Source organism: Apteryx mantelli, chromosome 7 (genome assembly GCF_036417845.1).
Source record: "Apteryx mantelli isolate bAptMan1 chromosome 7, bAptMan1.hap1, whole genome shotgun sequence".
In the NCBI taxonomy this organism is placed as follows: Eukaryota; Metazoa; Chordata; class Aves; order Apterygiformes; family Apterygidae; genus Apteryx; species Apteryx mantelli.
The window spans coordinates 33,989,005-34,133,183 of NC_089984.1; positions in this window are offsets into that span (position 1 = coordinate 33,989,005).

Genomic DNA, 144,179 nt, shown 5'->3' on the forward strand with positions numbered 1-144,179 from the left:
GAGGCAGGCTTCCCTGCAAACCAACACCCAGATTTTGCAGTCATAGCCTCCAGTAGGTTTGAAAGTGTGAATACGGTGGGACTGCAGCTGCCCACACTTAGATTAGCTTAAAGCAATCACAAAACTGCAGCCCGAGGAGCCTAGTGATGAGTGAGACTCAAGTGCTGTGGTAAGTATTCTGTCCCGTTGATTGCTTTTTTTCAGGCCTGTCTTTCTTCCTGCCCTTTCTACTTCTTTCCCAGTCAACCCAAAGCAGAATGTGAAAACAAACAGTACTCTTGTGGGAGAAAAAACATTTGATTCTGTGATGTTCAAGTGAGTTTCAGACTAACCAAAACTAACCCTCAATGCCCCAGAATATATCCCAATTAATCTAGGGAAAAATCTTACATCAACATGAAATAACAAATTAAATCTACAGAGAGCTGCTAAATCACTTCCAAATTGCAGCTGATATTACTGCCTTTGCAAAAGCCCCACAAAGGCCTCCAGACAAGGATGAGGAAAGTAAGATGAGGCAGAAACATTAGGTTATACATGCAGAAGGCCAAGGTCATGCTGAAGTGTTTTCCTGTTTTTCTAAGTTCTGTGAAAATCAGTATGCCTCTCGGTCATGTTATATTGTACATTGAGCTGCATAGCAGTAGCTTTGTACTGTATTTCCCTGATGCTCTTTGAAGCAGCCAGAGACCTGGATAGAATTCAAAACGACAGATTCCACTAGAAAGGACTGAACTAGAAACTGCAAAGCAGATCTACTTTCTTCAGTTGAAAGTGGTGGACTTATTCCCTTATTTTTTTATCATCTAGGGTCAGCCCTTTAGAAGGACAACAAATTGGACTAGTTGAGGCATCTTGTTTGGACAAAGTACCAGGGAGTGAGCAGTTAGCTCCAGTGGAACTGAAGAGCATTTGAAATATCAGACAGGCTTTGTGAAGACTGGGTGACTCACGTTCTTGGAAAAGAGAATGGTTCTTTCTTCTGTCTTGATGTATGGAGGAGGCCAAACCAATAAGACAGAAAAGAAAATAATTGTAGAAAAGAAAATAACAGTTTGCATATACAAATTCCAGCAGTCTATACTGCCCTTAAAACACAGAATTCATTGACCAAGATGACATTTCTGTTGTGGGTTTAACAGTAACAATATAATAACCAAGTTCTACTGGAACCAAGAGACGAGGGCATAGTTTTCATATTACATGTCAAAGCAATCTGGAAAACACCACCTTTCCTTCCTAATCATTTTATCCTGCCTCCTCATTCGCCATGAAATACACTAAAACAAGGGCTTGGAGGGAAAGTATTTTCTCACCCATAGAAAACTTACAAGATCTTGAAACTTCTCCTTTTTCCAGATAAGGACAGAAGAGAAAAGACATGACAACTTTTAGAAACTGAAAATCCAAGAAAAGCTTAGATCAGATTTTGACTAATTTCATACTCTGTTTTCCCTTTCAATACAAAAAAAGCTATTTTTTTTTATGCAAAGAAGTTCTAAAACAAAAATCAAAGCAAAAAAAGCTCTTCTGAGGTGAAAGAAAATCTTTGTTTAGTGTGTCAAAATCAGGCTTTGGATAATTTCCATACCAGTTTATTGAAAGAACTGGCACATGAAATTGAAGGCAAGGTGCCTCAAGATCACTTGTAAGTTTGTTACAAAATGGGATTTTTCAGCTGAAAGTGACAGAGGAGTGGAGACATCTTCACAGACAGATCAATCTGAGAATGCCTCTGTGATGCTACTATGAGAAAAGTTGATGCAAACCTACAAGACTCTTCTGTGGCCCAAAGTGTATGATGGTGTGCACAGTTGTTCTGTAGACCCTTGTAAACTAGACATCTATCAAGTGGTCGACTGTGATTGCTGGAAATGCACTCAGTGGCTTAAGGAGATCCGATTCCACACTTATGTACCAAAGTTTATCAGTGTTTCAAATGGAGAATATGTTAACCTCAGCTCTTTTCTGGAGCAGATTAAACTTCAGTAAAGCAGTATTTTCTGATATACAAATATCCTCAAATCTTTGCTTAGCTCTTATATAAGCCTCTCTAGATATAGTCCTTTGAAACTATATTTGTTTGCTCTAGTAACAGTTTCAGATCAATTCAGTTTTAGTTGACTCATCTTTGTTATTACATAGGAAAGTGAGCCTGAAGAACAACAGAGACCTCTAGAAGATGATAATACCTTATTAATTAAACAGGGATATCAACAGACTGGAAGGCAAAAGATAATTTCATTGAAATCCTTGCAGCAATGAAATACAAATGGCTAAAGCATGTGTTACCATAAAATTCTAGCTCTGATTTTCTGTTCTAGCAACCATCCTATGGTTTTAGTCTTATAGCTGGAATTTTTGGCAAAGACCTGGGGAAGCCAGGGAATATGCTGTCTAGGGAAGAGCAATAAATGACTGTGGAAATGAGGGACAATAACAAGCCCTGCATAATATGCACAACTCAAACATAACTTAGGTAGCCACAAGAACTTTTACGGCATCACACATTCACAAGCACTTCTGATAGGAGAGAAATGGTGAAGAGGCCACACATATACAGGTGAGATCACCCTGTTGGACCTAGCATTTTCTTCTCATCCTGAGTGTTCTTAATCTCTTCTCCTTTCCCAACCTGTGTTTCTTGTGTCAATCCTACTACCAAATCCTGTGTGTCCCAGGACTGTGCAATACCCTGACTGAGGATGTAGCAGATAAATGCCCTTTAATGGCTTGCTAGACAGGCAAACCTACTGTAAGCACAGCCGACAGCACTGAGACTGAATTTGCTTTGGAAACTCCATTCCCTAGTGTCAGTTCTTCAGAAGTTTGACAACCATTTGGAAATGAAGTTTTACCTGTTGGGTCTGTCTGCCTGACCATCCAAGACTGACAGACTGTGGTAAATTCCAGCCAAAATGTTTCTTTTGTCATTTCTGAAATCAAGGTGAAGGCAAAACACATTAGACTCATTCTATTATAAATGATCCTAGTCTTCATTTCTCTGAACAGTGCCCTTTTTCCTATGCTCTGGAGAGCCATTTACATTAGGGAACAGAATGTCCTCTTGTCAAGTAAATAATTTTTTTGCCATTCCTTTGAAAAACTGTCCAAATTTGGTCAAGTTATAAGGCTGAAAAAGTACGCAATTTACATATGTTCTCCAGAAACTCCAATTTTAGCCACTCTAATCTCCAAAGGTTTTACCCTTCTTAAGCACTGGTCTAAAGCTCTGCTTACCACCTCGGGGCCTGATGAAATCTAACATACCAACAATTCTTTGTAGTTTGCTTTTAAAAACAAGTTATGAAAGAGAGTGCATATTTTTTTTAATAATGCAGGTTGTGTTACAAATTGGCAGGAATTAATTTGCTAAAGGAAGTTGTTTACAAAATGTAAGCATTCCTGCCGATGCTGTGGTTTTGTAAAACTTTGGGAAATTACCAAAAAAAAAAACCTGTCAAGAGAAACAGATAAGCGTAGACTGAAACAATCCATTGCAATAACAAACAGAACTGGAAATTTAATACATAAGCGGTTCATGAGGAATGATAACAGGTCCCATATCATATAGTCATTGGACCACCACCTTTATGTACTCGTATTAAGATACTTTACTGGAAAATGTTAAGAAGGAGACTAAAAATTAGGCGAGCCAAAAGAAGGTAGCAGTCCTGAACTGAGACTTTAAAGATTCCACCTCTCCTTAGGGACTGACAAAATGACATAATTGCAATTTCTGCATACATCACTTTGCTTGACTTATTTGATAAGTGTGCTCAAGCTAGGCTGTGGAACTTGTAGACATAATACTTGTACAGTGTCTTTTGCTTTAGAAACAGAAGCTTAAATAAATCAATCTGATCTATTTGAATTCAAGTGAATTCCTGCCACAGCTATGAGTGCTAACCAGATACGCTCATGCATTGCTTTAGGAAAACAGCAAGGACACAGGCTGGGGAAAAAGATCAGTGGGCCAGAAGGGGCCAATTGGAAGGGAACAAAATGAAGAGCTTATAATCACTGGAGAAGTTGTCTCCCCAAAGCCTAAGAAACATCCAAGCTTTCCACATCTCTTGATTCTCTGACAGAAACTACCTGTGAAACACACTGGCCTAAGGCGGTTTCATAAAAGCACTGCTTTGGCAGAGATGAAAAGAAGTCCAAAGCCCAGCTAGAGCTAAAACTGGCTAAGGACACCCAGAACAATAAGAAGGGATTCAACAAGTATGATAATTTCAAAGGAAGTTCTAGGAAAATGTGGGTCTGTTGCTGAATGGGGAGACAACACAGTGACAGATGACATAGGAAAGGCTGAAGTGCTCCCTGCCTTTTTTGCCTCAGTATCCACAAGCAAAGCCTGACCCCATACTTGTGCATACTAGCATGGACTAGAAAGAAGGGAGACGGCCACCAGTGGGTGAGGAACAGGTTATAGATGCTGTCAAGCTGAACTGCACTGACTAATCACAGTACGGATGTTTGGACCTAGTTACCCCAAATTAGTGACAATTTTTGTCTGTAGTATCTTTAGTCATTGCTTCTGGTGGCTATTTTATCTGCAACAGGAAAAGTGGAAAGAGAAAACGATAAAGTGACCCCCACGCATCAGGTACACTGAGCTGTTAAATCATATTGCTGTATGTGGCATTCTCACTGGGGATAGTGCATTTGTATGCCTGTGGTAACTGAGGGGCTGGGATAGCATAACTGCAGCACTATTTGCATGAAGAAATACTTGCCTCTTCCTTTCTATCTCTCTCTCTCCTGCCCTCCACTCCCCCCTTTCCAAAATTAACATCGGAATTGAAAGTTCAAAAGATGTCTGGGCTAACAGAGGTTACTCATGCAAATCAAAGGCCAAAGAAACACCTAGCAATCTGCCCAGAGTCATAATGTCTGCATTAATGAAAAAAAGGTCAAAAACCAATGATTAAGTCATTAGTTATGAAAGCTCTTCATGTTTCATCGATTTCTTTCTTGTGCTTGGAGAGCAATGTGCTACTTTGAATCATAATGATGTAAAAACTCACCATTCTGAAACCCACAATTTCATTTTAATTTGGCATCTGCAATGAGTAAGCTAGCAGCATGTAAAGATACAACACAGCAGTTCTGATCTTTTGTCTTAAAAATCCCACCACTGAAACATGCTGCATACTGGTTCAAACTCCAAAAGCTGATGGACTGAAGAACTATTTTGGCAGGAAGCTGATAGGGAAAGTCCATAAGAGATTCTTTCTCTAGAGGAAAGAGGGAGGGAAGCTTCTTTCCTGAGGAGGGAAAGCTCTGTGTGAGGAGATGGGAGCAGTGACTTGCTTTTTGACAGCTGATTACATGAAAAGTTTTAGATAGAAACAATAAGCTTTTCTGAGTTGCAATTTTCTCCTTTCACATGAACATTCTTCCACTACCAGAGGAGACACAATGACTCCAGCTTCATTTTTAAATCCCATCCTCTCTTATTGTAAGCTTAAGTATAAAGACAACTATTTTATCAGAGGACCCTCCCTGACCCACAGATGTATCTGATTTGCCGGTGCTGTCAGATCTGTGTCCTTCCTGCTATTTCGTTCAATAATCCTCACCTTTACATAGCCAGTTTTACCACAGCCTTAAGCGTGGGCCAGATGTTCAGCTGGTGTAAGTCTGTATAGCTCCAGTGCTGTCAACACAAGTAAACTGACCTAAAGTCTGACCTAAAATGTCTAGCTTTGGACAACTCCATTCCTTATAATCCAAAATTACACTCTTTCTGTGCTCATTATTTCAGGAGAGCAAATTTTGTCCCAGAGAGTTCCCTTGAAGAAACTGCTAGGTATATACTGATGTTTACTCTCTGCATTGTGGATCCTTAAAAGTGTAGGGGTAGAAACTCTCATAAAAGGAAGAGATGCTCAGTCTTAAGACATCATTTAAAAGACACTTAAGAAAACCAGCCATATGTCAAGTAATCCCAAAGAAAGCTTACACCAGGCAGAGGGATCAGGGATGGAGACACTTGTTAACAGAGCTTTATTCCCACCATTCATACCAGCTGGGACAGAGCTGGGCACCATCCAGCACTGAAACTTATGCACTTCACTACAGACCTCACTAAAAGGCAGACATACCCAAGCAGTAATCGTACCCCAAAATTCTTGGGTACCAGAAGCAGTCTAGCTACAGTTGCAGAGACCTCACTGAGCTTCTCAGTGGAGTGAATAATACTGTGTTCCTAACTGAACTTATTGCTTGCCCTTAGTAATACAGCTAAAACCGCAGGAAGTGGGAGCATGCCCCATTTGATAAGTGAAACTTAAATATTCCGTAATCAAGATAAGAAAACAGAGAACCCAAGGAGGTTTTAGCAGGAGAATTTCCAGCTCCAAGTGACCAAAAAGCACATGTGAACTTCTTGCTTAATTTCTCTCTTTCACTCACTCATCAAGGGGCAAATGCATTTTCTTCAGTCTCAGGTATTTTACAATTGACGTATTTGCAGCTGTTCTTCAGTCACTGTCATTTATACCAGATGACTACTTCATTAAAAGATCCCATTTTCAAACCAAACTCATCCATTTCAAATGAACAATGAGACAAACAATAAAGAAAATATTCTGAAAGAGAACTGTTTTCAAGAAGAGCAATTCAGTGTCTGCCATGAAGACTTCAGATGATCTTTAAATAATGAACCAATAAAAATACAAATTGAGATTCATGTTTTCCCCAAGGATACAGAAATGACATTAGTGCTGAGAATGCTTTATTGTTGTATTTTGTTTATAAACTAGAAGGTGTCTGCGTAACTATAAGCATATACTGTAAGCAAAGATGAACGTATAAACCGTCAGCTCCCAGGAGAGCCTCAGGAGCACTTCTGGCTGACAAGTTGTATTTACAATAACAGAAGATACTTCCATTGAATCCTTTTCCCTGATAACCAGCTTCCCACTTTCTAACCTACAGTTATGAACAGAATTATGAAAAAGAATTACATACTAATTATCATGGCCAGATCTGTTCACGTACTCAAGTGAAATTCTCATGTGAATTTATTCTTTGCAACAAAGGAAAACTCACTGAAATGGATTTCGGGCAGTTCCTAAGTAAGGCTCGTTATTTCCTTTCTTCAGCAGTAACCTCATATTGTTGGAGGGTAGCAAAAGCAACAAATTTTAAAATGATTCTGAAAGGTGTGTAGTTGTGGCTGTGGTGAAGAAAGATGCCCCTAATTTTGTCTGGGCACACAATCATAATTCCCTCCATACTGTATTCAGAGAGAGTTCAGACTGTCTGAATTTGGCAAATCTCTGGCCCTAAGACTCAAGATGACTTAAAACTCCTGTCATAAAGGGCACCAAAAGCTGAGCCTAGAGGCTTATAGCATGGGTCATTTAGAGGGGACAGGAAACCAGTGCATAGGCAGAGCATCACAGAGGGACTGGAAACATTTATGTGGAAGAGACATGCCAAGAGTGCCGCAAAACTTTTGTATAGCTACCACCTTCCCTTAGGTTCAGCTGCACTCAACTTGTATCAAGTGAGTTGGAGAACAGTCAAAATTCTTTGCAAGGACGAGCAAAAATTCCCAAATCTGGGTTTAGTTTAGAAAGAATCTATGCTAAGTTATGCTTTTTTGACAGAGTGGAGCTACCCTAAACCCTAAACAGAAACTATCTCAAATTTTAGAGGTATTCATTGTCCAGTACTAGACTAGGAACTAACTTTTCAAAAAAGAAAAAAAATATTGCTGTTATATGGCCAAACAGTTGTAAATATCCCTGAAATAAAATCTTGAACATATATCTTCTGAGACCATCTGCAGAGTCCAGTGATAATTGTTATGGAATTTTTATTTGAAGTAGGTTGGGATATTTATTTATTTTTTCTTAAAGCTGCAGTGCTTGGAATCATCTAATTATGAAATAATTTCATCCTCTGTTGAAAAATAAATTCCACTTCTCAGGTTTATAAAGGAAGAATATTTTTAAAATTCAAACAGATGAAAGAAATAAACTAAAAAGTAAATACAAAATAATACTAAAAAAAAAAATCATGGTTTTTAAGTTAAGGTCATGATGATTGAATACTTGTGAATCAGTCATCCTTTTAGGGCCCTATTTTGAGTCTGGATTTTTTGAATGTGGAAAACAAAATGAAAATCTGGGATTCAAAGAGAGAAAATATTTGCATGTACTTAAGTGTTGTGTCCTAGTTAAATCCAATAAAAAAAGAAACAGTCTGCTTTCCCTTTGCAGCAGCTGAAACATATTGAATTAAATTTGAAATAGTTTGCTCAAAGAAGCACACGCACAATTTTCTTAAATTACTGTTGTTGATAGCTTGATCTATGAATTTAATATTGAACATATTTCAACTTCTCCATCTTAGGTCAAATAGCCAGCTATTTGCATTTAAATAGATTACCAGCAAATATTTCTTGTTAGTCTAAGTACTTTTCATGTAGTTGTTTGATGTGAGCTTCTTCTAATCCATACAGGATTTTAGTAATCAGGGCAGGAGACAGGTTAATCTACTAAAAATTAGACTTAACGCCATTCCCATATATATTATCACAATAATATCGAACTGATACATGGAGTATCTTTTCTCAGCTCATTCTTCTTTTATTACACAGAAAGAGCTTTGAAGGATAGCCTGACGTAGCGGCTTGAAATAATAGAGACCAAGACTGGAATATCTTGCTCCCTTGAAGTCAGCTTTAACCTGGCAAAGGTCCTGGCATTGAAATTGGGCAAATCATCCTCTTGTGCCTCAGTGCAGCCAGCGCGGTCAAAGCAACATAAAACTGGTTTAAAGAAAGCAGCAGATTCTCAGTTGAATTTTATGTCTTAATTGGGTTGTTACAGGAGCTGAATGGCAAGGTTGAAATAGGCCTTGATTCTGAACCGCCCAATTTTTATTGAGCACACTGGCAGCATCATACACTGTCTTTGTCAATCAAATTATTTTAATTCAATTGCAGAAAGGAGATTTATGGTAGACATTAAAATAGCGGGGGAAAAAACCCTACCTCCTTACCCTCTACTAACAGGTAAGTACTGGAATAAATCACCCAGAAAGGCTGGGGATTCTCTGTACTTAGTAGTTCATAGGAGCAGGGTAGACAAACATCTGTCTGAAATGGTGGTGGTGGAAGTTCACAGGGAACTTGTGCTGAACAGAATGAACTTAGCCCACTGGACTTCTCAAGGGTCTGTCCAGCCTTATTTTTTAGGATTTTATGAAATTTGTTAGAAAGGTAGTTACATATGGGCAACTTTGATAGTTGTTTGTGGCAGACATGCAGAGGCCATTCATACGTCTCTTTAAGTATGAATGTGCTCCCCTGGAGGGGACTTCATCTGGAGGAGCTGAGTTAGGCTACAGCCATTTCTTCTGCCTAACCTGCAGCCACCACCTTCGCTCCTGAAGCGAAAAGGACTCACTCTTCTCTGACTATCACCTGCTCTTGCTGGGCATCATGACAGCAAACAAACAGCCACCAACCCATCTGGCACGCTCCTTCTCAAGGTCTGATTCTACTTCACCCACTGGTACAACTGAAGTGGGGCAGAGGAAGGATAGATACACAAACACACAAAAAATCAGAGCACAGGGTATTTCAGAGACATATTCACTTCTCCAGCTGAGTGAAGCTCACCGGGAAATCTTTTTGCCAGCACTTTGATATCTGAAAGTTTACTTTGAAAAAACTAAGTTGTCCAAGGCTTTGTTAACCACATTTCAAAAATCACCACCTAAAGATTTATGGCAGGGTGCATGGGCAATTACATTGCTCTATTTGTTACTGTGGAAACATATTTTGTGAGTGGCGAAAGCTATGAGAAAGATATTGAATGAACTTCTCAGAAACGATATTTTAAAATTAAAGCTGAACACTGGTTTTAGCCACATCAGAGAGTTTTAGCCTCAAGGCAGTCATGAAACACCAGGGAGTCAGAAAGAAAGTTCCACTGAGCCTTTCTGGGATTGATTTTGTAGGACCAGCTCTGTGTCACAGTCAAGGAAAAAAAAAGTGGACTCAATGAATCAAACTAGCATTCTTGTGACTGGAGAGGTCTGCCCAGGAATAGGTGCAATAAGGAGTAACAGCACAATGGTAATAATTCCCTATTCTGGCTAAGAATATTTTCCAAGCAATCCAGCCCTATCACATCAAGCCATCAAGACTTTGGTCCTTTAAGCATCTTCTTAAAATCTTAAGCTTGCAGCTAGCCCCTTACTCATGGAAAAGCATTGAACTTTCCACAAGTTTACTAGAAGATATAAGGACAGGTCTGTACATGGAGATGGGTAGATAACAGCAGCTTTAGTTATTACATTAGAATGTGTGTGTGCACACAACATGAATGCTACTGTTTCTAGCAGTGAACATGTTTGATTAGATGAATATTGACAGAAGCAGACGATAGTCTGAATTATGGATGCTCTAAGTGACCTATACTAGGATTTCTTTTTAACTGCTGGGCAAAACAGTGCTTGTTCAAAAAGTCTATCCAACTTGTGTTAACCCAATCATATATAGTGATTAAAAATTGAGTGGGCTGGACCTGTTTGGCCCACTAACCCCTAATCATCTCTTCCAGAGATTAGACTTGAAAGTGTGTCAGACTCAGAGAGATAATGACTTCTCTTTTTTAATTTTTCAAATAAAGTTATTATCTATCCCTCAGCTTCACTGAATTACCGTAAGTGGATCTGGTAAAAACAGAGCTAAGCAAAAAACAAGTTTTCCAAGCTGACTATTGCTGAAATTTTGAGAAGTGGAGATATTTCCAAAGGAATATTTTAAGTGTATTTGTGGCAGTTCAGTTTTAGCTTTCCATCATTTTTGCTATAGTTTGATTAAACTTGCAAATTGGGGGGAAAAAAAACCAAAAAGCTTTAGGTCACTCTAGGCAACATTTTTTCTTTTTGGAGAATTTTAAACTCTGAAGATGCTTAATACTTCTCTACTCCTTCTTCTTTACATTCAACCCAGTAGTAAATTCCTATTGACAGTTTCTCTTACCTAGTTCTTTTTTTGCACTAAGCTCCCATTTCATTCCTGTTGCTGTCCCCCAAATCGTTCCTTCTGCAAACATTCTCCACATATATCTTAACTGCCTGAGGTACAGAATAGCACTGTGCTTCAGGTCTTCACACTCTAACACATCTATTTCTTCCTCAGAAAGTGTTCACAGTATCTTTCCTAGATTGAAGAATACAGAGTGTGCAGACAACATGAAATCTCTAACATAGCTACATTGCTCAGATGATATATAGAGGAAATTTGAAAGAGCGCATTTCCTTGTGTGCGTGTGAACATGGGTGTATATATATGTATACACACATATATACAAAACCTGAAAATAGCTAGAATACTGAATCAAAACTGTCCCAAATGTTCAGATTTCATGAATAAACTAAATCAAGATCTGATCTGATTTTATCTCTCTAGTCATTAGGAGGGGAAAAAAGAGGAAAGAAAGCCTTGGCATGAAATGGAAAGAGCAGGTTTTCCATATAGAAAGTTCCTTCTGGATTTTGTGTCAGGCTTTTGCAAGCAAATAGCCCCCTTGCTCAAGTTAGCCTGGCCCTATGCAGATCTACTGTAAATCAGTGCCTGTGACACGAGCCTTTTACAGAACCACACTTGCCCTCTGATCAGTTCCACCTCTGTGAAGTCTAGTTCTTCTGAGTCAGGTCTGGATGAGTGCTCTTCACATACCTAGAACCAAGAAAAAATGCAGACATTGTCAAAACCAAACCAAACAAAAAGCTTTTCCTGCTAGTGCCACTACTAGCATCTGAGATCTGCGACTCTTGGGCACTGTTGTCCTGGAAGTCCCATTTCCATATCACCCTTGGTTCCTCCTCCCCCCAAATCCTGCTGGAACTGCTATCCCAGGGAGCAGTCTGAGAAAATCAGGGTGGTGACACCTCAGCACAGGCTAACAGAGGACAGCTTCCAACAGAGAGTCTATACCTTCCACGGACAATACTGAATGGCTGGGGGAAATCTGGCTAATGCGTCCCCCAAATGCTGTTTTTTTCTATTTTATACTGAAGGTGGTTTGGAAATGGAAATTCCACTAATTAGTCAAGGAATCCAAATGCATTAAAATTATGGGGGGTGGAGAGATAGACAGGGAAACCAAAAGCCTTTATTTTTCAGGAAAACTCATTCATCGCTTCTAGAATGACTTCACAGCCCCCCCCAAAAAAAAGAAAGAAAGAAAAAAAGAAAAAAGAAAAAAAGAAAAAAAGAAAAAAGAAAAAAGAAAAAAAGAAAAAAAGAAAAAAAAAGAAAGAATTCTTCTGGACTCCGGGGGAACACTGATTTCTTTCTCACTGACCAAGCACAGAGCTTTACAGGATTAAGACCATGCAAATGAAAATATTATATATTTGGGGAAAATTATCCAGTCCTTTGAACCAATTTATATCAGTGTATTATTAGTCTCAGTACGGTTACTCTTGATTTACCCTGGTGTCTTTCAGAGGAGGATTAGGGCTTGCAGAAAGCCAAGATACTAGGTTCCAAATGTGATCTATGCAAAGGCAGCAATAACAAAAGCAGATATGTGTGCATAAAAGTGCCAGGTACTGTGAGTTTATTGCTTGCCAAATCGGATATTCACTGTCAAAAGTTCAAAAATTGAGAATAAACTTAACTGTTGCATCTTTAAACTTATTTATAACTTATAGAGGGAGCCCATACTGTCTCGGTTTTGTCTCTTCGTAACGTTTACAGCCAGCAAGAGATAATAAAATCTAGACTGAGCTTATACTGCCAAGAGAAAAATCAGGACCTGTACGTGTTGGTGGCTGTCAGGTGAAATATTTTATACCTCGTTAGTGTCAGAGCAGTTATTGCTTTTTCTTCCTTCATGAATAGATCATGTGATAGCATGCCTTTTTTTTACAATCCTAAGCAATTCACTAGAGCAAACCTGGTAGTAACAGAAATAAGATATTGCCTTCCACAACCCTTTTTCTTTCTATGCTGCTAATGACACATTTTACTCAAACAAGTCTATATGTCTATCAACCTGTTTCTCATACAGCTTTCTTCCCAGCATCCGGGTGTGAGAAACCGCTCTGGTATTCAGCTCCCCTCGAACCACCAGAATTACCCTCCAAGGGTCAAATTCACAGTGGTGCTAGCTGCAAGCTGCTGCAGTGCCATTTCACCCACAACTGCCTGTGCAGCTCTGGCAAATGCCCTGCCACGGCAGGACGGCTTGGGAGGGGTCCCGCTGCCCTTCCCAGGCCGCATCCCGAAGCTCGGGCGAGGCGCCTGCACTCTGCACATGGTCCCTGGGGAGAGCTCAGGGCCTCGGACCTAGCAATGTGCTGCTAAGCAATATTTGCACTTACAGATACTGAGGATGATTCAGGATAGCAGGTCAATGTCTCCATGGCCCAGAACACTCTCCTGATGGGAGGTGGCTGCATCTTTTCTTCCCTAAGATCTAAGCAGGAACTCTTCCTTAAATTTTGGCCAGAGGAAGGTTGCATTCATCTTTTTCTTTGTTCTGCGATGGTTCACACCTTCATCTCCAATCTGCCAGGAGGATGCCCTAGTTTTCTCATATAGTCTAGAAGGGAGATGCAAGGAAAAATCGATTAATTTGTAGATTGCAAATGTAGATTAACTAATGAAGATTAATCTGGCCAAAAGACAAAGTAAAATGGAGCATGAAACTACAGCCTAGTATTTAGAAATCAAGGCACATAGTTACGTTTAGTCTCCATTCCCAGAACTGTTGATGTTTTACAATAAATACTCATTATTTTAAATCCATACCGAACTTTCCTGAGGCAAACAGAGACTATGGTTATTTTTTGGAAATCGACTATTCTTTGCATTCTTTGTTACTATTTGTAGGAAAATGTAATCAGTTAAAGAACTATGGGTAATACTGTTTTTTTTTTTTAAAAAAAGCACACAGTTATTATTACACTTCGTTTTGAGTGGAGGGCATGAAGTTTTGTAAGCTTTAATTATCCACTGAACTATGAGCTCGTTCTCCACTGCAAACACTGCCATCTGCTACCAGTCCATGCATTGGTAATTCATGTCTGCTACAAGTTTGCTTCCCTGATATTATCTGATTAGGTAATTGGTCTATGGAACAATACGTGACACAATGCGTTATTGTTCTAGTAAGTGTGATATGCTTGAAAGCCCTAAAGAATGCACTAATACTGTTTTATGTCTATGACTCATACCTCAATCAATACACACCAAGAGAACGACAAAACACTTCGTGAAGGAATGGGGAAACAACAGAAAAGCACATTAAAATCATGGCAGTTAGCTTAGGCGCAAGTACTGTTACTTTGGAATAGCTTACAAACACATATAAATAAGAGCAGGAAAATCCAAAAGCAGTGCTCTCAAGAGGAGGCATGGTTTCACATGAATAATGATCTACATATGATAAATGCCCCTTCAGAGAAGCATAATGAAAAATAGCTTATCATCAAAACTCAGGGGCTTAAACAAATCTATGGAAGGCAGAATCGGGAAAGAGGGAGAACAACGAAGTGCATCTTCTTTATTCACTAGTGTAAAGTGTGGCTTTTTTCCAAGATTACATCTGAATTAAGCTGGGGAAGCAAGTGACTGAAGGAAGATGCAGCAGAGGGGAACAAAAGTGAAACCAAAATTTCAGCACTGTGGTTATAGTGCAAAGTCTCTCAATATTTTGCTGGAGCCAAGCGGGTTTTACTTTCTCCAGTTCCTGGCCTCAGGTGATTACAAAGGACACTAATTTTGTTTCACAAGAGATTTCCAGCCCAGCCTGGGGTGGAGAAAAAGTTGGCAATGTGAGCACTAAGGGCATGGAAACCACAACAAGCAAATAAAAAGTCCAAGCTCAGGAGCCTGGAGACCTCACGCATCATCGTTGCTATTTCAAAACACAGAGGACAGGATTCATTTGACCAAATTTACATGCCAACACAGTAAGCATCTACATTTGAGCCAGTTCTCTCCACTCCTTTTATAGTCAAGAGAATCCTGTCCCTCATGTTGGCAACACCGATGTCTTCCACGACATTTATCTAGAAACATTTGCAAAGTCGCCGACAATTCAATTGCACAGACTGGAGACTGTGTATCTGTAAGTTACGTCTCAGTTCTGGGTCGGGCTTTCTTAATTTCAGCGTTCTTCACTTTCAATCTGTTTCACAGTTGCAGCTAATGACAGTTTTAAACCAGAAACCCTAATGTCGGCAGGGTCCTCAGTTCATAGCGACCTTCAGGAGGAGGAGCTGAGTGCTTTTAGGGACTCCTTTCAGTAGCCCGGAGAATTGCTCTGACCCTGTGCCGCAGCAGTGCAGCGGCTTGTACTACCCAATCCTCCCTTTGACTATAGCAAGCAATGCTCTCAGCATTCACTGCACAGTGCAAAGGCTTTTTCTGACTCTTACCACTGCTACATTTTGCTGCCTTGTTTACAAAGGGACCCTCCCCTGGGAACGCTGCAGAGGGATCGTCCACTAGACCTTTACGGATGAAGCTGCTGAAGTGGAGGAAGGTGAGTGGCCTTACCCAGGGTCGTTCAGCAAGCCAGTGGCAGAGGCAGGGGTGGGCCTCAGGAAAGCATCAAAGCAGGGATGCTCTCCTTCCTAATAAGGAGCGCTTTACACAGCTTCATGCCTGCTAGACCATGCAAAAAAAATGACTCTTTCTGCATTTCCTTTCTTTGGTAATTGAAGAAAGGAAGCAGGGGAGTTCAGCTTAAATATCCTTCTCATGTCGCCAGTTAAATATTTGCTCAGCAGTTCTCAGTCCTCTGTATATCTTCCTAAGTGATGCAGCATTTGGTATTCAACAGCTTTCCCTTCTATCCTTCTTCAAACAAATTCCCCTTAGGCATCACTTTTCCTTTTATTTGTTCCACCGCAAATAACAGATGAGCTATTCAACATTTGTCAGGCTTGTTTATTTCTTTAACCACAGAGACATGTGGCATTTACCAGTGTCCAGAAGACATCTCTGGGAGCTGAGCAGTGGCTAAAAACACTGATGTTGTCTGAAATAATTGCATCTTCAGTTCTTTTCAATGACTGTGACCTAATCATGGGGCAACCCATGAAATCAATGCTAGTGCTCTCATGCTGTCCTCTCTAATTCTGCTTTCATTCCTTCTCTGTCATTTAACTCTGTTCTCTTCCTCTCCTTTTTCTTACTCCTACAGCAAATCTTGAGTTCATCTATGCTTCTTGCTCTTCTCTCTCCTGCTGATTGCTGACAATGCATCTCCTGCATATTCATATGCTCTGACCTCTCCAAATAGGCATTTTCAGTATCTATGTCTAATTGCAACACTCTCCGAACTCTTTCATTGATTAACTTTCTCTAAAATAAAGAAATCATGACATGCAAACAGTGAAGCACCAAGTTCATTAAAGCAAACTGCAACCCTTGACCTATTTTGCTGAATTTCTGCCTCCCTCCTTATTAAGAATGCAGGAACAGCCATATAGGATCAGACCGAAGGCCCAGTGTCCTGTCTCCAGAAGTGGGCAACAACAGATGCCTATGGAAGAATATATAAATGGGGCAAGCATGGAGCTATACTTCCACTGAAAACCCTCCCAGCAGTTTGGCTCAAGGCTTTCCTTTACCAGAGAAATTTCCCGTTATTTATGCCATGTCCTGTAAAAATAAGAACCATCAGGAGTACATGTATTTTTCCTGGAAGTCTCAGCCCCCTGATGCTTTGCATTACTCCCAATCAGGATGAAAAGGTGTTCACCTTTAGGATTTCTCCAGGAAAAAGAATTCCAGGGTTGAAGGGAAATACAACTTCAAAAACCAACTATGGGCTTTCAAAATTCCGCTTCAGAATTTCAGGTTTTCATTCCAAATTGTGTTTTACTGTGTGGCCTTTTTATTCTTCTTTTGCTCCTATTTGTACATTAACAACTATGTTAACACAAACATTCTTCCTGATATCACATGGCATGACAAAATACATGCTGAAACAATCTACCTTATTTTTACAAGCATTAATGATAGCTGCTGTTTAGTACTGTCTGCAACATCTTGTTTCCTCCAACAAATCAAAACATCTCCTGCTGCTGTGATGAAATTGCTTGACACTTGGAGCAAAATATCTCCTTTTCCGTTGTACTCTGGGGAGTACTCACACTGTCTAACTTCACCAATCTAATTTAAGTCCTAAGTAAGGATTGAGGCTGACACTCTCCAGGTAATCCATGAAGAGTTACAGAGACCTCATTCAGATGCTTGAATGACCTCTGTTGGCTCTTTCAACCAATGAGTGAGATTTCACACTTAACTTGGACATCCAAGACAGAGGCCACAGAGAGGAAATGTGAGTATGCTCCAAGCGTCAAAATTTTACATTATAAGATGTTTGATGCAGGAAGGCAGTTTTCAATTATCAGCAACTGTCCTTTGTAATTTGAAAAAGAAAATATTTCAGCTGTTGTGTGCACTTGTATTATGCTGTCAGTAGTAGAACATGGCCTTTTAACAGCCTCTAATTTTTTTTTGAAATTCCAAAACAGAATTTTTCCAAAGTAAAAAGTTCATCATAAATTACCTTTGTACGAACATTTCTACTAATAAAATCAAAACAGTTCTATGAAAAACCTGTTTTTTTGAAACAGTGGAAAAGTTTTTTGATACAAGTTTTGTAACCAGCTTTACTAAAATTAGAGCTCTTAGGAGTAGGTTCTGCTCTTTCCTTTCCTTTCTCTCTCTCTCTTTTATTTTTATATTTGAGGCAGTGCAGAAATGCAGTGATTTTTAAACAGAAATAACATTAGCTTGGCTGACCCTTTGTGGGACTTGTGATTACTCACTAAATTTGAGATCTGTACAAGCATCAGAAATTCTCTAGATTTTGGGGAAAAAATATCTAACTTTTGCCCCACGGTTTTAGTTTATGCCCATATTTATTTAAACTTTAAACATTCCTTAGTTGTCTTGCAACAGTAATGACTATATTTGATAACTACAATCAAGGTCTCATTTTACTTGGATCAACATGCTAATCATGGGCACAAGTTCTGGTTTAAGTAAAGGAAACAAAAAATCACTTCTGAAAGAAAGCACTGAAAATGAAAAAATGATTTGACAAAAAATGTCAAAATCTCAAAGCTCTTCCATCTCACAGGGTCTGAGGTAGAAACTGTTTTGTCTTTTGACACTGACATAAATAAGATCTTTACTTTATTTCCTGTTAAAAAATTATCACCAAATTGGCATTATCTCATTAGAAAAATAACATTTTTAGGAAATCAGATCTTTATTATAAAATGCTTACCATTCCCTTATATACCTATAGCTTGCACATAGGTATCTGAGGAGAGCTGTAACACAATTTAGATATGTCAAGATATGAAAAAGTGCCATTAAGGAGTTTTCAAAGGCACTTTGACACCTGACTGCCACTGGACACCCACATATTTGCTGTCAGGCTCTAGATAGGTGGTAGAGAACTTGGTGGAAACAATTCTGCCTTAGAAACACGGAGTTATACTGAACTGGCCTAAATTCCATCTCTATTCCTAGGTCTAGTGTTTCCCTCTGATCATCTCACTTAGACCCTCCAAATCACATTTAGAGGTGACTGACTCTCCCCTTTGACTAGGAACTTAGCACAGGAACTTAGCTAATATTTAGTTTGCCTGAATATAGCCCATATGGAGTTAGGAGGAATATTATTACTATTATCTGTATTACAATTGCGCCTAAGGCTCCACCTGGGACGAAGGTCCTATTTATTCTAGGCATCGTATAAAGAGCACAAGGTAATCCCCCAAAGTTTGCAAGTTAAATAGGAACAGAGTTCCTATGTATATGGGGCTTGGGATCAATCTGGTGATATTGCTACTGGCATTTTATTCTGAGACTTTCGGTGAGAAAGGTCGCACAGAAAGGCAAGATGACTCCACAAACAGAACAGCTCTCTCTGTACCTACTCCCTTGTAATTAAGATGTTGAGTTGGGGGGAGGGAAAAACATAATGCTTGGGAGTATTTTATTAATTATTTTTCAGCTTGAGTACACAAGGTTAAATGCAGCTGCAGGCAGCTTTCACTGATGTGACTCACATCTCCACAATGTCAGAGTTCTTAGTGACACTAACGGCCTCATATTTTCCAAAGAACAAACCATCCTCTTGTGTATTAATTAAGCCCAAGCACATCTTGCAGAGAAGCAATGCAAAACCATAAGAAGTTTTGCACGGCAAGTTTAATCCCTATAAAACATGTGGCTTGACAACTGCTGAGCATGAAATCTCTCATTAATCCACAGAATGTGGATAGCATGGATAAGAGAGCTGCGTGTTTCCCCACCGTGACCATATCTTTAGTCAGCACAAGTGCTGGTCTTGATAGTAAGTCTACACTGACCTCCCACATCAAGGAAACCGACAGATGGCCTGCTTATTTCCAGTCATGAGAGTGTTTTCTATTAATTTTCATACGAATCCAAATAAGTGTTGTGAATAGGGGCTTTTGAAAACATTCCACTGAAGCTGTTTACAGAAATATGGAATTATAGCTACATATTTTTTGAATTATTACTATTATTTTGATCATGTTTGCTACCCACATAAAGAAATGGTATTTTCTTTGCACGAAAAGCTGAAAGTCAAAACAATCCAAATACTTTCATGTGAAAACGCTGCTGAGATACCTTATGAGAGCTGTAGTTCAGTTACTGTCTATTCTCATTTTTCTCTTCAGGTCAGTCTATACCCAGAGTTACCCCAATTCTTGCATGAACTCAGTCCATATTCATGAGCTCACATGAGTTCTGTCCTGTGCCCTCCAGGAGGGTAGAACGTAGTGAGTGTGTCGAAGAGGGTTCAGTTCATCCAGAGAAACCGTTTAAAGGAAAACAAACTTCTCCAGTTGTGAAAAACAGCTCAGCAACAAAAAATCTTTTTTTCTGTCAGCTTTCTCATTTGCAGTCTCACAAGCTGGTCATTCTAAAAATCAAGGCACCATGGTACATAGACAACTTTAGAAATGGTGTTAAACAAAACAGAAAAAATGACTTAACAACATGACAAAATTTCATTTGATCAAAATTAAATTCCTTGAAGGAGAAATGTCATTTTGACAATTTCTGAAGAGAATCTCAGAAAGAACATATAACAACAGTTTTGTTCCCTCTTTAACCTTCCTTTCTGTTAGAGTTCTGAAGAGCACACCATTTTTAATATTTTAGAAGTTTGAATTTAAACTTTTTCCATTTTCCATATTTTTGGCACTCAGTTATAATGTTTCCCTCCCCAGACAAAATTTGACACTGTTGGGGAAACTTGGAAATTAGACTGTTGGTTACAGGGTTCCATTTTGCATTTTTGTCAGCTTATCTTTACAAAGCTGAAGAAAGCCTGAAAAGTTGCAGAGAGGAAAAAAATAAAAGCAAGTTAGGAAAGCTAAAGCCAAATCTAAACTTGTATGGCTTGTATGAATATTTTATAAACAACATTTGCCCTGACAGCTTGAAATCCTTTAAAAAACGATGCTGTGAAGAAGAGAACAATGTAGTCTGATCCTTCAGAAGACCTTCTCCTGATATCTCAGGTGGTTAGTTTCTGCATTGGGTTGGTCGGTAGCATAAAGAGTTCAATTCACTCTTGCAAAAACACACAAAATCATGTGATCAGCAGCACAGATCACATGGAATGGCTGGTAAAAGAGTTTTCACCAAGGTTCTGCAAGCACCTTCAGTGTTCATCCAAAGTGCCCCAAGCTGATGTGCATTCATCATCAGCCAGCTACTGAAACTGAACAAGTTGAGTAGAACACTTTTCCATCTAATTTCCCAAACATGAAGAACCTAAAATACCAAGAACTTGTGCTTCACTTAATTCTCTGATGACTTGAGTGCTTGGCTCAAACTCACATGAGAAGGGCATAATATGATCTCCAGCCCATCATTTTGTTCAGACTTCTAAGTTAGCTGCACTTTTGGTCTGACCCAACATAGCCACTCTCATGTTCTTATATCCATGGGTCCAGCACCTAATAGTGCAAACAGGTTTGCCTCAGGACTGGAGCTCTAGACACTATCCTATAACCATTTTCAACGTTTCACAATTCAGATAATCTACAGTATTTACTGTTACATCTACCACTACTACTAGAATATGCAATCATCATCCTGATTTGCAAACAGATCACACTGAACTAGCTTTAGGTTATGCTGAATGGTTTCATGTTTAAATTATATGGTGAGATTACTTTTTGCAAGTGGGAGAGCATAGTTAGAAAGTCAATAACTTCTCTTCCCATATACTATTATAAATCTTTCATTTTATGGCTAGTAACATGGGTCAGCCCTTTGATCTGTTTTGCTCAGCTATTTGAAACAGACACTTGTTTCACTTCAGATAAAAAACAAACCAGATATCAGTAAGAAGCATGTAGGTTTTGTAGAATATATGTACAGGCAGGGATGTAATTCAGAGCCGCATAGAGGTAAAAACATAACTTTAGACAAACCTGTAACCTTTGGACAAAACCTATGCATGTATAGCATAGAATAGATGCTATAAAGATCTGTAAAAACTCAGAGGCCAGGATCCTACGAGGAATTTCTCTTTCTCACGCCTTCGCAGGGAAAGTCAAATTCATTCCAGCTCTTTCACATATTTCATAGCAGCTCCCTCAAGTGGTCACAGATCAGAGCGTATCATTGTAAACCATAGGAAAGCCACCTACAGGAACCATGCTGGTCTCATTACCTTTAAAGAGATCTTAGTCCCATCATCTCTAGGTGATTAGAAACACTGCACACACATTTTGAGATGTTTTGGATACAAAGTCAGGTTGGGGTGGGCCACGGCAATAGACAGAACAAGAAAGAATAGGAGGAACAGACAGAAGTTTATATATCAGAAAAAGATTGGATTAATTTTTACTGTTCATTTAAAATATTTGTTAAAGGCTACAGATTGAGTGTTTTGGGTTTTTTTTTTTTTTTCCCTAAAGTGCAGGCTTTTTAGAGTGAATTAGTTTGGGATATTTTCTGACCTCTAATGTAAAGCTCTTTTTCCTATAAACATTTTTAAAGAAGTTTCCTTTACAAACACTGGGCTAAATTCAGGCCAGGTTCCAAATAAATAAGTGCACAAGAAGGTGTTGTGTCTCCAAGGCATGCATGGAGACACAGTTCAGAAGGGTTCTTAGGGTAAAATTTCTAATGTCCCCCCCTATGAGGTACAGTAGAGCTACAGTACTTCAAAGCCCTACTGAGGTGCAAGGAAAGCCTACCTTTTCTGTTCCCTTGAATGTCCTGTTAGAATTAAATACAATTTAATGTCATTGCAGTGATACTTGGCCTTTGCAAGGCCTTGTAGGATATTTTTGAAATTGTTGAGTATCCTTCAATTTCTGCAAGTGCTGCTCCTTAGGTTCTGACTCATCTGAAGCACAAGGATTTGCTTCTAACCTTTTGCATAGACCTTTTTTGGAGATTTTGGGGAAAATCACTTCACCCTTCCATAAACTTCTATCTTGTCTATCCTGTGTTCAGATATGCTGTGTACTTGCTCTGCCAACCTTGGTTCCTGAAAGGAGAGGAGATAACCAATAACTAATCTGTGCTTCAGACAAAAGAATTTTACAGATTGATTCATGAAGGGAAAAGACTGAAAATTCAGAGCCCTGGGTAATGTGAGCATTGTTCTGAAAATAAGAGAAGGAACATGCTCCACACACAGTAATTATCATTGCTTTGTTAAAGTCAAAGGAACTATGACAATTTTACGTCCTGAAGATGTGATTTGTCTGCCACTTGGAAACACAAATTTCTCTTCAGTTTTGCCTCGAGTTTTTTAGTGTTTCAAATAGAACTGTCTTATTCTGGGTGGTTTTCAACTAATCAAGCTGTCTCAATGTTTTCTTGTTTTGTTTTTTGCTTGTTTTGGTTTTTGTTTGTTTTGTTTTGTTTTTCCTGCCAAGAAACATGGTAAAGCAAAGCTCTGTATAGTCACAGGTAAATTGCCTCTGGTACCCAAATTAACATTGGTTAACTCTGATCAGTGATTTTCAGTCTTTCTTGATTTGTGAAATCCTAAAATTTTCCAACAGAGATGCAAGTCTCCCCCTCTCCCAAAAGCAAATTTAGTCTACTAACAATAGACTTTTCCTTGTTAAGTTTCAGAGTCCTTTGTCGACATGTTGAAAACCACTGCTTTGCACTATCTGGCAGTCTTCACTATAAGCTAATTTAGCTAAATAATAGCTAATCTAGACAACCGAAATATGACAATTATTTGATGAAATGAGAATATCTTTTATCTGATTATCCTATAGAAATCCAGAGGCTAATGGGCTCGGGGACTCTGTTCATAATGGAGAAATAACACGGGCAACAGGATAGTCTCAAATCAAAGCACATGACGTGATAACAGAAAATTGCTTCACATATGCCACGGCTTATGTTCCCTGATTATCACATTTTAGAAATTGGAGCATTTGATGAAAACCACTGGACTATAAATTGGTGCCTTCAACATCCAACATTTTACATTCACAGTATGACCTGCTCATTATACCCCGTTAAAAGGGTAAACATGACAAGATAATGGATTCATTTTGGTAGTGGCTATACACTTTGATTTTTTATTATTTCTACTTTGCCAACAAAGTATAGTCAGAGTGAAAAATCCAAGAGCTCTCTCCCTTCGCTAATCTATGAATGGCTAGACCCTCAGGTTCTGGGATTAGCATTAACGAATAGCAGAGAAATTCCTTACGAGACAAATAGGCATTGCTCACAAAGGTACTTTTTTGCAAAGTTTAACTTTATGCTTTAAATATATTTTTATACTTTGTTTTTCAGATTATCTCAAAATGAAACTTTAGATTTGAACATTCCTGAAGTTGGTGGTCTGAATTTGCATCAAAATCTAGACCTAATCTTTGTCACTGGCCCAGATCCATTTTTTAAGGTGTACTAAAAGCACTGCTCTTCTGTCTTGGTGATTTAAATACATCACTGATATATTTAAATAAATCACCTTCAATCCACATGTACAAATTTGTATGCACTGCATTGGGATTTATTAACAGATGCTTCATGTTCATTTGCCTAATGCACAAAATATAGAACCAACAAAATGCAAAGGATCTACTTGTTAGTTTTCTAGCCCCTGAAATTAAAGACTTTTTCTGGTATTGCCTTTTATCAGCATTCTGTCAAAGGAAACAAAAGAAAGAAGCAGGGAGGGAGAAAGCACCTTTTAAGGCTCCTAAAGCTTTTAATTCAATCAATGATTCAGGAAATCTCATTCTCTCTTCTGCTTGCTCTAAAGTGAAGGAGAGATGATGAGCAGATTTCCCCCAGTTAAACAGATGCTCTGTGCATACAGACTTGTGTTCAATGATAGCTTCAACGTTACAATTACCTTTGTGTTATCTGCCATTAAGAGTATCAGTAAAGGTTTCATTAGATGCCTTTCCTTTAAAAAATTAAAGACATTCTTATATGCAAAAAAGGCCCCCATAAAATTAGGCTTATAATGATAGTTAAACTATCACAGAATTTCACTGACAGTAATATCCTGATTGCTCAAGTAACAGTAACTCCAAGTTGTCAAATTATTTGCATTAATGGCCAGTGCAGACAGAGTGATAAAGCTCCATACTAGCACATTGTGTACCCAGTTGTGATTAATGGTATCGTTAAACTTTGTATGTCTTCCTGTAATATGATTAAGAGGAATAGGTTATTAGATAAAGTTTAGAATAAAGATAAATGCATCTTTACAGTGAAACTTCAAGTCTCAGCATGATTATTTATTTAAAACATAGGAAATAATGAAACCTCTTTGGACCAGCTCTTCATTTGATGCATATTGGTCTAACTCCATATTCAAGGTGATTTACATGATATCAGAATATGGTGTCATTTTTCATACTCACAGTAGAAGCCAGCACTAACTCTCCTTTCCATTATATCTATATAAATAAAGTGAAGTTCCACCAATGCAAAGAGATTAACGCTTCTGTGCTTCACAGTACACAACTTCTACATCTTTCCATAGCTATGCTGAACAATAAATTCTTCTAAACATATCTTGCCTGTAGTTTTCTCTCCATCCAGTCTTCATGTAGCGCTAATAAGATCATCGCTGAGCTTACGTAGCATAGGCTAAGTAGGTAGAGGAGGTTTTACACGTACAAATGGCAAACTGGAAGTATCTTAGCAGAAGATAGTGGGACTCTTCTGGCACTATGACCTTTTGATCTGTGACATGCTGATACTAAAATAGCAAGGACAGCATGAGTGTGAAGGCACTACCCCTACGTTTTAAACATGTGCTTATAATGCATTACAGTAGGGCTACTACTCATCTGGACATTTTCAGAAATACCCAGACACATTCTTTATTTCTGCCTAGAAATTATATGCATTTATATTTTAAAAAATTGCCTAAGTGGTTATGTTAGTGAAAATATCTAGTTTCTCTCTCAAAATCCCAGCTCCCCTTTGCCCATTCTTTGTCCTCCTTTACCTTATGATTTTAAGGAAATAGATTGTTACTTGCTATGAGCATGTTCAGTGTCCCGTATCCAGTGGGAAATTTGTCCCTATCAGTTGGAAACAGCTTGAACAATTACAATTAAAATAATGAAAATACCCCACATAACACTACTTGTTATTATTGGGGAGGCATGAGGGCATGTTTTTCTCATGCATTTAACATGCCATGGGATAGTGAAATTAGTGAATCCAATGTCACAATGTTCAGGTTGTTTTTCTCTGCTGTTTTTGAGAAAAGATTTTTCTTAATGTAGCCACAGATTAAATTTTCAAAACTGTAGGATGGTACTAATAACAATAACATTGTCTTTAAGCAGTTTTTTCAAATTGTTACTTTGCAGTACATATCATGTGGCTTGACCTTAAAAAGTGGATTCTTTATGTTGCTTTTTGATAACTACAAAATGCAGTTTTCATTTGAGAGTTAATGGAGAAGTATCTTCTGCTCTTTTGGTAATGGATGCAAAGTAGTTGGGAAAGTTTCAGCGTTTTCACTTCCTGTGCTTATTTGTTTCACTTTAAAATTTAAATGCACATATCTGAAAACACCTGTGCCATGTATACAGTATCTTTAAATGGTTTAAATAGGAAAAAAAAACCCACAAAACACACAAGGAAAGAGCCCAAATGAAGATTGACAGAATGAACAGAGAATTTTTCATTGGCCTGTAGGAATCAGCAGAGTAATGGGTGCTTCTGAAGAAGCTGCAAGAACCTCATTGATATCAAGTGACCTCTCCATCATGTCAGAGGAATGAGTTGTAGTAGTTAAGAGATTAGCTCAAGTCCTGGAATACAAGATTTAATATTCTCTGCCAAAGCTGTTATCATTGTTCTAGTAACTCCAGATATATTTGTTATCCTTATTGCAAATTCTAGTGAATTCCACTGTCTGGAAACACAATAATTTTATTAAATACTTCATTAGGTAGTTATGAGACAAGTAGAGAAACCCAGAGTTTTACAGCCTTTCTACACACTATATATACATAACTGTGAAGGAAAGAGTTCATTTGTGTCCTGCATCTTTCTTGTTCCCCTTCTCTAATCTTCTTCATCCGGTGTTTTGGGGATGGAGTAGTGGGTTCTCTATACAACACAATACAATGCGGAAGCCACACCATGATTTTAGGAAAGCCAGCATGATATTTTCTACATTTTCTCCAGATCTCCACTCTATGATAGTGGATCTGTGGCATTCCTCGCCAAAGGATTCTATGGGTGCTGAAATTTTGTATGAGCCTAAGGGGATATTGGATTAACTAATGGAAGAGAAATCCATTGAGGATTACTATGTACGTACAGAGAAACCATATCCTGCTCTGGAAGCTCCTGATCTAAAAATAAATAGCTGCTGAGTAGACTATTATGGGGAGACTCTTATATGCTTATATATTATTATATGCTTATACGCATATGCAATTATTATTATATGCTTATATATCTTATATGCTTATATGCATATCTTATATGCTTGCCCTGTTTTTACCCCTCCCCAGACACCCGCTTACAGCCTGTGTAAGAGATGGTATGAACTAAATGGCCCATTGATTTCCCCCAGCACAGCCATTCTTATGTTCTAAAGTCTTTTCTGCAAACTTAAACACCATATATACAATTACTTAGAATAATATTCAGAAATGAGTCTGATAGTCTCCGATGTTCAGATCTTTTGCTGGTATAAATTAGCACAGCTTCAATTTCTGGACTGGATCCTGGTCCATTCCATGAGGTGAAGATATGAATTGGAGAGAATGGAGAGCAATAAAATTAGTAGCTTTGAGTCTGAGATCTCTGATCCACAATTGTTAAATTGAAGTTGTAATGCAAAAATTATGAGCATTTTGCCAGTCTGTTTTGGAAGTGTTTTTTTGCTTTTAACATTGCTTACCATTGTCTGCTGAGGTACATTTACAAAAAGTCATTTTGCCAAAAGTCAAGAATTTCAATACTAAACACACAGTAAATTATTCCAGGCTGGAACCAAAGTAATATAGAGAAGAATCTGGCCCACAGCTGGAGAAAAGGGGGTTTTCTTGTCATGAAAATGTGCTACCTAGCACTTGAAAGCTTTCTTATTTACAATACAAAGTTCTAGTAGAACAAAGAGCTATTAAATTTCTGGAAACCTCAAAACTGGGATACAGTCCGTGATCCAAAGCAAAGCTTGGTCATGTTCAATAATGTTAATGTGACGATAATGATCAGAAGTTGATCTACTACACATGTCTCTTTAACACTTTCAACATTTTAATCCACGTATTTCTGTTACGGGACTAAATGTTAATATAGAACTCCACAAAGTACATTATAATAATACAAATATAATATATAAATATAAATATAGATATAAATTATAAATAAATATAATACAAAATACCAATTAGTAACTCAATATGTCTAAGTAGCCAGAATTGACCCTAAATAAATATAAAAAATGGAGAATAAGATATGTTTAGACTAGTGCATTTTACAAGAACAAAAAAAGGAAATTCAAGCTGATACTAGCTTTTGCCCATAGGAGAGTGACAGCTATTGCAACAGGCAAGTAGGATAATAATGGAGAAATATTTAAAGAGCCTCATGGACATGAAAAGCTTTTAATTACTGCTCATATTGACCCATTTTGCGACATAGGCCTGGACCCTACAAAGAACACCACAAGGACAGAATCACCTTGTGTGACACTTGCTGATTTCAGTGGTGCCATGCACAACTCACAGTGTGAGAAGCTCAGCTGCTGGTGAGAGCAGAAGAGCGTATGGGGATTGACAGAGGGAGCAAACTCAGAAGCAATAAGCCGCCACCATAAGATTCCTGAGTTTGCAAAATCTGTTACATCCTGTAATGAATTTTGTTATGCTTGTCACTGGAAGCACCATAGCTTTTAAAGCTAAATGGACCTGCTGACAAAACCACCACTGATCAGGAAAATCTGTTCTCTGACATATGTCTGTTTACCTAGACAAGTTACCTATGCTGCATGATCTCAATCTGACCAGCTTTATAGAACAAGTCATAAAATTCATTCAGTTGTACCAAGAACTTGATTTTAGACAGGCACATCTTCTGGAGAGGTGTCTAGACTTGACATGAAGGTGTTAAAAGACTGAAAATCTGCTACCTCCCTATAATATTTCAGTGGTTGGTCTCTTATTGTTACAAATGTGGACTTTATTTCTAATTTGCATTTATCTTCTACTTTATCTCTTCCACCTATGTATCCTTTTTACAGTCTACTTCACTAGATTAAACAGTGTCTTACTTTCTCTCATTCAACTCCATTGTAGACACTATTTCCTTCCTGCCTCCCAGAATAAGCAAGGAGGAAAGCTTGGTGTATCTAAGCATGAAGGAGCTCATGGTGCATCACACCCTCTGCAGGAAGGGTTACTGCAGGAAGAAAGGCTTTCTTCTGAAAAAGGGACTGCATCCAACTTTTCTACATTGTCAGCAACTCCATGGAGCCATCACCCTTGAGGGCAGCTGCAAGAATCAACACACTTAAATTGTGTCCTTTAGAAAACAGCAAACACTGATCACTGAAATTGGTTAATCTTCTAAAGACTTTTTTTTTTAAATCTGTCTGCATACCCTAGAAGGTTTTAGTTCCAATTTTGTATTTTCTTGTAGCTAGATGTTACAGGTTATTTCATAATAAACACTAGCTTTTCCCTTTCTCTCTGTTCATTATGGAAACACAGCCAGCAAAAGAGGAAATTGAAGCTAAAAAAACCCCTCAGAAACGAAAAAAAAATCAATTTTCCTTTTTGAAAAAAACTCAAAACCACCACCAGCAATAAAAAACTAGTGTCATACCAAGTTAGGTGCATAGGTTTCATCTATCAATCAGAGAAAAATTTCTGCTTGCATCTGCACAGTGGAAAAATACATTTTTTTAATTTAGGACCATAAACAATTCCACAACTCCTTCAGACATTTTTCTTCATGCTCTTTACTGGATTTATACTCTGAAACCAAAGGATATTTTATGCAAAACATACTTTTCTAAGTTTATTCTAGGACATCTAAATAGAAGTATTGCCGCAGAATCTGTGAAATAATTCTTCTACTCTACTCACTATAAAGAGCTGCAGCTTGAGAAGTCTGTTCAGTTTAGGGCATAGTATCTTAAAGATGCAGAGCTTCTAGAAAAATGCCAGAAGAAAACTACAAGAATTATTAAAGGTCTAGGAAACATGAGCTATGAAGAAAGACTGAAAAAATGGTGGTGTTTAGCATAAAGAAGACTAAAGGAGAACATGCTAAATCTCTATCTCAGTTTCTGTATAAGATGTAATGGGTTTAAGTGCAGCCAGAAAGACTGAGGTGAGCTAGTAGGAAAATCTTCAATTCAAGAGCATTAAAGCACTGAAGGTTTTTAAGAACAGGTTAGACAGGCATTTGCCAGGAATGATTAGGTAAAGACCTGGCTTTGAGGCAAAGGAACAGAAAAACTTCTCTCTTAAAATACCATCCAGTCCTATTTTTCTTTGATCCTCTCTCTTTCTTGTCAGGTCAATATATTTGCTCTAGCTTATATGGTGTGACAGCCTCATTAAAAGGGCTAAATTCCTTAATGGCTTCTTTCTGAACTTCAATTCATTTGAATCTCTTTTAATTAGATATGAGGATTATTCTATGAAGATATTTATCATTACTGCACTAGGTGAACACTTGATAGATGTCAAATTTTGATAGTAAAGGCTTCTAGTTAGTGATATAACGTAACATATTTATAATGAATTAACATGAGAGACCTTGAACACCACAAATGTATCAGAATGGAAGAAGGAAGGATTTTCAGTTTATAAGAGAAGGCTAGAACAATCAACATAGTCAAAAATCAGAGAAAAACTCGTTTTACAACATTTGAAAAATATTGAAAAGTAAATGTGACTGGAGCTTGCAAATGTGGGAGAGAACTACATTCACTATCTGTCCTGATTCATAAGAGCACTACAGCATATTTCCAGTCAATGCCTTATTAGCACAGCATTTAAGAACATGCTCAAGAAAGAGCTTTAGTGTTTTTTGATTAGCTACAAAAGACAGACCATATCCAGTACTTGAAAGGAGACTTAAGTGGCAATAGCACTTGAGAGCTCTAGTGAATCAGGAGGGCTAGACAACTCCAAATCATCTCACAAAAAATATCTAATGGACAGAATCTAATAATCTCACAGTCCTGAAGAGAAAACACAACTAGATAACAGATCAACTGTAGCCATGTGAAAGTTTCAGTTCATTAAAGCAGAAATGATGTACTAGCTAGTAACTTTGTCTCTCACTTGTGTGCACATTGTTATGCATGTTACAACCTAATAAGAAACTGAAAAAGGAAGAGCAGCAAGAGCTGAAAAAGAAGCTTGCAACCAAGCAAAATGGAGTCTTACCACTGAGATAAAATTGCAAGGCCATGTTTGCAAAAGATATCCAATGTCTGGGTTGCCCTAACTCCGAGATGCTCTGTTTGGAGACAATAAACAGGATTAATGTTATAAGGGTGGTTACTCAACCTTTCAGTTATCTTAGCAAATAGCAGTGCTGCAGCCCAGTATATCTGAATTAGCCTGAAAGAAGCTCATTGCAGAAATGTAGAGCTCTCTGATGGCTAATTTAGCCAGGATAATTAGCTCACAGGTAGCCTGTTTCTGATATTCAAGATACTCAAACACTAAACTACACAGTCTGTAGTAGTGACATAACTTCGCAGTATTAAACATGAAGTCCACCTTATCTAAAAGTCTAGATAGATTTATTAAAAGCAAGGCATTTCAGTTCTGTTTAGGAAGTAATAGAGGAAAGATCTCCTTCCAGTTATAATTCTCTGTTATCCTCTTTAATGAATCCATCTACTATTTCTTTTAATCAGCTTTGCAGAGAGGAACAAGTGAAAATGCTTGAAGGTTTATCTGGTACAGTCTGCAGCTTGATGGTATTGCTAGATCTTACAAGCAATCCTTTTATCCTCCTAAGATGACAAAACTCTGCCTAAACACATATGCAACACTAAGAAGCATTGTTTACTTACAGTATATTAGGCACTAATACTCCTGAAACACTGACCCAAGAAAAATACCAGGTATTCACATTATTTTCCATGCTACACTATCAAAGTAATAAACAGTTTCTCATTTGCAAATCAGATGTGATTCACTAATCTAGAAAATTAGACTTCTGAAAGAACACAGGTTACATTTGCCAAGGACCAAAAAAATCTATGAGAATCACTCCATTCTGTTTAATAAACTTTCTCTGTGCAACAGTGATGTAGAAGAAATCAATATGATTTGAAAAAAAACTATTATCATTCATTTATTCAAATAAGGACTTTGGTCTTAATTAAAATAGAAATGCAGGGACCTGAGGGAAGCTCAAATGTTTAATTCCTGCAATTACTTATTTATTATCTTTCATTTATTCTTAAGAGTAATTTCTGAAAAGTTGCAAAAGTTTAATTAAAATTACAGTGGGCTCAGAGAATGAAAAGTGCACATACAGAACAACTTCATATAACAAACTGAACATAAAATCATTTCCATGCATCTAACGTATAAGCAATTTCATTTCTCCAGAAGTGAAAGTTTATGGTTATACACTCACAGTCTTGGAAGGAGAAAAATTAAGGGGGAAAATGAAGGCCTAGGTAGCCAAGGAAGTGGAGAAAGAAAACAAACTCTTTCCAGCCTGATGGTTCCTCTACTAAGCGAGGCCAGTAGCAAGAGTTATTTGCATTCAGTAGGCCAAAAACTAGCTGCACATATGGCTGCAATGCCAGTTTGCTTGGGTGCTCAGGGCCTGGCTTCTACCTGATGAAGGTCAGCAATGCTCCTGGCAGCCTGATCCTCCTCGGCTTCCCTAACATCATTCCTTCCTGGGAATGACAGCGCTGGAACGGAGAGCTGGAGCTCTCTCATGGTCTCCACATGCCTCCCAGGAGAAGGGTCTCAGGCCAGTGGACCTCCAAATACCAGCAGCAGAAGTTAAATGGCAAATACAAACTCGTGGAAGGTCCAACTGTCTCCACCCACCTTCTGAATCAAGTGGGCACAGACCTCACCAAGTCTGGTTGAACCGGAAGATCTTGCTTAGCATCTTCTAGTGATCAAGGATACTTGAAAGCAGATTAGATGTTCAATGCTAGTTACTACGGCAGTCCAGGGATTATTTGGTGGTTCGTGTAAACTTGGCCTCAAATCATGCTAAAGCCCATACTGCCCTGTTCTATGTTAATTGAATAAGTTTATGCCGGTTTTAAATTAGTCTCCCACAGATGTGCTTTCACCAGGCCATGGTCAAACCAAACTAGCAGTACAGCTCAGGGAAGTTTATTTCACTAACAGATTAGTCAAGAAATATCTATCCATTACTCTCCTCAAGCACTAAATGTACATAAGTTCTAATTAAAGATGAAGCCACCTTTTGTCCTTAGATACGCACAGATGGGCAGTTATCATTGACTGCACTGGAAATTGTGTATAGATGTAAGGGCACGTGTATTTAGCCATGTGGTATTTTGAAATCTCTTAAAAGCAGCTTTCTCTGGAATTAGACTATTATCAGACCTAGCAAGCAGCTGTATTTTGCTGAGGTGTTCAGTGGAGAATAAGGGAAAGTGCAATACACATTCCAGTGAACAATATGCAGCTGTTTATTTTCTGGTTTAACATTCAGTACAACCACACTGGGGGAGCTGCTCAAAAACTTGATCTTTTCATGTTTAGTACTTAAAGCATACATTATCAATCCCACAGCCTTCTGCTGGACTTTCTGGTCCAGTTGTGCTTCGAATTCACAAGGCCAAAGGCAGAAATGCTTATGTAGGATCTGCACAGAAAAATCTTTCACTGAAAACTTTGTCCGGAGGTATTTATAGCAGAGCTAACTCAAAGGAAAATCTCACAGTTTTGCTACACAGACATCACCAGCCACTAGTTAGAGGAATTTTTTTTTTCCTGTTAACAGTGATTGAATGTGAAAGGAAAAAAGATAATAACTTATTTATGTTGCATCTCCTTTAGGTCTAGAATCTTTGTAATAATTAATGTTATGAAACTGTATCTGAATATTAACATATGCAAAGACATGAAGGCCTTTTCCACATTAAGGCAAGTAGCTTAATGGTAAATCATAGTCCAAGCTTGCTTAGGGTAAACTGGCACTGAAGTTCTACATTTCTTTTTGATAGGTGTTGAGACATACCAAGAAGACAGGACAAAATGGATGAGCCTGCTGATGGCCAACAAAGGGCATGCTCTGTACCAGGGGCTGGTTAGTACAGAATGCCTCTTAGCTTACTGAGCTGTTTTGTTCCAAACAAGATAAGAAATCAGCTCAATCTGGTTTGCAAGATTTTGATAAACATATGGAACATCCTGCTGATGAACAAGTGAGGTTTACAGCCATATGCTCAGCCAGTACCTGGTAAGAATGCTGCGAGCCTGCAACACGCCAAGAATTGATCATGTAAATTTATACTGCTGATTATGCTGTACAATAATAAATACATAATAAACTAGTTGAGTTTGATCAACCTGATCGCCCAAGACTTTTGTTTCAGTAGGAAACAATGATTGGTCAGCAAAAGGCTTGCACATAACCATGGCTTGATAGAAGTACTGTAAACAATTCCATTTCATTTCATTTTCACCGCAGTTAATACAGCTGTGGAAGCCAAACGGCTGTCTTTCCAGTGCATCCCTGCAGATTAGCATCAGCACTTAAACCTCCCCTTGCCCTTCTGTTTGAAGAGTCATCAGCCTACTACTTCTTTCATTTCTCTTCCTGTTGCCCCACGCTGCTCTAAAGCTCTTCTATCTAGCATTCCTTACTTTCGAGCTTCCTATACTTGCTGCCTTCTTTTTTGTTGTTGTTGTTTTAGAAAAAATCATCAGGAAGCTATAGACTGAAAAGAACTTTAAAAATTAATCAGTTACTGATTTGATATGGTGCATAATTTGTCACAGAGAACCCACTAGTGTACAATGAGTTGTGGTCTGTAAAACTGAAAGGAGAGAAGCAGAGAAAATGCTACCCAGAGGAAGAGAAGTAGGGAAAGGAGAGAAGTATTTTCTGGGTTCCATTGTTAGTTTATTTGTTATCCCTTCTGTGTCCGGTGTTGAACAGGAGCTTTAAAGACCAGCCTGAACAATAAGTCAAGTACATGTTACAGTACTCTTGGCTTTGCTAAATGCAGAAGGACCAGCAATCCAGTGGTGCCCCACCTGCCTGGAGGAAGAAAAAGGTGGCACCCAAGACAAAGAAGTAGAAAAGGTTAAAGGAGTCCCTTGGAGAATACAGCTAGCTGCATCTTGCAGAGACCCCTGAGGAAAGCTGAAAGCATTTCTTGGATAAGGCTGAGAGATGAGAAGCATGTCTTGCTTACTAAGACAAGAGGAGCCTGAGTCTGAGGAGACTGAATCCAGAAAGACCACAGAAGGGTTAGTGGCAGACTTGCTGGAGAAATCTACGTGAGGACTGGAAATGCTTGTCCTGTGCTCAATGACACATGGTATAAAGTGTGAGATGGCACGCCCTTAGTAGCAGGGTTACAGAATAAAATGCCCAAGAAATTTTTTTTTTCTAACCTTCTTGGTTAAAGGTTTGCCATTTTCTTGAAACAAACATTTCTAACTCTTATATGTCTTGCTCATTAAAATTGCTAGTAGCATCATGATGCATAGTTGCCTATCTAAACATCATATGTACAGCTGGGTTTTTCTGGCTTTTACTGAATAATGTGTATTTGTTGAAATCTGCTTTCTTTAGGGATGTTTTAATTTTGTGACAATTTTACTAGGGGAAATCAAACTGAAGCATGCTTATGTAACGTTACTGGAATGGAACAATTTAATTTTGCTTCCAACTTCTTTTTGTTTCCATTTTTTTTCTTTTGCAGTCGTCTGTTTTTACTGCTACTTCCATTTCTTTCTCCCATTATTATTTTTTTTTACAAGTTGCTTTTCTTCACAAACTAATATAATGAAAAATAATTCTGAAATATGCAGTTCTCTTGAAACAGGTAGCTTAAGCTTCTGAGAGGTTACAAAGGCTGACAATGGACCTACAAAAATCACCTGCCTTATCCATATCCATATCATTATTTATCATTAACTCAGGAGTTAGGGATCCAAATAACAGATATATACAACCAATAAACAGCCCAGATCCACTCAAAGCTGAATTTGTGCCAGTATCCAAGGTAAACGAATTTATAAAAAGTTTCATTTGAACTATATGCCCAAAGGCAGGATGTAAAGGGATAACATTTAATGTTCGTGGGTTTAAATCCTCTTCAGCTGATACAGTATTAGGCCACAGAAGACTTCTGGCCTACATCCATCAAGAATAAGTTGAAGATTTACCCAAACTGCCTTTCTCAGCTTCCAAAAAATTTTCAACAAATGAGCAAGAGTGTGGCACTAGAACACAGAGAGAAACCAACTGACACCCACCATCCAATGTCCATGGTGCAAGGTCAAAATCAAAGGGTAAAATATACATTATCATGGGTAAAATGACAAAGGCATATAGTCACTGCATTTCAAAGGCAGTGCCTGAACTTACCCAAATCAGACGCTTGTAATGGACTTTACATATGTAGACTTCTGTAAACCAAGCTTATGTTTAGCTTGTATGCAGTTTCTGCTGGAGAAGAGTTTTCATAAAAAGCCGCCCAAGAGAAACAAGTGATAGAATATTGAAAACTGAGGTATCTCAAACTAAAGAGATTTCTTGAGAATTAGTGCAGGGGAAAAATTTGAACCAACTCAGAAGGGAGACTCAAAATCAGATAATGGTACTGAATATTTTCAAGTTCTGTCTCCCATGGTTTTACATTACAGTTGCTCTTAAGTATGATGAGAACGAGTTAAAGCTTGCTTTAGCCTTTCACTGAAATTGATTTGGGCTGTGCAGTTTTCTTTCCTTGTTATAATCTGTGTCTCAAGAATGAGTTGAAGAGCTGGCTAATGCCTCTCCCTAATAGCAAACTACATTACACTGACCTTTTCTAGATTCTCTAATTTGATTTGCTGAAAATTCCCATTCTCTTCCATTTGCTACTGCAGAAGAGGTAAAGTGGACAGCCAACAAAATTAGAGACTATAGGGAAAAGTCATCATGTAGAACTGTGGCTGGTCCCAACAAATACTGGCTTCTAAAAGTGTGACGAATAAGATCGTGCTGAGACAAGAATAACTTGGAGTAGCCACATCAAGCTGCTTTCAGGTAACTACTGACTATTGAAAGGTGCTAAAATTATTAAAATGCAATATTTATGATTCTCACCTACTCATCTATACACAAATGTATAGCTCAATATTTTAACCTGTCAATCTGTTGTTTATTTTTGGGAGAATACAGACTGTTGGTAAAACACCAGTAATCAAAGGTAAGTTAAAATAACGTTAAAATTCATAAGTTGTGTGTTTTTAGAATAAAAATCTATTTTTTAGGCTTTTCTTGATCATCAAGGATACCACCAAAATGATACCTCTGAAGATGAAGAGACTTGCTCTCTGTGTCACACCCACAATGTCTTTGAATTACCTGTTTGTGCAGTATCACTCCAGCAACATATTATTTCACAGCTGTAACAAGGGCAAGAGAATACCGAGGTTAAACAGAAGGGAATCTGTGTTGTAGCACATTATTAAACTGAGCCCTTCCAAGGAGCCTGAGACCTTTTGTTGGAACTTAGGGACAAATTAGTCATGGTCAGAGGATTTTGAATAGCAAAGTTGGATGCCTGATAAGGAGCCTAAGATTTATTGACTACCTCAGAGAAATTCTGGGTATTACCTAGAATACTCTCATCTTCTGACACGTTACATCTTAAATAGAAGCAGAAACAAACCATGCAGGTAAACACTTATGCTAGCAATAGAAGAGGGAATAGCTTGATATTCCCAAATGTCAAACTAGCCTTAAAAGAAATTTCTCTCTTATATACATCATTTATTAGTTTCTCTAGCCTCTAATTTGTTGTAAGGCAGTAGAGTATCTTGCCTATGTTGACAGGGTAAACTGACTGAGTTGGAGATGAAGCAGAGGAAAGCTGCCAAATGCAGTGTATAATTCTGTTTTCAAAAGCAAAAACATAGCACACAGAAACCTCCAGTTCCCATTTCTGCAGACAGAGAACACTTTTCTTTTCCTCTTGGTCTTAACTGAGAGGTCTTTCACGACAATGACAGTATCACATCACAATTAAATAAATTGTTATGGAGGAACCATAACTGAGTCTGTGTGTTTGAGTACAATAAGAGTGGAGAGGTTTACTTACCCTCCTTCCCCTTTCATATCAAAAGAGCAACCAAGCACTCTGTAATCTTTTATAAGAGGTGAATTCAAAAGAAACCAGATTTTAGCCAACGGAAGTAAAAGCCCTTTATCTGACTTAACAGATTTTTTTTTGCTGTTGTCGTTTCTGTAGCAAAGAAACAGTGTCTCTCCTGTGTCAGAGTGCCCTATGCTAGAATGAAAAGCTGTTTATATTGACTTTTATAAAAACCTAGATTCTAAAACCTGGAGCCTTACATCCTGCACTTTGTCCTTCTGACTGAAAGCCAAACTGTACTGATACACAAAAATGACAAAGAAATGAAAAAAAATTCCAAAGAGAATAATGATATGTGATCAGGTTCAGTTTCTTGGATGAAAGGACTTCTTCCACAAGAAATAATTAGCAAAAAGAGCAAGAAGACTGTAAGACAGAGATAAGGGAGAAGGAAGGTGGATTTTTGTTTTAAGGATATTTAACTTGAAAGACTTGTACTGAAACATGACAACCCTCGGATCATTTTGGCTGGTTGCAGAGATGCTCTGACATCTAAAAAGACAAGGTATGCAAGGCTTTTCTGCCTTATTGGATCCTTCGTCGTCTCCTTTTTTGTTTTATATTTAAGGTTTGTTTTGGGGATTCTGACATAGATTTTTAACAATCACATAAGCAATGCTTGCCTCCATTGTGCACCTACATGGGCCTCTATTGTAGTCTAGACAGATTGCCTAGGCTATTTAAATTAAGACAACTTTTGGGGGCAACAAACTCGACCTAAATTTTATTTGACAGCAGTAGTTGCATCCTTATGTTTTTCCTATCACTGCACAACACCCAGCAAACTCCTTACACAAAGATTTTTAAAAGGGTCCTCAAAAAGGAGGCTTTCAGTTATTCTCTAAAACATCTGCATATGACAACCTTTTACATGGATGACCTTAGTTTCGCTGAGATGAAGGCTCGCAAAGGAAAGGCCTGGAAGTCTGTTAAGACAAAGCTCGAGGAAAGATTTCTCCCTCTTGATGGTTGTAGGATTTATGTCCATTTCCAGTGACTTGTTTCTTGCCAATGGGTTGCCCCTTTTGGAATACTGTGCTTGCATGCCAATATCTGTGTAGACATAAACTTTGAATCTTACCTATTCAATAGCACCTCTGAGGGACTGACTGTGAAACGGTAATTCCTAACCAAGAGGCCATATGATTTTTTAATATTTTCTGTAAGTTCTTACATTAAAAAAGTATTTCACAAGGCAGGAAACTATTTCAAAAATGAATAATTATGTGCTGCTGTTTGAGGAAAGCATCTTCCAGTGGAAAAATCATTCAAGATTTTCTCATTATTTTAAAAACAGATAAAAGCTAAATCATGAAGAGGTAAAAAGGGCACTATCTCCCTTGGCTGCCCTAGAAATCTTGTGCAAGAGAATGCTTGAGACGTTCCTGTCTTACTCAAGACAGCTATAGATCCGTCAACCTACTAAGGCTCAGCAAAACAAGAACATAAAGCAAAGGAAGCAGCAAAGGGAAACATCACAGGCCAACATTTGTGTACCAGACTGGAGGTCTACTAAAGGATGAGAGAGCACAATCTTTCTGATCCCAGGATATTTCATGCTCTGGCACTCTTTTCCTGTTGCCACAGAATACCCTCATCCCAAGCAAAGCTCCAGACTTCCCATCTCAGAGCCTTCCTGCTCCTGCTGGAGGCCTCCCTGGGGCATTTTCCAATATTTTCTACTCCTCCAGGATCCACCCCTCTCTGAGTCACCCTATCCCCAAATCACTCAGGTCTCAATCTACCACTTTTCCATGCCTTAAACACATTCCCACCCTTGTCACAAATTGCATCTCCCTCCATGTTCTTTCCTCCCTGAGAAGAGCTGATGCCTAATGTAACAGACCATCTTTAGGATGCCAGTTTTGACCTATTAAAACACAGAGGCCAGGCAATTAGATTGGCTTGCCATGATTTGTTCTTCACAAATCCATGTAGCTGTTGTTTATCTGCATATTGTCTACTAAGTGTGTCCCGATGTTCACATTCTTATGTAACTTCCACAACTATTTATTCCATAATTTATCTAGAGATTAAAATTAGATAGACTGGTTTTAATTCCCTAGCTATTCTTTCTTTGAGGCATGGACTATGTCACCTTTTCCCAGTCATCTGGAATTTAGGCTATCGTTCCTGAATTCCCAAGGCTAACCACAAATAGTTCTGTGATTGCTTTACAGATTATCAGGCCTGCAATTTTTATTCAGTCACACCATCCCACCAGCTTCAATAGCTAACTAGGATATGTGATAAACTGGAGGGCATAGGTAGCTTCTGGCTAGAAAAGCTGAGTTTAGCCAGCATTAGATTCTTTATTAAATAAATAAGAACCAACTCCCAATTCGATACAGGTATCAAGTTCAAGCATTAGGAAAAGAATTAATTAGCTTCTTATTAAAAGCTGATCAGCCACAATAAAATCCATAGAGGCCTGGTAGTAGAAGTCCATAAGCTTTTTCTATGGTTTCTCCAAGTGAATGCAAGAAAAAAACCATTGGTTTTTAGAAAAGCTTCTTTAGCTATTCCTGTTTGTATTGCCCAGTGGAGGTGGAAAACCACAACCAATCCCAGACTCGCATATTTAACTTTCCATTCTGGAAAATACAGAGACTGTCTAGAAACCAGTGCCAGAGACAAGGTACCTTACTGCTTCACAGAATGAAGTATTTTATTCTTAGATTTGGTAATGCAGAGGGAAATGTTTTAAGAGATTGCCTGAGCCCACTGGGGAAACATCACCTGAAAGGGTCCAACCTGCATACAGCCATTTCCAAAGGAAGCTTTGCCATGTCAGCCAGCCAGGATAACTGGGTGGCACTTTCAGTTTCTGGCACATCTGCTGCTGTAACAAATTGCCATCTCATAACTGAGTAAGATCTCACAAAACAATAGGAAGAAGAGCAAAGCCAAACTTTCCGACTAGACATGCAGTAGTGACAGCTCTTAGCATTAACAGATGAAAGAAAATTACTGTGCCAGGATAATTCTGAGTGCAAGTGAACAAGTGCTCATAACTTTCACACGTTTGTACTACATTAGTATTCTCTTGTGTTTATTTGTAGCAAACCTAAAGATATAGACTACATTGTAAGTGGACAATTTTATACGTCTTTTTCTATCAATTGTTAGTTTTATTCTCAATAATATCTACTTTTATAGCTGCTATGTATTTGTGTGTGTGTGTGTGTATGTCTGTGTGATTTTGTTCTGTTTTCTGACAGTTTTCTGTTTTTAAGCTAATGTTGGCAGGTAAGACCCTTGACTAATAACACTACAAGTAAACCTAGCTAAGTTTAGGGAGGACAAAGATTAGAATCTGTCAAGAATTCATTTTGATGCACATTTTAATTTAATAATGGGTAGCTAAGTAGGACAGAGAGGGTCACTAGAATCACTGATAGCAAAAAATATTCACACTCATTCACTGTTGCATGAAACACTAAAGACAAGATTTTAAGGTTAGCAGATCCCCTTTCAAAGAGCAAATATTTCTACTGTGATCTCCACTGCCCTGGTTCTCACTGGTAAGGTGCAGGTAAATCAGAACCAAATCCAATATTTCAGACAAACATTAAAATCAGCTTTGCTTTGCCACACATCATTCAGCTGAATGCTTCAGGATGATAGTAATGCACCAAAAAACAGCTCTGCCTGCTGTGTTAGATAGAAGTGCCTCATAAGCTATCAAATGAAATTACATTTAAATCCATTCCACTCACTCCTGTGAAGTCATCATAATGATTTGTGTCATGAGTATACTCTCTTGGAAACAGATTGCGTGATACCATTTTCCCTACATGATGAGGATGGGGGAGAGAATGAGAGGCTGGAGTTTCAGTAAAGAATAATCTTGTTCAGATATAGAAAAGAAAGTGCACCAAGAAAAAACATATTGCAAAGCAAATTGCTTTGTGTAATAGAAAAGGGGAACAAGAGGAGAAGAAGAGGTAGGTTAAGGAGAGGTTTTGCAAAAATTTTGAAAATTCTTCCCTCAAAATTAAGTAAAAAGGGACCAGTCTGCCAGGAAATGAAATCATCTCTCATCTTTATTCAAGATATGTTCTAGTTTGATTGTTAACAACCTGACCTAATATGCTTGGCTATTTATATATACCATTGAGAATGATTCTGTTAAATTTCCTGCCCACAGACATATTTCCAGCCCAGATGAATGGAGAATATGAGAACAGAAGCCACTTAATACAGAAATAGTAGCTGAATGACAGTAATGATAACATTACAATATGGGTAGTAACTCAAGGTACGTCATGTTCATGTTCTCTATGCTACTCTGAACAATGGATGCATCAAAAATATTATCTCATCACTTGGAAAATATTATCTCATCACTTGGAAGCTTACAACAGGTCAAAGGGTGAATAGGATCTATCTCAGCTACAGGATTTAGGTTTAGATTATAAAAAGTCAGGATGTGAAACTACATCTTTGGAATCAAAGTCCACAGCATAATAATGAAGAACTGATTTGGAAAATGTCAACAATTTCCTAGGGGAAAGCACAACTCAATCAAAATGAAAAGAAACTCTTTTGGTAAGAGAACTGATTTAAACAAAATGTTTTTTAGAAGGTGAGAAAGGGGAATGCATTTAAACAGCCTCAAAATGAATCATGACTTTTGCTCTGCGTTTTTCTTTCTTTGTGCTTGTAAGCCAGATGTTAAGCAGTGCAAATCAGTGTTTAGTTCTGAATAACCTAAAATAAAATACACACCTTCAAAACTTTGTATCCCTCCAACTGATCAGGATTAATTCTGAACAGAAGAAAAACAACGTTCAAAATCCTTCACAGAGTGCACAGCTGTCTAGCTGAGGTCTTTGCTCAGAACTGGTAGCAAAACCCTAGAGTGCTTAAAAGTTTAGCCTACTTACACACTGGGGAATAGCATAATTACTGAAATATCAAACCAGAGAGGGGAGGAAGGAAGAAGATATTCTTTTCACCTAGAAAGAATTAGGGAGAAACAGACAGATTCCTAGAAACAGCTTTGAGCTTTGTTTGGTTTCATTGCTGATCCCAGAACCACCACATTTGGCAAAGATTCAGATAAACATTCAGGTTTTTCAGATGCCTCCTCAGACCAAATCTTTTTGAGGGCTCTTCATTGCAAGTGCAAACCTGAATCACACTCTCTTGCTGAAGTAACAAAGCTCCCATTGGCTCCTAGGGGAAAATGAGCAACCCTTTAGTTTAAATGTGTAATAGGATACAACTGATGCTTGAGGTTTATTTTTTACCTACAGATTGCCTCTTGCAGCAGAGCAGATGGAATGAGAAATGCACCATAAGAGGTTTGCAAAGTTACTGCAGAATTTGTTCCCTGCTCAAAGAAAAGAGCAGAAGGGGCCACAAAAACAATGCAACGACCCCTTCGGCCCATAGAAAAGAGAGAGTTGTAGAGGCCTAACATGGTTAACGTTTTTTTGATGTATTTGGAAGCTCTTCCAGACTCCCTGTAGCAACATAAAAGCCCAGACACAAACTCCTTCAGGATCTTGCTTTGAGCATTAACTTTGTTATGTAAAGTAAGTCAGCACTGATCAATCTATTACAGAAGGATTAAGAAAAATATATGTTTGCCTTTCTCTGTAAGCCTTATATGAACAATTTAAAAGGTAAGGTAAGTACCTTTGAAGTCACTGGCTTCTTTAGTATAAAAAATGTCAAAAATGATCTTTTTCTGATACTCTGAAAGTCCGAGCCCAGTTGAGGGAAGTCAGAGGGATTTACTGATTGAAATTTGAGTACTGAAGGACTGAATTGAATTAAGAGGAAACGTGGAAAGAATCAAACAGGCAAGGCCAAAATCCATTAGAGCCAATGACTGTTGGAGTGAGGGAGGGGACCCCGGAGTAACGATGAGTCTCAATATGAGTATGGTCGTTCTCCCTTTATTAGAGCTTACACAAAGTATATATATCGACAAGCAATACACATGCGCTAGCAATAGTTACATGATTGGTTACAGTCTCTGTCCATACGTATAAAGCGGATACATGATTGGTGCAAAGTTGCTGACTATGCTCCATCGACATTTATGGAACCGAGTTCCGTCCAGACTTGTTTACCAGTTTCATGAATACCTTCTTTTGTAGTGCTCAAGGCCGCTATACGGCCAGTTCAGCAGGCCTCAGCAGGTTCACTTGCCTTGGCCTACATAAGGCCACTTTCAGCAGGCTCGCTGGCCTTGGCCTAGATGCCTTCCTCTACCCCGAAGACGGGATTGCTCATCCCAAGCAGAGCATGCCCGCTCTCAGTTAACCATTCCTCCACAAATGACTGTAGTTATCTCTGAAGAATTTTCCTCATAAACTATTGATTTTTGTTTTCTTCTTCACAGAAAGCAGCTCACTGTTAAGAATAACTGAAAACCTATGATAAAATGTGACACATCATTGTCAATTTTATCTATTTACATAGAAACAGCCCCAGCTGAGGCAAGAGCATCTTTACACTAACAGCCATTAAAATTCAAAGTAAGATCTTGTACTTTCCTTTAATCTTGAGCAAGGCAAAGCCAAAACAAGGAAAGAGGAGGGAAAACAAATCATTATCATTCCCATGTTACGGGCACAAAACCCAGAAACAGTGTCTTACAGGGTGCAAACTGCATAGGCCTGCAGACTAATGAATTTATAAGCAGCAGAGGATCCGGATCTCATGACTACGATTCATGATCCACTCTGAACTTAGGCACAACTGGATTTAGCCAGTTAAGTGACATAACTAAACGGAGCCACGTTAACTCCATTATTCAGCCTTAGAGCTGAAGATGTTAACCACAGCAAAATCTAGCAGATATCATGAATCATAGCACTCACTCCAGACTATTAACATAAACTCAGCCTGGTCACAGTTTATATTACCTGCTGTGATCCAATTCACCCCCAAAATGTACAGACTCTGCTCAGCTGCTGCAGAAGTTCTCACCAGCTACCAACTAGCTGTTGTTCACTGCTTGTAAACAAACAGAAAGTTACCTTGCCAAAACTCAGTGACTTTTTTCTTTTTAGCAAGAAGTAACTGAAAAAGACTACAGAACTGATTTCAGACTAGCTCATGACATGACATTACCATTGTAATAACTTTGTAGCCAACAACTAACAAGATTACTAGACTTTTTTTTTAGTAAGGCATTCTTTAAAGAGCAATCCCTAATCACAGAGCAAATGACAGTATTCAACCTCTGTCTGGAGCCTCTAGCTGCTTCTTCAAGTGCTGTCACATCTGTGAGTGCAATCAAACTCAGAAGTCTTTGCAGGTGTGATGCTAAAGACCCTGATGTAGTCCTTTAAAAATCTACCCTGAAATATTTCCATTTTAGGTTTCTCATATGCTACTCTCTATATTTCTATATGCTAAATACACTGTGTTATAAAGGGTGAGTAGTCTGAGAATGACTTTTGGTTCCTTTAAGTTCCTAGCTTTCTGGAATTGCATCCCTTGAAGCTTGCAACGCCACCTGCCTTGCATCGATCCCATGGCTCTACTTTCTGGAAGCGGCCACTCTCAGCTACTATTCAGTATTATGGGATATGCATTACCATTGAGAAGCCCCACTCTTTTTCAGAGAAGAAAACATTGTGATAGATTTTATTTATATTAAGAAACTGTTAATGCTTACTTTCATGACACAGTATCTTGCAGAGTTTTAGAAAGGTTTGTTTTTCGGTGTTGACCTTTTCAATATGCAGTATATTTTTATGTAATATTTTTAATTCTGGGAGCACTCCAGTGCCTTTTTAATGGATTTGACAACTCTGTGTGGCAACAGTGATGTCATCAGTGTGTATTATGCCATGATGGGAAGCTGTCTCTTTTGAAATAGTACAATGATGAGGACATATAACAAACCTATTCCATGGCTTTGTCTTGCTGCACAAGGAGATGAAAACAGCAGTTCAAAATTCCCTTTTCAGTGCTAGCTAAGTCCAGTATGTAAAGTCTTCCCAGATATTCCTGTTTTCAGGAAATAGGATCAGAAAAATAGGACATAAGTTGTAATGACAGAAAGGAATATCACCATAAATAGGCTTGATCATTCTTCCAAGGGAAGCCCATCATTTCTGATTGATCTGGCTTTTCAAAAGGACCTCTTATCCTTATTTGAGAGTCTGAAGTGATGAAAAATCTACCCTACTTACGAAGTTGTCCTAGCAACCACCCGCCCTGTTAAAAATTTGGACTTTATTTCTAGATTGATTCCATCTTCAAATTCCAGCCACTAAATCATCTTACATCTTTGCCTCTTTCTATCAGATGGCTTCTCTCCATATGTTAAAGTCCTCTCTTAATTTCCTCTCAAGTATCCAAAGACCTTAAGCTTTTTAATCTCTCATTATGAGCTGCATTTTGCATATCTAAAATTACTGCTATCGCTGAAGCTGTCCAAGCTTACTCAGCTTTTTAAAGGACTTGCCTAAACATTGCCACTGCTGCTTCTCATAAATTCCATATGCAGAGAAAAGAGCATTTTCTTGCTTCAGATGAAAATCCCTTTTCTGTGTATTCTTCAGTGACACCCTGTTCAGCTCCAGAAGATTATTAGGATGACTAGAAATAGAGAAGCAGGAGAAATGATCAGAGATTACACAAAACTAAGACAGCATTGTGAAATACAGAAAACTTCTGAAAGCCAGCATATGCGGTCCCCATAGCTGTGGGGGCTCAGTGCCCCTCACAGGAGCAAAGAGGACAACTGGGCAGTGGAACAGCCCCGTACTAGTAGTTACTTGAGAAAAGGATACTTAGATGGGGCAAGAGAAACTGAAGATATTGGTACGCGGCAGAAAATAGTTGTAGCCTTAGTAGAAAGTTATGTCCAGGTGTCTAAGATCAGAATCCAGTCCACAATTGTAAAATAGAAGCATAAGAACCTGAGCCTATAAAATCATTTTCTTCCAGAAAAACGAATCCATACATTACTTTAGAGCTGACAGAGCAAAAGTTGGGCTTCCAAGGAGTTGCTGTTCCAGCAGCTGGAGAAATACAAGGGAGTGCCGGGGTAAAATATAGAAAAATACACCAACTCGGAAATGATAATAGCCAGATGGGCAGCGCAGTGACTGGAAAGGAGGAGAGAAAGATAAATACACATTTCATGTATCTTCTCATAGAACATATGTACTTGGGCATATTTGGAGAGAGCATAAAAATCTGAGTGGTACAGGATGTCTTTAATAAAGAATACCTCAAGAAAGTGTATTAACTAAGTAACTTTCACAACTCCAACAGATCTAGTTTGCTTGATAGCGAAAGGAATATTGAAGTGTGCCTTAGGTCTGATCTAAAATGAAATGTTTGAGGGCATTTTCTGAAGAAATAGGAATATTGCCAGAGACTTGTCCATGGCAAAGCACTGAGTCCCCCTTTGACTACAAAAACAGGAGAGACAGAGCCTGGGCAGGATCCTGGCCAGAGTCTTTTCACTTAGGCCACTGAGACCCTGCTTCTGCTGCGCAGGTGTGTCTGCCCTCACCTGAGGTCCAAGCAAGCAACTATTTTAGCCTTTCTTGCCTGTCTGTGGTGCTTTAGAACTGTAAAAGGCAGTTCAAAAGAAAAGGACACTTTGTTAATAAATAATCAGGAAATCTCTTTAAATAAATTTCCTCTCTGATTTTTCTCAACATTCATCAAGAGGAGAACACAGACCTTTTCCACATATCATATAAACTGTTGTAGCTGTGTTGAATCAGCAAAGCTCAGATGTGGCTGACCCCCATCTTCCATGGAGAGGTCTTAATTTACTCTGCATACATGACAAAAATAAACCACTCAGCTTCTGTGTTTTTGCACCTTGTAGACAATAGCTGGAAGTGAGCTGACCTTAGCATAAATGTGCCTTTCTGATCAGTTGAATGATCCCAGGCCTAGATATGTTGAGAGAGGAAGTGGCAAAAATGGTGAATTTCTAGGGGTGGTACACACCTTTCTCACAGGATGTGGTCATGGCTGTGAGCTTTCAGATTCTGGCTGTGATATTTCAAGTGCATCCAAAACAACTCAAAAATTCTCTCATACCTCAAGGAAAATCAGGCACTGCTGAAGGGGCCAGCCAACAGAAGTCTTTTTTATCTGTGAATAAATATATCGCTCTCCTTTCACCAGTGATATTTCAACTGGTTGACTTTAGTGTCATGATATAGGGGCCTTCAAAGACTATTCAGAAGTCATTTTGGTTTCTTCAGAAACACTACATTTGACAAGGCAGAATGGCACTTATCAGTCACTCAGTTTCTCTGCCTTTCATTAGCATCCTGAAAGTGAGAAAAAGGAGACAGATACTTAAAATATTAAATATATATTCACAGTGACCTGTATCCTTTCTTAAAAGAGAGGGACTTACCATTTTATAGAACACCAATATCCCAAAGGGAACTAAAAAGGGTCAGTGTAGAATGAATAGGAATATTCTCTATGATTTTTGGTCCGATACTTTCTTGCGTGATTGAACAAAATAATTTGTATTTTGATTTAACAAAAGTACATTTTTCAGATTTACATCAAGTGAAACTGAGCTATGCTTTTTTTTATCTCTGTGTTGTTTTGGTGCATTTTGCCCTGTATTCATCACCTGTGCTTAGAAACAGAATAGGACAGACGCAAAAAATATTCTTATTTCGGATCTACTTGACTCAAAAAAAAAAGGGGGGGGAACAAGCAAGCATAATAAAAAGAGCCATTTACAGACTATTTGTGACCATAACCCTTCATTTCAGGAACTTACCCTCTTCTTATTCCTACTTGTTTCGTGGTCTTGTTCAGACTCCCTTTTGGAGTTTCTCAGACTCCAGAAGGTCAAGGTGACACCTCCAATCAATAATACATGACACTTGATAGCATTTTTTTAATTAAGATTAAAGGTTGAAAACTTACTGCTAATACATACCCATGTTTTATCTGAGATTCCCTCAACCTATCATTTTCTTTGACACCTTTGGCCCATCTGAGCATTTCCCTTGTGTACTGATAGTGGCAGAGGAATCTTCACTTCCCTTTGACCCCTCGATCTTTCTTCATTTGGGTTTCATAAACAGGTCTAGACTATTCTTCTTCAAGCTCATCTACAGTAACTAACTTCCAGCCTGCAAGGACAGTAGACCTCAGGGTTAATGTGCTAAAAAAGGCTGCTGGCTACCAGGTGAGAAGTCTGACATCCAAAAGCAATGGAACATTAAAACAAATGAAATGAAAGAATAGGTGAATTTATGTTTTGAAAATGCCTGTGGGCTTTGGATGTTGCCCACAGTACAAGGCTGTGTGATACGTGGGAGTTAAATTTTTACCTTGATTACGAAACCATGAGAATATCAGTTATGGCCTAAAGGAGAGGTGATGAACATAACTCTGAGATGATGCAAAGAACTTGCCAAAAAAGGAGACCTAGGAGATTTCTGAATAAGGGAACTGCCTGCTTTTGTCTGTTTCTAATATGTCCAGGAAACCAGACTCGGTTTTGCTTTTTCTTTCAAGTGGTAGACAAACAAGCCAACAAAACCCCCAGGACTGCATCGAGCGCAGTGCAGAATGGACTCTGCTCCCAGCCGCTGTTCACCACCCTGCTGGCAGTGACCTGGCCATGGCCTGGGTTTTTATAAGTCAGCATATCAAAAATAATGTGCAGGTTTTCTTGCCAGCAGAGGAGAGGAAGTCTGGACAGGAAAAGCAAAGTTACTGAAAGTGAAGAGGAGAAGGAAGAGAGAAAGAGAAGGTGACAAGATTCAATTGCTTGGAATATAAAAGAGCACAGAAATGAAGAAATGCTTCTAAGTCACAGAATGGATGGTTCTGTTTCTTGCAACAGGTGAGGACCTTGCTTGTTACTGAGAAAGTGGTACTGACCAACAGTTTGGTCAAGTGCTCAGGCCAGAAAGGCGGATGCTGAACTGGAGCTGTGTCGCTGCCGTGTTTCCAGGAAGAATATTGTCAGACGTTGTCACCAGAAGTGAATGTTCTGTTTGTTTCAACTATTTAATGTTGAAACAGTTAACAGAGCAACATCACTCAATATTCTGAACTCTGAGGATTCCAGAATTTCTTCTCTTTCCTATCCAAAACCTTGCCTGCCTTTCTACTGGTAAGAAAGGAAAGCGCAAACTGGTCACAACTCCCTCCTCCTGCCGGCCATAACTGACACTGCTCCATCACCTTGAGATTAAAAACCAAGAAAAAGAATTGGGGGAGGTTTTACTACTCTCCATTAAAGTACTCGTCTCCTGCTATGCTGTGAATAAACGGGCTCATTCTGAAATTAGTTGTCGTAGCAGAGAGAGTACCAGAAAAACAGGCACATGAAAGCTTTGAAAGTCAGTGCAGAAATTAGCAAAGTTGGACTCGGCTAGAGGTCTGAGAAGCAATCATTCTCCAAGATGTTGCCTGCATTCATCTGGACAAATAGTGCCTGCAGATTAGGCACATCTTACTTTTATAAATATGCTTTGAAATTCTCTTTTCAAACATGGCCCCAAACAAAATTCTGAGTTTCATCACCTCAGAGAGGATAGTACAATGCCTCAGTCAGTACTACTCTATCAGAGCACTATAGGAACTCTACCTGAGCCCAGCACAAAATAGGCTGGTGATCTAATCTACAGGCCTGGTCCCTCACAGACAAAAGCCAACAAGGGAAATCTGATAACATCTGTTTAGACAAATGATCAGTGGCCATTTGAAGGAACAAGTCAGTAGGTTCAAAGTCATATAGAAATCTAAATGCAAGCTCTCTTTGTTTTGAGGAAACAGTGGAAACTTCATAGAGCAAATAAGTAGTAATTGATGGATCTTTTATTTTATTTTTCAGGGACTGCACATGAAAGTCAGTTTGTCCTCTAGCTTGTCACAGCTAAAGTTCTTGACCAGAAAGTACACTTTAAAAAGATGAACTATTTCAGTGGAATTCAGTGAGAGTGATATTGAAGTTGTGTTGGTTTTTTGTTTTTTTTTTAAGCAATGTACTTCATGAGAAATAGTGCTTACACTGCAGCCTGTAGGGAGAAAAGACAGTTATTGTTAACCCTTTGCCATATAAAATGCAGCCTGGTGGAGTAATACCTTAAGTTCCACCTTGCTAGGTGTGGACAGGGAAAGGGGAAAGCCTTGTCTCTGCTACATAGTACAGGGATTGCTCAACTATCTCAGGACAATCTCCTGCCTGAGCTCTGTGCAGATCCTCCCAGGTTTGGAGAATAAAGTTACATGGAAAACAAGAAAAATAAATAGAAAATAAGAGGCAAAAACAATGAACAGCAAGGCCAAAGCAATATATTTCTCATTATATTAAGCATGTTAAAGGCAGAAGTAGAACTCATTGGCCTCCATTGACTTCAATGAGCTTTTCATCAGCCCTTTACTGCAAATATGGTTTAAAATGACAAGGAAATCATAGCAGCAGCAACATTATATAATTGTGTTTAAAGCTAGGATATGGCTTGTAAATGTCTTGCATGGCTTTTTGTAAATATCTGATTGAATTAAGACGCTGAATAAGCTTGGGCTGTGTTCATAAATTATAGATATTCTGCCAGACAAGCTGACAGTGATGATATGACCCTGACAACAAGAAAATTAAGGCCATGTTAGAAATTACTCACAGGCAGTGAGTCTCAGATTGGGGCGTCAAGCATGTAAATCAGTACAGATTCCCTGCTATCTAGAGAATAAGGGAGATTAACACCGGCTGACGACCTGGTTCATGGTGACAAGCATACATATTGGTCACTAGTGGCCTCATTGTTTTCCTGACAACATCAGTGGCCAGATTCAAGCTTTGGAGGGACATTATTAAGCCCTGTAGGGGCATTATTAAGACCTGAGGCCTAAAAGTCTTCCTTAGAAACAGAGCAGGGAACCTGTGGACCTGAGTTTTTCCTGACATTTTTACAGCCTTTTACACCAATGCAGAATGGCACGAATGGCTCCTGACAGACAATTCAGCAGCGGCTGAAAGCCAGGGCCTTGGTTCATATAACTGCACTGAAGTTAACTAAATTACACTGACATACATGACAGAAGGATCTACTGTGATGTTTAGCGTCAAAATTGCTTGCAGAAAAGGTACGTCAACTTCCAAAAATAATAGAATGAGGAAGAGAAAGACAGAAAAAAGATCAATAAATAGTAGTATAAACACTACTCCATCTGCATGAGTTGTAAGATCATTACCCTCAATTTTCTAATTTGGGAAAGGCAACCTATTAAGTTCATAGGCTGACAACACACATTTAGCTTTGCTTTGATTCTATTGGCTTTAATTCTACTGGAGATAAGGTATTTGTGTAGGAACAGAAGACAAATGGCATGAAGTCTAATTCCCTGCTACTGTAGGCAAGCACATCAGCTGTATCATATCATTACATTCATACTTTTTACAAGCTCCATGTGACAAATAATTAGGTTTCTTGGACCCAGTTTTCTGCCAGGAGGCTGACCCACGTAACACTTGCAGGATGATTACAATTTGCAACTGCCAATTTATTCCTGATCCATTTATGGCCCTTTGTTATTACCTCCCTGTGCCTCAAATGGTTTCTCTGTTGTTTACCCCCAACAGAACATACTCATCTCTCTTCTCAGTCTTCATTTTGCCAGAGGACACATCAAGCGCCTTTAATCTTTTCTTGCAAGAAAAGATTCTTCATTTGCCAGATTCCTTCTCTTATCCTTCCTTTACATCTATTCTGTCACATTGGTAGCAGTCAAATGATGTTCAGCTATTTCACTCATGTTTTCCTTCCAACTATCATCTCCAGTTGGAGCCACTATTTGCAACAGTTCTGCTTGTAACTCCCTCTCTGCATAACCTTGTATTTTGCACTATTAAATTTCATCTCATTTCTATTACTTCAGTCCTCAAGGTCATCTAATTCTTCTGGTATGACATTTCAATCCTCCTTTGTATTGACACTGTCTTCCAGCTTTGACATCAACAAATATCTTTAAAATGCTCCTACATCTTGTGCCAAGTTTGTTAATGGAATTATTAAGTAAGGCCTATGCTTGAGGAATTCACTAGTAATCTCCCTTCAGTCCAAAAGTTTCCTTTCCAAAGACCAACCCACTGTTATTTCCCTTTAGCCATAGCTGATTCCCATATTCTCCAGTTTTAATAATTATTCCTATGCCATTGTCTCAAATGCTTTACTGAAATACAAAGAAATAGATCTAAAGCACTTCACTTGTCTAAAGTTTACCAAGGAAAAAAATGGCTTAATTTCTGATCATTTATCTTTTTTAAATCTTTATTGCCTTCACACACTTTCCCTTTACTTTGACTTTAATGTCCTTCAAAATTCATTCTGGTAAATCTTTCATGCAAGCAAAGTCCATTGTTTTTGAGGAGAAAGGACCCCATCTCCTGGGGTCTCCCTAAAGTCTCCATTTTGCTTCTTGTTCATGTCTGACAACCAGTTTTTTTTGTTTCTTTTTCGCACCAGTTCAGTGAGGTTTGGAACACATTCATCCACCAGTCACAAATCCCAAAACAGTCCCTACAAACAAATCGTCATGGAACACAGAGACAAACAAGCAAATGCACTTGCCTTGCTGGAACAGAGACTCATTCCTTCCTTGCCAAACACAAGACCTGCATCAGCTCTTGCTTGCTACATCATCTTTTCTGGCTCTGTTTGCTAGCCTAGAAGAAATGGGAGGAGATAGGAGTGGAAGGCTGGAAAAGGGGAAAAAGTGAGGTATTTCGCCTTTCACCACATACTAGACTATACTAGACTTGGAGACTTAAAAACTAGACAAAATCTGGATCTAAACTGGCAGAGTCCAGGATTTCCCCAGCCTCCCACAGAATCAACGATGTCAGAGATCCACGATACAAAAACCTGAGATATTACCATTCACTTCAGCAAACAGAGGTGCAAATCTGTATTGGGCACAGCTATACAGATGACCTTCTATTGTTTTCTATGAATCCATATAACACTACCTGACTGAAAGGCCATCATCCACTTTGCCAACAGATCTATACATAATGCAACTTAACAGGGCAAAAGGTTTTCTCATTGGTCCCTTCTTTCAGATCTGACAGACTGTGCTCATGAAGATGAAAAAATAAATATGTTGGGGCCTTAATTAGAAACAAGGAAAATAATGCATCATTTTCCAAACTAGAGAGTATACTTTGCATTTTAACAGTGCTCCATTTTCATTGCTGTTGAGGGTATTTCAGCATGGTATTTATTACAGCAGCTCCTGAAGATGCTCTTCCTGCCAGTGAAAGTTAGTTCTCTGCTTAGAATAATAATTTCTTAATAATGTCAAGACAGTGCGGGAGACTAACATCTTAGATTGGTAAGAGCTAAATACGAATTACACAAGTAAAACGGAGGTGAAAAGCAGCCAGTTAGTTCAGAACTCCATCCAGACAACAGGATGTTGCACTGTCAATTAACAAAATACAAGTTGAAAGCCTTACATCTTCAAAATATTGACAATCTTACCTTGAGATGAGTCACTTAACTATTACTGAGAAATCCCTGCTTTATGAAAGAACCCTTCCACAAAATATCCTTTGTATTATTTGTTCTCCAGGCTTGCAATGCAAGCATTTTGCTGAAAGAACTCACTCCTTCCCTACCACCCAGAGTAGCTACATAACAGGGATGTTCGCATAGCTCAGCCAAAGACATTTTACTGCAATGTTGTTTAGATGCTAAGATATCTGCAACATGGGTGGTCAACTTAACACGCTTATATTATTGATAGAGCCTCTACTAGCTGCTGTAGTGGCAGTGCCACAAGGGGGAATACTGCAGGAAGCCTTAGCTGTTGTTTGTATTAGCTGCTGAAAAGAAATATAACGCTAAACTGAGTATTCAGAGTTTGACAAGAAATATAAGATGGCAGAAATTACCATGGTGTATTTCCCAGTCCACACATATTTTGCAGGCTTGACTCACAGGCTCGACTACTGTTCACAGTATTGTAAACACCCTTGTTGACGCTGAGAAGGAAAACTCTGTTGTACAATTGACTCATGCACTGAGAAATGCACCCACTTATAGTTCTGGATCGGATCATTCATCATAGAAAGAGTTCATTCATCCATACCACTTTGCAGGGTCAGGGTCAAAGATTATTAATCATGGCACAGCTTAAACAGGGAGTATTACTTCTCCCAAACCTCTTCTCTGTAATGCAGCATTTCTGTTTTTAAAGGGGTTTTAACTGCTTTGTGGTCTTAACGTTTGGAGAACAGTATTAAAATCTCATTCACCATGAGGAAACAAAATCAGATATAGCTTTAATTATAAAGCAGAAGAGTACAGACTGTAGCTCTTCACTTCTTCCATTCCAGACTTGGGTCCAGACTACATGACCTCTTACACAGACATTAAATTTTGCTTCTCAGAATAGGCCTATAGCTATCAGTGGATGCCATTGAGTATTTTGAATAAAGACTGGGAATAATGTAAGACTCCATCCTGCAGTAAGTTCATGTGGGCTGGAAATTGATCGTGCAGGGCCCTGCAAGACCATGCCTTGGACTGAAAATCGCTGAGTTCTCATGGGCAAGAGTGTCCTCAGGGCCTGATTTACCACCTACCCATGAACCTGGCTCTGGGGTGGCTTTGATACTAAGAACATTTTGAGGGATCTGTACATCTGATACATCTGAAGTCTCAAGTTTTTTCCTTGAGCATATTCTCAAGCACCCTGACCTAGCACTGGCACTCCATGCCTGTCTTGGCCGCTTCAGTGCAGCCCATCTACCCTTGCGTTGATGCCACGTGAGCAACTTGAGGCAAACAAGACAACTCAGGTACCTATCTTGAAGAGTCCCTATACGTCTTGAAACAAGAACAGCTAAGGCAGGAGACAGTCCAAGTTTCAGCTATTTTGCAGAAGCTTTCCAACAAGCCTTAATTTAAATCCAAGAAACAAAGAATAAATTACATTACTAATATTAATATTTAGACTGTTGACATTCATTGACCATCACTCCTGTCTGCTGGGTGCTGTGCAATGCAGCAAAAAGACAGCTGTGCTCAGACAAGTCTGCAGGCTGACAGAAACACTTCACCCAGGCAGAGGCATTCTGGGACAACTATGATTGAAAATATCTTGTTCTCATTTATCTGGGCCTCCTCCAATACCAACTCTAACCCTGACTTGGCACCTTACAAAATAATCCTTTTGTAGCTATGAACATTAAATCTGAAAAGTTATAATTATTTCCTGGAACTGGACTACCTGCAGGATCTGAGCTAGGACTGGGAGTGAAATTATGTTAATTGCTGAATACACAAAAAGCAGGTTCCAACCACCTGAGTACAGGATGCAAATATGGGGAAACAGAGCAAACAAAGTAACTATAAGATACTTATGACCAGCATGTAGAACAGCTGTCAGAAGCAGAGTCTTGGAAAAAAATTGTCATCTCCTTCTTTCAGTGTTGCTGGTCTTGTACAAGGAGCACCGGCTTTGGCAGGAGAGGCTGTCTGGGTGCTCTATGTTTCAACAACATCAAGCAAAAGGAAAATTTGGCCCATGACCGAATTATGTGATTCCAATAGGAACTGTATGACAAATCTAATTACTACAAGGTTATTTTAATTAATCTAATGAATATACAGTCTAATTATGACAAGTATGATCATAAGAGTTGCAGGAATGTGGCAGGCTGATGTTGCACAGTATAGTAAAGAAAGAAAATGTACAGGTTTTGTGATGAGGCAAGAAGGCAAGAGATACTGCAATTTGACATCACGGTCAGATTACTACTGGTAGGAAGACTTGCTGGCCTAGGATATTGGTAATATTCCCTCCCACCATCCATTCCTAGTCATGCTCTTGGTCTGACACAATGTGAACCAGATCAGGAAACTGATCTGGATGAAAAATATCTGGCAAAAAAAAAAAAAGAAAAGAAAAATCTGCGTGAGGGTGAGGAATAGTCAATAAGGAGCAGAAGAAAAGAGGAGAGCGCTTAGGCTGCAACTACCCTGCAAGATATATTCCTATAACTGTATCCTCAAAAAGACGCAATACAAGGTAGGGACAGTAACTTTTCTGAATATCACAGAATGATTATGGCAGAGCTGCCAGGGAAATTAAAAAACCTGTAATGAAATTGTTTTCACATTTTTTCTTCTTCACAGTAAAGAGGCACACCAAAGTTTGTAAATTGAAGGAAAGGAGAAGATCAGTATGAAAATAATGAGGCATGAATTTATCACACAAAGGTCTGGAGAGTCAGGCAGAGTTTCTAAAACATTAATGAATCTGCCCTTTTTCCATCACTTCTCTTACACCCAAGTTTTATCTTGTCCTCACATTTCAGATTCCAACTTTGAGGCTCTTTTAGCACAAAGGAAACGAAAGGGTGAAGTTCCGTCCTTGCTAGCAGAGCCAGGAAAAGCATGTTCTGTTTGGGGGCAATAAAATGGATATTGGTGGATGTCATGTTTCTTGTTTTTACAGTCATTATCATGCATTTGTATTATGAGATACTCTAAAGTCATTGCCAGAAATCAAGGCCCATTGTAGATGCATTTTAAAGTACAGAATAAGCCATAACACTTGAGCTAAAAAAACTCACAAATCTTAACACAGAGGACTGAGGAGAAAGGCAAGTACAGGGTCTTACTGATCATCAATGCCAGAACTGGAAACAGAAATCTAATTTCTGAAGTACCAGTCCAATACAGTATTCATTAGTGTGAAACCACATACAGATCACACAAGCAGCGAGTGCTACTTGTGGTAACAATTTCAGTATATAAAGTTGACATTTAAGGGGCTGTATTTGTCGTGGTAGCTGAGGGTTGCTTAGCTATCATTAAGGTAAGGGAGCATAACAATACTGAAAGAAAATGTGTGAAAATTTGTGAGAAAGCACAGTAATTAGTAAATATTGATTTCAGGGTATCCAGCAATTCCAGCCCTCCACCTCCAACCTGTGAACTGAAAAGGTTTCAGGATATTGTTTCTCCACCTTCTATTTGTTTCATTTCCTTCCTCCACATTCCCTTTTTCCTCCCCCCCATGACAATTTTTTTGTGCTAATACAAGTGAAACATCCACCAGGATCATTCTGCAGTAGCTCACAGGCTTTATTACCACTTCCATTTTAATGTTTCCTTTCAGTAATGCTGATCACTTATTTTAAGCTTTCAACAGATCTTTTCAGTTCAGTACAAATTTCAGGTTGGTGTCATGTTCTTACATACAGTAAATCATAACTGCTATTACCCCTGCAGTAATTTTAGGTCAGTGATGAGATTTTGACCTTTGGACAAAGCTCAATTCAAAGGCAGCCCATAAAAGAGCATCTATATTTGTCATGTATTACTTTAGGAACTCTAAGCAAATATCTCCCAGAGTAATATCACCTGCGGTAATACAGATTTTTGTCGAAACGATCACAAATATTTCCTGTTCTAGCGAATAGGAAAATTTTTCCTCTTCTCTAGAAGGAAACAAATGCTCTTCAGATGCATACCTGCAGTACTGAATGAGCTTTAATCAGTAAGGATTTGAGCTCCTGCAGTACTGTGTTATTTCAGACGCCTTTAACGAAAGCATCACGCTCTTTTCTGTGTTTGCATTCAGCCCTTATCTTTGATTTTTACATTTAGGTTATCCGACCTGTCCCACCAAGTTTCAGTAGGGTCAACCATGACATGTCTTCTGGGACTTAATATTCTCCAGCCTGCCTAGTGATAAAACCACAAATAGATGTATATATAGGTTCTCCATATGTCCCCATATGTTTAGACTTATCAAATGTTGCTGCCTGAATGCTGAATTATATACCAGAGTTGTTCTTATCAGAAGTTCCCTGTATTGTTTCCTCCTCAAAACGCATTTTGTGCTAGTCTCAAGCTTTCTGGGGCAGGAAGAAAGCAATGAGGGGGCAGAGGTGAAAGAATTACAGAAGATATCCATCTTGGATGTAAAGGTCAACACTGGGGGCAGGTAAAAATCAGGGAGGTGACTCTATCTGATTAGTTCCCACTTCTGACTTGTATCTGATTTTATGTTTGCTATCTTAGCGTGTAGCTTAAGTTCAGAATAATTTGTCAAGTCTTGCTATTTTTGAAAGGGAGCAAGTTAGCAAAGATATCAGGTATACATGCGAAAATTCTATATGGACCCAGCTTTTTATCAGATTTTTTGTTTGGCTGAACATTTCAAAGAGTCTTTGATTTTTATTTATTTATTTAACTAAAGCTATAACTAACTTGGCAAAATATGCAGCTGCTATCTTCTACCTTATGCAAAGTGAGTTATAATCAAGTGCATTCAGAGCCAAGTGACCCTTTGTTAATGATCTGAATAGATATTTGATGGGATTGCTGAATCCAACAAACAGCTAAAGTGTACATGAGATTTTTAATTAGGCAAAGAGCGTGGTTTTGAGGACAAGCAGCATGTATGTGCTTAGCCTGGGAACTGAATAAATGTCTTTTCTTGCAAGGCATGGGGCAGACACTCAGAAGAGCTGGAGAAACCTTTTCATGGGATTAACTGGACCCTTAGAGGGGGAAAGGGTCTCTGAAAAAAATTTTGGAACCAGCACTCTTGTCTAGTGCTATTTTAGGAGGTGGGAAGTGATTTCCAACTAGGACAAGTACAATATGGCTCCTTATTCATGCTCTGTGATCTGGACTTGGAGTGAAGCATTTATCAACCTCAGCAAGCCTAATGAGTGTATTTTGGAGCTCAATCAACAGTGGAAGCCTGTTTGGTATCTGACTGTGCTACACTCGCACTCCCTGGAACCCCTCATGCGAATCCTGCCAGCGTCAATTCAGTCCTGCACCCTTGGGAGAGAAAAAACTAAGCCTTGTGCAATTTGCAAGCAAGCCCGCTCCACCACTCAAAACAGCTTCGCAGAACTGCCCAGCAGCAGAAGAAAAAACACACATTATCTCTCTTTAAAAGCACAGTCCAATGAAAAAGAATTGTCAGCTCTTATTTTTGTTTCATTTCACTGGGCCTGTACAGCAGCTGAGAAACACTGTCTCCATCCATTACAAGGGACCAAGAGGAGAGAAGAGGCTACCATGTACATTATCTTTGATTACAGCATATGTACGTAGTTCCTTATCAAGGACAAACAACGTGACCTACTTCCCTCTCTGTTGTTTCAAAGAGGCCTCAGCTTTAGTTTTCCTAAACATCAGGCAATACTACTACAGGAAAACACAAGATGCTTTAGGAGGGAGACTAAAAGAGCAGTATAAAAGGAAGGGGATCAGATACTAGCATTCACTGGTTTGGAAAAGCACTTGCTCATACGCTGTCTAGTCTCCAGTCTCCACCTCAGAGGTGGTTACTTTTCTCTAATAGTGAAAGAGGTCTTTATTATGCCTTATTCATGGAGAACTTAGACATAGCAATTTTCATCCAAATTTAAATTACTACTAGTTCATAAGTGAGAGAATTGCAAAAGAAATATTGGATTTATTCTTTTTCTTCTCTTTTCTCAATCATTATCTTTTGTTCCAGAAGGGAGCTAGACAGTGAGTTATTTATACCAAAGCAACTTCCTAATGAGCTGAGATATTCTAAAAAATCCCACCACTTCAAAAAGAAACTTGCAAAACAGCACCTATTTAATTTGAAGAAAATTTCCACAGAAAATTCTCCCTGTTTGATTAAAAGTTATAAAAGACCCTCTATCATCTGGGCATAATAAGCAGCAGGAAAGTCTGCAAATCTACATTAAAAATATTTCTATTGAATTTGTCTCTCCCAAAAGAAGAAGAAAAAAATCACATGTAGAATAAAAAACCCATTCCAGGTTACAAGCTTTTTAACTAAGTATTGAATAACCAATTGTTAGGCTGGAGTTCTTTAATTTATTACAATTGACCTATATTCATGAAGTACAATACAGTAGCTTTATTGGGAGAACCTTCTTTCTCTCGCTACTTCTCCGTCCCTCTCATACATACGCACACACACAGACTCACACACCAGCAACAACTATTCTGTAATTACTAGCTCACCTCTTCACATTCATTTTCATCTCTTTAGCCTTTTATATTCTCATTGCCTTCCTTGTCTCCTGCCACATTTCAGCTTAAAATGTGCCTCTTATCAGGGAGTAGTAGGGATGTCTTTGAAGAAGTTGGTCAGACACCCACATTCCCAAACTACTGATCTATACCAAAAATAAAGAGGAAAAATAAGGGTCAAGGAGACGTGAAGGCAGATAGAATTAGAGACAGGGACAGATTAAGAAGGCACTGAATATATGTAGATTAGAAACAGAATCCCTCAATTAACAGATAGTTTTACAGCCTAGGGATTTCATTTACTGAGGTATCTGTTACCATTCAGAAGTTCTCTCAGAGCCTATCAGACTCCTCTGCAGAGCAAAGAATTTAGACCACTTTACGTGTTTCAAGTGTTTTTGGATTTGCTGCTCTCACCAATACATGTCAAAACTAGCCTTAAAAAGTTCTTGTAACAGGATGAGAAGAAATGTAAACAGCAGGCTCAAATACACAGGCCCAGTTTGTCTGCAAACAGACTTTTATCAGCTTAAAAAAAGCAGAAGCTTTTGCTGCTCCCTCATTACATGCAAGAGCATGCTTGGTGTCCAAAATATCACGCTAAAACAGGGAGAGAAAAACATAATTTTCTAAAATTATGATAAACTCCAACTCATCAACAACTTGGAAATACAGAGACCTCAATTTTCCCTTTAGATCCAAGACCACATTTTGTAAAATAAGTGACAGATTATGTAAATTTACATGCATATACAAGCAAAACTGCAAATACAATCTGGATACAACCATAAGACAACAAGCCTCAGTATCCCCTTTTCACGCATTATCATAATTCTTTGTACAGCTGGTTGGGAAACAAGGCCTTTTGGGTGAAGGTAGTCCCAACTCAATAGAAATTTACACAGCGAAACATTACTGTTCCTAGAAGACTAGACTCTTTCTCTCCAAACAGCTCTGAGACCTGAATGTACGCTTAACAAAACATAGTTCAGAGGGGAAAATGGAAGTAAGTCCTTAGAAGCGTATATAATTCAGGTCTGATATTTTCAAAGTTCACCTTAATAATCACATTGGCACCTTTGAAAATGTCAGTCCAAGAAGCTCTTTACATTTAATATAAAACAGCATCTGTTCCTATAAAGGCACAAACACTAAGACTTTTCTTGATTTTAGTCAGAGACTCTCTAAAAAAGAGAGACTTTCCAATTGGCCTCTTCCAAGGGCTTCAAAGTACTTAATGCAAACTCCATGCCTGCCAGTCAAAGGGCAGCACTCAAAGCATCAGGGAGTCTATCAGCAACAGGGTTCCTGGAAACTTCAACAACACAGAGCTCAGAATCAGAGTGCTCTAGAGATGGGAAAGTGATCATTTATGCAACCTACAGGCCTTGTTACAGATTGCAATGCTAGCAGGTGTGAAGGCTGGGATCACTCCTTACTCCAAGCATTGGACTCTTGTTGAATATTTAAATTACCAAATAAAAACACTAAACATCAATGGAATAAGATAACGGGTGAATAGGGTATATTTCTCCATTATATCCTCAGTCATACACACATACATGTATATATGTGGGCATATATATGTACATATATATGTAATATGCCCTAACCAATAAATCTGTACTGACATGAATTCATAAAATGACAATCAAAATAATGACTATACAATTCACTTCACAACAGCCTGAATTGATTCATAGTGGGAAAAAATGCATTGCAAAAATAACATCATACAACCTAATTTTTGTAGCAAAAGAGCCTTTCCAGAAGTACCAAAAAGCTCTGTTGGGGGCAGGAAACGAACTCAGTAACTCAAAATTAAAACAGCAAAGAAAAATTATGAATATTAAGTTATTTTTAAGTATATAATTTAAACTCCTTTCTTATGGTTTATTGAGCTGGGGACCATGATTTTCAAATATTTGCAATGATACAAAGCAACGTGCTCACAAAAGAAGAACTTTTTCCTAGATTTCTGTGGTAGAATTTTTTCTTTCTGCCTAATGCAAACTATTAACAGTTCAAAACCCCCTACAAGTATCTAATTCTTTCTTAGAAGCTGCCATACTCCTGAACTATATAACATATTGTGCCAACCATTCTTATGGCTGTTCATACATTGTGTGAACATATGATTTATTTATGCAATCAGACAAGCTCTAACAGTGAATACAGCAAGAAAAAGTGAAACTCAAAATTTCTCTTTTAGGGAATTTTCAACACTTAATCACAATAGGTAACATTTGGAGAAGAGAATTCTGTTTGAAATTCTGAAGAACTGACGGTTCTTCAGAACTTTGGACTGAGGTCCTAAATACTTTAAGTCATAAAGGTACAGAAACGGTGTTAGGAAGGAACCTCTAGAGTTAAACCTTCCACTTGAAGCAGGATGATCACTAAAATTAGGTCAGGTTAGTGGTGGCTTTGTCTGGCCAATCTTGAAAACCTCTACTAATGGATATACCACAACTTCTCTGGATAAACCATTCCAATACTGCAGGAAATCACCAGGATATGAAACTGGATTTTTTCAAAGCTTCTCATCATCTCATAGAAGTTTCCTTCCAGAGCATGATGTCCCATACTTGTCAGTGGTTTAGATTCTCTGAAGCTGACCCTTGGCAAAATCTAATTTTGACATCCTTAACCAGAAACCTTCTTTCCCAAATCAAAATATCCAAATTCTACGAATAAGACTTTCCATGACAACTCTGTTCACAACAAAATGCTCACAAACCATCTGCAGACTCATAGTCAGATGACCTATTTGACAATAATAGCAAATAATATTCATAATATTCATGTTCGAGAACTGTCTATTCTATTTGTGGAAAATTCTGAAGGAAGAAAAGAGGATCAAAGTTAAATGAATTATACACCCATGCAAACTAGAAGTGGTTTAGTAATTTGCACATATATATGAAAATTATTTATCCGCTTGTAGCCTATAACATCACCACTATGTCCTATTTAAAATAAACAAAGATCTCTAATATCTTCATTAACCTGACTATTCTGAATTAATACAAGTCTCTACAGCCAGAGCTATTATATCTGCACCACATTGGAGCCTGCACTTAAACTGTACTGACAGGATCATATCATTTCCTGATCACAATGGTGCAGATGAAAATCACTGCTAGCTGATATTTTACCCTCACATGCCCATAGATGTATATCTTTAAAAAGCTAACACAGCCAGGTCAAGGAGCCATGAACAAGATGTGGTAGAGACAGTAGCTCAGATCAAGGACAAACATGGATGTTGAGGGGGACAAAACATACATACTGTGCCTAAGACAAGTAAAGAAGGAAAAAATCCATGGTTGCACATGTAGCTAATCATTTAGAGGAACTTGTACTTATGCAAAAAGGAGATCAGCAAAAAGATATTAGAGAGATACCTGAGGGGCTCTCAAGTTTTATGTTTTAAGGTAGGAAATACATATTATTATAAAACAACAAACACACTGGCCAGATTTGTCAGTCTGTAATTCTACCTCTTTGCTGATGTAAACGTCAGTGACACCAGAACGGTAGGTGGGGGAATTGCACACCTTCAATTTTCCCTTTTCTGCTGGATGACTGCATAACACACCATTCCCAGCTACTACGTTATTTAGGACATCATCTGCAAACACCTGGAAACATATTTCTTGCTTCAGTTCAATCACTTGCATTTTATCCTCTCTAATTTACTGGCAGAGGAAATAATAAAAGCTGTCATCCCAAATGGCTCCTTCAGATCATTTGAAATGACTTCAGTAATGTGTTACCTCAAAGCTATTTTTTAAATAATAATTTCTCTCCATCACATACATTACAGGATGTAACAAAGGAGTATGAAACTAGGAGTGTTTAGAGGCTGCACTTCCTAAATAGTTAATGACATTTTGTTATGGTTAATGGAGGAAAACTCAGGGGAAACATAATCGGCAATATATCTGTGGTATGCCTTTGTGAACAGGAATATATACAGCAGGGGAAAATTATAGTAACGCTGCTCTGTTTAAAGGAAGAATTGTCTCCGGAGAAGAGCAGGCCCTAACTGAGAAAAAAGAGATGTCAGAGGACCCTAAGTGAACATGAACATTGAACTCGGACCCTTGGATCTAATTCCATGAGCTTTTGCTCTCCAAGCTGAAAGACTAAACTATAGACAGCTCAATGAACGCTGGAGAGAGATTACCTGTGGGATGGGCTAAAGGAACATGTGTCCTGCTTCTCATGCTGCGTGTTCTGGAGAAAAAGCCCATGTGGGAAGGGTTACACAGTCCAAAAGTGAGGAGTCCTGTGGCAGTAAGAGATGTTTGCTTTGAAGAGCATGGCAGCAGGTTTCAGGGAGAAGCTGTCTGTCAGTGCTTGCCTGCCAGGGGCCACGTCCTCACAGCCCTGCCAGCAAAAGGACCATGTGAGAATCCCCAAAGTCACTTCAGACACACTTAGCAGAGTTTCTGACAGGCCTGGGTGAAGGAGGCTTACGCTAGCACAGCTGATTTTCCTGCAGTGGTCAGGGAGCACTTTGCCCAGTCCCTTCCAGCAGCAGCACGGTGGGAATAGTGAGCTGGCAACTACCAGCCGATGGGCAAAAGGCAGAGGCACTTGTATTTCAGATGGTACAGCCAGAATCAGTAAAGGCTGTCCACCCGCAGCATGGCATTTCTCTGAGCCATGCAGCAGCCACATTTGACAGCAGCTGAGCATTTTCAAAAGTTTCTTTAATCAGCAAGACTGCACAATTATTTGTTCCGGAGGCCCATCTAAACTCTGGTCATAGATTGGCTACTGCCTTGGGTGTTGGAAAGACGGGGTATCTTGTTCAGCACCCTGGAAAGTGTGGAGGGTGACCATTTGCAAAGGATTGCAGCAAATGAAAAATATGCATCTTGGCTAGCAACACAACACTTTTTCTCTGTACAGTACTCTCATTGTCACCTGCCAAGACGCAGCATCTCAGCCATGGCAAACTGTACATAGAGAGCAATGAGGAGAGGGGACGAAGCCAAGTGTGCATCCTCTCCGAGACTGACAGAAAGGTCTGCTGTCTTTGTTGTAGCCAAGATGCCTCACTTCATTCTTTGGTCACAGAAAGCTTTGGTACCGTAGTGCCTTATTTGACAGCTTTCAGTATTTTGGAGATTGCTGAGGAGAATCTACATGACAAACCCTGAATTTCAGCCCAGATTGAGAGATATCTCTGGTCAGAACTGTTAAAACAATAGCCTGGTTTGTCAAACCTGCCAGTCTAACATAACATTTTGAAATCCATATAATCTGACCTATCTGTGGAAGCAGCCTGAATTCAGAGTTATCCATCACCTATAAATCATAACAAAGTGAGTAAGAGATAGGGAGGAGGGCAGGTTGTGGTTAGATACTTAGGAGCTTGAATATCTATTTAAAAACATGAATTTAAGACAAGGATTTTTGAAATTGTTGGCTTATATAAATATAGTAACAAACTTTGCTCTGACCTCTTTTGGCTTTCAACAAATAGCTTACAGCCAGAGCATCTACTTTGATGCCACTTTGTTATTACCCTGTTTTCTTAACATGGATCTGGGGCAACGGGAAACTGCAGTGCTTGTCCAAGCTTACAAAGGAAGTTTGTACAATGGTAGTGTTGTAGAAAAACTCTACTTGTCTGCTTGTTTAGAGAAAGCCTTTATTCTCACACGCACACACCAGCAGCGCAGGGGAAGCAGGTCCGATGCACAGATCAGGCAGAGGCTTCCCCGATTAGCATAAGTGAACTACATATGCATTTTTCTGGTTGGTATAGTTATTATCTAACACTCTCTTGATTGGCTATACATCCAAAGTAAAGAAAAAAGAAAACAGAGTTTTCCACTGAAAAACTCTGCAACTTCTAGCCAGTTCTATCCAGTTAGAATTCCTGGCATACCAGGCAGGAGTTGATGAGTTCATACAAAGTTCAGGGATTCTTCCTTTGTTCTACTTTAAGATAGCGATTAGTAAAAATGGAGTTAGTCTTCCTACTATTGATCATCTTTTACTTCCACAGCAGAGAACTGCACTGGATTGCCATCACCACACAGATTACAACAGCATCAGCTTAGACCAAATGAACAGTTTGCCATTCAGCCCTCTCTTGCTTTTCCCTTATTCCCATGTCATGTGTTCCCAGTGCTTTACCTGGCATAGGTCAGCTCACATAGCGCATCAATTTAATTTACTAGATTGGCAAAAAGTGGACCTTTTAGCTGGCTTAGCAAGGAGAATTGGCTCTCCATCCAAACAAGTAAGTGCCAAGGCTGAGGAGAGAGGAAGAGAGATCTCACCTTTTTGGTGTCAGCAAGCTGTAACATCAGCTCAGCTGTACCTACATCCTGAGCCTCACTTTAGGCACCATAAGAGCAAATAGTCAGTCTCTCCTCTCACAGTATTAGCACTGACAAGGAAAACATGAGAGAGATGAGAAAAAACAATACTTCCTGGCAAATTAATCTGCCTGGTGTCACACAAGCACTCAGTGATAGACTTGGCTATCAAGAACAGAACTATTATTCCTCCCCTCAAATTCATTTCAATTTTTTTTTTTGAGAATATTGTTTTTGCTGTATTCACCTGTCTTCTCTGTTTAAAACAGCTGCTTCTTGTTCAGTTGGAGTATGGTCAAACTATGTTGGCTACACCATAAATCCCACATCCCCACCTGCCAAAGGCTAAAAGTAAGAATGCATGCAATGAAAACTCCAAAAGAAATGTTAAAAATAAATCGTAGAAAAAACAAAAGGTATTGAGATCAATTCTTTTAGTGTAGAAAACCATATTTTTAAATTCACAGTGGAAATAGTTTTCAACAATCAAAGTGAGGGAGACCAAACCTGTGTGGAGTGGAAGTAAATCTGTCCCACAGAAATGAATGGGATGTTCTCAAAAATGGAGAACATTTGAAAGGGATGCTGTAAACCCCCACATCAGACTGATCTCAATGAACACTTTCAGCTATTTCTCCTGTGGAAGAGCTGTAGAGAATTCAGCACAAATTCTTTCCCATAGAAAAACTTTTGAAACTTTTCAATAATCAGTTTTTAACTATGATAGAGGGAACTAAGCATATTCAGGGCCCATCTAAGAGAAAATTATTGTAGGGCTCAAAGTTTATAAATTTCTAGTACTGGTAAAAAGAATTATTTTGCCCTCGGGCTATTAATGAATGGCTGGGTTTACCAGCATTCAAAAGAATATTAGACATTTAAATGGCTAATGAGAGCATTCATGGTTACATAAGAAGGGATAAATAAAATTAAGGCTATAAGCCAGCATCCTTCAGGGCTAGAAAAAAAAATTCTCTACTGGCAAACTATTCTACAAAGACCCGAGGTAAAATCTTGACCTTGTTAAAAGTTACTTACAATTCTGCCAAAGTAGCTAGGGTTTTGCCCCAATCTTGCTTAATTATGCAACTTCCCTTGACTTCATTAGACTATTGATCCTCTGTAGAGCTGCTGCTTTCTTTCTTACATCACCTGAAAATAGCCAGTATAGCTGCAGATAAGCAGCTAGTTAGACCTTTGATCTAAACTGAAATGGTGATTTCTGTGGGTTTTTTTATGTTGGTTGACAAAAACTTAAATTAAATATTACCTCAGATTAGTAACTGATAGGCTGCTAGCTTGCCTGGTTCTAGGGCTATTAAACTCCAGTATAAAAAGACAGCACAGTACAGTATCATACTGCATCACCCTCTTCTCAGGGATCAGCAACAGATAGGTGTTGATTTATTCATGGAGAAATTCTGTTCCAGTTCCACCCTGAATTCCTTTGCACTACCATCATAGCAGGATCCTTGAAAGTCCCCAGTGTCGCCTGATATGTGCCATTAGCACTGACTGGCATCTTGGAAGCATAGTTCTTCAGACTTCACTATCTTTTTACCATCTGTCAGCTGTTCCCCAGGGAGCAGAAGTACCAAAGCCTGCTACCTCCTTCTGTTTTTCTTCGGTTTTCTACCTTCTTGTCCTTCTCAGAGACATACGCACATCTCCCTACCGTTTCTTCTCCAGCGATTCTGCCTCCGGCATCCAGCCATTTGCTTTACTTTCCTGCAGAAGTAGTGCAGGGCTCGCACAGTATGGATCTCTAACAAAAGCCTCTCTATTTCAGTTTGCAGTTCAACAGGGCAGACCCATGCAGGTCTTTGATAGCTGTAATGCAGAACCAACTGTTGAACTTTCCCTGCTTCTCAGGACGATGTCCTGTTTGCAGTGTGACATCTCCAGCAGCCTACATTATTCATCTTGATTATTCACTGCATCCTTATTCACTGCATCCTGAAAAGATTTAGGATTACTCTTTTGACATATGCCAGTATGAGCCAGGATTATATTAATTCTCTCATACCATAAATTGTAACTCCAAAGGGTATTTCAAAGGTGGAAGGCATTGCTCTCCCAGTGCTGCTGGTGACAGTATCACCTTCATGCAGCCATGTACCCTTTGATGCCTAGCGGTTGGGATATTCTCCATAATAAAGCACTTAGTAAGCAATAGAGAGCTAAAATGATGCATTAAATTAAAACCATTTTCTTCTTCCCCCACGTGCTTAAACCCTCAGTTCCTTCTGTAGGGGTAGAAAGAAGAGAGAGAAATCCATTTGACAGTTAAGGCATTTAATGCAGAGAAAGGGTTGAGACAGGAAATGGTATGTGCACATACTGCTTGGTTCTATGTAAAATAGATGAAAGTTAGGAAATTCATGAGCATGGTAAAATACTAATAAACCCTGCAATCTGCAGTACAGTCTCAGAATAGCAGATCGCAGAAGTATCATGAGATTTGGGCTTTTACTGACTAGCATCTCCTAAGACACCTTAAGCAAATCATTAAGAGGTAATTCTCAAAAGCTGTTAAAGAAATAGGTACTCATTATCCTTGATTTTCAACGGAATTTCTGTGTAAAATCCCCTCCAGCTCTTTTGAAAATCTGGGCTCAACGTTACTGTCCCCATTTTCTGATCTATAAAATGGAGGGTTTTACCCAGCTCCCTAAAGAGCTTCAGTATCTGTGGATGAGCACTATGCAACGCTGCTTTTAGTACACCACTGAGGGACCTCCAAGCATGACTGTTAACAGAGAAATACCCCTACAATGAATAAGTGATACAAACTTGATTTTTACAGAAAGCTGGATGAAACCATCCATTTCCTTTCAGGATGTTCATATTAAGGCTCATATCTTTTGAAGGACTTCATAAAAGCTGAATAAACTTTTATGCGCGTGTGCAGTCCTACCCTATCCCTGTGCATGCCCTGCGCTACACACACTCGGAAAAGGACAGGTGAAAGAAACAGCATATAACCTATTCCAGTATGTAATCTATTGTTCTGCATATAGATAAAAAAAGCTACACTGATTTCTGTTGAAAAAAAAGGCATGCTAATTTGAAGCAGCAGTATAATATTTTAGCCCTTGACAACCTATTTTGAAGATTATTCACATGTATACATGGGACTCAAATAAAATATTGAAAATATGCCATATTGTATGATGTTATTATATAGTATTTTGTCAGGAACAGATGACATGAGGTTTTTGTTATGTCCTTTACTATCCACACTCATATTGGGCTTTGTTTCTGAAGCGCCAAGCCAAATTTTCAGGAAAAAAGCTTTCCTCTTTTTTTTTTTTTTTTAAATGGACATCACACCAATGCAGATTATAGTAACACAGAGGCGTAGACATGAGTACAAGCAATTCTACGCCTAGCCCACCTCTGAGGCAGGTTTCACAAGTTGTTCCCATGCTGTGAGGTTCACCCAGCAGACGCTCCTCAGCCCACCCAGCCGAGGAACCTGGGCCTCCCCGGTCTTTGCATCAAGAGACTCGGCTGGCAGGAAGGAGCAACCCCTTTCCTGCTGCCTGCTCCCCACTAAACGCAGCCCGCCCTCCTGCCGCCGCTGCCCTGTCCTCAGTCGCGATCGGCCGTCGCAGCCCGCAGCTTCACGGAGCAAACGGAGCGAGGAGGGCGCGGGCAGGGAACAACCCCGCACCAGGAGCCCCGCGGGCAGGCGGCTGAGGGCCCAGTACCCACGTCGGTACTGGCGCGTTAGGACGGATACGCTGGTGCCTAGCTCAGCCAGCGTGCGGTTTTGAACCTGTCCCACTTTCTGCCCTCGCCAGAGGCGTCAGTTAGGCCTTCGCCTGCTCGCGCCAGGAAACGGGGCTCTCGGCCGAAGCTCATCTGCACCGTCACGCTGGTTTTACGAAAACGGTATTAAACACTATAAAACAATCTTGTTTTTACAGCTGGGTGGCAGGCTAACAAGAGCGCGTGGGGAAATCATAGCTCTGCTCCTGCTCCTCGGATGGCCCTAATTTCTTTTTAGGCCTCCCAGTCGTTTAGAGACCTCCTTTAGGGGGAAGCGAGCGCGGACGTTTTTTCAGTTGAGACAGGGAAACATTTCAGTTCGTCAGCTCCTTTCGCCCACAGCGCACAGATGCCTACGAACAAGGCAGTGAACTCGCACTGGCCTGTGCCTTCACCTTGAATTAGACTGAACAGAAGAAAAACTAAACGGCGCCACAGACATCTTTACTGCCTGGTCAGAAAGTGCAGGGCCTCTCTGACCAGAGCTCTCGCACTTCCATCTCTGCTTGATCTTCCAGGGTCATCTGGGGCAAGGAAAGAAACACAAGAGGCAATTTTGAAAGAAACTATCCTCCCCCCCTTTTTAAAGAAAATTTCAGTGCGAGCAAGATTGAACAGCTAAGGTGGGAAACTGAAACGAGGCCAGTCCATCTCTCCCATCCCCTTTGGTTGTTTTGCGCTGCAAGGTTCAGTTAAAACCTGGCTCTATAGCTGAACACCATCACGTATTAGCCAGTTCAACAACTAATTCATTTTTAATTAATTAATGCCTTTATCAAATTAATTAATTAACATGTTATACAACTTGCAGGCTGTTTGACCACCCTAACAGACTTTATTAACATGGCATAAATAATTAAGTATTTTTAATTTTAAAGGAGTCTAAAGAAATAAAAGATTGAGTCCTATAAAAGTCCTTTTGTCCAGCTTCTTTTGAAATTACAGCCTTGAACACAAAGTTCTTGGCTACATTTGTTTCCAGATTTTGCTTTCCAATGGGCATTTTAAGACATCTGGGCTTGTATGTAAAGAAAAAAAAACTATATCTGAACAAATCATCTTTGGAATTATACTAATTTATAAGAGATCCCAAAAGAGTAACATTTCTGTATTAACAACCTCTTTTTTCTTCAGCCTTGGAAGCATCACAATCTAAATTTATTGCTCCATTTATATTACATTGTTGAGGAATTCTAGTTAGAAGCTGGACATAATTGTATATACGGCTTCCTTAGAGTCAAGTGGGGGGCATTTATAACTAAATAGGGCTATCATTCCAATCCTCCTGACCTGGAATACATTTTCCTGCTGTTTGTAAAGTGACCTTCTTCCACAGACGGGTACATACTGAACCAGCAGAGCACACGTTTGGACTTGAAGCATCTGATTTGAATGGAACCTGACTTCTGCTTACATCCAAGAGCAACACTGAATGCCTTCAGTCATTATAAGCACAAGCTTTACATTAAGCACGTTGGCAACAGTATTAATGTCATGTTCAAAGACTGCCACGAGCCGAAGTACCTACTGGAATTGAGGCCTTCTTATATTTACAATTGCCTCCACATTTGAATTTCTGCCACTTTTATTCCTAAGGTTTTTTATAATACTTAAAATACAATCTTAAATGGGGATCTTCATTAGTATGTGTACTATGTCCAGCTGCTGCTTAACAGTTGCTTACAAATTACATCTAGCAAGAACTGTCTCTGACCTTCAGTTAATTATTTTATATCACTACTGAATTTCAAGAACTCCAAGGGGTATCTTTTAGAAAATACCTGCTGAATATTTAAAGAGCAGCAAATGACACAAGGTCAACCATTTAATAGGATAGTATTAGCACCCTGTTCTGAGGACCCCAAAGCAATCCTTCACCCAGCACCACTGGTCAAAGTGCAGCAACAAATGATTCACAGGGAAGGAGAATAATTTTTCATTTTCCAGAAAGTTCCATGATACAAACTTTAACAGATCATTAAGGATTTCATTCACGAGAATCCTGATGTAAATCTGTTGACTTTATCTCAGGCTCTGCAGAGCAGAGACAGTTCAGTCAGGTGAGAACTTTTCAGAGCACAGTAACTGTAGAAAAGTTGGGCTTATTGGCACAGCTTGTCTGGACTCCTGCTTCAAAAGTTGGTTTGCCTTGTTTCATCCATCCCCTGTGCAAATGGTCAAACAAAATATTACCAGTCTGAGCAGCAACTTCCCCCTGCCCCAGTAGATAGGCTTTTTCTTTACGGTATATGTATGGGTTACAGCCCTGCTATAGCCTTGAAGGAGTTCTAACTACTTAAAAACATTATAGTAACATTAGCAGTGATAACAACAATTGGAGTACATTAGCTTTATCCCCTTGACTTTTTTGTACTGCCCATCTGTCTTCTAAAAACAATTATGTATTTATTATTTTTATTTATTACCTGTAATACACAAATATGAAAATATTCACACTTACCCAATCAAACAGTCAGCCCAAGAAACTCCCCCAAAATGAACGGGATTCAAAGAAACACAATTGGAGGGGATGAACCCATATGCTTGGTAGACCAACACAAGCCACTGAAGACACAAAGCAGTCTTCCTTTGCCATTCACTGGGCTATGCACGTATTCCCTCCAAAGTGGATATGTGGGGAAGTGGGACCAATCAGGAAAATGGACAAGGAACGGTCAGGAGCCAAACTCCTGCTTTGTACAAACAGACAGTGTAAGAGAAGAGCCATATAGTGCACTCATTTAATTCTCCACCAAAATAAAGACTGTATGTGGAACTTTCAGTATTCAGTAGAACCTGTAAGGACAAATTGCTAAATTGCTCTTTAAAAGACCAGGGACTGAAGGACTATGCTATCTCACACCAATTGTTTTTTTTTTTTTAATCAGAGAAAGGCATGTTCAAACAGATCCGTCTCCCATCCTCACAAGCTCTTTCTCTTGGGTGTTTGTTACCTGGCCTACTGTTCTGTCAAAGATTTGTCACGCTGCAAAGCCTGGACACACGTGTCACCCTCACCAACACTAGAAGGCGCCTCCTGATTCATTGTACCCTAGGTGAGAGGATAACTAGACTTGAAGCTTGACAACAAACACTTTTAGAATAACTCTTTGACAACGATTAGAGAACAGATAAAACATAAGAAAGAGATATTTACAAGTTTTCATGGCAATTTTTCCCATTTTTTTCTGATCAATGCCACCCCAATAGCATGATGAAATTTCTCATGACAGCTTCTGAATACCTTCAGTTTGATTCATTTGTATCTTGCTTTGCTTTGTCTGAACTTGTTAAACACCAGCATCAAAGATAGAAAAGTGATACTGAAGTTTGCAATGCTCAGAAACTTATTGGGAATCCAGAAGCTGCATCCAGCTTTTAATAATAGCATTGAAGATGCTATTTTTGTCTGAGCAAGTAGGTGGTATCTCCAAACTTCCTATGCTTTATGAGTCCAGAGCTACCTCTGAGACACCATATAACAGAGAATATTCGATCATACATACGATCACACAATGTGGCAGTAGATCAAGGAACAGAAAGGAAACAAACAAGAGGGGAAAGATCCTTTGGAAGTAAACACTGAAGCTGTGAATGTCAAAACTGCATAATAGATATGATTGCTTATTATCTATTAAAATAAACCTTTGTGGCTGTTTTGAAAACCCGGACCTCAAGCTCTGATTCAAAAGTCTAGTGAAATCAATGGGAAGACTTCCAGTGCCTAAGAAAGTCAACATATCAGAGGATACAGAAGATACAAAAAACCTGTGGCTGTGAGCATGTATATATATATAGAGATATATTTTTTTAACTTTTGCTCACCAGCAATAATATATGCTGTGTTATGCAAAAAGCTAAAGTACTTATGTACTTACTCCATTTATGCATAGCTTTACAGATTATTACTGAAATTTCCTACACTGATGGCTGCAGTTTGAGGTGTAATTATTTATACAAACTCTTAATTCGTTCATTGGTTTTTCCTTAGTAGTTGTAGGGGATTTTCTTTTTTATTTCATTTTTCTGGATTGATCAAATTACTGCAAGGAATTATATAATAAAAATATGTAATGAATATAGAAATGTATATAAATAGATATGTTATATAATAAAAAGCAATTACATAATAATAAATAGTAACTACTCCAAACATTGTTATAGGAGTGGGAACAAACCCCTTACAGTAGAAGGCTAGATTTTGAAATCATTAGACCTGGTTAAGCATAGACGATTTGATACACTGATACCTACCTATATACAGTTCTGTACAAAAGAATTGTAAGGCTAATTAACACTTACTAAAAACACTTACTAAAAAAAGAGAGAAAACCAGTTTATTTCTAAAGGGGGAATAGTGGGTTGGAGAAAGGCTGTGTTCCTCAAAGGGTAGATTTGAGATAATTCTTTTCATTCATCTTTTCACCTTAACATAGTAGTATGCTGTACTTGGATAAAATGTGCCGTGTCACAACGATGGGAAGCATATCAGTACAGAGGAGGAACCAAATAGCAAACAAAATCTGAACAAACCTCAGAACTATACTAATAGAAACAGGATGAGATATAAACAGAAAAAGTGCATGCTTACACACTTATTGACTAAAACCAAGATTTCTTCTATTAGCTAGCATTCTCATCTTTGAAAATGAACAGGGAAGAAGAAAGAATTAGGGCAAATCCAAATGACTTAACTCCATTTTCATGATGCATACTCATTAGTTTAGATGCAGAAGCAGTGTAAATATTTTCATTTGGCACCAGATCCCAGTTAAATGGGCCTGTTCCTCTGCCATTCTATAGACCAGGAAGACCAGGATTAGTAGCATTCAAATTCTGCCCTTCCTGTGTTCAGTCTGAATATCTTTACTCTGTCTAAAAAGCTGCAGAGTTCACTATTGTATGTTATAGTGTTACGACCACAATTGTTTGGTTAATTAAAAATCTTCCAGATAATCCACGTTTCATTACCTACGGAATTATTTTCCTCTCAAGCCAGAAATGATTAAGAACAGGAAGAAGGAAAAAGAGAGAAAAACAAACAAACAAACAACAGAAATCCAGCCTTAAAAACTCAACTAAGCAAAAAATAACTCACAAATAAAAAAAACATTTCCTACAAAATCAAAACCAAACATTTTAAACAAGTTTAGGAATATGAGAAATAAATGTTAATTAGCTGTTCTGTGCTTTCATGTTCTAAAAACCCAGCACAACAGAATTCTAGCTCAGTTCAAGTACATGATATTTAACTGTCTCCCTGTCTGTGCCAAAAAGCCACTGATTAAATAATGAAATGCTCATAGGCATTACCACTGGAGACAAAGGTATGGCTCAAACAGGCAATTTTCTGGAAACAAGCTAACAAAGCTGAAGGTCTCAAACAAAAGTTTAATCTGCAGAGTCACCCTTGTTGAATAAGTCATGCTGGTTTCCACCTGGTCCTCTTTGTTCCTGGAAATTTTCCTCTGACCCAACTATTATTTTAGCTAAATAACTTGCTAGGGAACCACTGGAGGTAGTGCTTCATACAGGAGCATTTAAAAACGCTTAATGAGCAGGCAACAAGCACAAGACTATAATTCTCCTAGGAGCACTGGGGCTACATTCCCAGAAGTACCAACACAGCTGGCCAAAAGTAGGTTTTGGCAGTCTGGAGGAATGACCTGCTGCAGTAAAGACAAAGTCCCTAGATCTCCAGCCAACAGCCTCTCCATGTCCTGGCACAATGGGTGCCATCCTGGCATCAGTGAGGAAAGTGGCACGGGGGAACTGCGGAGGGGCCAGGGAAACTGTTCAGTTCTATGCAAGTCAAAATGATCCCTCCATCACTTCAGTTCATGCTGAGCTCTATGTTTCATATCACTAAAAAGGGATCTGGAAATATCTGTATTTACAAAACTGAACACAGGAGTGGAGAAAAAGCAAAAGAAATTACTCTGGTCATCCTAATATCAAGCTGACATTCAAGCCCTTGAAGCAGAGAAGTGCCATGCTTTTTGCTCCATTCTCCTTCCACAGCAGGGTTATACCTTAGCTGTTCATTTCTACAGAGACTCTGACATTCTCCAGATGCCTGGGCATAAAGGGAGGCCACACTGTAGAACTGTAGAGTTTGGCATAACATCTGCTCCATTCTTATTCTGTGAGCTAAATTATTCTGCTTACTCTTAAAACATTTCTCTACAAAACAGGCCAAAGAACTCTTCTTGAGGAAAATTTCTGCAAGGTGATCTGCTCTCCTTTGCATTAAGTGTCAAGCTGAAAATAAATCTCCTGGTTTCTTGGTGCCTCTCTACATGGTTATTGTTAATCTTTTAATTAGTCATTCTCTGGTAGCTTCCTGCAAGGCATCTGCTCCCACAACATTGTTTCTCAAAACTTCATGCTACCTGGAAATCTCTTTACTAATGGGGGAATTTTGCAAATGCATGTAAACAGACATTAAGACCAGAAGGGTCAAAGAGAACCTCCCATATATTGCAAACAACAAAAGATTACAAGCTGTTTAGACTGAACAAGTAAAAACTGCAAATTCTGCAGTGCACCACAGGAAAGCTCAATAGCGCTGCTGAAGAACTTGGAAGAGCAGGTGCCTTCCAGCCCCTTCTCATGTCCCAAAAGCCTTGATTAATGCTGGAACAAGTGCATCCTTGATGTCAGCAGAGCTCCCATTATAATGAACTTTATAGCATATGCGATCCACCTCCAGCTTTGTTCAGCTTAAGGGTTCACGATGCAAAACTCAAGGGCTTTGTAGCAAGTGGAGGAAGGGTGTTCACAATCTAATGATGTGATTTTTACTCTACAGCAGTAGAGCTCTTAAAGGAAGAGCACAAAATAATATAGACAACTAGTGAGAACTAGGAGCTATTCTATCCAGTGCCCTCCCTATCTGTCAGCACTTTCAGATCTCACCATAGCTTTGTAAGCAATGTAAGGACTATAACTTAAAACAGTTCAGGCTGCATGGTTTCAAATCTCTCCTTCCACCCTGGAACAGGACAACAGATAGTTGAGAGAAGCTCAGAATAATAACCTGCTTTGAATGCTGAAGACTAGTGTAGTTTGCAAGCGATTTCATCATTCACTTCATTTCCTTACCAGGCCTATGAAAAACAGCCCATTCTAGATAGATGTAAGCCAAGCAGCTTAGCTATACTTTAGCCCCCCTATTCCACCCACCCACCCAAAACAAACAAACAAAAAAACCCTCACAAGTGCAAAGAGAGGCAAATGCAGTGACTACCCTGGCAAAAGGGCTGGAGAAATTCAGTTTTGGAAGAAGCAGTATTTATGGATGAACTAGGAATGGTGAGCAGGCAGGGGTGACATAGGAAGCTGGGGGAAAGCCAAAAGTTAATCAGAAACATACTGTGCAGCCAAGTCTTAGAAAAATCCCTCAGTAATACAAGCAGACATATAAAACATGGTGCACGTACACTAATAATTTCCAGCATTATCTGGAGACCTCCAGATAGATTTTTCAAAGTGTTAATGGGTTTAAAGAAACAGACGGCTGGGATTTTCAGAGAGGTGCCTAAAAAAGTTGCAGCAGGTGCAAGTCTGAATCTTCAGATCTCCTAACACTTAAAAACTCTGTAAGGCCTTGACTGGAAAGGTATTTGGGTCCTGGCTCATTAATCCTAATCTCTTTCCCCAGTGGGGCTATGTTTGCAGGTGACTGAAGTTCTTATTCAAAATTTGGCTAGAACCAACATTAACCAATGTAGTCCCTTAAGACTTAAAATACAGCTCTAGAACAAACAGAGCGAAGTTCTAAGTGATATCAGTTTGTCATGATTTCCTAAATATTTCTCCTATTTTGTCCATGTCTTGGAGAGGAAGAATGGCCCAATGTTTTAGATCCTTGACTGAAAATTTGGGATCTCTGAATTCAAGTTTTAGTTAAACAACTAATAACCCAAAAGCAATTTTCCTAAGCCTTGGTTTCCCTAGCTGTCAATATGGATTTAAGTTAGACTTTTCCTTTTTTTTCCAAAAAGATAAAGTTTCAAAAAAGCATATCAACCTAATATCTCCTTTCACTTGAAATTAAAGACTGTATTTTCAGCTCATTTTGTTTACTTCAAATTTTTCTTCATTAAGCACATAATTTCAAAGAAGAGAAGAAGAAAAAGTAATTTTGAAACCCAACTCCAATTTTAAAATAGCATAAAGTGAAGCAGACCAGCATTACCAAAAGAAAGAATTTTTAAACATCAAAACAAATGTTTTAACATTTACAAAATCTTCCCCCTTTATTTGTCTGAAATTGTTCACGTAATCTGACTCAGCTTCCTAGGTAGCTTCAGTCCTTATGATGCTGGGTTTTTTTTTTTTTCTTTCTTTCTTTTTTTCTTTTCGACAAAGTTGCTGGTCTCTGGGGAAATGTCATCCATCTAGCTGTGAGAAGCTGAATCATTCAGCCACAAATACCATGAAAAAAACTAACAATAACATATCTTTGCAAATACAACTCAAGTTTTCCTGTATCTTTTGTGTGCATGTCAAGCCCTGCTGCTGTTCACCAACTCTGGGGCCTAAATGTCATACCTGTTGGCTAAAGTGTACTTTATGCTTATTCTCCTTTTACGTATTTGTAATGCGTTCTTGCTTTTTCTTGAATCTGAAGTGACTCACAAAAACACAGATCTTTAGAGATGACTTAGAAGATGATGCGAGAGAACAAGTTTGGGCAAGGTATTCTCTGGATGAAACATTGATTAACTCCTGTCATATGAATACTGAAATTAGACACAAAGCAAGGGTACAGTTAAAATGCAAAGTCACGTATTGCGAAGAAGTCCAGTCCTGCAGTTATTTTTCCACACTAAGAGCTGTATTTCTCTGCAGGTAGCTGTGCTCTCCAAAATTGCTCTCATATTTGTAGCTTCCTTTGGTAAAGAAAACCCACAAACACTCACAGTAATTTTTACATATGCTTTCAAATAGTGTAGTACCACAAACATTAGTACTTTCAGCAAGTACTTCCACCCGTAAAATAGAAGCACTAATTCTAGTAGAAAAGCAAGCTACTTATAAGAATTTTGACATGCAGTAAATGTTATGCACATGAACTGGGAGATTGATACAGGCATCCTTAAAAAATACCCTATATATAAATCAGAGGAAGTCTGACATCTCTGTCAATGCTAAAAAAGCAGCTTAGTGCAATCGCAACTGAATAATGCCTACAGTGCTTTGCTGAGCAAGAACTAGTTTACTCACCTCTACACCAGAAGTATGAACAATACTTCCAGCAACATTAACATGGTAATCCGAGTTCTCCAAGCATCTGACAACCCAGGCACTGGTTTCTGAGCTGCACCCTTCACTCTGACTCTAAGGCAATAGGGGAAAAGGGCAGCTGCTGGGGAAGGCTTGACATCACTCCTCAGTTGCTTTCCCTCCACAAAAAGGAGATAAAGAGTGGGAGTGGAAAGATGGCTGCTACAAGTGGTTGGGGGTGAAGCCAGCCACCAAGTGCTAGTGACTTCCTTTTTTTCAAAGGGACACTGGGTCCATCAGCATTGCCCTCCAGTACACCGTGCACCTGGGGCCAAAGGCACAGCTCTGCTTTGCCCACAGAGAGAAGACTTTCTGTGGGCTTCCCACGGAAGCTGCCAGAGCCAGGCTCAGCTCTGTTTCAGTGCTGCCACTTTCTTCCAAACATAATTAGCCCTTTCCACAAAATAAGATGGAGAAACATGTGGCAACCAGCAAGACTGTGAAATCAGATAGGTATACCTCTATCTATTGAGAAGGTTTGCTGTCCTGCACATTTCATCTGATCATGATTTGCCAGAAATATTGGCTAAGGAAATTAACAACATCTCAGCCTTTTTCCTGACATGAGAGGAACTTCTCATTTTGCTACCGACATGATTAGGGACTATTTTATCTATCAACACCCAAATCTCCTGTTCACCCAGATCATCTCTTAACATGGATCACTTATGAGGGTGAATAGTTGAGGAGGGAAGAGCAATAAATTCCCATGAAGATCCTCATATCAAACAGCTAAACATCAGATAAAGGCAGTATCTTTGGAACAAAAGGATAAAACCCTACAAAACCTGGTAGAGGAATAGGAGAGAAGTTAGAGAGTCTTTACAAGGAAAATGTTTCATTTGCAAGGAAGTTTTGGGTATGACTGCAGCTATAGACACCCTCTTCTGTCCTCTCTGAACAAGAATGAAAGCAGAATGAAAGCAGAATGAAAGCCTGCAGACACCTTCCCTGGGTCACAGGGGCACCTTCCAATGACAGGAGACAGCATCAGGTCAGAGCATAGCTAATACTAAAGGATTAAATATTAGGATTCAGGAGGGCTAGGAAAGTTTCTTATTTCATCCATCTGATAGTGAGCTGGCTGTCCGCTCTGTTTTACTAAAGTCACTTCCAAAAGAAGCCACTCATTTCATTTGTTTAGACACCTTTACTCTACATTTCTTAATTTTGAAAAAACTTCCAAACAAGAACTATATATCTAGAAGATGACACAAGCCTCTTGACATTGAGGGGTCTGTGTCTGTCAAATATATCTGGCAAACCCTACTGCTAGGTGCCAGAATCACAGACCGCAGCCAAATAGCTTTCTCACTGCTCAAGCCCTAAAAGCACGTTTTTGAAAACTGATCTGTCTTGTCCTGGAGCTTGTAATTTTACATACCTGCTGTGAAAGCTGAATGAGCAGAGCTTTTAGGAAACAGGATGCAGGATTGTAGCCCTTCACTGATGGAAAATTGAAATGATGAGGCATTACTCCTGCAGAAATAAATACTATAGCAAGGAAACCTAGATGAAGGCAGAAACAAAACTGACTAGTAGAGCCTATTTCAGAAATTAGAAAAAGGGCAGGAGTCAGTAATGACATGAAGAGTTTACAGGGATGAGGGGATTTTTCCCTGAAACTTGGTTGTTTTCTGTAATAATATTTTCCTGTAATGTACAGTAGATCTTTCATACTGACAATTGTTACAATCTCTGGGTGAACCCCTGGTGACTAGAACTCCTTAGGTTTCCTGTGGCCTTTTCCATTAGCATAACATCTGTATTTCTCTTAAACATGGTATTGACTATACTATCTACTGAGCAATAATAAAAATACACTCACTGGTATACAACCAAAGTTGTGTTCCTTGTGTCAGGGACTTGATTAAAATAATAAACAAAGGAAGGCTTTTGAAAAAGTAAAGCAAGCTACTTCCTGGCTTCAACTAATTTGTGCCTTTTATGGAAAGGGAGAAGAGAACGCCTGACTCTTTCTGACATCCAGTCAGGAGAACAAGTCACGTTGCCTTTGGGGTAAAAGTTGAAAAAGAAAACCCTCAATTTTTTCACTTTGAGCAGAAATAGAGAAGCACCAAAAAAACTGTTCTGGTGAGATTTTCAGCTCAGTATTAAAGAAGCGAGATGCAGAAAAAGCAAAATCCGTGATGTGCACCTTAACCCGGCCGCTATGGCCAAACCATATGTAACTGTTACTTGTTCAGACAAAGTCTTTCCTCAAGAAACTACAAAAAAAAAAAAAGCTAGTTCGTTAACTTGAACGCATAAGATTTCAAAATAGCATATTTTGTTTTCTTCCCTTAATACTTACAGGGGAGTGAAGCATATCATGTTCTAACGAAAAACACACCCCTACCTCCCTGGGAAGGATTAAACCAGCTCCTGCTTGATTAAGAGCAGAGAACCCTGGCTACAACATCACAGAGAAACAGTTTCTCTTTCACCTTCTTGGGGACATCTTTCATAGCTGAAGTAGTGTGCGTGTGTTGGTATGTACATATAAATACATGCAGGACCATATAACACCCTGAAGCATATCGAGGAGAAAATACTATGTTAATATCATCCTATGAGGTAGGAAATGGACTGTATTGTGCCACATCTCACCTTAAGTTCCTTTACTACCATTTTCTTCCTTTCCAGACTAAGAAAAGCAAACTTATGTTGCTAGTTGAAAGGAATACATGTCTACATTCAGCCTATTGGAAACATCTTCTTCAACAAGAGAATATTTGCATAATGTTTTCTTCCTTGTTAGGTTCACAACAGCTGTGGGACTTATTAAACTGGCTTTGCATTGAATATTCAACAGTGACTTGCTAGTCACCTGAAAGGCCTCACAGGAGTCAAAACATATGTGAGCTAAAACAGAGGATTTAAAACACATCCCTGTCCTGATTTTGGAAACAGAATACACTTTGTGTGAAAGAGTAAAGGCTGGTGAGAAGGTGGTGTATCAACAAGTCTGCACTGGTTTATTTGTGTATGTGAATTTTTCTAGTTTAAAATGGAGGCTGTTGAGGGTTTTCAAAGGCTGATGCACTTTTCAACATGGTGTTATAAATCCTTCCCGTTCTGACTGAACCACTGTAGGCAGCTCCACAGCCCATGTGTGATAGCTTAAATCTCTTCCCTTCCATGAAGAAATAAGATATTGCTCACAAAAAACAAGGGTAATTCTTTACAGAAACAACTGCCAGAGAAAAGGGTTCCACGTACTTTTACTGTTACTGTGCAACATTTTGTCAAGCATAGCTGGAATGCTGCACATAGATATGGCAGGACAGAGATGATGCCATGCAACACAGTGACTGTCTACAGAGCAATAGGTCATGACTGTGGTTTGGGGCAGGGGACACTGATTTTGTGTACTGGGAACCCTCCTCTTCTTGGCTGGCTTTGGGTAGGAAAGCGCATCCTCATGCCATTCCCACCAGTGACCCTTTCAAGAGGAGCCTTTGAGATGGCCAGAGCCCCAGGCCCTGAAGAGAGTCACAAGAGGTGGGAAAGCCCAGACTCGAACAGATGCTCCAATAACAAAAGCTATATATATCCTCCCCCATGCTGTGGGCAAGGCCTACAGCAAGATCCTCGAGAAAGCAGGGACTTCCTGAGGAAAAGAAGCCAAACAACAAGGAGGAGACTTCCCTGAAACAGGGCTGAGAAGCCAAAGGCAGAGAGAACAGCTGAGGAGGGCTTTAGAGAGAGCATATCCTGCTGAGGGGAGAGCTGAGCCCTGGGCAGGGCTAGGAAGGATGAGAAGCAAGATAAGAATGAGAGATTTGCCACCTATTTCCATAGGAGAAAGTAATTCAAAATATCCGGGAACCCACCTAAATAGTTTAATCGCTTCATTCTTGAAAAAGACCTTTCCTTAAGCGCAGTCTCTTCCTGCCCCCCTTGCTCCCTGCAAGGTAAAGCAGTGAGACCAATTCACCTTTCTGCAGTTGTTTGTGTTCTCCTTGACCCTCTCCCCTAGGGAATGTCTCGCCATGGCTCTGTCAGTAAGCCATTGCATTGGCATGGGATCAAGCACACACATCTGTGTCCAAATTGTACATTTATCATCTGTAAAGTCTATCCAGATGGCAGACAGTCATTGAGCGCTAGTAATCCGCTTTCTCTCACTTCTACCACTGCTGTAAATTGATGACAACTCTTATCAGCAGCCCTTTAAAAGTAGAAGATGACAAATATATACAAAGTTTTTTAAAATAGCAAGTTATCCAGAAAAAGGAAAAGAAAAAAAAAAGGCCTGCAGTACTCGTTACAGAATACAGAGTCATTTTGTTTGAAATAACACTTTTTGCGATCACTTTCCTTTCTGACAAGCGGCAAATGAAACAGCTTTGACTCTTTGCCAGACCAGTCCGTTCTTTTTTTTTACCTGCTGTGAACTGATGCGTTTGCAAACTTTGCTCTTGCCTTGTCATGACTCCTTCCAGACTATGTACTGGTGGTATTAGAGAGTTTATAAACATCCCTCCCTTTTCTCTCCCCTTAGTGTAGGAATTTCTTCTATTCCCAGTAAAGAATGTTTCTAGGTACCTCCACAAGTCTGACTTTCAGCTCCTGTAACCCTGTCATCTCCCCTCCCTTAGGCAAACCTTTAAGCAAACATCAGAGAGGTCTGGCAAATCAAGTTTTAGGAAGGTTAGGTCATTTTGGAGTTGGTGGAACAGTTTCTTACTGAAGTTTGGAATTCATATAAAAAAGGAATGAATAAGGAAGGAGTCAACACTGGATAATTTTTACAGCCAGTGTCACAAGGAGTACCACTGTTCTGATTTTGCACTCTGGTCCAGCAGCTGCAGGAGTAGCTGTTAACTTTTGGATGTTCAAAGCAAGATTCTTAAAATTACATTGAACTTCAGGAGTAAGTGAATTGGCCCAGGTAGATGAAATAAGATGTAATTTTGCAAAATCCTGGGAAGCCCCAGAGTGCAAAATCCCTTTCCTCCTTACTAGTTTAAAAGTTTTGTGAGGTAAAGCCTCAAACACAATTTTACTTGGGAGGTCCCACAACACTACCAGATTTTCAAATCCATAAATATCTGCACTAAACCAGCTCCTCTAGGATTCCATGGTAGCAAAAGACTAAAAATATGGCTATATGGCCTTTACTTCTGCATGAAAGAGAAAGCCTGAAAAGGGAAAAAGGCAGCAGACAGCAAGGGCCTTTCAGAGCCAGCAGCAGTGATGCCAGCATAAACACTTGCATCTGCTACACAAGCAGCAAATGGGCCAGAGGAGCGAGCTCTTTGAAGAGTTCAAAGGTCTGAATGCGTAGGTCATACTGATGAAACCTTTGAGTTTTACCGCTTAGTCAGGATTCTCCCCTAATTAAATAGCAAATCATGCTAGCTGGCTTTTCATCTACCAGCTTGACCTCAGATCGGATTCTTCATAACAGCATTTTCTGTTCCTGGGTACTTTAATACTTAGAGAAAGCTATGTGCTTTCTCCAACAGACAGAAAAACAATAAAAATATGATAATACATGTCAATCAGGTCAATGCCCAGGAGCAATAAGTGTGGTTTAAATAAATATAAAAATAGAATCAAAAATAGAAAAAAATTACAGCAGCAGATACATGCTCTTTTTTGTTTTAGTCTTGGCAAAACTAATGATAATTGCACTTCCTACTAGAGTTTATTGAAAATAATAAATCCAGTCTATTTTGCAGTTGAATTAGTGTACGTGACTTCACCACACTGAAAATTATTTTTCTCCATAGAATAACAACAGATAATCCAAAAGTGTCATCAAAAAACAAGTATCAAGCACACTATATCTACCTAACCTAGCCCAATATTTTCATTTTAATTCGAAGAGAATAAGAATCAGGAGATGGAAAACCTCTCTAAGTTGTTTTGCTGTTGTGTTTTTATGTCTGTGGTAGTATTTTACATTGCAGGGGAGTATTTTACATTGCAACATTTGTTAAGGGAATAAGCGCCCAGAAGTTCAGCTCCTCCTGTAAGTAATCTTTGAACTCTAGAGAGTGATGGGAACAAGACTGGAAACATCAGAGCCAGAAATGCTCTCCCAAAAGGTCTCATTATATCTGCTAGATGGCCCAGAGAGCAGAAGGAAGTTTTGTAGTTAAGACAGAGCTAGGCCTATGGTCAGTTCACATGTTCCAGACACATATGTGTCTGAGCAGCTTTAAATATTCATCCAGCCTTCGCTCCCTGCTTGTGAAACGGAGACGTCTCTTCCTTCACGTTCCCTCTCTTTCATTACCGAGATTGCAGCCTCCCTGAAGCCAGCCGGGCCCAGCCGTTATTACAGGTTTGCACCCTGCCCCTCATAAGAGCACCCCAGACTGTCTCCCCATTAGATGCAGTTGCCAAGTTTTACCCTCACAATCCAAAGCCCTTAAGAGGCTTCAAAGCGCCCCAAATGGTTTTAAACAAGGCACTTTTGCTCTGCCTTCCCAGGGCACAGCTGAGAATCCAGCACTTCCTCACACTAGCTGTCTGAGAATAAGGTTTCCATGCACCCTTGCGCTTTAATGTTTTTGTTTACCTTCTAGAAACCTTTAAGATGTTTTTGACTTTACATTTAATTCAGGAGTGTATTTAAGCAACTGCTCTTTTCTAGACAGAAGCCTTGAAACAGCAAGTCCAATAGTTCCAGTTCAGTATAAACTCCCTCTTGATACATTTGATATATGAATCTCTTAATACTACAGAAGGAGTTCAGTTAGCAGAAATTGCTAGAGAATATTCAAATTGCTCAGTCTTCTTGAGCAGTACAAACTTTAAACCTTAAAGAATGGGATAAAGTTTTCTTACTGCAGTACATGTGAAAACAATATTTTATGCATTTCTGTGGAAGCAGCAAGGTCTGGAGAGACTTAATCAGTAACTGGGGAAAAAAAGAAAATCCCATGACAGCTGCTTTTGTCAGAGCAGTACAGAAGTTGCTTGTCTCTGCTTCCACATGTCTCTTTGTCCAGATCCCAGGCTGCCGTCATGGATGTAATCACCGATGAGTTTGCCTCACAGGTTCCAGTAATACTCCCCCCATGTGCAGAACTACGCAGAATAGCAGGAGAAAAGGTTCCTTAAAATGGATTTTTCCATCAATGCCTAGTTAATTCACTGAAAAATACAGTTTCTGGAAAATCCAGGTGATATATAGAACACACACCAATATGATCTAAAAGTGTGACCAGGGTATATAGATTGGCTCAAAAGAGTATCACTAACTTCACCACCTGGTTCCTGGCAGCTATACGAGCCAGCTGACAGTAGAAATCAGTATCTCACCACCACACTTTCCTACTTTTAAACTACAAGAGTCATTAAAATTTTTCTTTTTTTTTTTTTAAGCATCCATTCATGACCAGGTCGTGACCTGCCTATTCCTATGAAAAAATAAAGCTCTCTGGAAACATTCTGTGGAATACTCATAAAAGTAACTATTCACTAATGGTATTCATGATGTAGAACATGCACATTAGTTTCCAAGTTTTATTTGAGCTCACGACACTTCACCTCTCCTAGTAACTTCTGAAGACACCTTTTATTTTGGCCCGTGTGACTTTTAAATTTAAAAATTATACTTGACATATCTTCTACAAATATGTTTTCTACACAAAACTTGACGGCTCAGGTTTTTATTTCATTAGTTCTGAAAATAATACTTGAGGAAGAAAGGGAAGAAGCATATTTATTTACTGATTAAGTTTTCCAGTGATCAAAAATCTTAAAGTATTAACTTTATGGCCCTTACAGCAGCTCAGTCATATAAAAATAACCTAAATAATTGAAACATACTCTTTAAGAACATGAAAATACAGTCTTTTGCATCTTTTGAAATAAATCATATTGCTAAGTATATAAAGATAGATAGATAACATTCCCATAAACAATAGAGACAAAAAACCTACAAAATTTAATGGAGCAATTCAAATGCTTAGTTAGATGGCACAGTTAGAAAACTAATTTTCAGACTAGCAGGCCACGCATGGTAAACAAATTCCCAATACAGTACAAAAGTGTTTCAGATGGAAATTGCATGAAATGAATGATGCTTATTCATGGCCACAGCAGGTTGAGAAAACAGTTAATTTAAAAAGTTTTTTGCACCCAGGCCAAGAAAACTGATTTCTAAATCAATAGCTGCCTCTAGCCAAACTGAAGTGCTTGTACAACCTCAGACAGGTAATTACTTACAGGGATTGGATAGGGAACAAGCGCATCAAGGGTACTGTTACGTCAATCTTTCTTTTTTAAGCTTTATTGTAGCCTTTTGGTTGTTTCACAGATCAGCACTGAGAACTGCTTTTGTCCCCTGGTAGGTGCAATATAAAAAATAATTAATGAGCTAGATACACACCTGTAACATCTACTTTTTCAAACCTTTTAGGATCATGGCTGAGGGACAAAGTTTGCAGGGAGAAGGCAGTTTAAAAAAAAAAAAAAAAACAGAACCTCTTTGAAGACCGAGCAGCACAAATTGAATCAAGGCCCCAGTGTTTTCTGCTATTGAAAGGGAAGAACAGATGCCATCACAAGCATGGGAAAGATTACTTAATTCCAGTACCTCCATAAGGTATCATGTCTTCATAAGCCCCTGCACATATATGCAGAAAGGGTCATAGTGTTGTATTTCATTAATATCTCTTAATATGACAGTTACCAAACACCATTTACCTCTTCATTCGGGAAGACCCATAACATACATTCAGCCTAACTAGTATTTAACAAAACCATTTGGCATTTTTCCACTGAGATGTTATATTAGAGTATTTGCTGTACTGACTTCTTTTTTTAAAGCTGTCCTCCACTTTAAGTTTTTAGAGCTTTTAAAAAAAGATGGGTTTCAGCTGAAAACCTAATATTTTCAATTTTTGAAAACATCCTAAAACCTAAAAGATATAATCTTACTTTGATTAAAAAGTACCATTTTCCCCAAATATGTATGTGTGCTTACACTTGTGTGTATTGCTGAATTTGTCAAAATTATCAGTGGGAAAACCTGTTCTAAGCAGATCTAATTTCCAGCACTGGAAGGTTTTAAGACTCAAAATGATTCTGTCCTTAAGCCCATTTTTGGCAGCAACAATATGAAAAAAATCACACTTATTTTGCCAGTTTAAACAACTTTCTAAAAGTCACACTTCAGGATATTTACTACAATTATTTGTGAAAAAAGGTAAATGGATTGTTATACATACTCTAAAAGGTCTAAGCTTATGTACGACTTGCAAATCTTCCTCCAGTTTCCTTAGTATAACAACAAGCTCTGGGCGAGCCTTTCTTCAGAGAAGTGAGCTCAGCTATACAACCCCCCTGAGACAGTGGTACTTTTTATTAGAAGAGGATGTGTTTTAATGAACTGGATACATTTAGCTGCCTCTAGTGTTTTCTCTGGTGTTCACAACTCTCCCAGGTGATGAGTCAAAATTTGCATTTTAACAGAAGCCAAGTACTCCATTGGAAAGGCATCGTGCTCATAAGTAGGTTTTCGTCTATTAGTTATTATATTTAAATTTTGTTACAACCTTTAGAGTCCTTGTTTAAGAGATACACAGTGCTAATAATTGTCCTAAATTAACAGCTATATTTTTGTTCTCAGCTGTACAATGACTATACTAAAACATAAGCGTGATAATCAACTCAAAAATTCATCTACCTGCTTTGCACCGAGCTGATAGCACAGAACAGGTAGAAAGCTCCTTTAAATATCCGGAAACTGCTTTTGTGCAAAGGATTTGGCTCTGCAAGGTCATTCTTTACAAGACGTTTCTGCAACATAAAACTTGCAGTAACTGAAGGGCTGCAAGGAGTGGTGCTGTCCAGACTGCAGAGGTAATGCTCCCAGCCCATTCAGTGAAGAGGATGAAAGAGCACAGAAGACAATCTCTCTGTATAACCCCCTATGCAGCTGGTCCCTAATCTCAATTTTCCAGATTCATCCAGGTTGATTAATCATTTCTTACATTTAATTTTATTTATTTTTGTTCTTTGCTTTCTTTTTACCCAACTTGGATCATTCTGACAAAGCAGGGATAGAGGATGCGGCAGCACTCAGAGGTATGAGACACCACTTTGGCACCGGGCAAAACCCTCTTCACAGCTCAGGTGCAGCTAAAAGGAGGCATCTGTCTAATCTACAGCCAAAGTTATCCAAAGGGCTGAAAGGGCAGCCAGCCAGCCCCACAGGCATGAAGAGCACGTGCTCTGTCATCTTGTTGAAGAGATCCTTTTCACTGACAAAATTCTTCACGCAAGCTGTCTAGGAACAAATCAACATAAAACCCAAGGAAGGACCTCGGGATGCAGCAGTGTTTCCACAAGCTCCCACACAGTATGCCCTTGCCGTGTGCTCCAGTCAGTTTAGTGTTGGCTTTCTCTGTGGAAGATTTTCTAGAAATTTGCCATAGAAATAAAGCAATGGAAGTATGATAATCCTGACTGAGAATAAGAAAACTGTCATGAGCAGTCCATCAAAGCATCCACTCATCTTAGCAGCCCCTTGTGCCTTTATATCTGATGCCTCCCCTCACAGAGACCCCCTTCACCTTTCCCATTCCCTCAGCCCGCTCTGATCCCTCATAGCTGCCACAGCCCCTGCTGCTCGGTTAGGGATGCTGCTCGCTATCACTAAGGAACAGCAGATACCTCTAAGAGGAGAAGAGGAGGAAAGGTGCAAAAAGGGGGCAGGCACTACACTGAAACAGCTTCTCCCCGTGTTTGCCCAGCCAGCTCCCCACCTTTAGTAACTGCATTATCTATGTACAGTTTCTTCTGTCAAACTCTCCTGCCTTAAATCACTGCCTGGTAAATACACCTACAGCTAAAGACTTCCTTTCCCATACCAAATCCCTTTTACTTGAATAAGTAATTTTACACTGCTACTTTACTTCTAGTGACCTGGAGGGCCACACTGGAACCTTCTGGCCTGCTGCTATCTGATGAAAAAAGAAGCTTTTGGGGGGTAAGAGTTATATAGAGAGATTTTTCCTCAAGAGAAGTTTGATAGAAAAAAAATACTGCCTTTCCACAGAGCGCGCTTTCACCATTTCCAGAACAAAGAAGTCAGTTCAGACTGCAGAGGCAGACTCTTGACGGATATAAATTGAGGAGAGTGAAATATCTTTTGCTGTTGCACTGGGACATTATATTTTTCTTCAGTTCTCCTAAACTGCCACACAATTTTGTGTGCTATGTGGGAGGTGGCAGCTCCTTTAAAAGTGCTTAAACTTCAGTGGCTGTTGCATTTCTAGTCCAGAGTTTTTAGGACTAAATATTGAAATCTAAATTTAAATATCAAAGTAAGGTCTCACTGTTCAGATGTTCAAGTGATCTACTTAACTTTGTGGTTATTACATACACTTGCTTACATTTAGGCATGTATTAAGAGTGGTCAAATACAGATTCCAAAGCAGTCTGGTTCTAAAAGGAACTGGCATTTCAAGTCTATTGGAAGAAACTGAGGCTTTCAACTGAAAAATGTCAGGCCCATTTATTCAGAGACCCAAGTTTTGAGGTCAGATCCAACAAAGTACTTAGACTACGTCTATGTTAGCAGGATACAGTGGGTTGGTAGAGTGAAAAGTTGTGATGAAGTGTCAGCATTCACACCATAGGCATTTTGGGGGCTTCCTTTGGGCTAGTGCTAGTCTGGTCACACAGACTAGACACAAACTGCCAGTTAGACTGCATGCGATGCACTTGTGGAGTGTATCTTGTGATTTAACTTCATTAGAGAGGAATGCATATCACACCCTTCAAGCAACTGTGGGGTGTGAACAATAGGTGGGGACAATCCAGAGATTCACTTCAGAAGTGTTCTTTTGATCCAAACCAAAAGGCTAATGCGGATGCACCCACAGGCATTTTGTTTTGCATACCTGTGGGAGAGGAGTGCTTAAATAGAAGACAGACCTCCCAAGATTTAGTCTCTGGACCATTAACAGTGATGAAAGTAGTGGCATAGCAATAGCCAATGCTGAAGAAACACAAGGACTCTCTGAGCACCTATATCTGAAGACCCCTTCCAGATGTGTATTAAACAACAAGGAAAAGGACAAGTACATTAGAAATACAGAGAAGGAAGGAGGTTATTTTCATGCGCTCCAGCATATTGCATTCATTACAGATTTGCCAGGTTGATACTCTAAAAACTAATAAGGTTTTGATGAATAGCTGATGCATGTGAAATAGAAGAGCAGGCTGTTCTCTGCTGGGTTGTGGTGCCAAGGCAATTCGTGGAAGTCCAGGCTCGCAGAGATGAGAAGCATGTACCTGCTATCACACAGTCATCTACAGGCACTCTCCAGGGGCAGGATGAAGGGTGCAAGGGACAAGGAGACAGAGGAAGAGATGCTTTCCAAGAGAACTAACATGCAGACCAGTAGGTACCCCACCATAGGGGATGTTACAGCAGATACCACCTCAAGGGGCCACAGCTGGGCCTCTCTGCTTGTTTATCATTGTTGTTATATCAGTCCCTTAATGATTGTCTCCCTCAATTTTCCAGGGCTTTCAAAGTCTTATGAATTGACTGATGTTTATGTAGAGGCTTAATGAGGTAGGTGTTGTCATGGCAGCAGCCTGTCGCTCACCACTTGCTGTGAGCAGGGCGCACACGGGAGCTTGGCAGGATGCTCACGCATTGTCATGGCAGGCACCACTCATCAGGCAAGATGACATCATAGGAGTGAAACAAGACCTTGCACCTCCCGCTGGAGCCACCAAGGGAAAGAAACTGCTCAGTTTGGTAACAAACTGGCTGTGGCTGGCAGCAGTGTCAATGGACAGCACTCGCAAGGCTTTAGGATGTTCTGGTTGCCTTTCAGCAGCAAGGAAGGAGTTTTCCCTGGTTGCTCTTCAGTGTAGCCAGCTGCTGGTCACCAGTGACTTCCAACTCATCCTTAAGTCTAAACAGAATAGGAAAACTCCCCAAACAAAATTGCCATCTGTCCAGCAATATCATCCAGGTATACAGTAGAGTCATTTTAAACTGTTCCCCCTGACTTGGGAGGCGTCAATCAACAACCCTCCCCTTCTCCTTGCAGGGCCTCTCCACACTACAAGGTGAGGGCAGGTGAGATGAGGTCTGCTTTCTCCCATTTCATGTCAGCTAGCTCAGAAAACAAAACCCACAGGGGGGCTGCAACTTTCCTGTCACATGCTGCGACGACAAACACAACCGTCAGTTTTTTGTAGCCACAGATGTTTCCCCTAGGACTGCCATCCTTTTCCAGCCTCCGCTGTGTGCGGGCAATAGAGCTCATGGTGCTAAGGGCCCCCAGGCTCTTTATCCCTGCACGAACACGCACCAGCCATACTGATGGGGAAGACAGGCTGCCATCCCGTTCATGCTCTGCCATCCCACTGCTTGCTGGGGGGGACACCAGGGCCTCCCCATCGGCACAACCCAGTGCGATGCACTGCAGCAAATTACACGACACAGCAAGCCTGGGGGCCTTTTCCCCTCCCTCTCCCTAGAGATTCAGCCCTGCTCACATGCTTCCAGCAGCTGCGTTTCTGCTCTGTACTACAGACCCCACTTTCCATTCCATCTACTTTAATTCTTTTTTTTTAGAAGAATACATTTGTTTTCCTCACAAATATATTTTGTGTGCAAGGAAATTGAACACCATTATTTATAACCAGGACTAAGATTTCCCAGGATAAAACTCAGAAGGGAGGCAGGGCTTGTCAACAAGAAGGAAATATATATATATATATACAGCCAGCGTTTGCATATGCCAGTACAGAGGCAGACTCACCATAAAAAACAAAACAAACTGGCCCACAATTTGTGGTTGATCTAATGAAAAAAAATTTTTCACTCCTCTAAAGCAAAGCTTCACTTAGCCTTAAACCACTGTGACTATGCTTTTGCTATTGCTTTAGCTATTGTAATGTTTTTTTTTTAATGTTATAAAAAAGGTCTTATTCTGAAGGCTGTCCTTCTGAAATCCTTTATTCCTCTGCTGAAGTGTACCTGATATGTTGTTTACATCCAAGAACTTCCCCTTCAACCAAGGCACATGAATTTCATTTGCCTTTTCCTTTAACTCAGAACTTCTCTAACTGCAACTGTAATAGAAAATATAAACAAAAATAAAAAATGAAATATGGAATCACTGACAGTGGAATAAGTTTTTAATTTCTGAAAGATGTTCACTTCCACTTATGCTGTTCTCTTAATTAGAAGTTTTGCTTCCAAAATTCACTTAAGATAAAGTCTGCTGAACTGAGATGGCATAATCATATTTGCTGATTGCTTTAGCAATTGTCTTCTACGATCTTCTAATATAGTCATTAGACTCCCACTGACTGTGTCTGGGATAGAAGAAAACATGCAAATCCAACTTTTTTTTTTCAGTCCAGCTACACTCACATCCCACATTCACTTGTATTCAGGTCTGAACACACTGAAGGCTGCTATTGCTCTGCAAGTCAGAAAGATGACAACCTTAAGGAGCTAAGGCTGCCATTTAGCTCTTTACTTCGCCACAAGTCAGAGATCCCAAAAGTGCACATCCACAGGAAAAATACAAAAAGCAAAGGCTCAAACTGTTGTCCAGCAGATTGAGCAGAGCTATGAAAAAATACCTTTCATTAAGGTTATAGAAAACAGAAATGGACTTTCCTTTTCCTTAACTACTGTACTTTTTCTAGACTGACCACAGATGGTCAAGTTTGACAGGGCCTAGAGGAAGATTTTCCCCTCCAAGGGCTGCAGGTTTAATCAATATTCTCACTTTCCAGTTGTTCCCCAATCTCTACAGAATCTCTTGGAGCTGGCAGCCATGGTGCTTGCAAACCACAGCATGATACTCTCCCCTCAGGTGTACAACATACCAGCATTCGCCTTCCTTCTGTCACCAAAATTAGGTTGGTAAGGATTGTTGCTGATTGATAAGGAAACCCTTGCTGCTGTAAGCAGCAAATCCCAGGGCTATGTTAGCCATGCATAGCTTATCTTCAAAGCCTGTTAGCAGAATTTCCCCTTCTGTAAAGGGAGTTAATTCACACACATCTCTGCAAAGAAATTCCAGAATTTGCTGCAATACAATCAATAAAATGGACCAATGCTACTGTTTTTTGACTCTTAACCCATTGGCTTGATAGATTAATAGAATGATAAGCAGCTTGGATAGGTGAGGAATATCCTTTGCGATTTCTTACCATCTTGTCTCAATTTTGAAAGCTTCCTTTGCTAAAACCAGCAAATACTAGTAAATAATCTCAAAGCCTTGTTCCCTACCCTGGTACATAACCTCTCATCTAGTCTAATGGGACAATGTTATAGCTGTTTCTAAATTGTGATGAAAAGCCAATTCTTAGATCTTTCTAGATCCTAGCATACATTAACACATTGTTTAAATCTTAATTAGATCATCTTCCTTCTTCTTGCTGATTTACTAGCTTGTTAGCACCTGACCTTCTTTCCCCACCAGCCTCTAAGAGTGGATTCAGCTTTTATATATTAGAACCACAGTCAAAGTTACTCCTTATCACATTTAACTATTTTTGTCCTACATGACAGTATGGTATGAATCAAAAGGGAGCTGGACCAAGACAGGCACGATTGGCCACTTTCTCTACAAGAAGAGTGGCTAGTCATAGGGCTCCCATCACTCTTCCAGGCTGAGAAGCAACACCACTGCATCACTTCCAAAGCAGTACAACACAGAAATCACTGATCTTTAGACATAAGGAAAAGTGTTCCAATAATGAGTATTAGCACTACAATAAACTGTTGGAACGGAGGGGAGGGTTTAATATACAATCACAAAAAGCTTTTAAGAATGAATTAAATGGACATCAGCCAGGAAGGTGGGTACAATCACTCATGGTTGTGATAGGGCACAGACTGACAACCGCTTGATATTCCCCTCCAGGCTTTCTGCCTCATTCTAGAAAGAAAAGCAAATCTCTCTCCATGCAGTCCCCTCTTCCTCTGCAGCCGCTCATGCAGGGGGAGTTACATGACAGTCATTTTTACAGCTGCTCAACATAGTGGGGGACAGGGCAGGAAGGCCCTGATTTTCTCCTCAGCAGATAGGACCACCTTGTAGGACAGATCAAAGGATACAGAACATTTCCATGGCTTGTCTTGGCCTCACTAACAAGACTCCAAATAGACCAGGGTTTTCCCCTTTCTTCCTTCCACCAGGAACTTGGCCTAATCTAGCTCCAGCAGTCATTCTCCCACACCCACTCATGGTTATCAAGAGCCACAGGCTAGCAAAGTCATTTACTAGAAGGGCAGAAAAAAATAATAAATCAGTCTCTAACCACAAAAAGCATTTCTTTATCACTCAGCAGCAAATAGCTTCTCTGTCAGGACAAGAGGCAATTGCTCTTCTGCATGCTGGGGTCAGCATCAGCAACCATCTGTATGTTTGTTTACCATCGGGCAGGCTCAGCAAATGGCACTTTGCACTGCTGTTTCATTACAGAGAAATACGAGACTCATTCCACTCGCAGCAAGAGCATTCCTCAACACTGGAAACGCACAGGGGGGCAAAACTCAGCCCATGTTGTAGCCTAGGATGTTCCAGGCATTGAGACCACTGTGGGGGTTTTTCCCCCCACTCAGGTATTAGCTTTGCCACATAATTGCCAGGTACTAAAGCAGATTGCTTGGTAGCCTAGGAAATAGCCTAGGCAACTGAGCAGGGGTCCCCTCTGTTTTTCTGCCTTTTCTTTTTCTTTTTTTTTTTGGGGGGGGGGGTGTGGGGAGAAGAGGGGAAGGAATTACTGCAGTGTGACCACCCACATTTACACAGTGTGAAAGGAAGAGGCAAGAGAATGCCCCATTACTGAAAATAGCTTTTAAGTATACAACATGCGTTCATCAGCCTTGTTTACCCAGAAAAATGGCCACGTAAGTTAGAATGGTGTAATTGGATGGTTAATAAAATGCATTCTTCAGCTCAAAGGCCAAACCAAAACAAGAGGGTAAATGCTAGTTCAGACTGAGAGGTTATTTTTCCAACAAAATAGAAAACCTGTAAAGAAGTTGTTTCTGTTTTTCTATTTACTACATATTTTTAAGCTTTCATCTTTTCTTAAGCAAATTTTAGGCCACTTTTTACTCAGACCACACCCCTCCAAAACAAGTTAACATTTGCATTTTGTAAGTGAAGAAAAATGTCAGCCTTTTTGAACAAAGCATGATTTTAAAAAAATTAAGAAAATTAAATGTTCTAGTGTTTTATGAGTTTTTCTGCTGCTCTTTGCTTTTTATCTGACACCAATTTAAAAGAATCCATTTTCAGTTAAGCTTTCAGCTTGCTGGGCTGGCTAGCAGTGGAGGCTGGGATGGACGTGAACAAGGCAAGAAGATAGGCAATCCTCAGAAATCAGGAGACAGCGCAAAGATGTCACCTCCCCTGCTGATGTTGCCAGGCCAGGAGCTTTTTCAACGCTCAGTTTTTACTCTGTCCAGCACACCTCATTGCTGAGTCTGTCCTGGCTAACTGTAGGCTAACAAGCCGAAGAGCTTCGCTGCTGCCGGCTGCAACGGGGGATTCCCTTCCCAGGTGCCAACATCTGTCCTATTTGCAGGCACCATGGGCCACTCCACAGTCATACCTAATGACTTGTTTGTACCTTCCACCAAACACACAAACAAATTTTACACAGTGAACTAGCTACAAAGCCAAAAGAAGGGTCCTGGAGTCTGTTCAGCTTTACTTATCTTTGGTTGTCCACAGTTTGAAAGCATAATTCAGAAATAGATCATGAATTATGCCCAATTACAGCAGAGACTATGCAAGCAGTCCATTATAATTCTGCTAACATGCTAGTTTTCTTTTACAATTCCTTGCAACACTTCCAAGTGAATTTATGATCAGCTGTCAACTAGAAGTCAGATATATACCCCTTAATGACAAAGTTTGCTTCTTTCAGTGAGACCTTACCTACAACACTCTCCCAATTCTTTGAACATGGCTAGCAATAAGAAGCAAACCGCAAATAGCTTAAAAAAAAAAGTAGATACTGGATACTCTGAGTAAGAGCAGAAACTGAAAGGAGCAGAGTTTCTTTTATAATATTAACAGTCCAGGAAAACACACACCCAGTCACTAAAGCTCAGATTTTTCTATTAGGATATCATCCTAATGCATTTCCAGGACCCCAAATTATATGAAATTAGAAAATTTAATTCTACACTATTTACATGTAGAAATTAGAAATGATTACTGGAGCAGAATAAACATCAACTCCAGCATATACAGAAGGACTTAAGTCCTTCCGGTCTCACTAATTAGAAACAAAAGCCTCAACATTAACAAGAAAAATATTTAAACCTCAAAATCACAATGCTACCTTTTAGCAGGAGTACTGCTTGCACAGATCATGACAATTATCGAACCTCTCAATTCAAAGTCTAGTAAAGGCTAATCCTAAGCATTATCCAAGGTAATTTAAATTGAGTTTTGTTTACTAGCTTTCACAATATTTTACTGTATTTCAAATTTTAATTTTTAAAAGATCTGTTTTTGAGCAGGACAAAATCTCAGCTATTAAATTCATCAGGGTTTCAGGTATGTGTTTGGGAAGATGACCTATGACCTCACAGGAAAGCTCAAGATCACTATGTTACAGGATTTTTTTTTTTTTTTTGGCAAGGAGAAACAGCATAAATTAATTATTTTTATTTTTTGTTGCCAGCATTACTGATTGCATAAGAATTCGGGATGGTTTTCTAAGACAGGGAAGCTGTTTTAAGAAAACTACCTCCTCTCTATCCTGTTTCAGACTATCCAACCAGACACTATCCTGACGTTGCCCAGGATTGTTCTGCTCAGTGTAACCTGAACTGCGGCAAGGTCCTTTCTTAGGTTTTTATATGAAGACACAGAATTTCAGGTATATGTTAAGAAAGTCTGCAGTCTCCCAGCACAACAGATCACTGCCTTTTCAAAACCATTACTTAGTTCCCTGAAAGAAGGGAAAAAAAAGATGATAAAAGCTTGCAGGATCACATAGCTCATAAGAAAATCACCAGATGAAGTTAGAGAAAAAGATTCACTAGCTCTGCAAGCTATAGCCATTAAAATGCAAGACATTATTTAGAACCTTCTTCATCAGGAGAAGGCGTAGGAGATGATTAGGACAGGAAATCATAATTTATCTCCTAGTCAAATAAGTTAAGTTAGTTGAAACTTTCCAGTAGAAAAGTTTGAAGATTTTGGCAAAGACTCCTCTCCCTCACCATAAGATAGATGAAAAAAATTAAGCCATCATACGAGACAAATTTCCAATATTCCTCCAAAAAATCAGTTAAAATATTTTATTAGAGAGGAGCAATATGTGTTTATGGTAACAGGGATTTAAAGCTTGCTTTTATTCCTGATGTAGGATGTACAAAAGAACTGTATCTCCTACAATTCACCAGGGGCCTTACAACATACCATTTACTAATGAATTGTTTTAGTTTTCAAATATTTTCAAAGTATATCTGTTATCAGGACAAAAAAAGAGATTAAATATTTCTCTATTCTCCATTACTCTTAAAAGAATAAGTTGGAAGGAGATCTTATGCTGACAGAAGTCCTGATTTCCCACATGCCAAACACCTACAAATGATTAAGAATGTTTTGGGTGTGCTCTTGCTAAGCAAGTAACTCTTTCTAGCAGCTGAAGGCATGAAGCCAGCAACAGCCCTTCCCTGTGCTTTGCAGCCTGGAGGCAGCATAGTCTGCTAAACATGCCCACGGTTTGAAGCGATCATCTGCTTAGACCCTAGACCAGATTCTAAAACACACCGTCATCCTACACTTACACATCCTACAGGCACTGTGTTTGCACATTTCCATTACTAAAGCGGTTCTTGGACTTCCCACTCCAGATATGCCGTAGCTACTGTGCGGGCATACAGGTAAGGAGCCAGAGTCTGCCGCTGAACTTCCAGATAAGCAATAAGAGGCAAAATAAATAGCCAGAAGTAGGAATAGCAGCAAGACTGGTTACAAAAAGGAGCATTTTTCATGCTGCTTCGCAAAGGAGCATGCAGGAAGGGCATTGCTATTATCGTTCTTACATTAGAAGGGTGAATAAGGAACGGAGGTGAAGTAATTGGACTAAACAGGGAGTTTCTTGCATGATCAGGAAGAGCCAGGACACAGTCCAATCTCTTAACATTCAATCTGTGTTCTCAAATCACTTTACTACTAGTACAGTTTATTTAGACTAGAACTACATTTTTATTTCTGCCAACAGCAAAGAACATTAATCTTGGGTGAACAGTATCAACACCTGTGGCCATTTCAATATCAACTAGTATTTTTAGAATCAGATTGGACATTTTCTCAAATAGATGCTCTGGTTCGAACCAGAACTAGTAATTAGAAGTCCCCTATGTTATACTGCTCAGGAGGCCAGGACAGAAAGGAACAGTGGGCCTCTTCTGGCCTTACAATCCAGAGTTACCAATGCTTCCATTAGACTTGCTAAAATTTCTTAGGCCTTTTCCTATGATTCAGCCTGGTGGTTTAGACAGCCTTGAGCCCTGGGTAATAAAATTTGACATGCAGGGAGCGCAGGAAACAGTAGAATGTTTTAAACAAGATACAAGAGCTTAGAATAATACTCTACTCCCAGAAAGCACATCTCTATTTCATCATGGTGATCACTTCCCACCCCCCCTTTTACTGACTGTCTGTAAAAGGCATTTTCTACTCACGTTTGACAGAACAGAAGAGAAAGTACTCATGAGTAAAGGAAAAAAGTCAGAATAAATGGCTTCCCTATTCCTTAACAGACAATATCTTTCTGTCACTCAGCAAGCTATTTTCCATTATCTCTACCATGGTAATGTAGAATTTTTTACTCCTTGAAAAGCATATTCATCATTTCTATATAACCTCTCAGTTGTTTATCTTTTACTAAAAAGATTCCCTTCAAGTCCCCATTTATCTTGGGATTCATGAAACTTTCATGTCATTCTTTCTTGTCCAGAAAGACATCTGTTAACTTCCCGTATCAAAGTGGCAGAGACTAAGGATTGCTCCCCTTGAAGTGAGTGTCCTCAGTTCTTCGACCCTGGCCCTTTGAACTGGGCGGCTCTTTACCTGGGATGCATTTCATATTGTCAGACACTTTTGGTCAATTTTTTTTTTTTCTTTTGGGGTGGTGGGGGTGTCAGGAACTGAGCTATATAGGACTGTTTTCTCCCCTCCAGGATTTGCTTGCAGAAGACCTCCTATTCCAGCACTTTTCTTAATAGTCCATTAATAATTTTTAATTGCACTCTTCCTTTTTCTGCCTTTCCCGAGGGCTTCTTCCCTCAAGTTCCACTCACCATTAGGAAAACCTTTCAAGTCTCGACCCAAGCTTACTTTCATATCTTGCAAGCACTATTCTTTTCCAGTGCTGTCTCTTATTCTGAGCAAAGGACTGGGAGTCTGGATTTCGTTCCCATTTCTACCTCTGGTACTGATGTTATATGTCAGTTGAGACAAGATAAATTAGAAAAACAAACCATTCTAGCCTCATATGAAAAGTTAACACACTTCCTACTACTATCCTCCATACAGAAGTACAAAAAAAATTGCCCAATCTAGGCATGGGGCCTTTAGGAACTGAAAGCAACTGCAGCCCTTCTCTACCTTGGCTTTATGGTTTTGAAGAGATCCTTACTTGGTGGTCATAGCAGAGCTCATTAGGTGCAACAGTTGTAGGTGCAACAGTTATGTTGAAGATCTGTCTTTCCTTAAATGCACTGATTTTGCCAAAAAGCATTTAAATTTCAGCTTGTAAACAAAAACATACAGGCTGTTTCCAGTTTCACAGAAGTCCCCTATATGGAAAAACCAAGCTTGGATATCTTTTCTTAAAGAAGGATCTTACTCTTAATAGCCCAGTGTAACAAACTATAGAGTATGTTCTGTTCAGTACGAGGGTCTCCCCATGGCAGATGGCATATGCTTAAAGGAGGTGTAACATGACACATGTAGCATCCCAGTAGATAATCTACACTCCCAGCAAGCTTTATTTCAGGAACTTGGAGAGCAGGAGTTTGCATTTTTATCCTGTTTTCAAAAACTCTTGATGGACCTTACTTCAATGACCATCTGCTTTTTGAAACCATCTATATTTCTGGCATTCAAAACACATTACAATGACAGTGTTTGCAATATAATTACATGCTGCAAGGAAAATTATTTGAGTTTAGTCCTTCTGCATTATTTCATTTAGTCTCCAAGTTCTTGTGCAGCCCAAGAGCACAATTCACAGATCCCTTTCCTGAATGACAATAGCTAATTCTAAGCCCATCATTGTACATGTACAGTTGGAGGAAAGTTATTCCCCTAGTTCATTACTTTGTTTTTACTGCTGCAGAATTATTTTGCCATTTTCTTGTCCAGAAACTCAGGTCATGAAAAAACTCCTGCAACTCTTCAATTCTGATGTTAGCCACCTTGAAAAATTTCCTATCAGTTTTCACCTCTTGCTTTTCACTCACTAATTTTCCATGTCATTACAAACATTTAGCACAGAGTAGATCCCTGTAGAACTCCCCTGGTAGCCTTCCCCATTGTGGAAACTGATATTTTGTAATTTTTTAATTTATCTTTCAACTAGTCATTTACTTCTCTAAAAATCTGAGCTGTAACTTCCCACCAATTAGTTCTTTTCCACTATGTCATACCAATAAGTATGCCTGCTGATTCTACTTTTACTTATATTTTAAACACTACAATCAGTAGTTCAATAATTTTGTATTTTCTTTCCATTGGAAGCCTTTATCAAGCATTCCCGATGTAGGCACTTAACCACTGTTGCCCTCCTTTTAGAACCTCATTGCTTCCCTTTTGGTAACTGAGGGCTGGCCTTCTTTCACCTCCCTTTTCCAGTAAAAGCAGCCTATTTTTTCCAATTCCAGTAAGAACAATCTGATCTTTATTAAATTTTAAAAACCTGTGAGAGAGAAAGAACAGCAACAGAAAGAGATGGGAGACATCATAAATTAAAAGCAGCTATGGATGCATGCTGAAGAGAACAAACAGAAGTTTGTTTAAATGACCTTCCTATACTTTGATGCTGACTTTTCACAAGCTTTATGTAGAAACCTACTGTTTTGTTGTGGGTTTCTGCCAGGTTTTCTTGGGATATCTCTGGCTGTGATACTTGGCAAGAAGACGCAGCCATCTGCACTGTCCCAGAAAAGGTTGATGGACTCCACAATGCTTCTAGCAAAAGGATAAATACATCACTGCATCCCTGTAGCACTAAGAGATAAGGACTTAAGAGAATCAGCTTCTAACCCTTGGCCATCCCGCTCAGCTCCTGCTGCTAGGCTGCAGCAGGGAGATTGAGCCTTGCTGGTGTCACAGTGAAAGATAGTCATGCCCAGCAACCCGTTATCACTACAAATCTAAGCCTAAAGATGTTCTTACTGCCTAAATTTAATTTCTTTTTCCTCTAATTTTCCATGCTTGGCTGAACTTGTAAAATAACAACCAAGCTATCTAAAAAGCAACTAAAATTGCTGACCAAGGGTGATAGGCTGCTATTGGCATCAGAAGCTGGATGACCAGATCTGGAATCCATTAAGACAAAAACATGATGCTGTGTAAGGTAAACAAGATAACACCTCTTACCAACACACAGACACACAAAACCACACACCAAACAGCTCCCCAGGATACTGTAGCATCTGAGAAAAGAGGAGAAAATACATAGAAACAGCAAGTTGTTCCCTAGATACAATATTTACTAGCTATTTGCCAGATGCAAATACTTTCCTTAACTAAGCATATCAATCCTTGCAAAACACAAAGCTAATGTTGTAGGATCCGTATTAGCTAGAGTAATGCTGTCTGTGACCAAGGTAGGTCACTACTCAGTTGTAATTTACTGGATTAGGTTCAGCCCTCTAATGCACCCTGAAATGCTGGATGGCAAAAGCAAGCAGGGCAAATCTGGAAATTGAGGTCTTAAACCTAGTCATTACAGTCTTCTTGCCTATTTTCACACAGCTCCCTTAGAAGTATTAGTTCTGTTATCCTTGGATAACCTGAATGTGCACAGAGCAGAAGGACTTTGTAGTAATCCTCCTCTTAGATTAGCTGAGCAGGCAGATAATCAGAGTGCTATTGAGTCACAAAAAAAGGGGGAAGAGGTTTGGGATTTTTTGCTTGTTTGTTTTTTTTTTTTTTAAACAGGGGTACTTCATGGGTTTTTAGGTGTGGAAAATAAAGCTGTTCCACCCCAGTGATACACACAAGACTGGAATCAAATTTTTAAAACCACTGAACTACATACCAATGCAAGATAGATCTGGTCTCCCTTGTGGAGAGCAAGGTTTCTCACTGAGCAGCACTGGAAGCCTCAGAGTATCCAAAAGTTGAGTCCTTCCCTCCCCAGAGATTCATTGTCATGAGGGTGCCAAAATATGGCTTAGCTTTCCAGGACATATATGTTATGTTAAAGCTAATAACACACTTGTTTCACAGAAGTGTTGCAAAAGCAGACATCCAGTACTCCTATGTAGAGGACAAGTGATTCAGAGACCAAGCAAACATGGTTAAAAACTTCAAGCAAAACCCTTGCTTCAGTTTCCCAAGCATTCACAGGAATGCTTTAAGACTTGATGCATGTCAATTCAAGATCATCACCACATTTCACCCCCCCCCCATGCCAGATTTAGGCTTACAATTCCACTACTACTAGCAATTCTTTTCGTTCTGTAGCTTCCTGTTCCCCTCTGTTACTGATTTGCCTTGTCCTCAGCCTGAAAAGCACCTGGCCATCAGATGACCAAGGTCATTCACTACACTAGCCCTTCTTTAGCTAGTTCCAAAATAATCAGATCTTGGTTCATGGACCACGCTCTTCAGATCTCCATTGCCCTGGAGCCAACACAGTAACCTTCTGTTACTTGGCATTACTCACCTTGAAAAGCATCACCTAAATGAGAGACAAATTAGGACACTTAGGTCCTCAGACAGATGCATCCAGTGTGTGACTTGGAAGCTCTGATTTGCCTTCTGGAGGAGCTAGACTTTCCCCAGTGAGTCAACAGGAAACTAAGGAATATAGCCTACCTCAAACATCCCTCAGTATCCTTGTGCATAGGAAATAAACTGAGGAAGCCCAGGACAGCCTTATGATTAAAAAGTTGTTTGCAAGACAAGGGGGAGCTTGTGGTTTTATACAGATCACAGCTGGAGACACAGGTGATGGAATATCTTCTCTGTACAGAGGGGAAACAGGAGATCTGATCCATTACATCTTTCTGATATTTCACTGCAAGCCAATTGCATTTTCCACAGCTGAAGGTTCAGTCTAATGCATAAGTCACAGGAGTATCACTTTATTTAGATTAATGCAAGTGTATCTAGAGTTCCTTTCTCTTCAGAATAAAGATGGATTAGCTAGCTACATGAAAAAGTACTGAAGTGAAGGTAGATCTTTGAGTTTGTTGCGCAGTCACTCCTGAAACGCTCCTTGGCTCACACAACATTAACTGAAACAAATGGTACAAGCTTCAGCTTCCAGCTCTAACTGTTGGGGCAGGGGGAGAGGAACACTTAAGAGCAGCAAATTATATAAGCAATAACAGTGACTAAAATGATTTGAGAAAGGGCAGCTTTCTTTCTAGTCATTACTGATGAAAGCTGGCAGTTGGCAGGCAGAAGCTGAAATCTGACAGGCAGTGCCTAGGAAGAGCTGTGTCTTTGAAGAAAGTGCAAACTTGTACTGAGTGACAACAATAATCAGTCAGAAGAGGGCATATATTACACCTTATCAAATCAGTGTTCTAATGGTTCCACAGAGAGCCTTTAAAATAAGAAATATCCAAAGCATTAAGGTTAATAGCTCAAAAAAACATTAGCGATAGCCATTAAAACAACTTGTAGCATACAGAGTTACTTGCTATAGACACAGGCTGTGATGATGCATTTTTAAGACAAAACTTAAAATTCAGGAGAAAATATGGGTAAGGGCAGGCAGCTCAGGATCTCTGATGCAAGCTGCTCTTACAGCAGCAGCTACAGAGGCACTGGTGGTGGCAGGGAACAGCTACCTGATCATAAGGATCTCTGCTTTTTCCCCAGAGAGGCATGCATGTGCACACATACACACCTGCACCTTTCTACAGAAGATGGCTCTCAGCTGAGAACTGGGACAGCTGGACTCAGCTCCTCTTCATCTTTCAGAGCACATTCAAGACAGTGGGAGTGGGACCAGCCAGGCAGTATAAATCAAGGATTTATGTTCCTGAAGTTGAGTACAAAGGGCTAACTTCAAAAATGGTTATTTAGTTCCTAGCAAGTGCATGGCCTATGTAAATGCTCTGGGAAGCCAGGAGATGCATTTATGTCACAGGTAAGGGACTAGTGGCACAAAAATCATAAGCCTATGGTTTCATTTATGGTTTCCTTTTTAATTCCCTTATTTCTTGGAAATGCAACTTTAGATACTGATGTGATTTCCCCAAGCTAAGAGTACATGTGGGAGAAAAACTCAAGCAGCCCAGAGAGCTCCTGCTCACCAAGCTAGAGCCTATCCAAAACCAAAGGGAACTAATAAGGGATACTCATGGTACCCTCAACCACTTTGCAGTGATGCTATATAATATGCATTTTCCTCCACCTGCTTTATTCCCCATCTTCCATGCAAGTAATTCCAGAGGTCAGTCACATTTCTGATATGTTTTTAACATCTCATGCATTGTGTATGTTAATGCAGTACAGCAGGAAAGGAAACAAAAACCAAAATAGTCATCAGATTTGGAGTGGTGAATAAAGGAAGAGGAAAGAGTAAATACAGTTTGAAGAAAGGAGGCAGGATGAATATAGGATGCCAAAAGGTATAAATTGGAGAATTCCGAGACTTGCGCATCTCTCCTGAAAAGTTCAGCAATTTCCTTTCTTTTTACTGCAGTTGTAATAATTACCTCCTGTTCAAATATTTGTTACAGTAATTTAGTTTTCTTGTCTTGAAACAGTCTGTTCAAACTCTTACGTAGCAAAAATCACAAACTCTGGGAAAAAAAAAATTTAAGTTGGGAACCAAGAGGCAATAGCAATACTCATCAGCATGTCTTCTGTTCACTGGAGATGCAACAGGAACATAATGCATCTCCTTGTTATTGTTTCTTATTCTGTTGTGCTATAACCTCAGATTTATTCTCTGCAACTATAATTGCCAGAAACAATCTTTCAATAGAACTGCTGCAATAAAAGGGTGTTTGGAGGTAACAGTGAGGATTGAGAGGAAAGTGGAGGCACTTTGGGAAAAAACCCACAAACACACACAACCGCACATTAATTTGAGAATAATCATGTTCTCTCCCATACTGATAGGATTACTATTAAATGCAAAGATGACAGCTGTGTAGGTAACACCCCAGATTTCTATACCTTTATCAACCAAATTAAGCAACTGCATTCCTAATGGAAAAGTGTTGTTTGTTCATACTCGAAGAGCAAGTCAGCTGTCCTCCTCTCACAGTAAGGTGCATTATGCCTTGCAGTTAAGTAACAAAGTGTTCCTCTGTTCATGATTTCCCCTACTTAAATTCAGAAGCACATGAAGTGAAACAGACATCCCCAAGGGCCAGACTATAATCGCCTTAGAGAAAAATCCACCGAAATCAGCAGCTAGCCTAAATAATTTCCTCCTGTAACCTCAACCATGGAAAGACTTTTGAACTTTTTGAATAGCTCACTTCTACAACTGCACACAAGAAGTGGCTTAAAACACTGGTGTTCTCAAGGACTCATCATGGCTTCTAATCCCCTTTTATCTCCCATTTCCCTACTACACTTTAATAAGGATCACTTTAAGAAACAAGGATGGAGACACATGGCATTTTCTTCTGCTTCTGTAAAGCTCCTATTGACATTCTGCACTCTATTCCAGTCTGGATTTTATTGTCAATTTGCTGCTGTTTTTCCACCTTCTCCCCCTCCTCCCCCCAAACTTGGCTACAGGAAGTGACTTCTCTCTTCCTTGCTTCAACTACCTTCAACACCTTCTCCCAATCTCTTTGCTGTTTCACCAAATAGTAAATACTGCACTCATCCAGCCTTATCACAGCTTCCCGCAACTGTAGGGAACAACGGTGCAGAGCAATGACAGCTTTCCTCTTTGAGCCTTATTTTCAGTCTCTGGTCAGTCCCTTTTAAGGCTCACAGAGAGGGTTACAGCTATTTGCAAGCAGTACCAAAAAAAGCAGAATGGTCTCTGTACTGGGAGTGCACTAATCACTCTCTGTACCTCAACACTTAACTGCTTTCTAGCATCTACAGATCAATTAGGGGCCTACACAATCTTGATTTTCACCCAAACATGCTCAGTTATTCATGAGAGAACAGGCAGTAAGTTGAGTTCCTTTTAAAAAATCATGGCCTTTAATGCTCAATTTAGCAAGCATGAGAATCAAACTGCTTTTTAGTTGTTATCCCAAAGAACTTTTAAAGCTGTTACACAGTGGGCATCATCTAAAGTTCAGCTGAGAAGCTGCAAAACTGAACTACCTCCTGCACAAAATTCAGCACAGTCCCTTCTTGCATTTGATTTGTAGGTTTATGTTATTCTTATGAAAGAGTTTAAGCTCAAAAAAAAATTAACTTCCTATTGTGCGAAGAGTTGATGAGAGCACCACTGGTGACTGGTGAACAAGAAGTTGCCTGTAATAAGTAACACTCTGAAGATGAATATATAAATAAACGTGACAGTCTTAAAGCTATATCCAGAGATGCAACTGCAGAATTTGTTCCCCAAAATTATTAACTTGTAGTTGATTTTTTGCTGTTCATAAAATGCACAATGCATCAGCATTAAGACTGCATGATCCTTGATCTTAATGCTTATTGAATTATGTACAAATCATGTAGCTATTTATGGACTGGATGTGAGCTTTACTGAGAAGTACGGTTTAAAGTTGAATTGTAAACTTTTTGCCTGATCTGAACTGAATTTAATAACAGAACTATGTCAGGGGATGAGGTGGGGGGGATGAGTATTGAATACAGCCCCTAAAACTGTCTTCCCTCTAAGAACGAGGGGAGCCAATTATCTTCTCACTTACCCTGTTTCATAACCACACAAGAAGTAAGATGAGTCCTTATTCACTAGGCTGCCCTTATCAGCCTGCTACATCTAGGTGAGCTTCCCCTGTCTGTCCACAGGTCCTGGCCAGAAAGGCACATTAGAAATGGAGCATATTAGCAGAGAAACGAAGGGCCATGGTTAACCATGCGGCAGATAAATTCCCTTGCTGTGAGTCCTCAGATTTAATGTAAAGCTGCTTTAAAATCATGTCATTCTGATCCAGTTAAACATGAACCTATTCTGAGTATGCACAGTTCTGTTTTCTAGTGTTGTAAAACTTTGCAGTGCTACGTGAGCAGTTGTGACAAATATAGCCACCACCCAGCTGCTTTTGCAAGTAACTGTACCACCTCCTCTCACTAGTGGGAAAAGCTGGTGTATTGCCCAGTGGATTCACAATCCAGGCAATAATGATTTAAGACAAATAAGGACAAGGAACCCTGCAGTAAATTTGAAGTCCACATTAAATGCAAACAATCCTTAAGACAATTCAGGAAAGAAAGCAAATAGAAGTATTACAAGGTTTTCATTCCCAGCCTCCCATCTCTCAGTTAGGCTGCTGTAATGTTTAGAGACAAAAGACTGGATTATGAATAAAATGTACTCATGTTCATAAGCCAGGACACAGTTTCTCCCTAAGAGCAAAGGGCAACAAGCCATCACCAACACAAACACTCCAAGCAACTGCATTTACCCCAATGCTGAGTTGTCAGACTCAGCATCAACTAATATTAATTTGTTACCTATCACCTGTTTTGACACAGTATAAAGGAATTTTTATTGCGGACTATCAACTCCTTCATTTTCACTGCTCCTCCTTTGTACATCTGGGCAAAATACTCCCTCCTCTTCTTACAGTGTCCAGCCCTCACTCATGGCACCAAAAAACCCCCAGAAATACTCTATGCTCAGTTTAAATTATTGGTCTTTAGTATTAGTGGTGTCTAGAATAATTCCCAGGTCTCTTGTCCAGTTAGATCTATGCCCCGCAGTCCTGTGGGGAATACAAACAGCCAAGAGGCAAATGCCTACTCTACAGAGGCTAAGACCTCAGTCAAGATCTTTCAACCTCGGATAGGGCTAGAGACCAAAACTACAGAGCTTCTAGTACTCTTTGCCTGGGGAACAGGGAGAAACCCGGTGGTTTTTAAGAACTGCTATTAGAGCTCAGGCAAATTATGCCTGCCTGACTTCCTGCCAGATAGCTTGACAAGAGATTTTTGCAATCCCAGAATAGCTTCACCATGTGGACTGCTTAAGAACCAACATCCTCTAAAGTAATCCCCCTCTGGACTACCATAAAGGCAGAATTAGCAGGGCATGGGGCTTCAGAGTATCTTCTTTAGACAGCAAGCCAAGAGACCGCATTATGTCCCTAACTGGCAGCTGCCACATCCTTCAGGCACAGGAGGGAATTCCATTTCTTCCTGTAGCCAGGTCCAGCACTGACTGTAAAACCCTGAATTTCTAAATGGCTACACCTACAGTCCCACCTACTCCTTAGCATAGACTCTGTATTGTTGTAAGGACTTCTTTACTTCCCAGCTTTCATGTAAGGTCGTCTTCTGCCTTGTGGACTGCTGTATCCCTTAGAGCTTCCACTTTCCTATCTCTTGACTCTGCCTCCAGTTGTGCATTTATCTGCCTTTTAAGCCAGTGCCCTTGGCAGTTGCCCTTCAGATTGCCTATAGTCACTGGCTTTCCCTGACAGCAGTATCATCTCCAGCCTGGAGACTATCACTGTGTATAGATTCTGGCCAGAGTTCTCCAACAATGCTGACATTGAATTAACTTGTCCTTGATCATGCTTCTAATCTCCATGAAAGCTTTGGGGCTTAGAGTTTTAAAGTACTGAAGTAAAACAAGCAAATAGAAAATATGGTGCTGCAAGCAGAAGAAGGATGAATTCACATTTGAAAAAGTTAGCAACTAATAATTAATTCCAGTTTGCAAAGCCATTCAGGAAGACTCAGCATAAAAAAATAGCCCTTGTTCTATCTAGAGAGCATAGAGACTGAACAGAAGCTACTGAAATCTTCAGTCTATTATGTTAAAAGCAGGGCTTTACACATTACAAATATTCTGATCAATGTCACAAAAGGCTCATAACACTAACCATTGCAAGGTCATTCATTATAACCTGTTATAGACACATTTTAGCTTACATTTAGCATAGCATCCTCTCTAGAAAAGACTAAGACAGAAGGAATGTCATTGCAGTGTGTTAAACCTCTTCTCCTGTTATAAGAGGCTTCATCTCAGTCAATGTCAAGGTCCAGCAACAGACTATGAGCAAGACAGTTATCTTAGTCATGCATAATGCTTTGCACCCTCAAAACATTAGTTTCAAGCCACAGTCTGTTTACTGTGTTACAAAGATTTGTCACCTGGAATACTCGACTAGGAATCTTCTAGACTAATCTTAACACATATGTTAAGTAATTTACATTAATCGAGAACCACTTATTTCATATATTTAAATGGAATAATGCAGTGATATGCAGAAAAACACCATAAAGCTCTAAACCAGCCAATGTAAATGCCATAAGCTCAAGGTAGTTTAGTACTGTTCATGACAGATCAAGTTAGCCCATGCAATGCATGAGGTGGAAACAGCTGTACTACTTGCAGTGCCCAGCTCACCTCCCCTAGAAATAGGTTAAATCCCCCTGCATATGGAGGGCCCTGTCCCCCCAGCTCTCCATATTCTCAACTAGGAAAACTGCAGTGAAGATACGCAACTGTTGCACAGCCAAAGCTTGGAGTCTTCTATGCAGAAATATCTACCAACATCAGATCCTAGCAGAGACAAAGCACTGCAGTGTTTATGCTCATATAATCAGCTGAAATCAATCCTATTTGATGTCACCTTTGTGGTGGTCAGCCACTGGGGATGACCCTTTACCTCTACTTTACTCTGGACACTTAAATGGGGCTCAGTAGCAGAACAGGGCAGGGTCTGAATTCACAGCATGTTTTTTTACTCCTTGCTGATCTGCTGTGAAGATAGCTTTCCCATGGACAAAGGGCAGAGGTCATTTCACCTCTGAAAGTTTGGCAATTTGTGTAATCAAAGGAATCTAGATGACAGGGTTATCTATAAACAAGCCCCTCCAATGTCAGGTCACTCCATACCCTTACAGGGCTAAAGTTAGGGTGGGATTCATCTTGCCCAAGCATGATGCTCCTTTCAAAGACTCACCACAAACAGCACTGGATTAAAATAAAACACTTGTATTCATACAAGAAAACTTGGTATTTAAGAGCAAATTTTCATTTTTTCCTTGCATACCTGTTATTTTTTTCTTTTGGTTTGGTCAATGAAAACAGGATGAAAAGTAGAATTTGAACAACATATTTCTTGCTTTAGCTTTCACAAGCACAGATACAATGGCTAGAAACAAAGTAATAATTCTTAATGATATAATAATTCTTAATGACACTAAGCGTTTCTGTAAGTAACAGGCAGTTGAAAAACAGTGTAGGTTGCTGAAAATAGACATTTTCCCTTTTCCCCAGAAAAGCTCTCCAAATTACAATAAAGATAAAACGAATGCACACTGTAGAAATGTAACAGATCCTAAAGGAACAAGTATAACAATCTGCAGAATTTGTAGAGTATAATCTTATTTCTACAGCTTTTTCTTAAGCCATCAAGTAGAATTGGGGGAATTATATCCCAGAGGTTTTCATCATTGGCAGCAGCCTATCTGTTAAACTGTACATGACAGCATAACATCTGTTACAGATTAGCATCTCACTTCTACTGGGCTTTTGCATAAAAACAGGTAAGCTTAAGAATAATTCAGATCTTTCAATTTTTCTGAAGTGACAGAAAATTTTATCCTGACTGAGTAAAATATTGCTGAGTAAGACACTTGCCTGTCTGACTTTCTGGTGCTAAAGGTCACCCCATTATATAATCCATGCAATTACAGTTGGATGGGACTTCATATTCTAGAGCATGTTTTGTGAGCTCTATTACAGAGCTGGAAGTTCACACAGACCAGCAAGCAGCCTATGATACATAGCAAGATATTGCATGAAGAATCAATTAAGGCATTCAGCCATGGGCTATTACCAAAGAGAGAAATTAAGAAGCAGGGCAAGGGAGACAAAGACATATTGTATGATCAGATTTGAAAAGAGATAGAAAGCTAATGAAGCAGAGAGAGACTGAAGAAAGCTAAAATGTTTTCACTGCTGCAGTGTTGATTAAATATCATTTTGAACATAAGAGCTGTTCTGTGCTTTTCTTTATGCTGGGCAGCAAACACATCGCATTAAGCCAAAAAAAAAAGCTCCTGCGCTTCTCAGATGTGAAATGATGTTCATTCAGCAACTTGCTCTGACTAGCAAAAATGAAGTTCTTCTTTGAACCCTCACCCCACAAGAGGCATCCTGGGGTTTGGCAGTAAAATTCTCAGCCTTGGCAGAGCCCCAGCTGCTCTGGTGGGGTCCTATGAGAAAACTGAGATTTCTCAGACAAGTGCACCTATTTGCCCCCTGCTGGGAAGGCGCCCTCTGACATAGCCCAGTCTACTAAATATTTGACTCAACCATCTATTAAATCTAGAGACTAATAAGTGACTTGTTAAATTTTCAGTTCTGGCTTTGGTTAGGAGACCAATGCTATGCAATCCTAAAATCATTTCTTACAGAGGTTGTGAACAACTACTGAAAGGTTCTGACAATCAGATCAAACATGAAGCTCATCATTAGACCCTAAATGACATACATGTTCAAGTGCCCAAAAGCATTAGAGTCTCCCAATGCATCTCCTCCCTCTCCTAACTTTTTGGGAGAGGAGATCAAAGAGAGAGGAGGAGGAGGAATTATCTAACCAAAAGCTGTTACTTATCCTGTTTTGCCCCCTGCAGCTGTCTGTAGGCCCAGGCTTCCAGACCACTCCAAATAGCTTTCCGCTCATGCATTTCTTTGAGTACCCAGGGAAGCCCTTTCTTCTGGGAGTTTCTTCACTAGGAGAAATCAGATTTTTTTTTTTTGGTCCCCTTCAGGCCACAGCAGATTTGGAGAACAGTTAAAGGCAGGGATCTATCACCATATCTTAGAAGCATTTAAACACTTCCTCCTTCTAGTTTTTAGAAAGACCAGGAATTAGAAAGCCAAACCAATTCCAGTCAAGCAGTCAGATGTCTACTCTATTCTTTATGGTTTTTATCTTCATTAAACAGCACTTCTCACTAATGAGTTATATGACACAATATCTCTAATGGAAAAAAAAGGCAGTACTCTCACTCTCTTCTTGGGACCATGCCCTAGAAACTTAGTTCTGCACTGGGTGAAGCATAAGAGAAAGGACAGGTATAACCACATTCTCCAGTGTTTTCAAAGGTGAGTTAGGCATACTGCTCTAAGAAACATCTTTCAGGAATACCTGTACCCCAGGTATACAGCGACACCAAAAAAGAAAACCCACACCTTCAGCCAGGGAGAAAGAACTGAGACTAGGAACAGCATGAGGCAAAGCTCTTCCATGCTAATAGGAAACTCCCATAGGCAAAATTTCAATGAAATGAAATGGTCATAACAGTGATAAGCTTAAGTCCAGGACTGGGCTTCTCAAACTATGCATCTTTTGTCCAGCCATTAGCAGTAGCTGCAAATACAAGCGTTTGACTGCTCAAACATCTACATGCTGCTCTAAAGTCACACACACTGTATCATGGTTACCACTTTTACCCAGGTCCTTTGCAGTACTTTCCAGAGAGCTCTGGAGCTTAGGTAAACCATCAATGTCATTTGAGTCAACTCTGACTACATCAGTTTCTACATAATGCAGGAAGAGATATTTTGTATGCAGAGTATCACAAGTTGCAAAGCTTAGATGGGGGCTGCTCGCCTGTGCTCTGTACCCAGGGTAACATTCTCCTCAACACATATAAAACAAGTCCTGTCTGATAAGAGAGGCAGAATTTGGTCTTTTGCAATATATACACAAGCAAATTCCAGACACAAGGCTTTTAGACTTCAAAATACAGAAAAACAGATACTTTTAACTAAAATGGAAGTGACAAGTCTAAACTACTATAAGTCTGCTCTTTCTTCCACTGCAAGTTTTACACCAGCATTTTTCTGCAGCCTCTTTATATTCCCCATAGAACCACTTGTACAGTCCAGTTTGGTTCTTCCTCATGAAGTTACACTGACTCCACTACTAGAGTAATAAAGCACTGTACTAACACTGGGATAGTCATTCCTGACCTTCCAAAGGGGCTCCGAGTTGGTCAAACCCACCAGCTTTCAGCAGGCAAAGTGATATGGAGGCCTTGCAAAGCATACATTTCTGATCATCCAGAGCCTCTCATTCAAAGTCTGATGTCCAGTGTTTCCGCAAGCCCTGCCTTGCTGCTCTAGTTCCCTTTGTGAATTGGTACAACATACCTAAAATGCTACTGACCCGAGTCACATGCACCTGAGCAAAACTAATTGTGGCAGAAGGAAAATAGCAAATAGGCAGCCGTTTACAGAGCCCATGAACCAGCAATTTGCTGTCTGTTGAGGACATGCTTTTCTTTGCCCATGGTGGCTTCCATGACTTTGCCAGGAAGCCCCATGCTCCAGCCTCATTTCACAGCTCACAGGTGTTCTGCTTGAACTCTAGTTAGCTCCTATCAATCTTCAGTTCAAATCACTATGGTAAATAGGATTGTTGCTCAAGTTACAGGGCCTCCTACTAGCTACTGAACTCTCCTCTCCCTCTAGCCTAGCAGTTCCCAATGTTTTTTCCCCTTGACATCACCATAGGACAGATCTCATGCTCCTTCTCTCCTAAGTAGGGGAACAGTTTACATGGCAGTTCAGACTGGATCACAGCCTCAAACACACACATGCAGAGAGATGAAAGAAGGGAAAGGACTGCTGAAGAGAGCAGGGCTTTGCTGTTTGCCCAGAGCTGCTGTCCTGCCGCCCTCCCAGCTTGCCAGCCTTCTGCCCGTTGCTGCTGCAGGACATCCCAGGCTCTGCAATGGAAAAGCCCAGACCAAAGGTCTTTTCGCAGCGGGATCAAAAGCTCAGAGAATACTAAGGAACAACTAACTCCTTCACTGTCTCCTAAAGAAATTGGAGATCTGAGAACAGAAGGGCTCTCCCAGGCAAGTACAGCTAGGTAAAATGATCTAAGGCTTTGCTGAATTGCACCAAGTTCACAATAGGATACACAAGAAGATAACTTTATTCTGTGTAGTAGAACAAGCAGTACCTCTACTTTGAGGATTAAGCTATAAAAAAGCTGCTCAAACTCTGGGAAAGTAGGCTGATTGGGGCCTATATCAGATTTCAACACCTGAAGCCATCAGAATCTTAAATATACCGCTACATCACATGGCAGGAGAAGAAAATGAGACAGATTTGCCATGCTGCACAGGTTAGTGTTTGAGCACAGGCCTTGGCAGGTGGGAAGTTCAGGCTCAGGTCCACTCCCCCTTCCTCTCATCATGGTGAAAAATCCCTCCAGAATCAAGCAGGACAGATTAAGTTTGCATCCCTAGCTACATTCGTATTTCTCTTCCCAAGTCAAAAATCTTGATACAATCTGTTAAAAAGATTCAGAAGATTTTGGGTTCATTCTACAACAAAAGCATACTTCAGAACTTCGAAAGATTCCCCAAAACAGAACTCCCACCCACTAGTAAGCTACAAGTCAGTACCTCCCACCTTCTGCTAATCTTTTCAAAGCAATGCTTTGCAAAATCTTTGCATAAATCTATCATAACATTAACCTGCAATAGATGACATTTAAGAGGACTCAGAGGTTCTCAAGTAATGCAGGTAGAAGCCAGTGCCTTCCTCAGTGTAAAGCCTGTGCCTTCCTCTAGATGTGACCAGGCAAGAACCAAGCACACCGATTACTATTGCACCATGGCCAGAGCACAAGGATATAGCTAGAAAGCTATAGAAGCTGCCCACTTGGGATCACTGCAAGCAGCACAAGGCTACCCATACCATTTACCCTTCCCCATTGCTGTAAAAATCCCATCCAAAAGAAGTTTTACAGTCAAGTGTAAAAGGCCATCTCACAAGGCCTTGCCCATAAGCTGGGGCTTCTGCCTACCGCGATCTGCTGCAGGTACTGTTGCTTCTCAGCAAGGTACACAAAGTGAGGCACTTCACAGCACGTTTAACATGAGCACAGGGTTCATGTTAAATGCCAGGGTGATCAGTCCTGGGCAGTCTCATCTTTTCATATGCTCTTCCTCAGGCACATATCAAAGCTTTGGCACTGGTAGTCTCCAGGCTTCACAGGCTTGTGAATAACGCTATGAAGTTGCCTGCAGCATATTATGCTTTTGCACAAGTTCCTTGTGTCTGGAAGCAATACTGGAAAGCCTGTAAGGTACTGGTTGGAATAACTGGTAAAACCAATGATGTAGGCTGTCTATGATGCAGTTGGTCCTGGATGGTTTCTTAGGTATGTTGGATCAGGATTTTTTTTTTTTCCCTTTAAGTTTCCTTCCTTAGCAATTCTGAAAGCAATAGAAGTAATTTAGAGAGCTGTAGAAATAATACATAATATCTCCAGGGAAGCAAGATGAATTTTTACAGCATACTGTAGTGTCAGCACATACTACTCTATAGCAATACTAATATACCAGATGCAGATCAACAACTGTCAGCTTTCCTTTGAGTGAAACTGTGCAGGGTTTAAGAAAAAACTGCCCCCATCTAAAACCAGAGCTTGTAATGTAAAGTCATTTTAACATTTGCTAATTGTAAGATATTTAATGCCATAAATAGTAGATAATTGAGAAGCACCTGTTTTAAAACCACCCAGTGGATCTTATACCATGGAGAACGTAATATTTCTGCTGTTTTCTCTGACAGAGGCAACACAGGGAGCTGCTTAGTGAAAGATGGTCTGTCACTTGGTATTGTGCCAAAGATGAGCCCCTCTGAAAAAGGCCTGTTGCACTTGACAAAAGGCAAAGACAAAAGAAGGAGCTAACTATTCAAAGAACAGAATTAAACATGTGGAGTGAACTCATATTAGGCAGTCTAATTAGAGCAATAAGAGTGTTCTGTGAATTGGATTGCCTTATGAATACCCACTTTTTTCCTATATTATAAATTCTATAATAAGGACATGTTTGCTTAGCCCTTTCCCACTTATTGAAAATGTTGTGTACGCTTTTGATACTTTACAAAAGCATCAATAGTAATAGAGCCATGTCACTTCTAATTTTTATTAGGTTAGAAAAAAGCAGGGATATGAAGAGCCCCCCCCCAAGTCCTGCCATCTGACTGGCAGGCAGCCACTAACAGGAGGCAGCTGCAGGTGTATTCCACTGGTGATGAGGCAGAAGAGGTGGAAGGGGGGGGGAAGCACATCTATAACCAACTTTTTGAAAAGTAATTAACCTACTTAGAGTCCAACTGTGTAGTTACTTTCTACTGATTAAGTGTTTGCAGAAGAGCAAAATTAGATGAATCTAATTAAATATGAGCATTCAGAATCAGATCAGAAGTGAAAAGTTAAGTTCCATCCATTATTACTCAAAGTGCTCAGAGAAGCACATATATGCATTAATATCCATAGATTACGTTTTCTAGCAATTGCTGTAATGGTAGTGAGAGAACAGGCACTAACCACTCTTACAGTGAAATCAATAGTGATGTGCAACATTATCATCATAACATTACACAGCAAAGAGCTGGAACCTTCACACCTCCTGTGAGAGTTTACATGCTCTATAGCACCTGTGGATTAAAGCACAGAAAAAACTAGTTTGTTTCTGGTAGAGTGCACAGCAACAAAAGGCTTTTCCCTAAGAACAGGGTTTGCACAAGTTTTATACTTGCATTTTGTTGCCTTTTCAAACAGGTCTTGAAACATTTAAAATTGAAGTCAACTAGGATATCATGCTTTGATAAGATGAAAGTGTTTTGTTCAAATACCAATTTTTTTTGTTTGTTTTTTAAAGTCACTTTGGGGAAGAGTTTGGTGTCTTTCCAAAATGAAAGTTCAAAAATCACCACACTTCTGTTTGTTGTTGTTTTTCTTTAACTAGTATTTGCTAGAGAAATATATTCTGTCCAAGAGCTTTCAGCCAGCTCTTGCTCCAAGAGTCCTTTCCAGTTCCCCCAAACGAACAACTCACTAGCAAGGTCCAGCTGCAGTTTCTCTGAGGCTATCAGCATGGTCACAGGGGCTATTACACTGTTCCAGCAGCTTCAGTCAGCCAAACGTGTATGTGAGAACAGTCAGACTTCAGAATCCTTGGTGTCTTTGTTTTCTTCCCCCTGGATCCACAAGAAGGGAATTTCATGTTAGAGCATATGTTTCTTCAGAAATCCACCTGTACATTTTCCAGCAGCTTGTTTGCAGACAGAGCCCAAGATGAATGAAAATTTATTCAGACACTTTGGCAAAACCAGACTTGAGTAAAATCTGAACTGTAGAAGCATGTCACAAAATACAGGATATTGACTCTAAACATTTTAATCATGCCACAGAAATCTACTCAGAAGTATTTACTGGAGTCCAAGTTCAACTAAAATACAAGCCTGATATGGTCCGTTAACCATTTAATATATTAGAAGCACTTTTCTTGTTCCCAGTTAGAGCTGTAACATGCTAGAGATAAGTTTGCAACATGCTTGCTTTTAGACACACTAGAAGACTGAGGGAGCTCTGAGCAAGGGGGCCATTTACTACAGCTATCCAATAACAGTATAACTTAAATTAAATGCCTTTACCAGAAATTTGTAACGCTCACAGAAAGGCAGCAAGTTAATTCTACATCCTTATCATTAATTTCATATTGCCTCATCTTTCCAGTCACAGTTTAACAAAGCCAAAGCATCAGAGCAAGCAGGAGGCACTTCTGGGCTCTGAAAAAGGCGGCAGGGAACAGCACAACACACATTTCCCAAATAAGTTAACACTTATAAAAGGAATTGCTCGTCCCCAAAATTGCTGATTACATGCTAAAAAGTTGATAGCAAAAAGCTTTAAGGGATACAAGTGGGTAAAGAATAGCTCTATACAGGAATTGTACAACCAAATCCAATTTAAATTACAAGCAAATAATAAGTTTCACCTTTCACTAAAAAAAGATAAAGTCCTTTTAAGCAATACATGCCAAGAAAGTGTAATTAGTGCTGAGAGAGAGCATAGCAATTCAATAGGGAACAGGCATGTAGACTAAAGAACATTTTGGCATTTGTGCGAGTAGTAACTCGGCACCGAGGCACTCCCAAGCCAGGGCTCCCCATGCCAGCACTGCCCCAGGAGTCCAAGCGAGCACTCGCTACACACCTTATTGCAATGCATAACCCAGGCAGGGATTTTTTTTTTTTTTTGGGGGGGGCGGTAAACTCTATGCTCACCCCCTTGTGATTTTCAGAAATTCATTTTGCTATACAGATTGCACAAGTAGTTTGCTGTCAGAGCTAGACAACTGAAATACGGGGTCCATTTCAGTACTGTGATCAGAGCTGTAGTCTCTGTGCAAATACCAGGAGCACCTACACACTAGGATCTTCATTCCAACTTCCAACAAGTCAGAGCTGTGAAGACTTTTTTTAGTTACTTCAATGGGACAGTTGCCTAGAAAGAAGAAAAAAACACCCCACCTTTCAGCTGTCTCAAACTTTGAAGTGTCTTTGCATCATGTAAGGTAACAGCTCCAAGTAGGAAGTGGTGTGTTTGTAGACCATTAGTGACAAGTGTGATCAAAGTCTCAAAAATAGAATTGTAATAAATTCATTCCAACTCAAGCATTACCAGCTTTTCTAAATCTACTTACTTTGATTCACAATGAACCTCAAAATTTCTATATCTAGAAGCCCATACTGTTGGGTTATATATTAGAGAAAATATATGTATTTGAATTAATGATCATTCACCTCTTAAAATCCTTATGAGCTATAGTTTAATATGCCAAAGGTATACTGGTGCTAAAGATACAGACATGTATTGATTGGGATTTTCAGAGGAATATAAGCAGCCTTCTTCACTTACTTCAGTACACAGAAAAATCTGGCCTCTCATATTTCCAAATTCACCTATAAAAAGCTGCTTGAACTCTTATTGTCAAAGAATTATGATTTATCAGATTAAAAGATAAGGCACAAGTCATTTGTAAAACAAATTACTAGCCTCCAGTACTTGCAAACAGGAAGACAGACTGTTGGTTTTTACTTCCTTTTCATTTCAATGCACTAACTAGCCTCAATGCCACTTCAGATAGCAAATATTCTGAACAGAAGTATACCACAAGGAAATTTTGACACAAGTTGGCCTGTCCAACTGAAGCAAGTGCTTCTGCTGCTTTCAGCTAAAGGAACACTTGAGCAGTTCCTAGCTGCTTTCACTAGATGCAGAAAGAGTTAGTACTAAGCTATGAGCATGCAAACTGCTGATAAAATGGATTAATTTATGAAAGGCTCATTTCTGCAAAATTGTGTTGCTTCTTGTCAAACTTCTCCGGTATCTCCGCCAACTTCAGGTTCATCTTCAGTCTTAACACTTCAACTTTTTCCTCCCTGTAGCAAAGGGGAAGAGGACAATTGTTTTGGCCTTATTTGTTCCCTGCATCTCTTACTGAGCCAATTACAAATACGTTTCTCATCTTTTTACTGCAGCTTGAAAGTGCATCACAGCCACTAGAAACAGCCCATTTTGCAAAAACAGAACCACAAAAGTGATGGAGTGGTTAAGTTAGTGATAGAGCTGGAAACTAAATGCAGATGTCCTAGATCAGTACCCAGAATTTTGCTTCTAAGAATACATTTGTTTTCTTTCACTATATCTCAGATCTCTTCCCACCATCCTTAAAATTATAATCTTGCCATCTTCTCTTTAAAACTACCTTAGGTAACAGGAGACCAGACTTCAGGATTACTCCTCACTGGACTATCAAAACAGGTGGCTACAGACAGTCTTTAGAGCAACATTAGGACATAGCTGCTTTAAGATAGAGTCCAGAACAGTGATAGAGTTGAGGCAACAAATACTTTAGCACAACAAGGAGTCAATAGCTCAACATCATCTTCTGGCAAAAACTATACAGCAGCTTTACCCCATCAACCCAGAAATGCATCATGGGCTGACAGCTCTATGACTAATAGAGTGGAGCAGAACATACTTGAACTGTTTTCTCAAAAAGCTACAGCAAAAGCACAGGTTGAAACTTGCCAGCTTCAAAAACATCCAGAAAGCACCACACATTAATGCCTGCTGGAGACTCCCAGTGGGATTCAGAACCAGAGTTCACAGCCAAAGGTGTGACAGTGTTCAGACCTAGATGAGGGAGAAAGCTCACAGGGCTTCCACTACACCTCAGCATATTTCACTTTGGATAATTCTGTTACAGAAGACCAAAGGTCTCATAAAACTTCAGAACAGAGTAGGTGCAGTCAGGAACATCAACTTCAGAGCCCCAATAACAGCACAGGAACCAGCTTGGTGGATAAAGCTTCCTCTGCCCTGCAAGCTCATGACACTTATGAGGAATATTCCCCTGGGTGACCTCTGATGAAGCAAATGTTTCACAGTTGCTTCTATTTTTTTTTTTTTGGGGGGGGGAGGCAGGGGGGTGGAGGGGCAGAGACTAAACTCTGGCTGAAGAGATCCTTCTCCATTCTCTTCCTACAAAACCTGAAGGAAAAGGACTAATCCAGTGTTGGTCTCCACGTCTGTTCCTGATGACATCCTTGCTACCTGTCTCTGGCCCTTCACATACAGTTATGTCTTCTACAGCAGTGCAGCTGCCTGCTCCATAGCACCTTCTGACTTTCTCTGGCCTCCTGGGAATGTTCAATACATCTCCTGAATAAGCAGGCCTTCCTGATACCTTGGTGGTCGCCTTAGACTTCATTCAAGCTGCACTTGCAAATCAATTTGCTTTCATACCTGGAGCCAATTCAGCTGTGAAGTGGTTTCTGTATCAAGGTCTTGATTCACCATCAGTGAGTCTGGCTATTCAGTAAGAGGTTTCAACACAGACCCACCTTTGTTTTCCCCACAGTGATTTGGTAAGAATATGAAAGAGTGTGAACAATGCCTTATTAAAAAAATATTTTTATTAAAAGTGGTAGTTTTCCACTAAGCCTGCAACTCCAGCAGTGGTAGAGATGCCACAACCCAAACCAGGGAAAGGTGCAGCAATAGAGACAGTGCTAAACAAGCAAAAAAATTGGATTGGTCTTTAAGCATGCCTAGACACCAGCAGCCACTATTTTCAGCTCATGACAGCTGCTCAAAATTAATCTAAATACATCTGTTCACACCTTCTGTGGGCTGTTCAAGATCAGACCATAAAAAGCATAGGTTTCTCTGTGTGTGCTCAGAGTAGTATTATGTACATATGAAGTCATGAAAAAGTAGCAGCTGGCAGGAGCCACACAAAAATGGAACTGTAATGAAAGCTGGGTACATCCTCTCTGCTCAGCAGTGACATGCACCAGGTTCACCAGACACAGAGATGCCTCATCACTGTAGCATACGCACACCCAGGCACAACTTCCAGAGTGGGAGCCTGTTTTAGCTTCACCGATTCTCAAACTGCAGAGTGGAGTTACATGTCTTCTTGCAGCACAGGATAAAAACTCACTGGTTTTCCTCCAGTTGTTTGATGGGAGTTTCTCACAAGATGTTTCAAAGATTGAGCATAATGGGCAACAGGACCAAGGGGAAAAAGCGTCGGGGGAGGGGAAGTGGTGCTGGCACATCCCTCAACTTATTTTCATCATATTTAAATAAGGAGTAGCAAGAGTCACACATAGGAGAGAAGGACCTACCAGTAAGAGGACAGTGTGGGGAGCACCAGCTGACCTGGATCCAGAACTGGAAGCAGCAGAGAAGTGGTGGTGCCAGGCTGCAGAGGCAACACACAGGCATCATCTCACTGGTGCCAGAGAAGCAGTTCAGCAGGCTATTCATTGCCATTCACCACATGCAGATCATCCCTGCTTTCTATTTACACCCTGCTAGCACTCACTGAAAGTTTCCCTAGTCCTTGTCATTGAGACCTGCTGATTAACACTGCTTCTGAGAGGGCTTTGAGCTAAATTAGCTGGCTGAGCACTACTCAGTCCTTTCCAGTGGTTTGGTTGTGGGGATGGTAGTTGCTTTCCAAGTCCAGTTGTTTTTGCGTGATTAAGGAACTGTACTTGTTGATGTGCTACAGAGCAAGGAAGTTGCAAAATTTGTTAGTTATTTCTTCCATTTTTAGTCTCTCAACTCATCTGTCTTTTCTTCCCAAGATACTCAACCCAGCATGGCCTCTACCATAAAACAGCACTCAAGTGTCCTCTTTGCATCTCCTGACTTGTGTCAAATTACTCACTGTTACAATAAGAATTTTTTTCAAAAACTTCTTCAGTGTCTCAAATTCCAGCTACCTCAAATCACTGCAAAGTGTACTTAACAGGTCCAGTTATCTTAAACCCACGCACTGTGCTCCCTTTCCCATCTAGTATGTTTATTGCTATAAGACAAGAACAACAGCTTATACATAATTCAATACTGCACATTAAGAAGAGCCAGACAGAGAAACATCAAAAATATCAGAATCAAGTTCACCACCCACAAAAGCCTCTTAGGAAGGGAATGAACAAATCAGAACCAAACCATGCTAGAGGGGAAGAAAAAAAAATAAAGTAGTTGAGTAAATAAAGCAGTTACATAATATCAGTGAAGTCTCAGCTGCAGAAAGATAGCTGGGCTGGTTTATCCCTTCCTTTCATTGAAGGGATCTCCAGGAGACCTGGTAGCTCTGCAATTCCTTCACTTGCTCAGTGCTTTTAAGTTTCTGCCCTCCTCATTAACACTCTACTGGAGCACAGGACACTTTTTAAGCTTTTTGTTTTAAGCCTTCAGCTTCACACAGCTTCAAACACTGGACTGGAAGTTTTTGTTATATGCAACATTTGATAACTGTAAGGCATGGGTACAGAGATACATACAAGTCTTGCTTTCTGTACAGGAAGAGACAGAAACCACTTGAACAGTATTAGGAAAGCAAGTAACATTCGTCATAAGCAAGCAATCCTGCTCAGCAGTTCAATCACAACCTCTTAACTGGGTTCTTCTAATCCCCCACTTCCTTATTTGTCTTATAAGCTACCTTGTTTTGCATGTCCTGTTTGCGATTATCTTGCAAATACCATTTCTTTGCCCCAGGTAAAGCATATCTTTAAAGAAAGATTATTCTGTCAGTTCTTAAAGAAGCTTGAAGATAGACTTGCTTTTTCTTCAACTTCTGTTAGACAAATTGATATATTACATATCTTTACAGACTTTGTCACATAATGCCTTTATGCCACTACAGCTACAACTACCACCACACACAAAAAAAAAAAGAAAGAAAAGCAGCACCCTTTCCCCTGCCCTGCCAAGAGGCAGGGTGTTGAACCCCTGCCCCAGGTATTCTCAGCCCATTTACTTTAAGGACAAATATTCCAAGCAAGGTCATATAAGCAGCAGACATTAACTACAGCCCAAGGACTTCCCCCCAAGAACAGATCAAAGTTGCATTCATGATTGTCTATAAACAGAAGGGCACCATACCATTTATCAACACAGATGGGGGCAGAATAGCTACAAATTAAAACTAGGTCAACATGTCATATGAAACCTGTTTTATCACATTTTGCAACTGACTTCAGTAAAACCCCGATCAGGACCATAGCCTTCGCATGACAAAACAGACAAATTTAGTGTGCTCTATTAAGATTAATAGCAGATAAGTGAGTGTTGGTGGATTATATCTAGAAGTATACGTATAGATATAGAAATATATTAAAGAGAAATCAAGGATTGCTCAGAGGGCCCACATCTACGAAGAAAAGCTCCAGAGGCTTTTTGCATGGTGTAAGAAGGTCCTTCCTTTCACCTGATCAAAGTTTTCTCAAATTCTTGATGTAAGTGATACCCTTGTGATATTTCATGGCTTATATATAGCCTTACCAGGCATCCTTTAATGTAGGAAGGAGTGAATTCATCTGGAAGTAGTACTACATTTGCACTTTTATCTAGTTTCATCTGCACCAGAATTCAAATACAATTGTTTCAAGGAGCTGAAAGTTTACATACAAGTTGTTCTGGATGAAGAGCAAGCTTTCCGATTTGTAATTAAAACAGCATGAGAACTTCTAATACCTTTGTTGAATTGGTGGGTTTGTTTTCTGTAAATCATTTAATATAATCAAACAGATTTTATTATTGGACAGGAATTTAAAGAACTGAAGGTAGGTATAATATTCTTTGTGCATAACCCTAGGAGTATTACTACATTACAGATCATGACAGTCCTCCTTTTGAGTACCCATGTTTAATATATAATTATTTGTGTTCAGTTAAAAAAGAAAAATACCACACACACACCATTCTGGGTTACATTGGCAGGCCCAGAGAAGTTGGGTCATAAGATCAGATTCTGTTCTTCTCATTGGTTTCATCTTCTAGGTTCAGGTTTCTATCTTCTATCTGGGGGAAAGCTATTGAACATCAGAAAGTTTCCCCAAAGTATCCACAGGCTGTTTAAGTCCATTGGTTATTTAAGAGGGACGTAGTCATCATCTCGACCTGTTCTTATTCCATGGGCTTTCGTGCAATCAAAATTTACAGGGCACATATTTCAAGTACGAACAAGATAGCTGGACTAGAATACCTTTACATCTGTAGTCGAGTCTCACAATTAGCCATAAAAAAATCCTGGTGCACTTCTGTTAATTTGAAAGAGTTGATATAGCTGCAGAAGTTCCAAGAACAGAAGAGAGCCAGGACTGCCAGATGGATTATTTTCTGTAAGCTATTTGTTCAGCATATCCATTTAGAAAATTCAAATAGAATGTAACACAATAGGACTGTAGAGCAATTATTCTAAATCTCTATATAATTTAGAAATTACTTCCCCTTTGTAGATCTATTGAACCATCCGCATCTTCCATAACTCGGTTATAGAAGAATTTACTCTTTATTTTTCTAGCAATTTCTAGCACATTCCATAAAATAGTCCTTCAGAAAAAGGAGAAAGTCTCATAATTTAAAACTATTCAATTCTCAGAATTTTAAGAACTTAGAAAGAGAAATACATCATGTTCCCATTCTAAGTGCAGCTTTTTAAAAATACATATCTGGCCTTTACCTTACTAAGCAGATGAGAGGAATGAGGATTCACATCACAGCACTGCTAAATTTGAGTCTGCTATGTGGCAGTAAGAGCTATGTCAAATCCACCAAATAAAACCAGCTTCCAGCCATCCCAAAAGAAGGGACAGATCTACACGGCCCTTTGCCTTGTACTTCCAGGCATCACTCCTGGAGCCAAATTTCCACTTTGGATAGCATACAGACATCTTAGCAACACCAGAGCCTTTTAAAAAACTCTTCCTATAATGGAGTAGACAGTTTCATCTTGTACACATGTCAATATAAGAAAAATTCCTATTTTTGTTTCAAAGGTATAACAGCCATTCTACATCATCTTTAAGAAAGAGGAGTCCAATTTACTTCTACCAGTTATTTAGTTATTACAAGGGCACAACAGAGCAATAAGTGTGGCTAGAAACCCAGAGTGCAGCAGTTCTATCCTCAGTCCAATAAGTTATCCAGCTGCACTGCTAAACCAAACATAGGAGCAAGACACCTACACCATAGTACTGGATGGATAGTCATCTATCATGATCCAGACTCACACCCCTTAGCATCTGATGCCTCACTGACATATGTAAATCCAGATCCCAGGTGCCCCCAGAGGAAAATGGGGACTGAAAACTCATTGATCAAGGCATTCAAACTGCATGCAAACCACCAAGGAACTGGAGTATCTCAGTCACATGGGATGAACCTGGGTCAGGGATTTTCTGGAAATCTCAATTTTTCTTTTAAAATAGAAAGCAAGTTCCTTGCTTTCACAACTGTGGGGAAAGAAAGCTTGAAACAAACCCTAAGCATCCTAAAAAAACAGAAGCAAGCAAAAATATTTAAGATAGAGACTTGAGCATTAGTTACATTCCGAAGTGTTTTAAATCAGTGTTCTAGTTACACAAGTCATGTGTTGGTCCTGCTTGGAAATATCCCATAAAGTCTACTAAAGGTACTGCAAACACCAGTATCTGAAGTTATCTTGAGATAAAAGAATTCAGGCCAGTCACCAGTTTCCTGGAGCATGCATTTCAGAGTAGTGACATTCAAGACCCCAAATATTTGCAATAAAATGTTTGATGAAAGCAAGTTGACTGATTTTAAATGAGTAGCAGTTACAAGTTTTTGCTCTCAATCTGTTATAATGCATTTTTAGAAGTTTACAAACTGATTTTTTTTTTTAATAAAAACCTAAGCATAAAGCTAAAGTGATGAATGGTGAATTACATGGTACACATTGGGGTAACAGTAAAAGATAAAGGATATTTGTCTCTTTAGTGTGGTTTACTTCTGACCTTACAAAACACCAACAGCCCACTAAACTCCTGCCTTGAAATGAGGTTCAGCATACCTCAGAGTCAGATATGGATATAGGAGAGAACTTCCTTATTCCTGCTGAACAGACCCCTTGTTATTCGTTTTGAAAGGAATTTCACCATAGCAGTACTGAGTCCTAAAGAAATACTACCGCCAAGCCCACTCAGTGTGGGTTGACTCTTAGGGCAGCAAGAAATACTGCTACATCCCTTTAGGATGAGATTCATCTTCCTAATACTAGCAATTTGATAGTTATCTCACCTGAACATCTCATTCAAGTTGCCTCTATAGCCCACAGAAAGAGAAAGACATCTCTAGAGAACAATTTGTTCCACCCTAAAACCTTATGGAGGTGTCTCCTGGCCTCCACTGACTATAGAGGGAGGCTAGAAGGTGAACTTCAGCTCTACACCTAAGTAAAACAGGTTGCAATATTCCAGGTTCCTTGATATTGGCATTAACAGTGCCATTTACATTAGTTAATCTGAGCTACCACTATGAAAACAAGTAGCTTTTATATATAGACAATTACATCCAATTTCATTCATGTGACAATTACCAATAAATCTATCATTAAAGAGGAGAAAAACAAGTTTTTAAAAAAGTGAAAGGCTATCATATTCTAAAAATCATGTCTCTAAAAAGATGACACTAGATTTCTCTGTAGTTATCTATTAGCATGCTGCTAATGGAAAATTGCAAGTTCTCTACTTTGCTGAGTACCTAATGACCCCGATTTGTTTCGGGCTGCAGCCTACAGTTCTATGCAATTTTATCCCACAACACTGAATGTCAAGTGCCACTCCCATCACTCCCTCTGTTCCTAAAAAAACCTAGCCAGCACAGCCTCTGGGAAACAGGAAAATGCTAACAAACAAAATTACAAATACTTCATTGTTTTATTACAATATACTTATTTACATAAATGCCCTCTATCTTATTGGATCAGTCTGACCAAAACAAAATTTGCATTTAAATAGTATCACTATCATTGACATCAAGTACCTGGACTTATTTTCATACTTATTTCCATGCATAACAGGCAGGAAAGAACTCTCCGCTCAGAGAACAAAAGATCAGTCTGAGATAATAAGCAGAAGGATTTCTCAGAAATTACTATTTTTTTTAAAGTTCTCCAGGGATCATGTGCTTTTCCCAGCTTTAAAATATCTGGTAGTTAAAGAAAAGAGCAGACTCAAAATTAGACTTGATCCAGTCAAGGCAAGATGGAATATACTTGCAGTCTTACAAAAATGACAACTGTTGCTTAAAGATAACATTGCTGAGTAGAAACATCACAGGCCAAAAGCTATGACAAACAGTGAACAAGGGCTTTGGGCCATCACATTTTAGGATCAGGACAACTATCATACCAAAGACCATACAAAGAAAAATACAGCTCCAAGGGGAAAAAAGCTGGGTTATCAGAGACTTTAATTTCATTGAAAGGAAAGGTCGTCACTTCAAAACCAGAAGAAACAGCTGTCAGAAAAGGTACCAGAGCAAGTCACTTGACAAGTATCCTGCTGCACAAATTGGGGCTGGGTCACATTCTGGAGATAAGGTACAAGAGTGGCACTGACATTCGCCACCAGGCAAGAGTGGTAACAGAGAGAGACAGCAGCAAGTGGAACAAGAAAGGACTCACCTCTAGCAGCAACAAGAGCTGGAGCAGGTCCATAGGGCAGATTTTTGCTTTCAGACAATTCAGAGTGAAAATTCCTTCAAACACCAACTTTCAGCAAGTTAATATCCCTGCTACCTGAAAGCATCCCATAAATCTACATTTTGCTATGGGAAGGAAATCAATTAGAAATTGCTTTGTCATCTCAAAAGAAGGTATGAGGCAGAAGGAGCTACCGAAATTTTTTTTAAAAGTTCTGAAATACAGCAGGAATCATTGTTGGGATGAAGAACAGGGGTACAGTAATGATTACAAGAGGCATTTTTGTTCTCCCCCTCTTCTCCACTGCTTCTCTCATCCATAAAGCCAGACAGAAGCATGTCATTGGTGTACATCTTAGTTTCTATGTGAAACTAAGATGGGACAAAGAAAATTGTTAATTCCAAAAGAGGGCAGAAGTTGAGAACAGTCCTCAGAGGATCAAAGCAGAGCATAAAGCCTTGAAAAATGTACGAGCACAGTTGAACTGCTTCAAGTAGAGCAGCATTTCTCCAAGCACAGGCTGTAAAGGCAAGGCTGAGTGCAGCAGCACCAGTGCACATCTCGCAGGGAAGAAAAGGGCTAGCCTACTGTGGCCTCTGACACTCCTGCTCAGCCTGGATTTTAAACAGAGAGGATCAACATTTCCGGAGTGTTTGGGGTGGGGCGAGGAACCTCGGAGCAGAGGGCGCGTACAGACTTGACCCAAATGGCCTGATGCATATGACCTTTACAAGTGTCTTCTCTTGTGTAGCCTCAGTGTTATGTGAGCATAAGTTTGCTGAACTGAGTTAATGATTGATCTGTTTGCTCAAATACTTCATTGCTCAGAGAAAAAAGGCTCATGACATTTAATTAAAATCCAGCTCTCCTGCCACAGTACCAGCAGCACATATTTTGTGTTTAATTTCCCAGTTTTCTAAGAACTAGAATAAGGATCTTTTCAAAACAAGAAAAAAATTTCACAACTGAAACCACTGCCAAAAGAAAATTTTTTTCCAAAGATAATCCAAAATTAACATTTACATTTCTGTGAGTTCTCTTTAAATAATTGAAATTTTATGAAGTTACAGAGAAGTAACATACTTGCAAGACTTAGTCCTCAGATGAACTGGGAATAGTGGAGAGAGAAAACATGGTAATAGATCTTCCAGCCACTTTCCTACTCCCAAGAGCATCCTTGGTCCCCGGTGCAATGAGAAATACTGCGAGGCAGGTCTAGCTTGTGCCAGCCTGTAACAGCTATTGAGGAGCTGCTACATCAGCTGGTTCATTGAAACACACTAACCTTCTGCCCCAACTTGCCTGCTATGCCAAAGACCCTGTAAAAGGCACCAGTTGTTCATCATTTCTCTCTTGCCAGGGAACCAGCTGCACAGTTAATGCAGTTTCAGAGAGTCAGTTCAGGTCAGCTGTACTCCACTGGGCAGCCAAGCAACTGAAAACTGGAGCACCCTGTGACAGAGCTGCTCCTGCACAACTTTGCTCTGATATGAATTAGCATGCCCTCTTTCATCCCATTATTTTTAAGCACCAACAGGATCACAATTTTATGCTGTGCAGCCCAGCAGATTATCATATAGCCCAGATATGAGAAAAAGGCTGACAGAATGGGTCATTGCTCAGACATAAGGTTTTGCTTCTATGGTCCCCAAACACACAGTCCCAATACAAAACAGCTCCAGGATTTCAGTCCTGGACACCCAAATTCCAACTCTACCTTACATATCACTGGGAATCAGGCTCCGGATCACTGGAAGTGAAGGAATTGCCCGTCCCCAGTGCAAGTGATGTTTATGTAGGACAATATACTGCTCTATAAATGAATAGCAGTAAATGGAGCAGAATAAATCCTTTCATCCCAAGCCTGACATTTGCTGTGCTGAACAAAGAGTTTGTTTCTTCATAAAATGAACGGGACAACTTTATATACATCTTGTCGCAACCATTGTGGCAAAATTAGTTTCTCCAACAAGGGTGCAACTGGCACAACAGCTCAGGAAACATCTATAAGAGCCAGCTATAACTAAAAAAATTGACTTCTGATGTGTTTTACATCGCAGAGAAAGGTCAGTCATCCAGGCACCAACTGACAAAGTTTTCAAACAAAAAGTTACAGCAATGCAAACAGCGTTGGTAGAAGTGCTTTGCAGAATACCAGTTCCTGTATAAAGGTATCCTCATGCTCAAAAGTGTAGTCAGCGAGGATGTTTTGTTTCTCTTCACTGCCCCTAAAGTTAAACAGATCACAAGCCTTTTTCCCCCCTGACTCCAACAGAAAGACTCCCACTGGTTTCAGCAGACTGTCACTGTCAGGAGGAAAAAAAAGATAAAAACACAACCTGCTAGAATGATTTTATTTCCACCACAATACACTGCCCAAGGGACACTGCACAGCAAGACAGTCACAGGCTTCAGCTGCAGAGTTTGGCTAGAGCCTTTGCCAGGGCTTTAAACGTGCTTTCATCTGCAAGTTTGGTGCAGTCTTCTGTGGGGTCCTACCCTATCTTGCTGCACACAGACTACCTCCAGTAACTTCATTCAAGCTTTATCCTACAAGACATTGTTCACACCCATGAGGGCCAGATGGAACAAATACAGGTCCTCAGGACCAGGTCCTAGTCTAAGACACATTAGAAAACAACCGAAAAAGACTATATCCACCACTGCATGAATCCACCCCAGTCTATCAGAACATAGGCAGAACATTATGCACATCTCCACAGATTTGGGGATTTATACAAGCTTGTCCTCTGGAAGTCTGCTGCTTGCTGATCTTAGAAATGCTCAGGTACTTGCTTACGTACCTATTTTTCTAGATTTAGATCTGCTTTTGATTTTTGCATTGCTCCTTAAAACTTGAGGTGGGAAAGAGTTTGGCTAGAAAACAGCTTGCATTACAGGAGACTGCTACTTCCATACGTAAGATTGGAATAAATATGCATGCTCAAGGGAGCAGGGTGCAAGAGGAATGCATCTAGAGTACAGAGCAGCAAGCAAATTCATGAGCGACTCCTGAAAACTTCAGATATGCTCAGGTTGCTTGATTATGATCAAAGACACACAAGCAAGATTTCTTAACCTGCTTTTCAGATTTTTGCCTTTTCAGGAGTTGGCACAGAGACAGAACAAAAGTTTGCACAAATGCATACTTTGCATTATACCATTCAAAATAATTTTAAAAGCCCTTTTGAATACAACTGGACTAATTCATCTCATTTCTTATGAGGAAACAGCACCCAATACTCCAGTAACATTAACTTAGGCTTGTTTAAATGACACATACAAAGTGTTAGTGACAAAACACTCATATTTAACTGAGATTTAAAGGCTGCTAGTGAAAATACTGAAGTTTGCCTTGTTTCTGTTTAAGTGAAAGTCTGCTGCAGTTTCACAGTGCTAACATTACCAAGAGCTAGAGTCAAGAGAGTGCATCTCAAATCCACATTGTCTTTTTTCAAAACAGCTTCAATAGACAGCTTCAAGTCTTCTGTGATCCTCAATTTCTCAGGCACCACACATCCTTAAGGTATCCGGTCACTTAAATTGATACAATTTGTACCAAAGCCAGAATGGCCACTTACCACTTTCCACTGCCAATGAACCTCAGCTAGTCCAGTGACCTACTGAAAACTATGACAAGATGAACACCGTTATCTACTTTATAGCAATCCAGTTTTACAAGGACTTTGCAAGACATACATCTTCCAGCTGAGCTATTAATGGATACAGGAAAATGCAATCTGGCTCGTTTCCCCAAGTTGTTTCAAGCTAATGTACTTGTCAGTTCTGACAAATACAGCAGTGTTTTTTTTTTCCTGCTGAGATATGAAATTCAGTTACAAGTTAAATAGTTACGTTTTAAAGTCAATTCCCCATTCTGATACTATTCAGAATGAAGTGATTCACTATTAACTGCATTGTATTTCACATTAGAGATACTAGAGTGCTCAGATCCCACTGCTGTAGGTGGGCCTGCATAATGCGGACCAAGAGTCATCATATGCATTAAAAAATAATAATAGTTTTCATTTCTTCTAGCAGTCAATTTCTCTACAGACAGATGAATCACTTGAAGACATCTACACAAGACCATCGTGTACCATCCCTCTAAAAACAAGCCTTAGCCGTTCTTGTCTTTCATATAGCTATGAAACAACTTCAGATTTGTCCTCATGACGCAGTGAGGTCAAGTGGCTGACACTTGGCTTTGGGCACTCAGCTTTGTAGTATCATGAGTTAAGACATCGTACAACCATGAAATCTCATGTGATGTAGAGTGTAGGCACTACATCAGGTAGTGCTGATGGACCTTCCACTTCCTACAGCTCCTCTTTGTTTGACACTTACCCAGTCAGGTTATCCTAATCTGGATGCAAACCAGGGATCCAAGTCATATTTCTTGCAACCCAACTCTTCCCCCCCCCCCGCATGTCCTGCTCCGCACACTGGGTCACACTTCTCTGCTCCTTTCTTGTGCTGGAAGAGTCCCAAGCACTTACAATCAAATGCAATTGAATATTTCTGTCCTGCAGAGGGCAGAACATTGTACTACCAGCACCAGTGATTTTATTTGTCTCTATAAAGCACATAAGTTTCAGGCTGATGAAAAGCAAACCCTCCGCTCTAACTTGTTTTTCCTGCAGAAGTAAATAGCCTTGACCTGCTTAAGCAAGTCAGTTGAGGCACATCTAAGTTTCATAGAGAAACACCTCATGCTAGTTTGCATGACCCTATGGACATGAACTTTGAATATCCATAACTAAGGATTAAATCATTAGTATTATTTTATAACACTTAGATTTAATTCACTACTTCTCTCACTCTCCCTCCTCCTGCTTTATGTCCTTAATGTCTAAAGGACATGTTTAGTTCTCAGGGAATAGCAGATTCTTAATGTTTTTCAGTTCCATTTGCAAGTCATCTTGTCCTTTTCATTTCCTTTCACCTTATAAAACTGAAATAACTGATAGTGATATATGTTCTATTAAGTCACTTTTCTATTCTTTTATCATTTTCCAGTTCTCTTCTTGTTCTTCCCACACACACTGGCCACCCTCTCCCCCCCTTGACTATTGCTGATTTACTGGGAAATACCACATCTCTTGCCTCTAATATCCCAAATCACCACAAGCTGTGAGAAATACTTCACTGAAATACACAAGGGGACTTTGCCAACTGTAGGTAGGAACTGTGGGCAAAAACTCCAGTAAAGATGTTTGAAAGAGCTTCTAAAACATAAAGTCAGTGAGGTCCAGGCTGTACAACTTCATAGTAGAGAGGACAGCCAACACAACCGATCCAGGCCTGTCAACAGCAGCATCCGGATCAATACATTTGATTGGAGACAAGGGGTCAAGACTCCAGGGTGGAGTTCAGCTCTTCTGGGCTCTTTGGATGAGCTGGGACATGGGGTAGCTTTGTGAGGAAAGGTGAGGTTGAGCCCCAAAAGCAGGGCAGCTTGTGCAGTGCCAGGCCTGAGAAAGCCAGTCAGTTTTTACACACCCAGGTCTTGTGGTATCATACTCCTTAATACAGGCTTCCTTGAAAAACCCCAAGACTTTCATTGAATTGGCCCCATACCCGGGGCAGTGGATATGAATAGTACCCACTGGGCTGTCAAGGGGGTGCAAGTTTCTCTACCTTTAGAATAGCCGTCTTGCTTTCCATGAAAGAAAACTAGTGTCATATTTCCACTAGAAATTGTCAGAGCTCATGCATTCCTGATCTCACCTCGCAACTTAATTGATGGAAGTTTGTTCCCTAACCTCTTCATGGGGGCTAAGCAAATACAAGATGATGTGCACCTGACAAAACTGGATTCCTGAGCAGGCCATTTCAATCCAGCCGATTACAGAAGGAGAGCACAGCAGGATGTGCATCATAACAGACCTACCACATCATGGTCCCTAGGCTCAACTACAAAGCAGCAATATACTTCAGTTATTCACAGTGGGGCCGTACACATGAACCTTGCAGCAAGAATTAAGCTGTGGTGCAAAGTACCACTGAGTTTGAGAATCAAAAATCCTAAAACTTGGATTGAGCTACTGGCTAGCAGTAACAAGGGAGAGCATGAAAGTAATTGTAGATGGCAACATTCAAAAGTTTAGGGAGAAGAGCTCTGAACAGCACAGCTCTCTTGCACTTAACTCTATGGTCAGTCAAACCTGGACTGGTAAAAGGTTAGAGTAGGCTACAAGTACAATTGCTTTTCCTTTCATTGCTCTAAACCAAGTGAAGGAATATTTCCTAGGGACTTACATTGACCAGGGTATGTTCTTAAAATCCAGTTTGCAATTATTTGACAGGAAACATCCTGAACTGGTGTTATTACTATTGTTAATAAATGATAAAAGAATTGAAATAAATTATAAATATAAATAATTGGCCTTAAAATAAAGAATAAATAATTAATAAAATTTTAGTGTAAAGGTACTATCTGGTGATTTCTAGTCAGGTTTCCTGCTCTGCTGGAAGTGGTTAGGCTTTGCAAGGCTGCCTTTTGTACAACTTATTCAGAGTTAGAGACTAGCCTCCAGAATTCCACATTCATACTATGTTCTTTTGTATGCTGCTTTACATACCTTCCTCACACACTTTGATATGTTCCACAAGAGAGCAAAAGAAATACTCCAAAACAAAACATATTGATCTTTTCCAGCTCACTAAGTTTTAAGCACAGTTTCTGTGGTTTGTGACACTGACATCAACTTATGTCTGAGCTGCATGATTGGAGTATCTCCAGTTTCAAGCTTTTGAAAGACCAGACAGCTTAACTGAATTGCTTATTTTTCTAAATGATTATTTGGCTCAGGTGATCTCCTCCCTACACTAAAATACTGTTAGAAAGGTTAAGGAGTAAGGTACAATTATCTTAGCTATATATCTGTAGTAAGAAAGAGCTTGAGAGCAAGCCTGATAAGCTCCTAGATACTAGACTAAGAATCAAAATATTTGTAGTACATCTTAAAGGGTGAATGACAGTCTACACATGATACCTATAGCATGGGAAGGTGTAGATGAAGAGCAGAAAGTATCCAGATGTGTCTTAAAAACCACTTGGATGAAATGAACACAATGCTGTAAATAATTGCTAAGTGTGTGATGAGGCTCCAAAGGGGTAAAACAGCAAAACTGAGGAAGAAGCACATGATAAAAAAAGGATAACCAGTAGGACAGCACATGACAAAGTGTTTGAGGATCTTGTTAAATGAAATAGCAGCATATTTCATACCAAGAACACTGGACAGCCCTTACCCAACTGCGTGCTCTACTCAAAAACAGCCACTATGAAAACCATGGCCTTGAATAGAGACACCCACCTGATAAAACTAGGGTTGGTTTGAAGAGCATCTGAGCTGTTCTGAACCCTGGAAGCAGGAACTGCATACTAAATCCAAGCTCTCCACCCACACAAAAGAGCTTACCCATATACCTTCTCTATCTAGGTTTAAATGACAGAACTACATCCTTTAAGGAATTCAGTCACATGCAATAACCTAAATGTAAAGTGAGAGAGGTACTAGTGCAGGTTAGGCTGTCTGTTTGCTGTGTTTCATTCTACATTTTGTTCCCCATTTTTGTTAGGCAGCCTCGTTGAGGCAGTTCTTTGTCAGCCTGCTTACACAGGCCCTGGTTCAGCAAGGTACTAAAGCACTTTTTTTTTTTTAAAAAAAAAGGCCAGATGCAATGAAAGCAGTGGGACTGCATCTATCCTTAGTATTAGGCTTTCTTTTGTTGCAGTCAAGGCTAGATAACCCACCTATGGAGCATACATAACCCTGATAAAATATCAGTACACTCTCATGTCTTTCGTCATTCAAGAACACAGTTTAGCAACAGCAACCTTTTCTTGCCTACGAAATCTGAAGCACATGCTGAATGCATTCATCTGTCCATTCCACTCCCTCCTGCTGCTAACATCAGGGGAGAAATTAGCTTTAACAGACAGAAGCAGCCAGGACACTTTATTCAAGTCCAAAAAATCTGAGTTATATTTGCCCATCTTTAGATTTACAGACAGATTTTTAAACACATTTACAAAAACTTATTCAAGTCACTGTTTATAGACTTGACTAAGTTTGTAAATCTGTTTATACTGCACATCACTTAGACAACTTGATTTCTGAAGGTCCAGTTTACATAGTCACTCAAGAAAACTGGGGCAGGACAAGTCTGGAGGGAGAAAGAGGACTCCCTTTACTTCATAAATAATAGCAGAGAACAAGAGACATCCATTTACTGCATAGACACCATTCCCTGGGGCTGGCTGAATTCCTCCCTACCACCAATAACTCCACACTGGAAAAGCGGTTTCATCAAAATAATTCACAGGAATGAAAGCCTTGGAAATCAATATATTCAAATGGAGAAGCATCAAAATACCTTGTTTTGCTAAGGTTTGACTAAAAATGTTTTTAAAGTGTTCACTTCAAGTTTAATAATGAATCTGTAAAAAGAGCTATAAAAAGAATGATGAAGTTTCAAATCCGATGTTTTAATAATTGTTCCACTTTGCAAAATAAAACTACTTCAGAATGCTGCCTTGCCCCAGTTCATGATGATATGATAATTTGGAAGGATCAGATTTTCTACACAGCAGAAATTGCTTTTTAACCCTGCTTGCTGTGGCTAGGGAAAGCAGGCCATGGCTTGCATGGGAGATGTTACTGCTCTTCTCCTTCCTGCAGTTTGTTGTGAAGGAGCAGTGGCTGTGGAGTCTCACAGTCATTACATGTGTGCAGGGCAGCAGGCATCCCATGATGGAAACCACAGCTCTCCACTCACCTCAGAGGAGGACATTTATGTACTACTGCTGTCTCTAGGGCCTAAAGAGAGGACATCGCTATTATTTGACATGAATATGGATATAAAAGGAGGCCCCATTTAGATGCCCCCGAATTTATTTCTTTTCCTTTGTTTCAATAGCTGATAATACTTCCTAAGATAGGTTCAACATTTCAGCTTTTACTGAGGCATTAGTCTTCTCCTTGATTCCCACTAAGGAATTTCTTCCAAGCCAAATGCAAGCCTCACCTCACACATAGTAATGCAGCTAATGATTGAAAATGAGACTAAGATAAATTAACAAACATCTGTTAATGAGATGCAAGTCTACCATCAGTTAGCAGACATTATGTCCATCTCCTCTCAGTAACACTTCTGTAAAGAAGGTTTTAGGATAGATATTATTTGCGAACAAGATATACATTTTTGTTGTTAGCACCCTTTCTATAATTCATATGCTGAATGAGACAGCTAATTCAGCACTACCTCTTCCATGGAGCTGACTTCTAGATTTTTCAAAAGCAATTACCATGCCTTGTCTCTCAGAAGATTTTTGTAGTGAGATCATTTGAACCCATTCTTTGTGCAATCTTTGTTTCAGATTTTTATTTTCATCTAAATTCTCATCTGGAATCTATTCTACTTATTCAGCTCCATTTCTCCCATAAAAGCCTTAACTTGGCTGTGGCTTTGAACACCTTTTCTCTCCCTCACCCCCCAATGAACATTCTAGTAGTTTGTCTTCTTTTGACCTATCCACAGCTTTGCCTGTACAACAGTCCTCCTCGAGAGTGCATCGACTGCCTCTTTCCCTGGCATTGTTTCTCAAGCATTGCCAGAGTTTATTTTTTAAATTAATGCGTTTTAACAGCTCTACTTTCTGGATGCTCCTCAGGGTCCTTCCTCTTGTGAGCTTTCACATTTCCTCTCGGCTTTTAACTCACTAGATTTTCTCCTTGCTTTTGCCAGGATTCTGCGTATGCCCAACAATACCCATTAAGCCATTACTTATACTTCAGTCAGCTCAGCACAAGCATCACACACTATCTTTGAGGGAAGGAGGAGGAGAGAAGGGGGGGAACCAGAAAGAGTGAGAACAGAGGCCGGCAAAAGTTCTCTGTGGAAGTCAGAGCAATATTTCATTTCCTTTCCAGTCCCACTGTGTTTTGTGCCAAGGGTCTCACCTGAACACCTTAAACCATAGGTTTATGTTGTTATTACTTGCAATGTTAGCTATTGTAAGTTAAGGCCTATAGCACTATTTCTACTACAGTATCAGCTAGTGAAGTTGATGGGCTCCCATAGCTATCCTTAAGACTTCAGAATAAGCATCTCCCTCTCCAAATTAGGCTTTGCAAGCCAAAACTTAAGGCCTGTATTCAAGTTTTGTGCAAGCCTGGAGATTTACAGTCTCAACTCCAGAGGCTGAAGCTGAGTGAAAGCCACTGCTTCAGGATTTGACAGCTTATTAACCCCTTCCCAGTTTGAAGCAGCAAAGGTGGTTTCTAACAGACCAAGATGCTCTATAACACTTAGGCAGGTCAGCTAAGTGGAAAAAGTGCCTTTGACAGAAAAATTGCTTCTCCCAATTCTGCCACTAGAAGAGATGGCGGGAAGGAAGAGATATCACTAATGGCAAAACCTTAGCTAGGGAGTCACAAGGCCTTGGTTCAAATCCTGGTTGCCATAAAGGCCTAGGTACAGACTCCACCTCCAAGGAGTTCTGCTAACTGCTTGGGACAGTACCTTTCTTTTGTACAGCTACCCACACAGGCAGTCATGGAAAGATTTCATGTAAGCATCTGTGATCAAGAAGTCACAAGGATTAACCACCCATCTTCAATTTCCTTAGCTTTTTTTTTTTTTAGGCTAAAGTAAAACCCTAGCTCCTGATACTGGCTTGATAGTTATGTTTTGGCTTTGAAAGAGGAAAATGAGATTCTACAAACTACGGATTAAAAGCAAGGGAGAGATGTAGACAGACTTCCATTTCCCTTGTTTGCAAAAAGATCAGAGAAGTATTAGTCATGAGCAGTATCATTTAGAGATTGGGCAATGAAGTGGCCACTGAATCACAGCAGAACACTGTACCCTTGAAAACAAGGTCATACAGGTATTTATCACAATTTTTGTTTCCACTTTCCAGAACAGAGCAAGCCTGAAAGTCTCTATCATGGTATTCTAGTGAAGCCACAAGTAAAACAACTCATCTTTTTCCTCTATTCCTCCCCTAGGCTCGCAAGGTTGGAATGGGACATCTCTTCTGCCACCTTTTTCAGGTGAGAAGTCCTTTAGTTTTACTGCCAAAAGAACACAGATGGGAAGGTTTAAGCAGAATATACAGATATAATTGGCCTTTCTCCTTGCACAAGGCATAATATACCCCAATGCTATTACACATGCATCCTGTCTCATTTTCTGTTTGGCAGTGTCGTTTACATCCAATATCTATTTGGAGGTGTCAGTAAAAATGAGGTAGGTTTTTCTTTCTTATACTAAGGAGCTTCCCACAGCATTTTAAACACTGCATTCAACAACATTGGAAACCAAAACAGCTTCTGTATATGCTTCAGCATTAGAGATGCCCAGACTGATGGAGCACTTCCTCACACCAATGGATTTTGCTTGTGTACCAAGTAATCAAAATTGTGATTAAGTGTACAGGACACATCCTCCTCTCCTGGTTGTTATACACCTCCAATTATCTTTATATATTGCTTTCTTAGAAATAGCTCGTGATACTCAGAAGAGGCGATTCAGGAAATACATAACCTTGCTACAGTCCGATTCTGTATTGAATGGGAGGCAGGGGAGAGTAGAGCTGTCAATAGATGCAAGAGTCACAAATAACCAAACTGTGAAAAGGCCAGGAACCTTGATAGCAAGGCCAGAGATTAAGAGCTACAGATTCTTCTTTGCACTGAAGGAGTGTCCAGACAGTTCAGAAGACTTCCAGAGGAAGGAAGACTTTCCCTTGGTGGAGGAGGAGTGGGTTAGAGATCATTTAAGCAAACCTGACACCCACAAATCCATGGGCCCTGATGGGATGCACCCACGAGTGCTGAGGGAGCTGGCGGACATTATTGCACAGCCATTCTCCATCATCTTTGAAAGGTCATGGAGAACAGGAGAGGTGCCTGAGGACTGGAAGAAAGCCAATGTCACCCCAGTCTTCAAAAAGGGCAAGAAGGAGGACCCAGGGAACTACAGGCCAGTCAGCCTCACCTCCATCCCTGGAAAGGTGATGCAGCAGCTCATCCTGGAAGCCATCTCCAAGCATGTGGAGGAAAAGAAGGTGATCAGGAGTAGTCAGCATGGCTTCAGCAAGGGGAAATCATGCCTAACCAATCTGATAGCCTTCTATGATGGAATGACTGGCTGGGTAGATGAGGGGAGAGCAGTGGATGTTGTCTACCTTGACTTCAGCAAGGCTTTTGACACTGTCTCCCATAACATCCTCATAGACAAGCTCAGGAAGTGTGGGTTAGATGAGTGGACAGTGAGGTGGATTGAGAACTGGCTGAATGGCAGAGCTCAGAGAGTTGTGATCAGTGGCACAGAGTCTAGTTGGAGGCCTGTAGCTAGCGGTGTCCCCCAGGGGTCAGTCCTGGGTCCAGTCTTGTTCAACTTCATCAATGACCTGGATGAAGGGACAGAGTGCACCCTCAGCAAGTTTGCTGATGATACAAAACTGGGAGGAGTGGCTGATACCCCAGAGGGCTGCGCTGCCATTCAGAGAGACCTGGACAGGCTGGAGAGGTGGGCAGAGAGGAACCTCATGAAGTTCAACAAAGTCAAGTGCAGGGTCCTGCACCTGGGGAGGAATAACCCCATGCACCAGGACAGGTTGGGGGTTGACCTGCTGGAAAGCAGCTCTGCAGAGAAGGACCTGGGAGTGCTGGTGGACACCAATTTAAGCATGAGGCAGCAATGTGCCCTTGTGGCCAAGAAGGCCAATGGTATCCTGGGCTGCATCAGGAAGAGTGTTGCCAGCAGGTTGAGGGAGGTGATTCTCCCCCTCTACTCAGCCCTGGTGAGGCCACATCTGGAGTACTGCGTCCAGTTCTGGGCTCCCCAGTACAAGAGGGATGTGGCACTACTGGAGCAAGTCCAGCAAAGGGCTACAAAGATGATGAGGGGACTGGAGCATCTCTCTTATGAGGAAAGGCTGAGAGAGCTGGGCCTGTTTAGCCTGGAGAAGAGAAGGCTGAGAGGAGATCTTATCAACGTGTACAAGTATCTGAAGGGAGGGCGTCGAGAGGATGGGACCAGACTCTCTTCAGTGGTGCCGAGCGACAGGACGCGAGGCAATGGGCACAAACTGAAACACAGACACTTTCATCTGAATATGAGGAAAAACTTCTTCACTGTGAGGGTGACAGAGCACTGGAACAGGTTGCCCCGAGAGGTGGTAGAGTCTCCTTCTCTAGAGATATTCAAAACCTGCCTGGATGCAATCCTGTGCAATGTGCTCTAGGTGACCCTGCTTGAGCAGGGGGGTTGGACTAGATGATCTCCAGAGGTCCCTTCCAACCTCAGCGATTCTGTGATTCTGTAAACAAGAGCGAGCTGAGCTGTCCCTATAGGACAGATGAAGAGACTCAGGAAAGCAGGGACAGAAACAAGTCTTTCAAACTCTGGTCAGAAAAAAAAACTTTCTGAAAACAAGCAAAAAAAAAGAGGGAGGGGGTGCTCTCCAAATTGTTAGTTTGGAAGTTTTATGCAAATATATGCACTTTTTTTAGCCTGGCCTGTGTCTTAGTAGATCTGGACAGAATCAAAGGGTGCAGGAAACACTGCCACGGTAATGAAAAATAAGCAGAAGAGGCACATACATTGGAAAGGTTTTGGTTTGCAAAACAAGTCACAAGTAGTTCTGTCTTCAGTAACAAACTGTAGTTGCATCCTTGGACCATCCAGATGAAAAATCCCCCTTTGAGTTCT